The sequence below is a fragment of the Corythoichthys intestinalis genome, chromosome 22 (assembly GCF_030265065.1).
Source record: "Corythoichthys intestinalis isolate RoL2023-P3 chromosome 22, ASM3026506v1, whole genome shotgun sequence".
In the NCBI taxonomy this organism is placed as follows: Eukaryota; Metazoa; Chordata; class Actinopteri; order Syngnathiformes; family Syngnathidae; genus Corythoichthys; species Corythoichthys intestinalis.
In genome coordinates, this window is record NC_080416.1 from 29,677,646 (window position 1) to 29,815,527 (window position 137,882).

At 38.7% G+C, this 137,882-nt stretch overlaps 3 protein-coding genes across 3 annotated transcripts; 1 reads left to right on the top strand and 2 right to left on the bottom strand.

The window, feature by feature from the left end:
• Positions 1-2,359: 2,359 nt before the first annotated feature.
• Positions 2,360-45,371, top strand: arpp21 (cAMP-regulated phosphoprotein, 21). Its single transcript, XM_057828237.1, has 20 exons — positions 2,360-2,420; positions 14,100-14,247; positions 14,315-14,435; positions 21,303-21,341; positions 21,416-21,481; positions 21,548-21,632; positions 26,507-26,633; positions 26,794-26,931; positions 27,007-27,106; positions 29,298-29,393; positions 29,475-29,497; positions 29,572-29,628; positions 31,600-31,790; positions 32,225-32,347; positions 34,602-34,714; positions 34,795-34,863; positions 34,955-35,128; positions 41,520-41,598; positions 44,865-44,941; positions 45,003-45,371. Exons 3-20 carry the CDS (start codon positions 14,322-14,324, stop codon positions 45,126-45,128), a joined length of 1,797 nt encoding a protein of 598 aa, XP_057684220.1. The 5' UTR covers positions 2,360-2,420; positions 14,100-14,247; positions 14,315-14,321; the 3' UTR covers positions 45,129-45,371.
• Positions 45,372-47,285: 1,914 nt separating this feature from the next.
• zftraf1 (zinc finger TRAF-type containing 1) lies at positions 47,286-70,680 on the bottom strand. The gene is made up of 6 exons (XM_057828470.1): positions 69,719-70,680; positions 68,140-68,234; positions 67,925-68,068; positions 64,938-65,149; positions 63,506-63,684; positions 47,286-53,559 (listed from the first exon to the last, which is right to left on the bottom strand). Exons 1-6 carry the CDS (start codon positions 69,986-69,988, stop codon positions 53,347-53,349), a joined length of 1,113 nt encoding a protein of 370 aa, XP_057684453.1. The 5' UTR covers positions 69,989-70,680; the 3' UTR covers positions 47,286-53,346.
• Positions 70,681-78,530: 7,850 nt separating this feature from the next.
• On the bottom strand, positions 78,531-108,694 carry dclk3 (doublecortin-like kinase 3). The gene is made up of 8 exons (XM_057828676.1): positions 108,637-108,694; positions 94,545-94,744; positions 92,692-92,823; positions 92,107-92,614; positions 88,550-89,016; positions 85,762-85,894; positions 85,528-85,695; positions 78,531-78,779 (listed from the first exon to the last, which is right to left on the bottom strand). Exons 1-8 carry the CDS (start codon positions 108,692-108,694, stop codon positions 78,532-78,534), a joined length of 1,914 nt encoding a protein of 637 aa, XP_057684659.1. The 3' UTR covers position 78,531.
• Positions 108,695-137,882: the final 29,188 nt, after the last annotated feature.

Genomic DNA, 137,882 nt, shown 5'->3' on the forward strand with positions numbered 1-137,882 from the left:
AGTGACATGGGCTTTACACTTATTGATGACACTGCGCACAATAGACACAGGACCATTCAGTTCTTTGGAGATGGACTTGTAGCCTTGAGATTGCCCATGCTTCTTCACAATTTTGCTTCTCAAGTCCTCAGACAGTTCTTTGGTCTTCTTTCTTTTCTTCATGCTTGACGTAGCACACACAAGGACACAGGACAGAGTTTGAGTCAACTTTAATCCATTTTAACTGGCTGCATTTGTGATTTAGTTTTTGCCACCACCTGTTATGTGTCACAGGTAAGTAACAAGTGCTGTTAATTACACAAATTAAAGAAGCATCACATGATTTTTTTAAAGGGTGCCAACACTTTTGTCTGGCTTATTTGGGAGTTTTGTGTAAAATGATAATGATTTAATTTTTTTCCCATTCTCTTTTGTTTGTTTTTTTCATTGCAAGCACAATAAATGAAGATATTACTACCAAAGCATTTGTAATTGCAATTATTTTCTACGAGAAAATGAGTATTATCTGACAGAATTGGAGGGGTGCCAATACTTTTGGCTAGCACTGTATGTAGTTTTTGCAGCCATTATGGTAAACAGAATGTAGCCCAGGGGAAAAATGAGTTTAAGACCCTTAATCTAAAAGGAGTGCAATTTACTGTGTTAAAACAATTGAATCGAAAACTACATGTGCAGGACTTTGTAATATCTGTAAATATCGTATTATGTCAAGAGTAGTGCTGCAACGATTAATCAAGAAACTCGAGTAATTCGAATAGAAAAAAGCTTCAAATGAAATTTTGCTGCTTCGAGTATTCGTTTAATTACAGTGGCGTTGTCATGGTTTGTTTTGAAAGTGTTTGCATTTATTTCTATTGATTTGGGCGAATACGCTGCCTTCTAGTGGCAACAGTAAATATGAAATAAAGTTTATCGGTACATTTAGTGTATTTTGTTGGAATTAGTGTTTGAACGATTTGTTAAGAGTATTGTAAACAAAAACAAAAAAAATGTAAGCATTTTATAGCATTTAAGCTAGCGGACTTTTGCTATGCAAGTTAGCCAATTATTATTTTTGGTGTACTTAGATCCTCATTTATTTATTTGTACCGTTTTCGGCTAAGCTTGGGTATTCTAATTTTTTATGCTCCTAATCTGATTACTCGAATATTCGAACTAACTAAACCGCTACTTTTTTCCTTCATTTTTAATCCTGCGGTTTATAGTCCAGTGCAGTTTATATGTTGATTTAGTTGGGTGAATAGAATTTCCTTGGAGAAAGACTCATCCAGTCAATGTCATGGCCTGCAAATAGCCCAGATCTCAACCCTATTGAAAACGTGTGGTGGAAATTGAAAAAATTGGTCCACAGTATGGCTCCGACCGTTAAGGATGATCTGGCAACTGCAATCAAAGAGAATTGGCAACAAATTGATGAATATACCGTCCGTCACTCATCAAGTGCGTGCCTCAGAGACTTCAAGCTGTCATAAAAGCCAGAGGTCGCGCAACTAAATACTAGATGTTTTGATTGTTATTTCTTTGTTTGTTTCCTTATATTTTTCCTCAGAATGGAGTGGTTCTTTATTTATTTCCCTGCACTTGCTCTATAAAAGTAACATTTACTGACCACCACAATGTTTTTCACTCATTTCTTTTAGTGTTTCTGAATGCCAAGGAGTTGCACTTTTGAACTAATTCCTTATTTTTTTCCAAGCTTTTTATCTGAGTTTGTTCTACATAATAAAATGTTTGAGTGAGTGCCGGTGATTCCATACTTTTTACTATGGGTTGTAGATATCGCACCGCATCATCATGATTTGATTTCTACCCCTACGAAATTCAAAGCAGACAGACCGTAATTGACATTAACAGTCATGCTATTTCTATCCGGTAAAATGAAAACAATCTTAAGTATGCGCACGTTACAATATTTGTCTTCATAGTGTTTACGCAGAACGACAGGCGTCCACTCATCAATCATCTTATCTGACAGATGCTTATTGACGCCAATGTAAGATGATACTACTGCATCTCTTGTCATTGTGTAAATGCCGAGTGACAACCATTCACTGTCATGCTCTTATGTAACTCACATCTGGTGGTCATAATTGAAAATTGGAATAATTGCTTTGAAGGATTACTGCTATACATGTCAGTTTTGGGGTCTTGCCTCTCCCAGCATCTCTACAACTTCTGGTCAGCATTGCATACCAATTTATGTTGAGGTGTTCCAGTCTTTGACGTGATCTGCCGGTAAAGGGGCCAGGTTAGCGAGTCTAGGGGCTGTGAGCCCTAACCCCCTCCCACCCTCGGCACCCCCCACCCTCCCCGGCGAGAGTGGAGCAAAAGCGGAGGAGGAGCTGCGCGGCGGCTCACTCGACAGCATCAGCCCCGCAGAGAGGAGCTCCACTCCGGCTACAGCTCACCGTTACCTCCCGGTAAGACCTCCCGCAACTCCGCTGACACTCTCACGAAAACATTACGAGCAAATCCATCCGTTTTTGATTGAATTCACAGAAAATGGTTGATATTTTAGACGTTTTTGCTTCATTTGAATGGGATTATTTCGCCGGGTGTCAGACGTTTTTTTTAACTGAACATCATTTCTTCCGCGTGTAAAATCCGCTCAGTTCAACTTTTAAAACGATTTTTTAAATTTGATTTTTTTAAAAAAATTCATTTGGAGTTGGTTTGACAGCCGGTAAAAGCATGTTCACCAGGACCAGTGGGCTACCAGCAGCAGCAGCAGCCCCCTCCCCGGCCCCCGCCTCCGGGTAAAAATAGCCCCGGCGTCGTCAAGCGTGTCCCGGGTCAACAGTAATGCGACACACCGGCGTGTGTGGAGCTTCTCCGCCCATCTTCTTCCATGTGTGTCACCATTGAACGTCACACCTGTTTCGAAACTTTGACACCACGTGCATTCACTGCAGTGAAAATGTCTTTTTTAACCCACTGAATGCCATTGACAATGATAGACGTCCAATCCATTTGAAGTGATGTCGGTATCGGTACCGATATGGCTCTAAAATGATTGCATCGGTACCGATATTGCACTAAAAAGATTTCATCGGTATCGAGGGGTACAAAGAAATAACGTACAGATGTTTTACCATAATTTAATAATTTATTTAATATCTATCTATCTATCTATCTATCTATCTATCTATCTATCTATCTATCTATCTATCTATCTATCTATCTATCTATCTATCTATCTATCTATCTATCTATCTATCTATCTATCTATCTATCTATCTATCCATCCATCCATCCATCCATCCATCCATCCATCCATCCATCCATCCATCCATCCATCCATCCATCCATCCATCCATCCATCCATCCATCTAAATATATAATCAATTTTTATACATTTCGAGATCTACTTTCCAACCGCTGGCAGCCCTACGCAAGATGGCCGCCAGCTACGTACAGCGCCATTAAAAAAAGCTCACCTATCGCCCTTCCTAATACTATAATAGGCGTCAAAACATCCTTCTGCTGTTAATTTCAATGAGTATCACTAGAAGACGTCCAATCTAGGGCTGCAGCTATCGATTAGTTGATTAATCCATCAAGTAGTTAGTTCGACTAATCAAGTAATCGGATTACAAACATTTAATGTGTTGTAGAATACATTTTAGGAGATGTAAAACAAAAGCTTGCTAAGATTGCACTTTCAAGAGACCATTAAATGCGAACATAAAATGAAATTCCAGAGTGTTTCTTCAAACAATGCAGGATTGCACTTTCATTTAAAAAAATGATAATACCTTAGCTTAGCCTCGAATTGTATAAATTAAAATAAATTAATGAGGATCTAAGAACATGAAAAGAACAACTGGCTAACTTGCAATACAAAAGTCCGCAAGCTTAAATACTATAAAATGCAAAAGATTTATTTTTACAACGCTCTTAACAAATCGTTCAAACACATATTCCCCCCCAAAACTGCTAAAAATACTTATAAACTAAATTACGAGTGCGTAAAAAACATATTAGCGTAAACAAAAACCCACCTTATGTTGGTCTTAACAGGGAGCAACTGGATTCAACCATGTTAAATGAGTTATATCATATTCACTGTTGCCACTAGACGGCAGTGTATCCACCCATAAACCATTACAACACCACTTTAATTAAAGCTTCAGTGATCGAATTACTCGAGTTAATTGATTAATCGATGCAGCACAGTCCAATCCACTTTAAGTGGAAATGAATTGGACGTTTAGCGCTGTCAATGGCAGCCATTGAGTTGAAAAATTAAATTTGTTCTACCTCTGGCCAAGATGCACCCTCTCATCAATGAGTTTATCATTACTAAACGTCCAATCCAATTGGACCTCTTGCGCCATTAATGACAGGCAATGAGTTAAGCAGTGACTGACCAATTCATGATAGCGAGTCATTACAGTCAAGTGAACATGCAATAATTTAATATTAAAAGATACAGTATACCACACAGTCCGGTGTCAGAATCATTTTTAGTGCAAGACTAATTTAAAGTGGGAGAGTTGGCAGTGCGGCCACACTCACAGTTCAAATGAATTTCGCGCGCCTGCTAGTGAAAAACTAATTTAAATTCACAACAAAAGGATGTATAGAGACACACGATTTGATGTCTATCATCGTCAATGGCAGTGAAAACTGAATAAAGACGGTGAGAACAGGTGGCTAGGTTTTTCCCCACCACCTCACTTTTTGGGGGGCGTTTGACGCAGCTGTCGCAGCCACAAAAGCTACTGTGGCTGCACAGGTGCACCCTGCAGAACAATGTAACCTACATTTCTCTTGACTTTCTGTTTAACGTCAACGTCTTATAGTGAAACGATGCAAAAAAAATGTATTTTACTTGACTTTGGAGACATTTTACAATACTGGAATTCACGAGACCCTGAGTTAAGAGCAAATTTTTTAGATACGAGTACACTTAACACGCTTGTGTGTGCATGTTAGTCGGAGAGCGAATGTTTCGATTGTGGTTTTATATCGTGCAACATGGTAAAATGGTGTTAGGAAGGGAGCAGATTAATTTGAGATATGAGCTCGGCGGTCATGAAATGTATGAAACTTAATCTCAAGGCACATATAACTTGTCATAATTAACTGCTTCACTGCCATTGACCAAGATAGATGAAGTACAAAGCTCTAAAAATGAGCTGTATTTACATTGATCGTACAGTAACTTCAGACAACAACTTGTAACATTAAAACTTAAGAAATACATCAACAACCCTCTCACTGTTCTAAAAGCTTTAATGTTATTTCACGAATTGACTCATTGGCTGACATTGACGGTGACAGATGAACCAGTTGATGTAAAAATCAGCTGTTTTTACATTGACCGCACAGTAACGTTACTACTTGCAACACTGAAACCAAGGAAACATAAGCAGCCTTGCTACTGTCCTAACAGCATTAATGTTATTTCACACTAGGGCTGCAGCTATCAATTATTTTAGTAGTCGATTAATCGATCAAATAGTTAGTTCGAATGATTGAGTAATCGGATAAGGAACATAAAAAATTTAAATACCTGAGCTGAGCCTCAAACGGTATAAAAAAATTAATAAATAAGCATCTCAGTACAACAAAAGAACAATTGGCTAACATACACAGCAAAAGTCCGCTAGCTTAAATGCTATAAAATGTTAAGGCATATTTTTTTTATAATATACCTATAAATTAACTTTAAAAAACTAAATTACGAATGCATTTAAAAAACATTAGCTAGAACAAAAACTTAGCTTACGTTGGTGTTAACAGGGAGCAGCTGGATTCAGCCATGTGAAATGAGGCAGACCAGAGGGCAGTGTATCCACCCTAATCAATCAAACGAAATGCAAACACTTTCAAAATAAACCATTACAATGCCACTTCAATTAAACGAATACTCGAAGCAACAAAATTTAATTCGGATATTTTTTTCTAATCGAATACTAGAGTTAATCGATTAATCGTTGCAGCACTATTTCATACAGTAAATCAACATATTGGCTGCCATTGATAACGATAGACGTCCAATCCAATGTGACTGAGAGGGGCGTTTTAATGGCCCGGAAGCATGATCATTCAATGCCAGGTTATCCCAGTTAAAATGATTTAATTTCTATCGCTTTTATGGCCTTTAGTGAATAATTATGATGTTTTGCACAATACAAATAAACAGAACAATAAAAATGAATTTGTAAAAAAAAAACCTTTATATTCCGCACCCATGCAAATTTGAGTCAAATAGGCCAATTTGTTATCAAGTTATCACAAAATGTCTTTTCTGACCTTTGTGACCTTTGAGCTTTTGACCTCTTATCTCCAAAATTGAAACACATCTTCTGTTTCATGTTACAAACAAGTTTGATAATTAATCCCTTTTTTCGTTCTTGGGTTATCTTGAACACTTACAAACAGACATAATACATAACCAACGCGTTCCGTAGGTTTCACAAACTGGCGGAGGTTATTAATATGATGGCTTCATGTATCACCTTGCACAATCGAAATCAACACGCCATCTAGCAATGATCAAGTCAGTAAAATTCCACACCACAGTGGGTCCGATACGTTTTTCGTGATAAGCGCAAGCCACCTTACACAATAGAAATCAAGCCGAGCGCTGTTCCTAATGTCCCCGTGCGAGTACGCCCTTAAGTAGCTCCTGGACGGCAGCGAGGCGGCAGATGGATGATGATGATGATGATGTCGCCGCCGCACGCTCCCCGCCTCCCGCTCGCTATCCATCACGTGCTAATGATGGTGTCACACCTCCTCTTCTTCCTCCTCTTCTCCCCCCAGGCAGTATTCTGCGTACCCCCACCACTCTCTGTTTTATTATTTTTTTGCCTGCACTCCGAAAATCTGATTTTTAGGGATTTATATTCGAGTTTCTGGAAGGTTATGACCTTTAAAACAAGGGTGGGGTAATCAGGCCATCCCTGTGGTTATCCCAAATTCATGATCAAATAGCACTCGATTCTTTGGACCATATGATATTTACTGATATTACAAAGTTTGCCATTGTTCAATTCTAATTTAAGGCAATTCGATCGATTTAATGTGATATTATGTACACATTTAAACAGTGGTGCAACAATCGTGTAAAAGGTCCGGGTGCAATGAGAATAAACGGGACTCCCTGAGTGGACCGACAATTATTCGCTGGCCCCTCCACACTTTCGCAGGCCCCTCAAAATGATCGTCTGGTGTGCGTGTGGGAGGGGTTGAAAGTGGAATTTTTTTTGCGGGTCCCTCCATGCAATTGTCAGAGATATTTTAACTAGGGATGTCAAATTTATAACATTAACCGGTGGCAATTAATTTTTAAAATTAATCACGTTAAAATATTTGACGCATTTAGCGCATGCGCAGAATGACTCGCTCATGGATTGCTTCAAACAGATTACAATGACGCTGCTTTTTTGCACATTGAGAGATAAGGGCAGAGAAACACAAGTAGATACAGGCGTTCATTGGACCGCGCCGTTAATTGGCATAAACTTTGACAACTCTTTCACAACAAATATAACTATTCTGGCGAGCGACGTGGAGAAGAATGACAGGAAATTATCTTTTTCTTAAAACGCATTATTGAACACAACGCAGAACATATACCATTTGCAGCCACCACTGACAGTCATGGTTGCCCAACTTCCTATCATGCATTTGGGCTGAACAGTTAAGTCGGTACAGTATCATTTAGTGAAAGCACAACAAAAATAATATTTCTATCTTCCAAAAAAAATAATGTTCACAAAAAGAAAAGCACTCAATGCAACGAGAATTGGCATTTCCAATCAAAATAGCTATGCAAAATACGCATAAAACTTACTCAGACTTTGGTCAAATTCTATTCAAACATTTCGTTTAGCTCAACAAATACACTAGATGGCAATATTTACCTTGTGGTGTACTTCATTCACTACCTTACGTAGTTAAAGACACTGTGGAAGAACGGCAGGGAGCCCATGTGACGTCAGCACTGGCGAGCTATTAGTTTATTTTTTTGATGGAAAATTTTACAAATTTTATTAAAACGAAAACATTAAGAGGGGTTTTAATTCAAAATTACTATAACTTGTACTCACATTTATCTTTTAAGAACTACATGTCTTTCTATCCGTGGATCCCTTTAACAGATAGAATGTTAATAATGCTAATGCCATCTTGTGGATTTATTGTTATAATAAACAAATACAGTACTTATGTAAATAATTTACAGAAAAATAATCGATTAATCTATTGATTGATTAGAATCTATTGATTGATTAGTTTGAATAATCAAGTAATCCGATTATAAACATTTAATGCCTTGGAGAATATATTTTAGGAGATGTAAAAAAAAAAAAAAAAAAGGAAAAAGTGTATTGCAAGTAAGTAAGTAAGTAGTAAGTGTGTTGCAATAACATTTACTTTGATTTGCCAAGATTGCACTTTCAAAAGCACATTAAATGCAAATACAAAATATCATACCTGAGTATTTCTTCAAACTGCAGAATAGCACTTTCATTTCACAAACGCAATAAATGCATTTCAAAATAGATTAAAATGCCTGAGCGTTTTCTCAAACGGTATAAAAAAAATAACTAAATGCGGTTCTTAGTACAACAAAAGAACAATTGGCCAACTTGCATAGCAAAAGTCTGCTAGCTTAAATGCTATAATGTGCTAACTTTTTTTTTTTTTCAAAGCTCTTAACACATTCCCACAAAAAAACTGCTAAATATACTTCTAAACTAAATAATGAATGCATGAACAAACAAAAAAAACGAATAAATGAGAATCTTAGTCCAACTAAAGAACAACTGACTAACTTGATGGCAAAATTCCGCTAGCTTAAATGCTATATAATACTAAAGTTTTTTTTCCTTTCTCACAACTCTCTTAACTAATCGGTCAAGCACATATTCCTACAAAAGCTGCTAAATAAACGGAATTACAGCTGATAATCATTTTAGCTCAAACAAAAACTTACCTTTTGTTGGTTTTAACAGGAAACAGCAGGATTCAGTCATGTTAGATGAGTTATGTCATATTCACTGCTGCCACAGGAGGCAGTATATAAATCCAAACACTTTCAAAACAAACCATTATAACTAGAGATGATGCCGATCGATTGGGTCCGATCACGTCATTTTCAAAGTATCGGAATCGGCAAAAAAATATCGGTCATACTGTTTTTTAATATATATTTATTTTTTTTATTAAATCGTTTTCTAATTGTATTTAACGTTACAGACATAATATGTTTCACTCTTCCAGAGTGTTTAGTTTAGGCTTAAGGTAGGGTTATCAAATTTATCCTAATTACGGCGGTAATTAACTTTTTAAAAAATGTATCACGTTAAAATATTTAACGCAATTAATGCATGCGCTGCACGACCCACTCAGGCATTGTCGCGCTCAATCTGTAATGGCGCCGGTTTACCTATTTAGAGAGATAAAAGGCAGCGTAAAATGAGTAGAATGAATTTTGGCAGCCTTTGGAGCCTTTTTTTAATTGGCTAATACCTTACAATCCCTCTCCCTACTATTAGAATTATCATGGGAAGCAATGTGGGGAAGCAAGGTAGCAATTGATCTTTATCTTAACACCTTATGTTATTTGCCAACGCAGAGAAGATATACCAATTGGTAGCACTACGCACAGTCATGGTTCCACTTCCCATCATGCATTTGGGCATGACTACAGTATCATTTACTGAAAGCTCAACAAATACACTAGATGGCAATATTTAGTCACAATATACAAAGTAACAAGTCTTTCTATCCGTGGATCCCTCTCACAGAAAGAATTTTAATAATGTAAATGCCATCTTGAGGATTGATTGTCATAATAAACAAATACAGTACTGTATGTTGAATGTATATATTCGTCTGAGTTTTATTCATGTTTTTCTTAATGCATTGCCAAAATGTATATGATCGGGAAAAATTATCGGGAATGATTGAAATTGAATCGGGAGCAAAAAAAAGCAATCGGATGGGGAAATATCGGGACCGGCAGATACTCAAACTAAAACGATCGGGATCGGATCGGGAGCAAAAAACATGATCAGAACAACCCTATTATAACACAACTCTAATTAAACTAATCCTCAAAGCAGCAAAATTTGATTTGAGGTTTTTTTCTGATCGAATGAAGCGTAGAAACACTACTACATTTGATACTAAGTAATACAAAATACAGGACAGTTTTGATGATTTTGACAATTATGTTGCGGAAATGTATGAGATACTTGAATGAAAATCTTTGTTGGCATATCTGAAAGATGACGATGTTGATCAACCTTTTACATTTTGATCGGTTTGATTGGATTGTCGTTTAACCAATCGAGGTATTGTTACATCCTTAGTTTTAACTAGGGGGTGTTATAATTTAACATCAAATTTGTTGGTGAATGATATATTTTCCGATATTACAAAATCTACCACGATTCATTTTGACACAAGGGCCTTAGATTGATGCATCGATCCATATCAATGTATCGTTGCACTCAAAATATCGATAAACCTTGTCACCTTTTGTTTAAAAAATTGCTTTCATTCAAACGTTTGAAATGTTTCAGCAATTGAAATTGTTTTGTAATTTTTGGGTGGCTACACCGATATTAGTATCAGAAAAGGCCTTGATAAGGCACTAAAATGCTAGCACCGGAATCAGTGAGGACTAGTAAATGATTCGCTGATGCCATCATGTGTATTCTTCGTGTGTTTTCAACCGCCATAAAACCACAAACGAAAACTTTTGCTGGTCGAAACAGACAGAATACAAATAATTTTATATATTCTTTCAAACGGCCACTATCAGTATCAGCCGATACAGCAAAGCTGTGGATAAGAATCATATTGGGTGCCAATTTTATGTTCTGATGTCTGCGAGCTGATCCTTGTAATCTTAGCATTTTGTATTATTGCAGTTGCTAACAGTTCAATAAATAGAGCGAACAGTAAGGGTGAGAGTGGGCAGCCTTGTCGAGTTCCTGTTTGAAGACAGAAACTTTGTAAAATGACCCGTTTGTGTTGACTGTGGCTTTAGGGGCATTGTAGAACGTTCTTATCCAGCAGATAAAGGGTTCTCCAAAGCCAATTTTTCCAGATTGTCAAATGTTTTTCTGCATCCAAAGAGAGGACAATTGTTTTCTCTTTATTATTCTGTACCCTATTACTAAGGTTTAGCAGTTGTCTTACATCGTTGGTAGAGTTACGTCCTTTAATGAACACAGTCTGGTCATTATGAATTATAGTGGGAAGATTTTTTTCTAATCTAGCAGCTAAAGACTTTGCAATAAGTTTAATGTCAGTATTCATGAAGGATATTGGTCTATAGTTTGCTGGTTGAATTAGGTAACCTTAACTCATAAAGACCTTCAACATGAAGCAATTATCAGAGAATCCCAAAATTTGAAAAATAAGGTCCTAATGAAACCTTTTTTTCAAATTTGTAAAAAGAAATGTCAAAATGAAATGTATAAAAAACACTCTAATATCTACAACCCTAGCTAAATCCTGTTTTTTTTTATTTCTAATGGAACCTGCAGATGCATGTGTTGACTTGCATCCATCTTTTTTTTTTTTTTCAAAAATAAATGTCAAAATTTTGAATTACTCTCAAAATCATGACATTTTAGGTGTATCAAATGTGATAAATTTGGCAATAAGGGGCTAACTAACTCTATTTATGTCCAGCTCGGAACTTTTACATCCATTCAAAAGTGAGATAATTTGGCGGATGAGACAAAATGACATCTGTCATAAGCATTCATTAATGGTCATGGCAGTGTCATGTGTCATAATTAAGATGGTCCTATGACAGTTTTATAGCACCACTGTCAAATAAAGTGTTACCAAATACCATAACTAGCAATTGATGAAACAAGTGGAACAGTAACTGAATAAATAATTAGCATAGAACATGAATTTTGATTGTTATTTTCATCTGTAGCACTGCAATGCATGCTAGGAGGCATGTTGGGTGACAGCAGGTGGCAGCAGAGGTTGAGTGTATCCTCTAAGGGAGCAGTGATGGCCAAATGAAGCTTGCTGAAGCAATGAAGCTTTGCAGCAAATTGGTTCTAAATTTCACGGTGGTTCATTTTGTCTTCTGACAGTCTTATTATGCCGCTGACAAATAAATTGTTACCGGTTAATATTTTTCGGTATAAATATCCCTGAATACAGTGAGGACGCTGCGGCTTACAGTCCAGTGCGGCTTATCTATGAACAAATGTCGTTTTCGTCTTAAATTTGGTGGGTGGCGGCTTATAGTCAGGTGTGCCTTATAGTCCAATAATTTTGGTAATGTAAAATGTCTATGGCGGAAAACACTCAGGTTACTCGAAGGTCCGCTCTGAGACCCTCAATTTGGCCAAATTTCAAAATTGTCCTATATGCATGTGTGATACATCATTGGAAAGCTTAAAATCTCAATTTTATGGGGAAGAAAAATGTTGAACGGGAGTACTTTTTTTTTTTTAATTGTTTTTTAAACAGCAAAACCCTAACTGGAGTTGAGAGTACGCGAAAGCATAATTAAAGATGCCATGATTTTAAAAAGATATTATCGCTTACTTACGTCTTTCCGATCCAAAAACTCCATATAACATCATGTATCACCGAGTGTCAAGACACAGCTGTGAATGGCCACAGCCGGATTTTGGGGGGATTTTATGGGAGAAACATGGTAATATAACAAGGGTCGTGATGCAGAAACCGCAGACATCAAGGAATGGTCGAGATTTTCATTTTCATATATTTATCCTTTAAACGTTTTTTTTCTCCAATTTTTCTTTGTTTGGATCGATTATTTATCATCTAAAATATTGGGAGAAATGAGACAGTAACAAAAAAAATACAATTAAGAGATAGTTATGAGGTAGATATCCGTGGCTTATTTACAGATGCCAATTTTTTCATTGTGACATAATTTTTAAAAAAGTTTAAAATATGCGAGTGAATAATTTAAAAAGTTTTTTAACTAAATATTAGACATCAATTAATGACTCTAAGCTAAAAATGACAGACATTTCAAATAATAAATACAATTACTTACCTTCTTTTTATGTCTAGGTTGAAACAAAAGTGGTTGCTCATCGTCTGTAAACTGGGGTTTCCAGGGTAAAACGGACTCATTAAAAATAGCTCAGGGGCTTAATGCGCCATGAATCTGCAATGGCAGCATATAGAAATATTGTTCTATCAAACACAACAGTTCTTTTGGCTTAGAATACAGCAGTTTATTTTAAAGAGGGTTGCAAGAGCAGAAACTGATTTTTCAGTGTTGTCTGTGTTTTCCGCCCTATATTATTTAATAATATTTAATTAATTAGTTATTCTTTTTTTAAATGTATGTTATACTTTGGACTGTGTTTGTGCTGCGGCAATACCTGAAAATCCCCCATGGGGGATTAATAAAGGATTATTTTATTTGATCTCATCTCATCCTAATCAATTGAAGGCCCTTGAACTGAAATCAAATCGTTAGACGTAATATTGATAAACATCGTATTGTCATGAAATCGTTGATTTACATCCCTATAAACGAGGACAAATACAAACAGCAGGTATCTAACGTTCACTATCGGCAATTATCCCCAGCGTGGTGCCTTTCTTCTTTTTGTTCTTTGTGCCACATTCCTGCCGCTTTTTCATCTCAGCTCGTTTTGGGACCCGCCGTCCTCCCCATCTCATTATTCCATCATCTCCGGATAAAACGTTCCCCGCGGGCGTAGCGTTCCGGCGGAATGCCACGGGCGGAAGCCGTTTCCGGTGTACGTTTCGGCCCCTTTAGCCACCGGTCCCGTCGCGTCGGTGTTCCGGGAATATCTAGCCTGTATCGGATGATGGTGGGCGCAGCTGCTGCTTCTAAGAAAAGCTCCGGGACGCGTTCAAACACGCAAACACGTTATATGTAAATACACAAATGCCACATGTGAGAGGAGGGCCTACACATACACGCACACAAACACACACTTAAGCTTGGTGACTTGATGTCATCGCCAGAAGCAATTCTTTTATACCGCAGCAGCTGTTGGATATGACTGAACGCGCACGCGTGCATGAGCGTGCGTGCGTCTTTGTGTGTGAGCCACCAATAACAATTTTTTTTCCCGCCTCTCTTGCAGCCCTTTGCTTTTTTTTTGCCTTCCATTCCCGCACTAAAGCAAGCAAAGGAGAGGAAGAGGAGGATAATTGCATTTCTGGTGGCCGCCCCGTGGGATCATGGGATATATGACCTCATCATTCACCTGCGTGTCTCTTCACTCAGCATAGGTAAGCGCGCACACTTTCACACGTGAATGCACGGACAGTGCGCAAAAAGTGCAAATGTGCCTTTCAGACGCACGATGGACAAAGCGGTGGAGGCGGACCCCGCCCGTAACGTGGCGTCGTGTGATGTCATCGTCAGCAGCCCTTCGCCCGAGCTCCCCGCTCAGGACGACGACAAAGACGGCAAGCGGGTACAGTACTTTCACGCAAAGAGACCGCAAAACGTGTGTGTGATACGTTTGAAAGACACCGACAATGAATAGGCGGTTTTTAAAGTCCAGCATCCCCTTCATCCTTACATACCTCACGCCAAGCTCCGTGAAGTTGGACCCCCGTCAGACGCAAATTTTTAGAAAAATTATGTCATTCGTTTGTGCTTGGTTTGTGCTCGTTTGTGCTGAAAAAAAAATTGTTTGTGCTGCTATTGTTTTTGAGATATTAACAATTCTTTTAAAGGTCAATCTGAGGTCAACCAGCCCTCATTTCCATTAAAACAAAGCGTAGGCTCACCACTTACTGCAAAATGGACCTGAAGGGGTGCCATTCGTTTGTGCGACGTTTGCGCTAGTTGTTGGGACACCCTAACCCTGTTATCAAGAAAGTTGGTACGCTTCGTCAGACGGGACGGAGGTGCTGCAATTGACGAAATTCATATGTTATTATCAATAAAACAATAGCAGCACAAACGAAAATATTTACAGCACAAACTTGCACAAACGTAGCATAAACGAATGGCACCATTTCGGCTACATTTTGCAATAATTTGGGGGCTACGTGGCGTCAGCACTCGAAATTAATATCTCAATATCTCAAAATGATAGCAGCACAAATGAAGATTGTTACAGCACAAACCAGCACAAATGTAGCACGAACTATTGACACTATTTTATCTTGTTTCATAGACTTCATAACCTATTGACAGCACACAGGAAACGGGGTCGATTCGTAGTGGGCCTATTTTCAAAAACTTCAAATTCAAATATTTTCAAAACCCAAGCTGCTACTGACCTAAATCCAAAACAGGCAACTACCTTAGCCATATATGAGTCTCCATGAGCAGCTGCGTCAAAAAATTCAAAGTCGTTCCCTTATAAAATCCAGATTAATTATTTTTATGTAAGTATAAAACAACTTAGAATGGCTATAAAAGTATCAGATTTTACACTAGATGCACAAAAATCACCAAATGCAGAAATGATCACCTATATTTTCAGGATCAATAGCAATATTTAACATATCATATAAGTCTTTGACCGAAATAGCAACTTTTTAAAAAATTTTATTTGCTGCAAGTTTTCAACAGCTAATAAATTACTCAGTTTAACACCAGAAACTTAATACTTGAGGAAAACATGCAATTATAGATAATATGTATGTAATTAGATTATTAATAAATTCTTTATACAATCACAACTTATTATAGAATAGCCCTTTATTATCATTATACAGTTATACAACGAAATTGTGGAGCATCCCTTTACAGTGCAGGATAAGTTAAAATCTCAAAAGTGACGTGCAAGTACGAAATCTAAATAAACATAAATATAAAATGCGTATGAGATAGTTCAGGCAGTGCAAATAACTGATGTGGTGTTACCAGGATGTGAGCCTCGTCTTTCAACAATCACATAGTCTTTTCTATGCCTTGCGTTTTCTGCTCACCTCGACTTGTACAATTCCCTGTTCCTCGCCATCTCCTTTCTGCCCTTCTCGACTTTGCTCCTTTTCCTGCCGGCCGGCCACTCGAAGGCCTTGTTCTTCCTCGCTTCTGAAGTCACATCCTTGGAGAAGTTTGCACCAAAACAGTTGAAGAAGGACTGTCAGGAACTCCAGCAGGTGTTCTTGTGCTTCCTGCACATCAGGGAGTCCCACAGCGACATTCCGAAGGATGGCATGTGGCCCATGGGGAGAGATGGCTGCTTGAGGACCGCCCGGCCCGTCTCCAGGTCTCCCTTGTCCTCTGGAACATCTCAAGGATGTCGGCACTGTGTGTCCCTGTACTCCTCCTTGCCCGTGCGACCGTGTTGGAGTTGACGACCGCCATGATGAGCCCAACGCTCTGCTTCTTGATCGAAGAGCGCGCCAGCCCCTTCTGGGTCAACTTGACAGACTTGTAGTTCTCCCACCTGGCCAGCACCTTCCGGCTCAAGAATCGGGCCGTCCTAAAAAACATGTTTGTTTTAGAAAGATAAGTGTTTTAAATTAATTGGTCTTTTTTATTAAGTGAATAATGCTGGCCACTTACTTCAGCCCCAGGACACCTGGGCAGCACCATACAACCATTTTTGTGGAAGCTGCTGTAGATGTTCTTCCAAAGGTGCACGTTGTCAAAGTAGACGAAGATCTGCTTGTTGCTGTAGGGGTTGGTGTAGGACTATGGTGTTTCACTGAAAGTCATTAGATTGAAATATTACATAAAATAAAGCACGTAAAAGCTGATTGTTTTTAAATATGGACGCAGAAATGCCTGAAATAAAATCTAAAGATACAAAATCCAACATGGGCGCCGTAGCAAAACAATGAGCTTTTTCCTTTGAAAATTCTTGCGAATCAATGCTTAAATCCCTGAATTCTTTATAGATATGGACGTAAACGTCTCGATTATTGGTTAAAAGCAAAAGAAACCGTGCAAGTAGCATGTATTGTACGTAAATATGGCGAATGTGCGGCTCATCTTTAAGTTCACTGTGGCGCCGCCTTACCACAAGTCCACAACAAAGAGCTTTTTACGTTGAAATTCTTGTGAATAAATGCTTCAATCCTTGAATTCTTTATAGATATAGACATAAAACAGTCCTGAATCTTGGTTAACAGCAAAAGAAACTGCAGGTAGCATTTATTTTATGTAAATATGTCGAAGAATGATATCAGTCTGTTAGCTCTTTGTTATGATAAGGGGGCTTAAATCTCATTGAAAATCTCTGGTGGTACTTGAAGAAGGCAGTTGCAGCGCGCAAGCCCAAAAATGTTAATGAACTGGAGGCCTTTGCCCATGAGGAACGGGCAAAGATACCTGTGGATCACTGCAAGAAACTTGTGTCAAGCTATGCTTCGCGTCTAAAGGATGTTATTGTTGCAAAGGACGTTGTACTAAGTACTAAAGTTATACATAGTTCCTAAGGGGTTGAATCATTTTGTCAATGAAGTAGTCACAGAAAGGCCATAAATTGGAATATTCAAAAAAATATTTTTGTTATTTCAGTTGTATTTGCCTATTTGACATGTCATTATTTAATGTAATTATAAACAAGATGAAAAATAAATGTCAAACTTGCAAAAACACTTATCTACTATGGGGGTTGAATAATTTGAAACACAACTGTATATCGGTATCGGTATGATATCGGTATCAGATGTTTTGAGTTGGACAATATCGGGATATCGGTTAAAAAGTCATTATCGGACAACTGTACTTAAAAATTGTGTGTGTGAAACGATCTGCAGTTGGCCATGGGCATTAAATTGGTTTAAAGTGGCATTAAAAGTGGGATTAAAAGTGGCATTAAAAATCATTAAATGAGATTTGCTGATACCTGTAGAAACCCTGGTGACGCTTATTGACCATTAGGAGTCTCCAAACTAAGATGGTTATGATTTATTATGTGAGCAGACCACGTGCATTCATGGTGCAAAAATTAAAAGAACAGTAAATAATTGAAGAATGATGAATATATGAAACCCACGACAGCATATTTGGTATCGGTTTGATATCGGTATTGGATTTTTGGAGTCTAAAAATCGGCATCAATGTCAAAATTGCTCAGTATTTTGGATTGCTTCAGGTGAAATTTAACTGCGTGAGATGTTTACATGGTATCGTATTGAATTGATCAGCGGTCTTGGAATCAAAACGAATTGTGGCAGATTTTGTCATATCGCCAAATATCATATTATTGTCCTAAATCATGGAGTGTGGATCCAGGGTCACCATATCACAAGTCAACAAAAGTCAACAAAGGATTCTCGAGAAAAATGACAATGATTAGTTAAACATCAGTCTTTTGAAGGCTCTGGTGAGGCCGGCTGTGGTCAGGAAGAAGGGCGTTTTTGGGCGTTGTTTAGGATTATTGTCTGTTGGACAGGAAAATTCGTGCGTTACTGTTGTTAGGGCAACGAGAGTTAAGGATTTTTCCATCCTCAGCGCCACTCAGTGTTCACTTCTCAGTCACGGGTTCCTCTGTATCAGTTCCTTTTGGCAAGACAAAATGTCCCGCCATTTGATCTGGACTGTCCGGATGAGTTGATTGCGGGATTTGGTGGTGCAGACGTGGCCTTGTAGATGTCTTGCCTATCACCTGCTTGTCATCGTCAATCTTGTTTAGTTAGCTGCATGGCGTGCATTGAGCTTCAATGGTCAGAAGGCGTCCTGTATCTGTTCTGCCCTTATCTGCCCATTGTCTTGGCGCTGCAAATTCTAATCCTTTCAAGTCCAACCATTCATAATATCAAATATAGTGTGCTTGTTTTTCTTAAACTATGATTTAAATGCTATTTATTTTATATTTGGTGTGTAAGAGTAATACAAGCAGTCAAACCTAAATATGAGAAAAGATACTATTCCCTGATTGATTATATTAAGTGTGTTAGAGTTGAAGGGAATAGTTACTTTTCTCGCACACACCATAAAACTGTTTGCATTACTCTAACACACTTAATATAATCAATCAGGGAATAGTGTCGTTTCTCAGATTTACTGTAGGACTGTTTGTATTACTCTAAAACACCTAATATAAAATAAATAGCACTTATACAATAGTTTAGTGAAAAGAAGCAGAATAGAGGGCATAAAAGATACACAACGCCATCTTACCACAGAAGCCCAACATGTGCGTCGCAAGCAAGATTGACGCACCAACTCTTGCAATCAGTTCTCCCGGACACTCCTGGACAAAGAGCAGGGCGCTCTGTCCTAAAACAAGTAGCATCGGAGAACACCCACACCCAACCAGGATAACAAGATGATAGCGCGGGCGCCTTGGACGTCAAGACCTAAGTCGGTCGCCGTGGCAACGACGAAGGATGACGCACGAACCTGAGGGATGATCCCAAGACAACAAGCAGCCACGCCTTCGGCCCGGCCCACTCCACCGCAGCTTTCAAAAAGAACTGAACATTAAGATAACATGTTCGCTACTCAAGAACATTTCTATGTAGCCTTGTTTTGCCGACCCTGGATCCAGCATTGTCTTTCCGTCGTCTGTTTTTACCTTGTTGTTGACCATTGTCGACGAATAAATTATCAACCTGTTTTCGGTGAGCCTTCTTCAAACTTTTGGAACATGAAGTCAGTACAAAGGGTTAACACGGGAGTGAATGCGCGGAATTTTGGCCCTTGCGGGAGCGATGCCAGCGGAACACTATTGCGTTCGGCTGGTGTTGTTTCCGCGGCTTGGGGGGGGGGGGGGGGGGGGCAAATTCCTTCAGAGTAATACAAACAGTCAAACAGTAAATACGAGAAAACATACTATGCCTTTTAATTTAAAAATGTATTTTTATATTTCATCCTGTACAATTGGTCCTCATTACCCAAACACCAGAAAGAAGGGAATAAAAATGGGAGAATGAATGGTGACTTTTTTGATCTGTATGAAACTCATTTGCTGCCATGGACAGCACTAGACGTCTGGTCCTTTTTGAAGCATGAGGGTTTGAACCGTCCTAGTTCGAATGTAAGGAAGTCTACAAGTGACAAACTCATTCAAATTCACAACAAATGATTGGGAACTATCGAAATGACCCCTGAAAGTATAGATAGCTGCAGATGATTGGACGTCTCTCATTGTCAATGGCGCCGAAAGAGTTCACAATGTACAAATACAGTGGGGCAAATACTAAGTATTTAGTCAACCACTAATTGTGCAAGTTCTCCCACTTGAAAATATTAGAGGCCTGTAATTGTCGACATGGTTAAACCTCAACCATGAGACAGAATGCGGAACCCCCCCCCCCAGAAAATCACATTGTTTGATTTTTAAAGAATTTATTTGCAAATCATGGTGGAAAATAAGTATTTGGTCAATACCAAAAGTTCATCTCAATACTTTGTTATGTACCCTTTGTTGGCAATAACGGAGGCCATACGTTTTCTGTAACTCTTCACAAGCTTTTCACACGCTGTTACTGGTATTTTGCCCCATTCCTCCATGCAGATCTCCTCTAGAGCAGTGATGTTTTGGGGCTGTCGTTGGGCAACACGGACTTTCAACTCCCTCCGCAGATTTTCTTTGGGGTTGAGACCTGGAGACTGGCTAGGCCACTCCAGGACCATGAAATGCTTCTTTCGAAGCCACTCCTTTGTTGCCCTGGCTGTGTGTTTGGGATCATTGTCATGCTGAAAGACCCAGCGTCGTCTCATCTTCAATGCCCTTGCTGATGGAAGGAGATTTTCACTCAAAATCTCTCGATATATGGCCCCATTCATTCTTTCCTTTACACGATCAGTTGTCCTGGTCCCTTTGCAGAAAAACAGCCCCAAAGCATGATGTTTCCATCCCCATGCTTCACAGTTGGTATGGTGCAATTCAGTATTCTTTTTCCTCCAAACAAGAGAACCTGTGTTTTTACCAAAAAGTTCTATTTTGGTTTCATCTCACCATAACACATTCTCCCAGTCGTCTTCTGGATCATCCAAATGCTCTCCAGTGAACCACAGACGGGCCTGGACGTGTACTTTCTTCAGCAGGGGGACACGTCTGGCAGCGCAGGATTTAAGTCCCTGGCAACGCATTGTATTACTGATATTAGCCTTTGTTACTGTGGTCCCAGCTCTCTGTAGGTCATTCACTAGGTCCCCTCCGTGTGGTTCTGGGATTTTTGCTCCCCGTTCTTGTTATCATTTTGATGCCACAGGGTGAGGAGGGAGTTCAAACAATGTGATGTTCTGGTTTCTTTTTCCTCATTCTGTCTCTCATGGTTGAGGTTTACCCATGTTGACAATTACAGGCCTCTCTAATATTTTCAAGTGGGAAAACTTGCACAATTAGTGGTTAACTAAATACTTATTTTCCTCACTGTATATGCATACACACCGTTGAAATGACTAATGTTGTTTCTTGCAGAGTCTTTGTCACCAGACGGCGGCGGCAAAAAAAGTCAAAGTAAGCTAAAAACCGCCGCATTAGTCAAAAGCGCCGACGCGGCCTCACCCTCATTTGTCGACGTTCCTCTTTAGGGCAGAGGCAAGCTGGTGCGCAGCGTGGCCGTGTGCGACGACGACAACGACCAAGAGCCATCTCAGGTGACTCGTCCTCGTTTTCTTTAACATTTTTGCACTCTTGGTTAAAACTCGCCATCGCCCCGGCAGACGCTGTTGGATGTCGGCGACAATCGCGACCTTCACGCTTCCTGTCGTGACGGGGAAGGGGAGAAGACGAGCACGCGAGATAAAGGTTGGATTTTCTTTCACTATACTTCTATCTTCTATCCATTCTTACTTTGTCATGCTTCCTTATTTCTTTTTGCCTGTCTTTGCCTCACTATTTTCTTCTTTTCGCCAGTAATTATTGGCTCAGACTTGAGTTGGCCAATATTATTGATAAAAGCATTTAAAACTAGAAACAAACACTACAGACCACGCCTCATCCAAACTGCGCCCTTCCAAACAACGCCTGCTGTTGGTATGATGGCGCGAAGAATTCGTTTTAAAGCAGGGGTGGCCAACCCTGGTCCTCGAGAGCCGCAATCCAGCTTGTTTTCCATGTCTCCCTCCTCCAACACACCTGAATCAAATTATCAGGATTGTAATCAGCAACTGCAGAACTTGCTGATGATCTGATCATTTGATTCAGGTGTGTTAAAGGAGGGAGACATGGAAAACAAGCTGGATTGCGGCTCTCGAGGACCAGGGTTGGTCACCTCTGGTTTACTGTACTATGTGAAGTTCAAAGCGTTTTTGGGACAATAGGCCCTAGCCCAATTCTTTACCCTAAACTTAACCAGACACAGGGGTATTGCGGATGTTGCTATCACTAGATTGTAACCTTTGCTATGTTTGGAAGACATTTAGTGTTGTGAATCAACCGTTAAAGTTGTTCAAATTGCTCCTGTTATTTCCCTTCCGTCTACTTTCGACATGTGAAAGTTTTAAAACGGTTTCATCATTGAAAAGTTAGATTCAAGTCAATATTTTGCCAATTTAGGAGTATTTTAGATAAAAAGTTACTTAGGTTCGCTAGGAAGGTTCACTACAACAGAGCCTTCCTGAGAAGTCTACTGCTTTAAGATGGCGGCTGTTTACTAACGCTGCCAAATCTGTCATTTCGCAACTAGCTCTATATACCGTATTGGCCCGAATATAAGACGGCCCTGATTATAAGACGACCCCCTCTTTTTCAAGACTCAAGTTTGAAAAAAGACTTTTTGAACACCAAATTAATTTTTATACAGAAAATAATGACAGTACATCTGAAACAAATGATTATAACAACATATTTGAGAGAAAAAGCATGCTATTTTGCCTCATTCAAATCTTAATATCTGAACATTTAAATATGTAAACTAAAGTGCAATCACGTTCGTAAATGATTGGCTTCTGGTTTTTGAAATGTACGTAAATAAACCAATATATTGTGGTAAAACAACAAAATTGCAATCACTGCATTAACCATCAAAGTGAAATCTAACTGTAACTAGTCTTGAAACAAATCTGAATAAGGAAAAACATTGCAATAAAATAATGCAAAGTGGTTAAACTTGAGAGTAACTGAGATCTATCATGACAGAACATTAGTCCTCAAGTTCAGCATTCGCTTCAGTGATATCTGGCGCCATCTAGCGTTTTGAATGGGTATAATGTCTAGACCTCGAATATAAGATGACCCCCACTTTTTCAGTCTTATTTCAATGCAAAAAACACCATCTTATATTCAGGCCAATACGTTACATGTGATATCTACCGTAGCATCATGTGGGCATAGTTTGTGGCAACTAGTCGTTGTTTGTGGCGGTTGTCGGCCGCAGTCAGGTATTATTGGGCATTTTGGGCTGTTGATTTGGGGGCAATTCGGGTTCACCTCCTGTTCATATTGGGTCACCTTCTGTTGATTTTGGGGCATGTCGGGGTCACCTTCTATACATATTTGGTCACTTCCTGTTGATATGGGGTGATCTCGAGGTCACTTCCTGTTGATTTGGGGGCATTTCAGGGTCCCTTCCTGTTCATATTGGGTCACTTCCTGTTGATTTTGGGGCATTTCGGTTTCATTTTCTGTTCATATTGGGTCACGTCCTGTCAATATGGGGGACTTCGGGGTCCCTTCCAGTTCATATATGGTCAATTTCTGTTGATATGGGGGGATTTTGGGGTCACATCCTGTTGATTTAGGGGCATTTCAGGTTTACTTCCTGTTCAAATTGAGTCACTCCCTGTTGACATATTTGGTCACTTCTTTTGATATGGGAGGATTTCAGGGTCACCTCCTGTTCATACTGGGTCACTTCATGTTGATTTTGGGGCATTTCAGGTTCATTTCCTGCATAGGCGGAGTTTGACTTTTGGGGCAGGGGGGGCACAACATGTTGATGACTCCAAAATGAAGTGTCAGCAATAAAATTAACTTACAAGAATATTTAAAATAATAAGTTGAGCGTTTTTTGTTTCCCATCATTCTTGAGGGGAATTCTAAATTAAGATGCTTAGGCAATACTTTTCGCCAAGATCGTCATCCATTGAATTTGGTACGCCTGCCTGTGTCGTGCCAATGTAGTTACCTCAGTCAAAAATTGTATCCCCTGGGCGGAGCCATATGGAGGTAGATTTGTGTTTTTATTATTCCATCAAATAAAAGTTGCTTCCAAAAAAAAAAAAAAAAAAAAAAAGTTGCTTCAATCAAAATATATATATTTTCAACCAAAAAAAAGTCGCTTCAATAAAAAAAATGTGTTTAAATGCAAAAATAAATTTGAAACTCCAAACACAAAAAAAAAATGCATGTGAAAGCTATTATTCTTTGATTTTTTTTTTTTTTGGATTGAAGCAACTTTTTGATTGAAGTAATGTTCATTTGTGTTTGGGCCACATTTTGGCATGGACATTTTTCTATTTATTATTCAATCAAAAAATAAGTTAAAAAAAAAAAGGTTTTTCAAAAAGAAAAGCACTTCAATCAAAAAAAAAAAAAAAAGAAAAATTTCAATCATAGAAAAAAGTTTTTGAATGCGAAAAAATATTTGCGATTGAAAAATTTGCCTATGGACACTTAATTTTTCATTGAAAAAGTTTTCTTTGATTGAAGCAATCCTTTTTGCGTTTGAGCCATTTTATGATTAGGACATTTGTGTCTAAATCATTCAATCCCCAAAAAAGCTATAATATATTTTCAATTTAAGAAAAAAATCATTTTTAAATAAATTTTTTTGTCTAAAAAAATTAAATTATATGCAAAGCAAATGACTGTCGAAGGTGCTCGAAAAATAATTTCGACCCATTATAAAAATGTTTTTTTGTTCATTTCATTCATTTTTGTTGCAGTTTTATTGCTTTGCAACTTTTATATATATAGGAAAGTCAATTACACGCAATGACACTTTTCGGCCACCGGGGGGGGGGGCTGACCCTGTTTCCTGTTCGTATTTGGTCACATCCTGTTAATATGGGGGGATTCCAGGGTACTTTCCTGTCGATATTGCTTCACTTCCTGTTGATATGAGATAGATCTACATCAAATTGGTCTGCGGCGTATGGTCTGAGCACTAACAGACTGACCCCCCACCTCTTCAATCTCTGCAGCAATGCTGACAGCGCTCTTATGACATTTTGGACATTTAGGGATGTACGTAGTTTCTAAGGGGTTTACTCACTTTTGTTGCCAGGGGTTTAGATATTAATGGCCATATTTTGAGTTATTTTGAGGGGAAAATAAATGAACTCAATTACCGTATTGGCCCGAATATAAGACGATGTTTTTTGCACTGAAATAAGATTGAAAAAGAGGAGGTCGTCTTATAACTGCGGTCTAAAAAAAAAAAATAAAAAAAAAAAAAAAAAAACTGCGGCCTAGACATATACCCATTCACGACGCTTGATGGCGCCAGTCATCAATGAATCGAATGCTGAACGCGACTCGGGCGGCCAAAGGGAACCCCTGACACGAAGAAGAAAGTGGTAAGAAGGAAAAGAGAAGAAAATACCGGTAATAGAAGAGATAACCGAAAATGGAGAAACTTCGCGACAATTTGGAGAAAAGTGGGTCGAAGATTGGCCAGGTTAACCGGTGTTTGGCCATTCCTTACTACGCGGCGAAACGTCCTACACAATGCTCAGGGCGCTTGCATATGCATTCACACGCATGCGCACATCGGTTGGAAGCGGCGAGTACTCACTATTTTTGTTTTTATTTAGTTATTTAGAACCTTTTCACAGCCTCAAAGATACTTTTTGCATGTATTACCCTCTCATACTTTTAACCATTGTGTTTTTTTGTGTTAGCTTTGAAGCAGTTGACCACATTAGTCACGTAGCGTATTTAAATCGTCCTTATTTGACATAACTACATTTAAGTATTTTCTGCAGGCATTTCTTTAGTACGTTATTCCTGTATGCATCTAAACAAAACAAGTTTAGAGCGCACGGTAGTAATTTAGGTGTCAAATTCGACTAATGTAGGACGTTTCGCCGATGTAGGACATTTTGGCAGAACACCGGCAGCTGAGGAGAAGTTATGACGCAAACTTCAAGTTGATGGTGATAAATGAGGCGGTGTCTTCAAACAACTGCAAAGCGGCTGTGAAATATGGTGTCACAGAGTGTAATGTACGGAGATGGAGAGCTCAAAAAGATCGCCTAAAAAATGCTCAGTCAGAGAAAAGCTTTCCGTGGTCGTTTCTGTATAAAAATTAATTTGGTGTTCAAAAAGTCTTTTTTCAAACTTAAGTCTTGAAAAAGAGGGGGTCGTCTTATAATCGGGGTCGTCTTATATTCGGGCCAATACGGTATATAAGATGCACACAGACTAGTTTTCTTTGTGTCATTTTGTCAGTGTTGTCCCATGAAAAGATACAGTATACTTAAATATCTACAGGAATGCAAGGGGTGTACCCACTTTTGTGATACACTGTATATATACTATATTGCTATCATACCTATATACATATGATGCTTAACTCAGTCACCGTCATTGACGTGACGGATGAACAGTCGCTGTCAGCCCTTCCGGTTCAAATGTGTTAAACGTCTATCACCGTCAACGGTTGCCAACAAGTTAAACAAGTGCCTTTTCAAAGTGTGCTCAGGCGTCTTCTCGTCCTCTCTTTATTCGGCGCGCAGAGTACCGCGACTCGACAGGCGTAGACCTTCATCGTTTCATCGTGGAAACGCTGAACGGCAACCCCAGAGACCGCATGATGCTACTGAAGCTGGAGCAGGACATGGTCGCCTTCATCACGGGAGACAGGTACACGCTCGGAAACCTTTTCAAATGATATTGAAGATGATGTTTGGGGGCGATACTTCAGCAAAGTTCCAAAGCTTATTCAGTGATTTGGACTCAATGATTCTTCCTTTTCTCTTCATCTTCCTTTCTTCTCTCGCCTACATTCTTATTATTTCTCCAGCGCGTTCAAGAAATTCCCACACATGTCATCGTACCACCGCATGCTGGTGCACCGCGTGGCCGCCTTCTTTGGCATGGAGCACAACGTGGACCAGACGGGAAAGTCGGTCATCATCAACCGCACCAGCAACACTCGCATGTAAGCGCACACGCGCGCCTCGTCAATCATTCCAATTTGCACGTGAAGACGTTGGCATCTGTTGTTCTGACGCAGACCAGAGCAGCGTTTTCTGGATCAGGTGGAGGACGACAAAGCCACGGAGATCCAACACTGGAAAACTATTTTGAAACGGGACAATAGCTCAGACGAACCGGTGAGCATTTTGTTACTTGTTAGATTTTGAATGAGCAAGGATTTTGTAGTCCTCAATGAAAGCTGATTATTTACTGTATTTTTCGCACTATAAGGCGCACCTAAAAGCCTTCAATTTTCTCAAAAGCAGACAGTGAGCCTTACAATCCGATGGGCCCTGTATATGGACCGATATTGGTTAATCATGGCATGACATTCCCAGCACCATCTAGTGCAGGGGTCTGAAAGTCCGCTCCTCGAGAGCCGCCATCCAGCTTGTTTCCATGTCTCCCTCCTTTAACACACCTGAATCAAATGATCAGCTCATTAGCAAGCTCTGCCAGATATGATTATTTGAGTCAGGTCTGTTGGAGGAAGGAGACATGGAAAACAAGTGGATAGCGGCTCTCGAGGACCGGACTAGCAGACCCCTGATCTAGGGGATGTATAACATGACCCCAACAACTAATACTACTACTGCGCCTTATAATGTATGGAGGACCAGGAGTGCAAAAAATAAATGAATGAATACACAATTAAATAGATTTTTAAATATTTCATTAAAATGCTTTTATTTCCATATTTAATTTTTATTTATTTATTTTAAAAAATATATATATATTACACTTTTTATTTCAATTAATATTTATTTGTTTAAATTTATATTTATTTTTTCATTTCAATTTATATTTATTTATTTAAATTTGTATTTATTTAAGTTCTTATTTCATTATTTCAACATTTTTAAATAAATTATTAAATGTGTCATTTAAATGCTTCTATTTCAATATTTATTTAAATTTTTATTTATTTAAATTTATATTTTTTTTAATTTATTGCAATATGTAATTATTTGAATTTTTATTTATTTATTAAAAATTTTATTTCATTATTTCAACATTTTTAAATAAATATTAAATGTGTCATTAAATGCTTCTATTTCAATATTTATTTCAATTTTTTTACGTTTCACTTTTTATTTATGCATGTTAATTCATATTTGTTTATTTCAATTTGTTTATTTATTTATTTCAGTTTACATTTATTTATTAATTTTTTAATTGATCTGTATTTAAATTTATATTTATTCATTTATTCATTCCAATTCGTAATTATTTGAATTTTTATTTATTTATTTAATTTTTTATTTCATTATTTCAACATTTTTAAATAAATTATTAAATGTGTCATTAAATGCTTCTATTTCAATATTTATTTTAATTTTTTATTCATTTATTTCAATTTTTTTTATATATTTCACTTTTTACTTATTTATTTCAATTTATATTTAAATTTATACATTTAAAGTTTTATTTATAATATTATTTATTTAATTTTAAAGATTTCATTATTTCAACATTTATTTCCATTTTTAAAAATGTATTTCATTTAATTCAATGTACAGTATATTGGAATAAATTAAATTGAAATAAATATTGAAATAATGAAAGATTGCACTTTCAAAAGAGCTTTCAAACGCGAGTACAAAATAAAATTCCTGAGTGTTCCTTCAAACTGGAGAATTGCACTTAATAAAATAAATGCATTTACAAATAAATTAAAATACTTGCACTTAGCCCCAAACGACGTAAAACAAATAAATCAACGATGATCTAAGTACAATAAAAGAACAACTGGCTAACTTGCTGAACAAAAGTCCGCTAGCGTGAATGCTATAAAATGCTAACACTTTTTTACAACGCTCTTAATAAATTGTTCAAACACATAATGCCACAAAAAACTGGTGAACATACTTCTAAAATAAATAGCAAATTCATAAACAAACATATTAGCTCAAACAAAAACATTCTTATGTTGGTCTTAACACGGTGCAGCTGGATTCAACCATGTTAGACGAGTTATGGCATATTCACTGTTGCGACTAGAGGGCCGTGTATCCAGCCAAATCAATAAAACTGAATGCAACACTTTCAAAACAAACTAAATTAAAACGAATCCTCAAAGCAGCAAAATTGGATTCCAAGCTTTTTTCTAATCGAATTACTTGAGTAAATCGATTAATCATTGCAGCACTACATTTGATTATTGACTGATTAATCAATTTTATAACTGCTTGTAATAAAGGTCAATCAATGAATTTTGGCAGCCTTAGGTGAAACAACACCCCATCTTCATACTCACTAAGTGAATTTCCATCATTTACCGCAGAAATTATTTGGAATAACAAATAGTCCTGTTTTTGTGTATCTCAGACACGACGCTATAACTTGCGCGACAAGCAAAGCAAGTCGGTGGAGGAGCGAGAGGAAGAGTACCAAAGAGTGCGCGAGAGAATCTTCAACCAAGAGGTCAGATGTTTTACCAAAGCCAGACTTCATCTTTTAACATTTTAAACAAAAAAATTAAACAGACTCTCTCTCTGCACACAGGAAGGTGGCCATTTTGAGAACAGGTAACTCGCTTACATGTCCTCGTTCACCTTAATCCAGCAACAATAGATCATAAACATCAAGTTTGTGCGCATAGGACCGCAGAGGAGTGCAACCCGTTCGCCGAGACCCAAAGGAGAAGGCAGCTCTTCAGGTAGCGCATTCATCATCTTAATTTGCATCGAGCGACAATCGGCGTGCGTTGACTAATTGAAGGCGGCGCACGGTCGGCAATTAAGGATACGCTCACAATATGACGTGATTACTCTTACCAAAGCTATTTTGGTTTTACAACTTGACTCCATTATTGCACGACAAACTTGTGTTAAGTCGCCAAACTGACATGAAGGCAAATCATCGTAGTTTTGCTTTCCTTTTTAGTATGGATCCATATCAAGTGAGCAACTATTTTGATAGCTGAATCGTTTAGAGACTTTATAAACCGATAAATTTTCATTTTTATGCCGCTTTATTGCAAATGTTCACTTTCTTTAGAATTTTTTTTTTTTTAGATAAAAAACGAACTACAATGTTCCCTATTTTATTTATGTTTTATATATTTTAATTGTATATATATATATATATATATATATATATATATCTTATTTTTAATTAAAAATACAAATGTTGATTAATTGCGAGTATACTCTTATGTGGTTGTTCGTTAATTTAAAAAAAAAAAAAAAAAAAAACCCACTAATTATTCCCTATTTTATTTATTTTATTATATATATGTAATATATATATATTATATATATATATATATCATATTCTTAGTTAAAAATCAGATTTAAATTAATTGCAAATATTTTCTTATTGAGTTTTTCTTTCATTTTTTGTTAAATTAAAATTATTTTTAAATGAAAAATACTAACACTAAACACTAATCATTCCCTTTTTTATTTATTTATAATGTATATGTATATATATCATGTTTTTAATAAAAAATAAAAATATGAATTGTAAATATTTTCTTTTTTTTTTTTACTTTTGTTATTTTGTTTATTAAGTTTTAAAATAATTACGTTTTTTAATTCAATTTTTTAATTAAAAAAACCAAATGTAAAACAATATTCTATTTATTTTTCTATTTTAAAAAAAAGTATTTTTTATTCTTTTATTGTTTTAGTTTTTGTATTTGTAATTGTATTGTATTAGTATTGTATTGTAATAGTAATTGTATTTTTCATAGCTTTCGAATCACTTCGACTTTATTAACCTAGAAATTGTCCAGATGCTCATTTATACCTCTTAATTGTGTATATTCTATATATTTTTTTGGGGGGGAATTTATTTTTTACATTTTTACAATGAAAAAAAAAAAAAACACACAAAATATTCCTCTTGTTAATTTATTGATATTTTTTTGACAAATAATTTTTAAAAAACGAAAAATATTTAATTTTTAAATAATTTATTTTCAAGTTTTTATTCATAGTTGTGTATTTATTCACATATCTCAAAAAAATAAATGTTCATTAATTGAAAATATCATCTTATTATTATTATTTTATTTTATTTTTTTTAGGGTTAGGGTTAGTAGTTAGGTAAGTAAATTTCAATTCTATTTTTTATAATACGAATTTTCTGGATTAAAAACCAAAACAGATATTATTAAAAAAAAAACAACAACAACATTTAATTAAAAAAAAAAAAAAAACACATGCAAATTGTTCTTTTCATTAACTCTTTTTTGGTTAAAAAAAACGCCAAAGAAAAAAAAAAAGTTTATTTACGAATGTGTTTATTTTAACTTAATTATTAATATTTAAAAAATGGCGGACTATACATAATGATGTAACGGGCCTAATCTGGCCCACAGGCCACTTATTTGACACCTGCGCAGTTGAAGGACAGATCAAATGTTTTTAATATGATCTATTATTTTTTTTCTAACCCTGACAGGGCACTCATTGTCTGCCACTAAAACTCACTTTTAATCTCGTTATAACTTCATCTGCGCATTTTATTTTATTTCAACGGGCAATATCGAACTAACACGCAAGCTAGGAACTAATTAAAGTCATTCGTCAAGATAGCATCGATCCCTCCCCAACATGGCCGCTGGTGTTTTTTTTTGCTTCCCTCCCACTCACGCTGACGGCGTCCATCTTGCGATCCTCAGGGGCAGCCGCGACAGCTCGGGCTCCAGCTGGACGGGCAGCAGCCGACAGAGCAGCACCGAGACGGACTGTCGCTACGGCAACGAGCCCCGGCCGTGGAGCAGCACCGACTCGGATTCGTCCTCGTACCGTTGGACGAAGCCCCGCCCCCCGCCGGCCGCCAATCCCGGCTGGGAAACGCGCGGCTCGACAGGTGCGAGCGAGTGACGTTTTCGCGCCGTCGACGCCTCCCGACTCGTCGCTAACGCTGCATTCTAATCACATCTGCCGCCGTCTAATTAAAAGCGAGAAGTCTCGATGTTCGCGGCCGAGCTGTACGTTTTGACACTTTTGCTTTTCTTCGCGCCTCTGAAAAAAAAAAAAAGGAGCGAAACACATTTTTTTCCGTTGTTCATTTGTTTTAACACTATAAAAAAAAGTTAACGGAAGTTGAAACATCAAGTCAACCAATTTTAAGTGAATTTTTATGTTTTGATGGAAAACTAAACGGTTACTCGACCACTCAGCGAAACCTCCATGTCAAAATGGATTGGACATGTAGTGCTGTCAATGAATTAAATCAATGCCTTTTAATGGGTTAATTTTTAAAGGTACTGTTTTAGTAAATCCTACCTTTTTCTCCTCCAGGCACCGTCTCTCTTTTCAGGGTTACCTCTGAGCCCCCCTCCATGCCCGAGCCCACTGCCCACCCTGCATACATCTTGGAAAATGGCATCCCACCGGGTAGCATCCTAGTCAACCCGCACACAGGTCTGAACGCACACACTCTACATACGCCTGTACGTCTCAAATAGTGGGGCGGATTGATGCTGGGGGTGGTGCATGTGACTTCGGGAAACATACTTTTTTGCTGTACTACAACCCCTAGCAAAAAGTATGGAATCACTAGTCTCGGTCGAGCACTCACTCAAAGATTATATTATGTAGAACAAACTCAGATAAAAAGCTTGAAAAAAAATTGAATGAATTTTAAAGTGCAACTCTTTAGCATTCACAAACACTAAAAGAAATGAATAAAAAACGTGGTGGTCAGTAAATGTTACTTTTATAGCGCGAGTGCAGAGAAATAAGTATAGAATCACTCCATTCTGAGGAAAAATATATGGAACCATTTGAAACAAACAAAGAAATAACAATCAAAACACTCTAGTCTTTAGTTGCACCACCTCAGGCTTTTATGACAGCTTGCAGTCTCTGCGGCATGGACTTGATGAGTATTCTTCATCAATTTGGTGCCAACTCTCCTTGATTGCGGTTGCCAGATCGTCCTTGCAGGTCGGAGCGTTGAAGTGGACCATTTTTTTCAATTTCCACCACAGTTTTTTAATAGTTTTTCTCCAAGGAATGCTTTAACAGCTTTAGCTCTGTGGCATGATGCATTGTCATCTTGGAAAATTACATATTTTCAATTGAAGGGATAAGAAAGCTGTCTAAAAATGTCAATTTAAACTTGCGCATTTATTGAAGATTTAACCACAGTCATCTCCCCAGTGCCTTTGCCTGACATGCAGCCCCATGTCATCAAGGACTGAGGGAATTTTGATTTTGTTTTCTTCAGGCAGTCATTTTTGAAAATCTCACTGGAACGGCACCAAACAAAAGTTCCAGCATCATCACCTTGTCCAATTCAGATTCTTGACTCATCACTGAAAATAGTGATTCCATATTTTTTTCATCAGAACGGAGTGATTCTCTATTTTTTTTCCCCCTGCACTTGCGCTTTAAAAGTAACATTTACTGACCACCACACAACATAATACAAGTCTAATATAAAAAAAATACAGGTTACAGTGTACAAAGATTGAAAATAAACTGAATAAGTGACTAGCAGCAAGTGGTAATATAACAGTGTGTAAATGGCAATTTACAGTACACAGACTAGAAGGCAGATGGCTTACTTGACAGTTTGTGAATAGATATTGATGTAACAGTGCAAAATGCTATAAAGTAACTGTGCAAATATCGCATACACACAGTACCCAGATTTAGACAGATGTCTGAAAATGTATTACATAGTGACATGCATGTGACAATGTTGTGGCATTAGCAGTGCAATGACAGTGACATTTCAGTGCAAACTTGAGTGTGGCGACAGCTCTTGGAAAGAAACTGTCTCTCAGGGGCCGTTTAAATGGCGATGCTGCGACACCAAGATGCAACAATTGTGTTGCGGAACGGCCTCGCCTTTACACGGTGACTGCGAAAACGGAAGGCGAAGACACAAACTTTTGATTCCGGGTTCCAAAGCGGAACGATTTGATTGCGGGTATTGCTCCAAAACCCTATGAATGGAATGGAACGCTCTCGCTCGTAAGAACTTACCAATACAAAAACTAGCAATTAATGAAACAATTGGCACAGTAACTGAAGAAATAATTAGCATAGAACATGAATTTTGATTGTTATTTTCATCTGCAATGCATGCTAGGAGGCATGTTGGGCGACAGCAGGTGGCAGCAGAGGTCGACTGTCTCCCCCAAGGGAGGAGTGATGGCCAAATTAAGCTTCTTGAAGCAATAAAGCTTTGCAGCCAGTTGGTTCTAAGCTTCATGGTGGTTCATTTGGTCTTATGACATCTTAAGATGCCACTGACAAATAAAGTGTTACCAGTTAATATCTTTTGGTGTACATATCCCATAATACAGTGAGGAGAGCTGCGGCTTATCTATGAACAAAGGATGTTTTCGTGTCAAATTTGGCGGGTGGGTGGCAGCTTATAGTCAGGTGTGGCTTGTAGTCCAAAAGTTATGGAATTCTTATCGAGATAGCAACACTACTTCCATGAGGTAGCATACAAATAAATATAAAAACCATGCAAAATACTAATCGGTAAGACAGTGGACTGGGTCACATATTAGACACAACCATCTTTCAACTAAAAATTAACTATTTAACGTCTTTATGACTCTATCTCTAAAATCTTCAATGACATAGTTTAGCTTAGCAGCATGAGAATCACCCAGTAGCAGCCATTTTACAAGCAAAATAACTGCTGGCATTTCAGGACAACCTTTCCTAAACCCCGATGGAAGCCCCGTGGTGTACAACCCGCCTGCTGCCCAACAGCCAATCAGGAGCCAGATGCAGGGAGCTCCAGCACAGCAGCCGCCACAGCAGGTAACGCTAATACACACACACAAGCGCTGACAAAAGATAAGTGCTGGACACGTGAGATGACAAACGTGTGTGTGTTTCAGGTGTACTCGCCCGTCTCGTACACAGCTCCACAGATGATGCCCGTAGCCCCCTCGCAGGCGTTCCCCGCCGTACGTATCACTTCCTTTTTGCATACTAACGCTAACATCCTGTTAGCATTGTATTGCATCAAAAAAATCCGTCAATTTCCTGTCCTGACAGATGGAAGACCTGTCGCAGCAGTTTTCACACGTGGCCGTCAGCTGTCAATCTTCTGGGGAAGCCACGCCCCTTTACCCACCTGCCCAAGGGTACGTGTACGCAGCCCCGCCCCCGCCGCCACAACCCGCCCCCCAAGCGCCGAACCCCCACAGCTACTGCCAAGCCTCACCACAGGTAAGTGGCAAAACTTTTGAGACACTTGCAGTAAAATGTAAATGTATACATATACAAATTAAAATGATTTTTAATGACCTACTAGTATGTTCATGTATACTCATTAACAGAAAAAAAAAAAAAAGTAATCATCGTGTTGTAATATGTAAATTACATAAATATATATTTACAGTGGGGAGAACAAGTATTTGATACACTGCCAATTGGCAGTGTATCAAATACTTGTTCTCCCCACTGTAAATATAGAAAAATGTAAATACATGATTTTAATTATTGCTTAAATGTTTCAATAACAGCAAAATATATATTTCAAAAGATCAATATAAAAAGAATATAATTCTAAATCTGACATCTGAAGGCAATCATATACAATTTTTGAAAATAAACTAAATGTATGTGATGAAGTTAATAAATGATATGGATTATGTCAAACATACGCTACACATATAGTACATACATAAGAGTACAAATAATAAGTATCATTGTTAAAGAAAAAACTTTTAAAAAATCAATATATTGTCAGTTATAAAGAAAAATAGTTAATTCATGATTCTAATAGTTAAATATGAAAAAAAGAAATACTGTATTTTCCGCCCTATAGACAAGTTTCCTGAGCGAAAATTGGGCGGCGCCATCTTTGACATTTTCTGCTACGGACTTCCAGTTTAGACAGAACAACATGAAGTGCGGTGGAAGTAAGCAATGTGTAGACACAGTTAAAACTGCAAAATCAAACCAGAGGAACCCACAGAATCACCAAAAATGGATTCAGCACGATGTAGATGAGGTTCCGAGACTTTCTGTCCTGTGCCTTTGTTCTTTTCCCTTCGTTGATCGTTCATGGACAAAATTGTAACAATCTGTGCAGCCTGGGTGTAAGGTATAGACCAGGGGTCCCCAAACTTTTTCCTGTGAGGGCCACATAACTTTTCCATTCTCTGATGAGGGGCCGGGTCAGTTTGTAACAGAAAAAGTGTGACGATTGCAGGCCTGCCTAAATGTAAAAATGTATTGTGTTTCAGAAAGCCACAATCAAATAACCCTTTCTGGATTCTTCACGGAACAAAAGTAGATAAAATAATAATAATATAATATAATAAAATAAAATAAAATAAAATATAATATAATATAATATAATATAATATAATATAATATAATATAATATAATATAATTAGGGCTGTCAAACAATTAAAATTTTTAATCGAGTTAATTACAGCTTAAAAATTTATTAATCGTAATTAATCGCAATTCAAACCATCTATAAAATATGCCATATTTTTCTGTAAATTATTGTTGCAATGGAAAGATAAGACAAGACAGATATATACAGTGGGGCAAATAAGTATTTAGTCAACCACTAATTGTGCAAGTTGTCCCACTTGAAAATATTAGAGAGGGCTGTAATTGTCAACATTGGTAAACCTCAACCATGAGAGACAGAATGTGGAAAAAAAAACAGAAAATCACATTGTTTGATTTTTAAATAATTTATTTCCAAATCATGGTGGAAAATAAGTATTTGGTCAATACCAAAAGTTCATCTCAATATTTTGTTATGTACCCTTTGTTGGCAATAACAGAGGCCAAACGTTTTCTGTAGCTCTTCACAAGCTTTTCACACACTGTTGCTGGTATTTTGGCCCATTCCTCCATGCAGATCTCCTCTAGAGCAGTGATGTTTTGGGGCTGTCGTTGGGCAACATGGACTTTCAACTCCCTCCACAGATTTTGTATGGGGTTGAGATCTGGAGACTCCAGGACCTTGAAATGCTTCTTACGAAGCCACTCCTTTGTTGCCATGGCTGTGTGTTTGGGATCATTGTCATGCTGAAAGACCCAGCCACGTCTCATCCTCAATGCCCTTGCTGATGGAAGGAGACTTTCACTCAAAATCTCTCGATACATGGCCCTATTCATTCTTTCCTTTACACAGATCAGTCGTCCTAATCCCTTTGTAGAAAAACAGCCCAAAAGCATGACGTTTCCACCCCCATGCTTCACAGTGGGTATGGTGTTCTTCGGATGCAATTCAGTATTCTTTCTCCTCCAAACACGAGAACCTGTGTTTCTACCAAAAGTTGTATTTTGGTTTCATCTGGCCATAACACTTTCTCCCAGTCCTCTTCTGGATCATCCAAATGCTCTCTAGCAAACCGCAGATGGGCCTGGACGTGTACTGGCTTCAGCAGGGGGACACGCCTGGCAGTGCAGGATTTGAGTCCCTGGCGGCGCGTTGTGTTACTGATAGTAGCCCTTGTTACTGTGGTCCCAGATCTCTGTAGGTCATTCACTAGGTCTCCCCGTGTGGTTCTGGGATTTTTGCTCACCGTTCTTGTTATCATTTTGACGCCATGGTGTGAGATCTTGCATGGAGCTCCAGATCGAGGGAGATTATCAGTGGTCTTGTATGTGTTCCATTTTCTAATAATTGCTCCCACAGTTGATTTCTTTACACCAAGTGTTTAACCTATTGCAGATTCAGTCTTTCCAGCCTGGTGCAGGTCTACCATTTTGTCTCTGGTGTCCTTCGACAGCTCTTTGGTCTTGGCAATAGTGGAGTTTGGAGTGTGACTGATGTAGGTTGTGGACAGGTGTCTTTTATACCGATAATGAGTTAAAACAGGTGCCATTAATACAGGTAACGAGTGGAGCCTCGTTAGAAGAAGTTAAGATGTCTTTGACAGCCAGAAATCTTGCTTGTTTGTAGGTGACCAAATACTTATTTTCCACTCTAATTTGAAAATAAATTCTTTAAAAATCAGACACTGTGATTTTCTGTTTTTTTTTTTTTTTTTTATATTCTGTCTCTCATGGTTGAGGTTTACCCATGTTGACAATTACAGGCCTCTCTAATCTTCTCAAGTAGAAGAACTTGCACAATTGGTGGTTGACTAAATACTTATTTGCCCCACTGTACATTCAACATACAGTACATAAGTACTATATTTGTTTATTATAACAATAAATCAACAAGATGGCATTAACATTATTAACATTCTGTTAAAGCGATCCATGGATAGAAAGACTTGTAGTTCTTAAAAGATAAATGTTAGAACAAGTTATAGAAATTTTGTATTAAAACCCCTCTTAATGTTTTCGTTTTAATAAAATTTGTAAAATTCTCAATCAAAAAATAAATTAGTAGCTCGCCATTGTTGATGTCAATAATTACACAATGCTCATTCATGGTGCTGAAACCCATAAAATCAGTCGCACCCAAGCGCAATCTAACATAATTAGGGCTGTCAAAATTATCGCGTTAACGGGCGGTAATTCATTTTTAAAATTAATCACGTTAAAATATTTGACGCAATTAACGCACATGCCCCGCTCAGACAGATTTAAATGACAGTACAGTGAAATGCCCACTTGTTAATTGTGTTTTATGGAGTTTTGCCGCCCTCTGCTGGCGCTTGGGTGCGACTGATTTTATAGGCTTCAGCACCCATGAGCATTGTATAAGTAATTATTGACATCAACAATGGCGGGTTACTAGTTTATTTTTTTATTGAAAATTTTACAAATTTTATTAAAACGAAAACATTAAGAGGGGTTTTAATATAAAATTTCTATAACTTGTACTAACATGTATCTTTTAAGAACTACAAGTCTTTCTATCCATGGATCGCTTTAACACAATGTTAATAATGTTAATGCCATCTTGTTATAATAAACAAATACAGTCCTTTTGTACCGTATGTTGAATGTATATATCCATCTTGTGTCTTATCTTTCCATTCCAACAATAATTTACAGAAAAATATGGCATATTTTATAGATGGTTTGAATTGCGATTAATTACGATTAATTCATTTTCTGCTGTAATTAACTCGGTTAAAATTTTTAATCATTTGACAGCCCTAAATGTAATATAATATAAAAAATGTAATATAATATAATATTATAAAATAATATTATAATAATAACACTATTAATTAAATAGATAATAACCAAATAACACTCTCTGGGTTGTTCACAGAAAAAATCCAGGAAATAAATATCACTATTGAAAAAAAAATGAATAAAATTGTTATGGGGGCCGGACCATATGTGGAGGCGGGCCGTATCTGGCCCGCTGGCCATAGTTTGGGGACCCCTGATGTTGACTAATACGCCGGCCACTTCAGAGACCAAAATTACAAATATTACAGTTGCCGAATGCAGAAGGGCTGACACGGATTATGTTGTTACAGGAAATACTACAAAGTATTTTTCATCTGGTTAGATTATAGTTATAGTATTATGAGTTCATGACACATGTACATATAAACACAAATTTCATTATTTTTTATTCCAGATATTAATCACCATTAAACTTTTGGCCAACATGATTCCATTTCTTGTTTTTTTTAAATGATTGGAGCATGCGCAAAACAGGTCAATAAATCACAATTTATAAAATTATTACAAAATATTAGCGAAGGTGGAGCATAAGTCAAGCCTTCCATCATCAAAGTATATTGCGCTTAGTCTCGATGTACGGTATTGGCCTGAATATAAGACGGTGTTTTTTGCATTGAAATAAGACTGAAAAAGTGGGTCGTCTTATATTCGCGGTCTAGACATTATACTAATTCACGACGCTAGATGGCGCCAGATATCATTGAAGCGAATGCTGAACTTGAGGAGTCTGTCATGACAGATCTCAGCTACTCTCAAGTTTAACCAGTTTGCATTATTTAATTGCAATGTTTTTCCCGTATTCAGATTTGGTTCAAGACTACAGTTACAGTTAGACCTCACTTTGATGGTTAATACAGTTATTGCAATTTTGGTTTTTTATCACAATAGATTGGTTTATTTACAATTCAAAAACCAGAAGCCATTCATTTACGAATGTGATTGCACTTTAGTTTACATATTTAAATGTTCAGATAATAAGATTTGAATGAGGCAAAATAACATGCTTTGTCTCTCAAATATATTGTTATAATCATTTGTTTCGGATGTACTGTAATTATTTTCTGTATAAAAATAATTTGGTGTTCAAAAAGTCTTTTTCCAAACTTGAGTCTTGAAATAGCGGGAGTCCTCTTATAATCAGGGCAGTCTTATATTCGGGCCAAGACGGTATGTCCATCAACGTACAGTAAGTATTGTTGTGAGGCACATCAAGTTGTCTTCCCTTGCCTAACAGCGTTTTTTACCTGTAAACAAACGAACAAAAACTTGTAACACTTGCATTTATGCATTCAGGGTAAGAAGCCCATGTATGACCTGTAGTAATTGATTGTTTTTCATTTCTTTATCGTAGTATAACTATATTTAGCAAAGTTAAAGATGTCTCAGCTGTGACGCAAAACACAGAATTGTAGTCAAGTAGATCTTAATTGTGCCATCCTACACGTACTGATTAGCAACAGGCTAGCAGCAGATAGCATATGTTGCAGCCACAGCAGTACAGTAGTTGTCATAAATAATATCACACATAATCATAATTACAATCATCATCGTAATATCAATATCATTGACAATAAGTCGTTTCTTGCGCAATATATTAGCTTTAGTAATTTTGGAGCACTGGACACAGTAAAATGCAGGGATAGGAGAACCTACCTTCCATAACACAGCGGCAACATGGCTACAAAAACACCCGGTCTTTGTGGTGGCACGAGCTTGGTTCCACATCTGCCTTCATGAACATGTTGTCCTCCCCTGTTGTGATCATGGCAGACGGATGCGGTATTTCCAAATTGTCTTTTTTTTGAGGGATTTTGATAAGCGATGCCACTTCAGCTCCATTGTTGTTTTGGTTAGAAAACGTGGAAAACGGAAGTCGCGAGCAGAAACGCGGAAGTAACTCGGAAACTAGTCTATATTAAAAGCCTTCATTTTTCTCAAAAGCATATGGATCAATATTAATTATGTTATGACATTCACTTCAGCTCCATCTAGTGGAGGCATTATGCAACTCCAACCACTACTACTACTACTACTTTACTTTACTGTATAATGCAATGCGCCCTATATATGAAAATAATTTTAAGAAAGGCTGTTCACTGAAGGTGCACCTTATAGTGTTGAAAATACGGGATGTAATTAAAAAAAATATTGAAAAATAAATAAATAAAATTTTGTATTTGAAGACAACCATATAATTGTATGTTTTAATTTTCATTGTATGAAATAAATGTAATATATCGATTCTAAAATATCAATGTATTAACAATCAGCAAAAACATGACAATTATTCAATTCAATATTTTTAACCAACTCCAAGCATTCATTCTATGAATATAAATAAAATGTATTAATAGTATACTAATATTTTGAATGTTTGTTCAACACTACTAGCATTACGCATTGTAATTTTAATGAATGAAACCCAATTTTATCCTTACCTAATAACACCATTTATACAAAAATATCTTTCATACTTTTTTTTTCCAGATGCCTGCCTTCTACTACAGCCAGTATCCTACCTCAGCTCAACAACCAGTCAAGGCCGCCTCACCCAGCTGTAGCGCAGGTAAATCGCCCGCACACCAAGACAACCTTACTTAACGCCCTTCATAAGACGTCAACGCACGGCAGTAGAGAAGGGGGCCGTTACACTGTCAGAGATGAAGTCTTGAGGGTCTCACAGTGAACCGGTCTCTTTCCCTGCTGCTTACAATCGTCCAAAACAGAAAATCTTTCAGATTTTTCAGATTTATTTTTACCTGCTCTGTTCAGATGCTTAGACCCAGAGAATAGGAATCTGAGTGTCCTTATAGTCTGAACAGTTTTAAAGTATCACATAGGAGTTTGATAAACTCTGATTGTGGTTGTTCATGATGATTTATTTATGAGAAGAAAGATGTGAACATGAAAGGGTTTATGGGGGACAGAAAGGAAGGAAGCAGACAGAAGAGGAGAAGAACAAACAACAACAAAAAAATAACACTATTAAACTCTTAGTGTTACCTATGAACCAGTGTTGTTTTCGTCAATAAACGATATCAAAAATATTTAGTGGACGAATATTTTTTTTCATGACGGTGACGAGCTAAAAACGTGGCTTGAGAGACTAGAACATTTCGAGATGAATGCCAGTTTTCGTCTGACGAGTCGACGACGAGATGAAAATGCGAGTTTCTGTCAAATGTTCACAATACGTGTCATTTTTATATTGTACGTAGAGTACGTCAGCTTGCATCGTAGCAGTGTTTGAGTCAAGTCATTCATATGAGATGCTGCGCCTCTCCCTCACTCGCCTCACCGGATTTAAAGCTAGGCTGCGCTCTATCTTACTTGTTTGGAAACACGGTAACGTTTGCTTTCTTTTCTTAGCAAGAGAGAATATGTAATGCTGCTTTTAAAGGTCTGTGCTGAGTGATCAACAGATGCTAAATGTAACACCTAGCGCTAGCGTAGCATTCATATTAGCATTAGCTTGAGAATGGCAGTCGTCCTCTTAAAACACTGGGCAGCCTAAAGCAGAGCCACTTGGCTTTTCTGGTCAGTAAGTCAAGAGGAGAGTCAGTTGGTGAAATGGCATTTAGCTAATAGCCCACTTCAGCTGTTTTATTTGGTAAATGAGCAATTACTGGGAAATACGGACTGCTCACAACTTCTAGCGAGACGAAGAATAGCAAAAAAAACCCAAAAACAAAACAGACTTCCCGGTGTTAAACGCTCAGAAAACTTTTTTTTTTTTACATAGTTCATGGCTTCCAGGTGGGTTTAACTAAAAATGATGTTGTTTTTTTCTTACTGATGTGAGTTGGCGCTGTCCTTTTAGACACTACTTGTCTGCCTTTGTTCATTCGAAATTGTTGGAAACCTTTATTTTTGGACTTAAACTTAGAGATGTTTAGACATTTTGATTAATTGTCGACTAAAATTAGATAAATTTAGATGAGATTCCGTTGCCTAAAACTAGACGGAAATGAACACATTTTGAAATGACTGAAATATGACTAATAAGTATTTTCGTCCAAAAGACGAGGACTAAAACAAGAATTAAAGGGATCCACGGATAGAAAGACTTGATGTTCTTAACTCATTCACTCCCAGCCATTTTCACCAGAGTAAGGCCCTTCGCTCCCGGCCGTTTTACTGGATTTTGACTGATTGTGCAAGGCCCACAGAAAATTCTGTTCTATTGCTATATAAACATGGAACCCACCAAAAGAAAGATTACTCTATTCTTTCAGCAGAAAGAAAAGTTAGTTCATATCTTTTTCCATTCTTTAGATATCAGCATTAGAAAATAGCTTAGTTTGAGCAATTTTCCAATTTCTGATGAAAAAACGGAGAAATTGAGCTTTTTGTGAAAGCATACATTTCAAACATAACTTTGACTTATACACAGCTATTTTTTGCTTTAGTTACATCCCAAACATCTGAATAATGTTTTCCTTTTACAAAATAAGATAAACAACAAGACAAATACAGCTTTTGATAGCAAAGTAACAATTTACACATAACTGAAAGATGACACTGTTCTGGCCGTGACAGCCAGTTAAACTTTTCCCTCATCGCCATCTGTCTCATAAAGATGATTTTTTTTTCGTCTCTGTGTGCTCTGCTCGCGAGCAGCACGGACTTAAAGACACTGTCTGCTGCACTAATGGTCCCGGTCGTTCTGCTCGCTCGTCCGCCGCCTGGCATCCATTCGGTCGTCTTCCGCCGGTGCCCGGCCGTGCGGCTTTGCCGTTCGTTGCCTTTGAATTGGGTTGCGGGTCTTACAAAATGCGCTACTGCCCTCCAGTGGCCAGTTTTATTGCTTTAAAATGGATTTTCAGCTTTGTGCTTGGAGCTAAATTGAATCACGACCCAGAGATGTCTTTTTTTGAAAAAAAAAAAACAAAAACAAAAACAAAAACAAACAAAAACGTAAAAGATGTATATACGTCTTGGGACGCTGAAACAATTAAAAATAGAACGTATTTTTACGTTTTTGGGAGCAAACAAATTAAAGATAAACGTTATTATGAGTTAAAATACTTTGATATTGAAACCCCTCTTGACGTTTTCGTTTTTATACAATTTGTAAAATTAGTTTAACTAGTAGGTTGCCATTGTTGTTGACATCGCAGGGTGGTGACGTCACATGGTTACGCTTCCAGGCAAAAGTCCGCTAGCTTAAATGCTATAAAATGTTTTTTTTTTTTTTTTTTTTTTTTTTACAAAGCTTTTTAAAAAATCAAACACATATTCCCACAAAAAAATGGCTAAATATACTTCTAAAATAAATACATGAACAAACATATTAGCTCAAACAAAATATAACTTATGTTGGTCTTAACAGGGAGCAGCTGGATTCAGTTAGACGAGTTATGGCATATTCACTGCTGCCAAGGGAGGGCAGTGTATCCAAACAAATCAATAAAACTAAATGCAACACTTTCAAAACAAACCATTATAACGTCACTAATTAAACGAATCCTCGAAGCAGTAAAGTTTGATTCGTAGCGTTTTTCCAATTGAATTACTCGATTAGCTGTTGTAGCACTAGAACAGTGGTGGTATCGTTAGCTCGTGATTAGGCAGAGTGGAACGTACGCAATTCAACAATGTGAGATGGGTCACACAGTATTATGCAATTCACCTGTAAGGATGGATATGTTGACATCCTATTTTATGCTACCTGATCGCTTATCCTAGCACCGACAATCTCTCTACCTGAGTGTCTAATTGCATCCAGTCATCCGTGTGATAGTCCTGCAGAAAGGTGGAAATGCTGACAAATAAAAAAACACCTCCGACCAAGAAAAGTCTCATATTGACCTTTTTCCATGTTAACGCCAGGTTACGCCCCCATCGTGGGCGTCGCCCAGCAGCAGTCGTACACGCCGGTGACACCGCACCATTGTAGCATGCTCCAGGTAAACTAAGAAAAATGAAATAATAATCTTACAAATCAATCATAAAAATGTTTTTCCACAGGGCGGGGTCTCCGTTTATCCACCTAGTAAACTTGGCGAGGCAGGATACTGCTGCCTGGTGGGTCCGGCGGTGGCGGCGGCGGCAGCGCCACCCCCACCTAACTGCGGTGCCGCCTGGACCGCATAGCAAAGATGCTTTTTCCTGCCGCATGTTCACACAAGCACTCACACATTAATGCACTGTACCAAAGCTTCATTTATATACGAACAGAACTGCTGTATTGACTGCATAATTTATACTAAATGCAAATTGGAGTTTTATATTATATTGAGATGTTATATATATATATATATTGTGATTGATGCCAAAAAAAAAAAATGCACTGTGTGACTATATTCAATAAACGCACGTGGCGAAGTCACGTTTTTCACGCCAAATTGTTTTTTTGAGCCTTTTTTTTTTTTTTTGAAGCGCTGAAACCAAATATTTTAAACGTGTTTTTGATATGAATCAGGCGCGCCCCCTACTGCTTGAACGCGGTTACACGAGCAGTTAAATGTCATTCTCATTAAGCTGTTGTATTTAAAGACTTCCTCAGGTATAAATCTTATTCATTAATCTCCTGAACCGCTTATCCTCACGAGGGTCGTGGGGGGTGTAAATATTAATTTAGGTAAAAAATATGGACATGTTCCTGACAGTGAGAAAATCATGTTATAAATCATATGCCGGTTCATGCAAATAAAACAAAATCTAATCCATATATTTTATTTATGGCCTCATTGATAAAAAATGACCCCGAAAAATCATGGCTTTAAAAGTCATAACTACCCAAAAACAAACAAATATTGATGGCAAAAGATGATCATGTTGGTTAAAGTTACTATGACTGAAAAAAAACCAATACTTCTGAAAATCACTTTATTGATGGTGTAATAAATCCTATTTTCATTTTTTTATTGTTCGTTTTCATTTTTATATATACATAAAAACATTAATGTTCATTTTGAGTCATTTTTTATGAATCACTTTCAAGGGATAAAAGTATTCTATTTTAAAATTAAAGCAACACTTTGTGACTTTTCAGTTTTGGCAGATTTTAGCGACGTCGGTGGACAAAAATGGTAGTGTTTTGCCTTAAGTAAGACTGCGTTTCCCATGAGCACCAGCGCATAGTGTCGTAAAATCCTCCTCTACCGATCGCCTGGCGATAGATTAAATGAAATTTCTGTTTGCAGTGGCTGTGTGAAGGATGAATAATATTGAGGTAATGAATCCAGTTGTGGCTAAACAATAGCATATGACGGTTAGCAACCGTGTGGCTAACTGCCAGGTCAGCGAGTTAAAGCCGGGCCAATGTTTATTCTTGAGAGTCCTTTTATCCTCCTCAGACAAAACTTTTTGTCTGTGTTGTTGCTCTGCCATCTTTGCAGATTATCAACAAATGGGATATATTTCAATGGAGTCGTGTTCAGGCTGGGATACCTCTCATGTATACAGATATGAAAAAGACTGAACCTTGTATCAGGAAATTATTAGTCATTTAATGTGGGGTCCTCTGGTGGGACCACTGGTTATTAGTCACTTACTGAATTCGGCGTTGTCACGAAAAAAAGCCAACTTTGGCACCCCATCCTGGTGAGGCCCGTGAATGAAAACCCACAATTTTCAAAACTTAAAACCTCATATGCCTCATGAACAGTCTCACCAATTTTGAAGAGGATCCAACAAACTCCCTGGGTGCCAATGTCTCAGATATGCACCCTGTAACGCAATATAAATTTCACATTCAATCCAAAATACCAGATTTCTTGTTGGGTTTGGAATATTATATAGTAGTATTATAGTTTTGCACAAGGTATCGACTCCCCACATTTCATCGCTCCACATTGAAAAAAACCTAATATGAGGGGACATTTTGAAAAATTCAAGGGGGCGATGTTGAGCCATTTTGTTATCGTTTTTCACAAAGTTGCAAAATTATCAAAATCAATGTCAAGCCGTATTTTTGTGCAAATTTTGGTGAGTTTTAGAGAATCTTAAGGCCTCCAATTCTGTTGCCACTAGCTGGCCCTATAGGGTTGATGCAAACGACCCCTCTACAGGACCCTTCAGGGTACGACTATCATCAAGTAAGGGAAGGTTGGTGCAGATATGTTGTATATTTGTCCACTTATGACTGTTCAAAATTTGTGGCGAGACAAAATGGCGACGGTCATTTTCATTTTCCTGTTTGGACCCCTCTGCTTCAAAGAAACCTCAATATTTTTCATCTGGCACCTGAACACATGTCTTAAGACTCCCTTGATGCAGGTCAATTTCTGATGATGATGATTTTTTCCTCTTGGAAGAGGAGCCGGTCTCGTTAATAATAATAAAAAAAAAAAAAAAAGGCGGTTACTGTTCCCAGCCGGTGGCGCCAGGCCTGATATTTCAATGCAGTAATGTTCAGGCTGGGATACCTCTCATACATGCCAGATATGAAAAAGACAACCTTGGATCGGGAAGTTATTAGTCATTTACTGAATTTGGCGTATTAAACCCCCCAAAAAAGGCCGACTTTGGCACCCTGTTCAGGTCAGGCCCATGAGTGAAAACTCACCATTGTGATAACTTTAGATACCATATGTCTGATGAACAGTCTCACCAATTTGAAGAGGATCCAACAAACTGCGTAGGTGCCAATTTCTCAGATATGCACCCTGTAACTCGATATAAATTTCCCGTTCAATCCAAAATTCCTGATTTCCTGTTGTGTTTGGAATATTTGTGCGACTTTTTGGAGCAGTTTTGCACAAGGTATCGACACCCCAAATAATTTAATTGCTCTAAATTAAAAAAAAAAAACTAATAAAAGAGGCCTTTTTGAAAAATTCAAGGGGGCAACATTGAGCCATAGTGTGGCGGTTTTTCGCAAAGTCAAAAAATTATCAAAATTTACGCCAAGCCGCATGTATCGGCAAGTTTTCGAGCATGTTAAAGCCTCCAAATTGTCCATTTTCATTTGCCATGAAATAATAATAGAAAATAATCCTTTGCATTACAATGGGGCTCTCGCATCACTTGGCACTTGCGCCCTAATAAACTGATGAGAATATCGTTTTTTTCCCTGAAGCCTCAGATTAAAATTTCTATAACTGTATACAGTGATATGAAAAAATTAGGACACCCCACGAAATATTCAGTTCTTTATTAAGAAATGTTCACATATCAATTTCTGATCTTGTTTTTCCTTATCTCTAGAAAAGAAAGTGATGTAATTGCAGGTAAACAACAAAAAATAACATTGTACATTGTTTTAAATATATCAACAAAAATGGATATTCTAGCTGAGGAAAAAGTTAGGACACCCTACTACCTAATAGCTAGTGTTAGCCCCTTTGGCTGAGTTAACTTCACTGAGACGCTTTTTGGAACCATCTACCAGTCTTTGACATTGGTCTGAAGAAAGTTTGCACCCACTCCTCAATGCAGAATACTCCCAGTTGTGAGATGTTTGAGGGGTTTCTTGCATGTACAGCCCGTTTCAAGTCACCTCATAGCATCTCAATGGGAATAAGATCTGGGCTTTGACTCGGCCATTCCAGGAGTCTCCATTTCTTCCTTTTCAGCTAATCCTTGGTGGATTTACTTGTATGTGTCACGTCTTGTATTTTTTCATGGATGATCTCACATGTTCCTCAAGCACCCTCTGATACACGATATAATTCATGGTGGATTCTATGATGGTGAGTTGGCCAGGTCCTGCATCAGCATGCATTTCCACATCAACAGTAGCAAGAGCCTGCTGTAGGTCCCGTGATGACATTTTGCTCTCGGGATGAACTTGCTTAGACGGCCAGACCTGGGCATGTTGGCGGTTGTTTTGAATGTCCTCCACTTGTAGACTTTTCCAGAAAGTGGAATAGCTGATTTTATATTCTTTTGAGGTCTTTTGAAATCCCTTCCCAGATTCATAAGGGTCTTACAATCTTCTTTCTGAAGGCCTCAGACAGCTCCTTTGATCTCATCATGGTGTTTTCTCTCACTTCAACCGTCAGGGGCACACCAAACAAAATGTGAGGTTTAAATAAGTGATTGAATGTGGGGGGTGCCTTAATTTATTCCTCAACAGAAATTGCATTTATTTAAAATTATATTTAAAGTTTTTTTTTTTTTTTTTTTAAATTATTTTTTTAATTACTTTTTTTCAGTTTTGTTTAGTTCTAACACTTAAATTTCTCAAGGTTGTTCAAATTGATATTAACTATCTATATGACCAAATACTGTATGTTAGAAAACACACAGGCTTCCATTGGGTGTCCTAATTTTTTCACGACTGTTTTGTTTTATTACTTTTATTTTGCGATGATAACAGTGTTGATCGCATCTCTGTCAATTTTTTGTTGACTGTTTTGTGAAGCAGATATTTGCATACATCTAAGTTTAAATTAAAACATAAAAAAAGGTCAGATGACTCACGTGACCTTTTGCCTCCGACAGCAGTAATAACGCTCTCTCGTGATAATTCATTCATCAAGTGGCTCCGCTTCCTATTTCCAGCCAACAAAACGTATCCATCATCCCGGCCGGGCTCGCAAATTAAATTTGGATTTCATAACGTGCCTTCAATAATTCATGCGGCGGCCGCCGCTTTCATATAAAGGCCCCTTTCGTCCTGCATGACTTTGACATGAGCGAGCGGCTCTGTAGGTTGATGATCTTTAATAACAATAATAATAATAATAATCAAAGGCACATGTACAGCCATAGTGAGAGATGAGAGACCAAGCTGGCTTCTTTGTGAAAATACAGCAGAGGTCAGGAGGAGAGACATCTTCTATCAGTAGATTCCTTTCACGTAACATCCCATCCTTCAAGTAAGTTCGCTGCATGGAGGACCCCCCCGCTGTGCACCCCCTTGCACACACACACACACAACACATACACACTTCCAAGTCATCCACTAACACTAAACGTCACATTAACATAGTTAAAAAGCGTTTTTTGTTGACGCATCTTGCACAGACAGAAAAAACAATGTAGCTAATAAATTTGTTAAAAACGGTTTGCCAGATTATAGAAAAAAATATATTTGAAGTTGGATGGGAAAATGAGTGATTTCAGATTAGGAACTGTTGGTTTTTGAACTTGGATTAACTGGATTTTGCATGAGAACAAATGAGAAAATTATGTCAATGAAAATAAGGTCAAATTCAAATTTTTTGTCCAGAAAAACAGCAAATGTTCGAACTATTATGTTTTTCCTCAATCATGTTTCCTAAAAGATTATACAAAGTGGTAAAAGGGAAAAAAATCAAACAAAACATTTACACAACACACTCAATTAAAATTAGTCAACAAAAATGTAAATTCCTTTTTCTCTTTTTTTAATTATGCACCATTTTTAGATTAATTAAAATTCAACACACGTGGCAGGAAAAATAAGTTTTTGATTTTGAGGATTTTCACTTAAAGAAAAAAAAACTGTTATATAGCCAAAAATGCATTAATTTTGTTACTACTTTAAGCCATTTTCTAAAATAAACTTGCTTTACTCAGAATATAAACTTTCAAAATGATGTCAAATGATTATTACAATTCAACACAAGTGGCAGGGAAATGTTTTTGATTTTAGTTGTGAGTATTTTCACTTTAAAATATATTGTATAGATATTGCATTACTATTTTAAACTTTTCTAATAAATTTTCCTTGCTCAAGAAGTGAAACCTGCGAGATTGATGTCAAATTATTAAAAATTCAACACAAGTGGCAGGGAAATATATTTTTTTTAATTGTGAGGATTTTTCCCTTTAAGAAAATTGTAGCCAAAAACGGATTAATTTTGCAACTTTTTTCTGCATTTTTTAAATAAACTTGCTTTACTAATGAATAGAAACTTTCAAAATGTCAAATTATGAATTATTCAAATTCAACACAAGTAGCAGGAAAATAATGACATTTTTTATTTTAGTTGTGAGGATTTTAACAAAAAAAATATTGCCAAAACTTGATTAATTTTGCAACTATTTTAAGAATTTTTTAATAATAAACTTGCTTTACTCAGGAATATAAACTTTCAAAATGATGTAAAATTATTAATTATCAAAATTCAACAAAGTTGCAGGGAAATAATGATTTTTTATTTTTAGTTGTGAGAAGTTTAACAAAAAAAATATTGCCAAAAATGTTAATTTTAATGCTGTTTAAGCATTTTTTTATATAAACTTGCTTTACTCAGGAATATAAACTTTCGAAATGTCAAATTATGAATTATTCAAATTCAACACAAGTGGCAGTAAAATAGTTTTTTATTTTAGTTGTGAGAATTTTAACAACAACAAAAATATTGCCAAAACTGGATTAATTTTGCAACTATTTTAAGCATTTTTTAAAATAAACCTGCTTTACTTAGGAATAAACTTTCAAAATGATGTCAAATTATTAATTAAAATTCAACACAAGTAGCAGGGAAGTAATGACTTTTTTTATTTCAGTTGTGAGGAGTTTGACAAAAAATATTGCTAAAAAAAGTGTTTTATTGCTATTTTAAGCATTTTTTTTTTAGATAAACTTGCTTTACTTAGGAATTGAAACTTTTTAAATGAATTGATGTCAACATAACTTCCATTTTTTGATTCATTTTTGGAAAATGATGACATTTTTTATTTTAGTTGTGAAATTATAGCCAAAAAAATATATATATACATATTAAATGTAGCTAATAAATTTCTTCTAAATGGCTAGACGGATTATAGAAAAAATATTGAAGTTGGATGGAAAATGATTGATTCAAGATTAGGAACTGTTGATTTTTTAACTTGGATTTTGCACGAGATCAGGTCAAATTCAAATTTTTTCCAGGAAAAAAAGAAAATGTTCAAAATACATTTTGTTTTTCCTCGATCACATTTCTTAAAATATAAAATTAGACAAAGTGGTGAAAGGGAAAAAATGAAAAAAACATTTATGGAACACTAAATTCCTTTTATTTATTTTATTTTAAATATGCACCATTTTCAGATTTATTAAAATTCAACACACGTGGCGGGAAAAGTGGCGTTTTCGATTTTAGTTGAAAAAAACAACAACTATTATATAAACAAAAATGTGTTAATTTTGTTATTAGTTTAAGCCATTTAAAAAAAAACTTGGTTTGCTGAGGAATATAAACTTTTAAAATAAATTGGTGTCAAATTATTAATTAAAATTCAACACAAGGGGCAGGAAAATAATGTTGAGGATTTTAACTCAAAATAAAAAGTTATATTGCCAAAAATGCATTGATTTTATTACTATTACTAAACATTTTTTCTCTTTAAATAAACTTACTTTACTCAGGTATATAAACTTTCGAACTTATGTGAAATTACTAATTATTAAAATTCAACACAAGTGGCAGGAAAATACTGAAGATTTTGATATAAGTTGTGAGGATTTTCACTTTAAAAAATTGCCAAAAATGTGTAAATTTTATTACTATTTTAAGCATTTTTTCTTAAATAAACTTGCATTACTCAGAAATTGAAACTTTTGAAATAAATTGATGCCAAATTATTAAAATTCAAAACGTGGCAGGAAAATAACATTTTTGATTTTATTTGTGAAGATTTTCACTTTAAACAATATATATTGTCAAAAATGTGTTAATTTTATTAATATTTTAAACATGAAAAAAAATGCTTGAATGCTTGAAATAAATTGATGTCAAAATATTCATTAAAATTAAAATTGTAAAATAATGTTTTTTGTTTTACTTGAGGATTTTCTCTTAAAAGAATTACAACCAAAAATTAATTTTGCTACTATTTTTAAGCAATTTTTTTAAAATAAACTTGCTTTACTCAGGAATTGAAACTTTTGAAATGAATTGATCACGCCATGTTCCTTTTTTTTTGGACTAAATTTCATACTATTTTTAACTCTTACTGCCAATCCAATTAGATGTCTATTGCTGTCTATTGCTGTCAATGGCAGCCAATGAGTTGACTTCAGGAAAAAAAAAAAAAAATGCTATGAAAACCCAAAGACGCGCAAAAAACCAAGCGCATTAAACTGTTATTAAATATTTTTGAAAGGGTTAAAAGCATGGGTAACTATACATAAAATGAACACACACACACAGTCACACACAATCACAGCTCAGTTGAGTAAACACTCATTTTCACAGACTTTTGGCTCTCGCGTGTGTGGGGCGGGGCTAGGGTCGGGGGCGGGGCTACTGCTACACACGGACCACTAACCCAAAAATGGAACAAGTCTTCTCACTTGTGGTGTAAAAGGAGGTAAGTGGATTAGTAGGGTGTGTGTGTGTATGTGTGTGAGTGTTAAGAGGTATCAGTGGTTGAGTGGCGTCGACTCTCCGTCTTCTCTGGGTAGCCCCCCCCCCCCTCGTGGCGGTCACTTGCTCGCTCTACGGGTTTTTCACTTTTGGACCTGGAAGATGAAGAGGCGCAGGTTGATGTTTTTGGCGGCCAGCAGTTTGTTGCACTCCACAGAGTCGCAGATGGGCAGGAGCACGTAGTCCGTCTCGTTGTCGTCGTTGCTGAAGGCGTAGTGGTGGATGACCGGCTTGATGCGCACGTCGTCGTAAGGGCCTTTCAGCAGCAGGAACGAGCATTCCAGCGCCGAGTTCACCTGAACGAAACACGCGCGGACAAATTGACTCGGCTGCAGCCGCATGAAGAAGGTTTCACAAGTAAAGTAGTACAGCTTCCAGAAATAGCAAAAAAAAAAACATCATGTTGAACGTTTAAAAAAACAAAAAAAACGGCAGCCACAAAAATCTGAAATTTCGACACAAATACAAAAAAATACGTCAAAGTAAAATCTAAGAATTTTTTTTTTTTTTAATGAAATCCACATATTTATAGGACAAAACATTCAAATTGTACCAAAAAACAATTTTTTACCTTTGAACTTGCACATAAAGTACTATAAAAATCTACATGCTTCACAAAAAACATTGAGAAAACATCTGAACACTTAAAAAATGCAACTAAGTTGATCAAAAGAAAATTTGCACAAAAAAAAAAACAAAAACAAAACATTTTTAATCAAATTTAAATTTTGGAGAATTGATGCATCAAAAAGGTAGGTGGGTGATTCTCATGAAGCTAAGCTACACTATGTCTTTCACCATTTTAAGGATCTAGTTCATTTTTGGTTGAATGATGGTTATATTATGTGACCAGTCCACCATTCCTTACCAAAATATTTTTTTTGTCACTGATTTTAGAGTCATAAATTCATGACTGGAATGCATCCATGAAAAGCTTTGACATTTTTACCTCAATACAGCATTATATTCAATCAATTTTCTTTTTAAAAAATTGTTTAACACTAAAAAATTAGCAGATTATGATAAAACTATAATGTTTTCTTATTTTGTATTAAAAATATTAAACAAAAATTTATTGTCCAAGCATGGAGTTTTCATTACTATTGCATTGTGTTCAAGGTCCTGTCTTAATCAATTTTTTTTTTTTTTTAAATAAAGTTACTCTGACCCATAATGCACCACCATAGACTTCATAATGTTTTGACGCGACATATTCGCCATTCACTGCGTCACGCCTTCCTGAAGGGGGCCGTCCCACACTCCTTCATTTATTTGCAGTCGGTCACATGCAGCGATCTAATGTCGGATTTAGATTGAAAAAGTACGAAAGCTGTACTGCATACAAACAGGAAGGATTGTCTCAGGAGTGATTTGTTCAAGGATTCCAGGTAATTATTGTATTTTTCGTACCATGCATGCATTTTGAAACGTTGCGAAAAAAAAATCGATGGGAGGAATTAGCCGCTACAGCATTGGCATTATACTTCGTAATATTTACGTAAAATAAATGCTACCTGCCAGTTTTTTTTTTTTGCTTCTAACCAAGAATTGAGACTGTTTTACCTCCATATCGATAAAGAATTCAGGGATTTAAGCATTTTTTAACAAGAATTTTCAACGCAAATAGCTCTTTGTTGTACTAAGGGGGCCGCCACAGTGACTTAACTAGCAGCGCATTCGACATTTACATTAAATAAATGCTAACTGACCAGTTTTTTTTTTTTTTTGCTTTTTAACCAGGAATCAAGACTGTTTTACGTCCATATTGATAAGGAATTCAGAGATTTAAGCATATATTCACACGAATTTTCAACGGAAAAAGCTTTGTTGTACCAAGGGGGCCGCCAGGCCTGCCACAGTGACTTAACTAGCAGCACATTCGACATATTTACAGTGCCTTGCAAAAGTATTCGGCCCCCTTGCACCTTGCAACCTTTTGCCACATTTCAGGCTTCAAACATAAAGATATAAAATTTTAATTTTTTGTCAAGAATCAACAACAAGTGGGACACAATCGTGAAGTGGAACAAAATTTATTGGATAATTTAAACTTTTTTAACAAATAAAAAACTGAAAAGTGGGGCGTGCAATATTATTCGGCCCCCTTGCGTTAATACTTTGTAGCGCCACCTTTTGCTCCAATTACAGCTGCAAGTCGCTTGGGGTAGGTTTCTATCAGTTTTGCACATCGAGAAGACTGACATTCTTGCCCATTCTTCCTTGCAAAACAGCTCGAGCTCAGTGAGGTTGGATGGAGAGTGTTTGTGAACAGCAGTCTTCAGCTCTTTCCACAGATTCTCGATTGGATTCAGGTTTGGACTTTGACTTGGCCATTCTAACACCTGGATACGTTTATTTTTGAACCATTCCATTGTAGATTTGGCTTTATGTTTTGGATCATTGTCCTGTTGGAAGATAAATCTCCGTCCCAGTCTCAGGTCTTGTGCAGATACCAACAGGTTTTCTTCCAGAATGTTCCTGTATTTGGCTGCATCCATCTTCCCGTCAATTTTAACCATCTTCCCCGTCCCTGCTGAAGAAAAGCAGGCCCAAACCATGATGCTGCCACCACCATGTTTGACAGTGGGGATGGTGTGTTCAGGGTGATGAGCTGTGTTGCTTTTACGCCAAACATATCGTTTTGCATTGTGGCCAAAAAGTTCAATTTTGGTTTCATCTGACCAGAGCGCCTTCTTCCACATGTTTGGTGTGTCTCCCAGGTGGCTTGTGGCAAACTTTAAACGAGACTTTTTATGGATATCTTTGAGAAATGGCTTTCTTCTTGCCACTCTTCCATAAAGGCCAGATTTGTGCAGTGTACGACTGATTGTTGTCCTATGGACAGACTCTCCCACCCCAGCTGTGGATCTCTGCAGTTCATCCAGAGTGATCATGGGCCTCTTGGCTGCATCTCTGATCAGTTTTCTCCCTGTTTGAGAAGAACGTTTGGAAGGACGGCCGGGTCTTGGTAGATTTGCAGTGGTCTGATGCTCCTTCCATTTCAATATGATGACTTGCACAGTGCTCCTTGAGATGTTTAAAGCTTGGGAAATCTTTTTGTATCCAAATCCGGCTTTAAACTTCTCCACAACAGTATCTCGGACCTGCCTGGTGTGTTCCTTGGTTTTCATAATGCTCTCTGCACTTTAAACAGAACCCTGAGACTATCACAGAGCAGGTGCATTTATACGGAGACTTGATTACACACAGGTGGATTCTATTTATCATCATCGGTCATTTAGGACAACATTGGATCATTCAGAGATCCTCTCTGAACTTCTGGAGTGAGTTTGCTGCACTGAAAGTAAAGGGGCCGAATAATATTGCACGCCCCACTTTTCAGTTTTTTATTTGTTAAAAAAGTTTAAATTATCCAATAATTGTTGTTCCACTTCACGATTGTGTCCCACTTGTTGTTGATTCTTGACAAAAAAATTAAATTTCATATCTTTATGTTTGAAGCCTGAAATGTGGCAAAAGGTTGCAAAATTCAAGAGGGCCGAATACTTTTGCAAGGCACTGTACGTAAAATAAATGCTAACAGCCTGTTTTTTTTTTGTTTTTTGCTTTTAAACAAGAATTGAGGCTGTTTTACATCCATATCTATAAAGAATTCAGAGATTTAAGCATTTATTAACAAGAATTTTCAATGGAAAAAGCTCCTTGTTTACATATGGCGGCCGCTAATTTCCTTACTGACTTGCCTTATAATTCGCAATATTTACGTATAAAGGCCGATATTTATGATATGCACGTTTTTTTTTTGCTTTTAACCAAGAATCGAGACTGCTTTACATCCATTTCTATAAAGAATTCAGGGATTCAAGCAATTCTTCAAAAGAATTTTGCAACGGAAAAAGCTCTTTGTTTACATATGGTAGCTGCTAATTTGCTTACTGGCTAGCATCATAGTTTGCAATATTTACATAAAAAAAAAACCTACTTGCACGTTTTTGCTTTTAACAGAGAATCGAGACTGTTTTACGTCCATATCTATAAAAAATTTGGGGATTTAAGCATTTATTCACAAGAATTTTCAATGGAAAAAGCTTTTTGTTTCCATATGGCAGCCGCTAATTTGCTCATTGACAAGCATCCTAGTTTGCAATATTTAAGTTAAATAAATGCTAACTGCAAGGTTTTTTTGCTTTTAACCAAGAATCGTGTAATATCTATAAAGAATTCAGGGATTTAAGCATTTATTCACAAGAATTTTCAACAAAACAAAAAAAAAAGCTTTGTTTCCACTTGTCAGCTTTGACGGAGATAGGCCCCCCTATGAATCGGCCCCGTGCCCCATCAATACATTATGAAGTCTATGGCTTTGGCAAATGTCCTTTTTTTACCATAAATGCATAGCTTTCATTAGAATCACCCACGTGTCAGAACTATACAACCCCAAAAATATAACTTGTGACTAATACGGGTCGTCCCTGGTTTTCGACGTGCCCGACTTATGTGATTTCGACTTAACGCATCTCATCAGCGGTTTTTTCTCCAGTTGCTTTTTTCTCCCTGCGTAACAGTGTCGCCACCTCTCAGCATTGATGGTAACTTGGTAAGTACAGTATATTACTGTATTTGCCATTTAACTTTGATTTTTTATTAGGTCCAATGAATCTAAATGGTTGATCTCTACAGTTATTGTATGCATATTTGTTACTTCATTATACTACAGTACATGTGCGGTCTGCTTTCCTTTGTTGCACTCGGTCACACCAGCGCTATTTTCTGTTAGTTTCGAGCGTTGCTTTCACATGGGGAAGCGGGGCGAATGCAGGTTAACATTTCAAAAAGGAAGAGAAACGGGAAATAGTGCGGGTTTGGCAATAATATGAAATATTATCGCGAAAATATCCAAAAACTCATCTAAAAAATTTCTAAAAACGTCACTAAGTACAATACAAAAAAATAACCTTTTTTTTTTTTTTTTTTTAAGGAAAATGTAATTTTAAAAAATCCACAAATCTAACTTAAATAATCCCCGTAACATTCAACTTCCAAAACAAACTCATTTTTTAACTTGAGCACAAAAAGTAAAATTAAAATTGAATTAAATGAAAATCTAGAAAAAAAGGAGTGAATGCTCTAAAGTGCAATGACATAAGAGGAGAGGCAAACAAATAGTCATATCAATGGATGACTGGGAGAAGATGAATGAAAAGCAGTGGAGAACAACCTGCTCCATATCCTGGAGGAAACATGGGTACAAAAGTATTATTAGATTTATTTATCTTTTTTTTTTTTGTTGTTTTTTTTTTTTTTTTTAAAAACACCATTACAGACAAAACAGCACAGTTAACAAAGCCAACCAATAGCATGTTTTCTGGAGTTGCCCAATTGGCAGGAGCTTAAAGCGCAAGACAATGTTTTCATCAAGTGTAGAATCTTGTTTGGAAAAAAATGAATTTCATGTTTATGATGTGTAATACTGAAGAAAAACATCAATAAAAGTCAATATTTCCAGGACGTCAGCAAAATAGCCGTTCTTGAACATTTTTAAATGCTACCACTAATTTAGCTAATCAAAAGCGAGTATCTTAGATTGTCCCACCTGCTTGTCACACACGGGCTTCCCACTGTGCTATGTGCCGGCCCGTCATGGCCTTTAGACTAATCAGGGCAAAACGACCAGAAATATCCCGTCCGCCATTGCTGGGGTGTGCCGCCCGCAGCACATGGCCAGTAACAGCTAGGGTTGCCAACCATCCTTTGAAAAATGGGATTGTCCCGCATTGAGAAACAATAGTGTGCGTCTCGTATTAAGCTTACAATTAACGCCCTCTGTCCTGTATTGTCATGAGAATCAAAAATAGTGTTCCATCTGTAGCGCGAATGAATACTGGTATGGTGCTTCTCAAGAATATGTTTTCTCCTCTGTGTACTTTATTTTCACTATTTGGATTATAATTTTGTGTTATATTTTGGAGTGATTTACGAAACTGTTATTGCTGGAGAGACTTTGAACGCACCTCAGTTTATGTTTGCACTTTTATGTAGTATTAAGTAGTATTAAAAATACATTGCCAATAATTATTGTTTTTCGATGTGCTTATATTATCAAATATGCACCCAATTCAGGTTAGAGTAAATTATGTCACAATTATTGTATTATATAAAAGAAAAAAAATCCTTTTTCACATACAGGTAGTCCCCGGGTTACGAACTAAATCCGTTCCTACTAGAGGTGCACGATAATTATCGGTCCGATAATAGGAATTATGACGTCATCCCGATAAATCCGATAACAATATATGTTATCGGGGCCTATCAATAATATTTTTGGCACGGTGTCGGATTGGGATGTGTGTGTTTGTTTCCACTCCTTTTTTGCCAGTATGCAAAGTTTTGTTAATGTTCTAGAGGACATACTTTTACTTCACGGAATTATAAACCTCACTATGGCAATTAGCAAATGTTTGCATTTTACAGTGTTATGTTTTGGTTACTGATAGGCTTGCTGTTCTATAATTGCCAAGTTAAGAAAGTTGTTTCATAGACCAACACGACAAAAGTCTGCTGTCCTTTCGTCACCTCTCAAGTTTTATCTGCTGACAAAGCACAAAACCTGTTTGGTTTGTTTGTTTTAGATCAGTGCTCATTATTCAGGGGAACACCTCGTCAATGATAATGACTGATTTATTGTGATTGACTCAAATTATATTTATTTGAAAAAATTAATATGGCCACTTTATTTGAAGTCAAAACTGTTCTTGTGTTTGTTTTGTTCATTATAATAATGTTCACGTCATCATGAAAATTCTGGTTTGGTCAAAGGCAAATCTATGCTGAATCAACCACTAGTATTTTTGACCTATGGGTGTTCAAAAACTCAGGTGAATATATATTGACAGTGGCGCTCTCATTTTCAAAGTGCGTGCAGTATTTTGGAAGTAAGCAAGAGCACACGGAAGAGACTCATGCAGAGCTGGACTCACGCAGCGACCCACTGTCTTCTCCGGTTCTCACGTGTCCGGCCGAGAAGTGCCGTTTTCGGCTTGGGATCGTCACGACCACCGCCCTCATTTACGGTTCTCCCTCGGCCGCCGCGAATGCGCTTTTTTCGGGCCGTTTGCCTTTTAGCTTTGACTTTTAATATAGTGAGAAATGAGGAAAGACCACTGTTTACTGAGTCTAAAAATGATTATAGGGGAGAGTCGGAAGCCAAATCAGTTAAGACGCCACTTAAAGACATTAGACCTCAATCTCATTGATAAGCCGCTTGATTGTTTTTCAGCGAAAACGTGCCGAATATTGCCAATTGTCACAATCGTCCCGCTTTGTCAGTGTTATATCAGTAAACCAGTGAGCACTGTGGTGAATCAGCGAGAATAAAAACTTCTGTCCAAAGACACTCCCCCCCCTCTTCTATTCAGTTTTGTTTTTTTCGGTCAAATTTTTTGGCATGTTGTCCTGAAGAGTAAATGTTTCTAATCAATTTGAATTTGTTATTATTTACTAATTTTATTACATTTTATTTTTCAGTATCAAATGGTCAAAATGTACCTTGAGTGTATTTTACAGTTTGGATGTGACTTTTTTTTTTTTTTTTTTTTTTTTTTTTACTTCAGGCAAATTGATGCGCGTTGTCTTTTCTGTTACAAGCAAAACAATGTTAATAAAGTTATACTTTATTATAAGTTGATCTATGTTACTTTTTTTCTTTAATAGAAAAAAAAGACACAATGTTAGGCTGAGGCGTACTTATAATAGTAATATTATAGACAAATGATACTATTTACAGTGGCGGCAGAGAGTTGGGGGCGCGCGAAACATTTACGTCTTCCTTGGGGGGGGCGTAACAGAAAATAATTGAGAAGCACTGATATATACACACATTATCGGTTATCGTATCGGTATCGGCCTTGAGGAGCAGGAAGTTATTGATATCGTTATCGGTTTCAAAAAATGAATATCGTGCACCCCTAGTTCCTACGCCTACTGCCCTCTGGTGGCTGGACTGTCGCCTTATGACTGAGGAGCAGACTCTTGTTTGACATGGATAAAGGACAGCTGCGCTCTGGTTTGGCCCACACAAGGCTGTAAGTTGTTTCAGCTAATATATCTTTGTGTATGCATTTGTAATTAAGTTTACAGCTCCAGTTTGTGGAGTTACATGTGAGTGATTTGCTATGAGAATTGTAAATACGTCATATTTAAGTTAGCAGACTTTTGTTAGGTAATTAGACTAATTTTATCGACTAAATTTACATATTGATCAGACTAGATAGATGTTTGAACAATTATTTTGTGTTAAGTGTTTAATTGTTAATATGTGTGTCGTTTTGAACATGTCTACATATGTGTTTTACAGCTTTACAAATTGTCAAAAGTGAAGGAAGTAAAAAGCTTCAAAAAGCACAGTTGCCTTGTTTGATGGCTGTAAAGCTGAACAACTTCACGTTTAGTGAGGACAAAACACGTTACGCGAAAATAAGATACGGTGAGGTACAATAAGGTACTGTTTATGTGATTAAAAAAATCTTTAAAAACAACGAGACAAAATGACAGATGAGACTCCAGAATCGTAAAGTCAAATCGCGTAAATCAAGTACGTCGTAACCTGGGGATTACCTGTACAAAAAAAAAATAATAATCAAAAGGTGACTGTTATCAGGCCGGCCGGCTCTACCAATGATACCCTAATTTTTATATTCAGGGAGTTGGCAACACTAGCAGCAGCTAACGTTACTGTTTACATTGACGGACGCTGGGATGCAACTGAGGTGTGTTAACACCCCAGTAAGGGCGACCACCACTAGAGAGCAACGTCCACAAATTTTCGTCTGAGTCTCTGACGGGAAAGACAGCGAAAAATTGAACAAGTACAGAAACTGTAAAGAGTGCGCTCCATGTTCTTAACTACTTTTTGTCAGTTTCAAGTTTTAGACAAACATTCAAATGTAACCCCAAAAAAATCTAAAGACACTTCAGGAAATTAACAAAAAATTACTATTTTAACTGGAAACAATTGTCCAAAGATGATTAAAAAATGCATTAACTAAAAAAATGAAAAATGGAGAAATGATGACGCTTGACCCAGGAAAAAATCTACAAGTAAAAAAAAAAAAAAAAAAAAACAACAACAAAAAAACTACACATTTAAAAAACATCAGAAATTTAAAAATGAACTTAAAAAATGACAACCAACAGAAATCTACAAACATGAACAAAAATATCTACATAAATCTACACAAAAAAACACACTCAAGTAAAATGCAAGTGTACTAACCTCTAAACCAGTGGTTTTTAACCTGGTTTCGATTGAACCCCAGGGGTTCGGAGGAGGTTAAGACACGCAGGGCCCTATTTTTGGACGCTGACTAAAGTGCCATTTTAGACCAGGTTTTGGGACTGGTTAATCCCCAATTTACAGGCTTTATACCATTTTTTCAACTGCTAGTCCTAGAGAAACTGGTTTGCTCAGTGGAAGGTTGAGTTTCACTTGGTATGCGGATGTACAATAGACCTACGTGTAACGTGCTCTGCATTTACACAAAAAATGACATTGGCGTCACATTTTACGCCATTAAAAATAATACGTGAGGCAAGAATGTGATAGCATGAGAATGTCGCCATGAAAACAAAAAATAGAAACAGTGTGAAATTAATCGAGTTTAATTTTTTTCCAAAGTGAAAAGCAAATCAAAAGGTACAATTATTTGTTATAAATTCACTCTTTATTGGATTTGTGAGAAGATTCATGTTTATTTTTTTAACATAATGACTGTACTAATTTGCCGATCATTTTGTACAGGGTTTTTCATTAAATTTGATATCATTTGAGATGTAAACATGACAGAAACTACACGTTTAAGGTTAATGCAACCAAGCAGGTTTAATATTGAATATTAGATATATTCCTCCAAATTTGAATGAAAAATTCTAAGATATGTGCATTGGGCCAGTCTTGGTTTAGTGGTCTGATGAAAAAAATAATTTGGGTTTTAGCTTGCTCGTATAATCAATTTTGAATTGGAAAATTCCACAGAGTTCGGTTAATGCACGTGCGAAACTCATGGGGTTCAGTACCTTTAGCATGGTTAAAAACGACTGCTCTACACTTTCAATTGAACTCCAAAGTCAACCAAGAAGTGTGCCTATTAACAGACACATTTGTCAGTTGAATAACATGGGGGGAAAAAAAGTCAAACTGCAAAAGTTGTGAATGTGACGCTAAAGTCGACGTGCGTGAAAGCGTTTTATTGGCTGATATTTACAGCTGTCATGTATGGTTCTCACCTTGCTCTTGAGGATGAGCTGGAAAGAGAGCGTGCGCTTGCACGACAGGTTGGGGTTCCGCTCCGAGTCATTGACGCGCGCCTTCAGCACCCACGTCTGGTTGAGCACGGTGAAGCGCGGCGTCTCGTAGTACAGGCGTGTGATGAAGTCGTCCGTGCGGTACGGTCGAAACTGTACCTCTGACATTGTCAAAAAAACGTTTCAACATATCAGTTCAAAACCACTGAAATGGACTCCTAAAAATCTCATTTTTTGATCATTTGAAAAAACCTTTGAAAAAATACCACAGGTCTGTCATTTGAGTAAACAAAAATATAAAAAGTTTTTTTAAAAATTACACATACTCCAAAGAAGCAAATATACATTCAAAACTAAAGTTGTCCAATAAAGCCAGTCACCTGATAATCCAAATTAATTCATTTGAAATACTGTCAGAAAATATCGGTTTATGTACATGCCTTTATGTATTGATCGGTCACAGTTTAGCACATTAGATGTGTCCAAGCTAAGCTGCTTTGGATTTGTTAACTGATGGGAAAGACCCTAATCATTCATGGTGCACAAATAAAATTTACAATGAGTTAAAAATAATGAATTATATAGTCTTCACATATGACTGCTAGGTCACCAGAAAGAAATAGCCACTAAGAAAAGTAATAAAACATAATAAAAAAATGTGTGCAAAAACCCCAGCAAAATGCATGTTGGGAATTGTCATTGCATTGGCATGTCGCGTAATCGCCTCACTGAAGTTGTAATGCTTTGGTCGCCCCCTAGTGGCACTTTGGAGTAACTAGTTTATACGTAACATATTAGTGAACATTTTGACAGATTTCAAATTTATTTAGGCAGTATTTTTGTACTTTCTCTATAACTTCAGTTAATAAAGCATCCAGTAGGTCATCACAATACAATTAGCCATAAGATGTTAAGTCCACCACTGCAAACATCGGTATCAGTTTGATATCGGTATCGAACTTTGGAGCTGGACAAGATCAGGGTATCAGTTAAAAAGTCTTTATCTGACAACTCTAATCAAAACGAGAGCAAATGTAAATACTATAGTTTGCAGAAACTGTAAAAATATATACATTTTTTTCTATACTGAAATCTAGAAATTTACCACCAAAAATTTTAAAATCCGCAAAATGTTTTTATAAAATTTTAAAAAATATAATTAAATTAAAATAAATTTAATACATTTTTAAAATAATAAAAATTTTAAAAATGTTAAAAATAATACTAGAAAAGGAAAGCTGGTGCTAACCTAAAAATGGAATAAATCTCAAAACTCATTACTATCAAATTTTAAAAATTCTAATAATGTGTATAGTAATTGATTGAGCACCAGTAAATTAGACAATTGAAACTATATTGGTAAAACATACTAGACGTGTTTGCCGGCGTGTCAATTCGTCAGCCGCAGACTCACCTGTGAATCCGATTTTCTCGTAGCAGAGGAGGCTGAAAATGCTGTTGTAGAGCTGCATGTCTCTGCGGTGGTTCTGGTCCATCTCGCCCAGGATGCCCATTAGCTCCGTGCCTGTCTTGGTGGGATGCGAGCACTCGCCCTCGTGGGCCGGCATCTCGTGAAAGGGGCCCTGCCACGGGCACCCGATGCGCTTATACTTGCACATCGTCACCCTGACACAAAAACACGTGCGGGCGATGATAATGCGGCGAGAAAAATGAGAATAAACTTGTGCCGATTACAGGTTTAAAGGCATACCGTGATATGCAAACGTCACAGTTTCAAAACCGCAAAAATTTTTTAGGTCCCAAAAATGCAGGGAGAAATCCCTCGCTTGCAGCTGCAAGGCTCAACAATCCCCTACCGGTTGTTACTCAATTAGTCAGCTGTGCGACACGATGGCTTGAGAAGGTGAAACTCCTGAACTTTTTTCCCCCATCAAAGAAAACTAAATCAGTGGTATGGGAATACTTCGGCTACAGAAAAGGTCGCGGCTTAGAGCAGGAGGGCCAACCGACATGTAAAACACGTTTGCGGCGGGTGGATGCTGAGGAGGCAATACCTCCAATATGATTTCGCATTTATACAAATTTAAAGCGGAAATGTGAAGTAAGGTTGGCCAACCATGTTTTTGAATAATATCAATGGCTAAACAGTTATAAGCATATTTTCGTTATTTTTTTTAACGCAACCCTTCCAGATTCGTTGTTTAACCCATAGCAACGCCCTTGACAACGAAAATGCTTTTCTTCGGCAATCTTATGAAATTACGTCACACCGGGAAGTGCGAGGGAAGTCCGCCATAGAACAGTATTGTTTGTTGAATTGCTTCTTGGTAAGATGCCACGGCGGTGGTAGGCGATGTTTTGTTCTCACGCAAACGAAAAGTTGTATGAGTGGCCAAAGGATAGCAGGGCACGTAAATGGACATCTTTCGTCCGCACGAAGCAAATGAATTTCACGCCATCACCGAGTAGTGTTCTCTGTTGCAAACACTTCGAAGATGCCTGCTTGCTTAACCGGTCTGCTTATGATCAAAGATTTGCCAAAAAGTAAGTGTGATTTTTGGATAGATGACTGATGACTTTGTCAAAGCAGAGCTGCCAACTCTTGTGGAATGAACAGTATAAGCTAGCGACGTTAGCCGAAAGTTAACTCGTGGCAATCCCCGATCATAGTTGTTGTTGCGTTCGTTAGGTTAAGCGTGTTGAAATTGTGCTTCATCTCCGATCTTGTCCGAAACGGTTAATCCACTGTCAATCGGGAAAGGGGTGTGGATGTGCATATAAGCGGGTCCGCGTCGCAGTAATTCACGGTCACGTTGCCGTAAGAGACACACAGCGCCGTTGAGTTTGTGCATTTACTTGTATTTGTATTATGTATTTCCACCTTCATGCTTCAAGCATTGCATTGCATTTGTATGGTTCGGCGTTTCTTTCACGGTGATCTCTTGATAGCCTTCTAGTTTGTGTTATACGTACGAGAGCTGCTGACAGGTGACAACAACAAGCGCGTTGCTTTTAATGTCTGGCAGCGAATCAGTGAGCGCGCAATGTAGTCTCGGGATAACACTGAAGTGGTGCTTTGTAATCTGTTCGCTTGTGTGAAAAAACTACATTTCCTCACGCCATTAGACGCCACTTCCTCCCGAGAGCCCCGAGCTGTGTTGTACTGTTAGCCCCATGTGTAAAGAAACACAGTTGTCAGCACGTCGTGTGTTCGATACATTTGTAAACAAAAAGCTCATAACAAGACACTATGCACGATCCGTTTAAGAGACGCTGGAGTAGTAGGAGGCGAGGAGGAGATCAGCGAGAAGCAAAACTTCGCGGTCGAATGTGGCGGCAGTCCGCTATTATTTTGTTTTCTTATTGTTGCCACAATAAAGTGGAGAAAGCCATCAACGACTCATCTTCTTTCCCCCCAACGTTTTTATATTATTATTTTATATGCACGAGAGCTGCCGGATCTGCCAAAATGAACATGAAGTCTGATTATTATTTTTTTTAACAATGTCATCAGATAGACAAAAACATAAAATTATGTGCAAATGCCTGCATCTTCAAATCATGAAAATAACAGCCTATATCTTACCAATCTTGTAATCTCAATGGGTCTTGTATCCATTCCATGTCAGGTAGTCTAGGCACATTGTTTGCATCCTGATTAGCGTCTGGCTAATACGTACGTGTTAGGTCAAACATAAAATTCCAACCTCCTCTTCTTCCTCCAACTCTTCAAAAACTTGGATCCCCTCCCTTGCGCTCGATCTATCGCTTATATCGGTTTGAATCATTGTTTGAAGGGCTTTGTATGGCGGCCGTATGTATGGAGCTGTCATCGCTGTTCCCGGTGTGACGTATCACTTCCGGGTTCGTCCCCTTTCAGGCTCGAACATCGGAAACGCGATTATTTTGTCAAATATACAACATATAAATTATTTTTTCATGCTTTATTTGTTGGACAATGTTTAATTACTTTAATTGTGACTCTATTTGGCATGTTATGAAATTACTTCACATTTCTGCTTTAAAGGTGAGTAAACACACGTTTCCCATCAGCTACAAGGGTTAATTCCAGTGTTTAGTGTCTGGGCCGTGATAAAGCATACTATAAGGTAAGCTTGTGAACAAGGCAGATAAAATGGCTAACTAGCATGCCTAGACGACTAACTAGTTTCCTCTAACATCAGCCTACGGTACTTTTGCACTTTTGTGTGTACTTTTGTGTATTATGTTGCAATTTCCTAATATGTTTTGAAAAGTAAAAATCCTGTTCAATGGAAAAGTTTTCTTTTAAACCAGATATCTCAAAGTGACACATTTTAGAGCTGTAATTACAATACCGTGATACCGTGTAACTGTAATATTATTGCTTAAGGTTATCATACTGTAAGAATCTCATATCGGCACATGCCTAATCAAGAAATACGGATTTCTCCCTCTCACCTGTCCTGGCACTCGTCCTTCTGGTGTCTCTCTAAGCTGGACCTGGGGAACTGTTTAAGGCAGAAGGTGCACTCTGTGGGCAGCTCACTGACCGCCTTCTCCACCGCTAGGTTCCTGCAGCACAGGTTCTTGCTGATCTCGCACCTGTGCAATGAAAAAAACAACGGGATCAGCGTCACGGCTCCAAGGTGCATCAGGAAGGCGCAGTGCCGTACCTGCAGTTGGGACAGGTGGCCTGCTCCTCCTTCAGACGAGAATCGGCCAGCAGGTGGATGAAGCAGCCCGCGCACATCAGGTGACCGTTGGTACACTAGTGATCAAAAACGGGACATTATCGACTTAGCAAACTTTTATTAAAAATTTTTTCTGATGAACCATCATTTTTCCATAGCTATGAACCCTTATAGTGCGGTTTATTTATGGATTTTTACAGGCATCTTTTGGTAGTGTTATCCCATAATACTATGTGAACAACTACGGCTTGTATTGTGGAAAAAAAAAAAAGTCATCTTGTAAAGATTTGGGTGGTTGGGTGATGCTTATAGTTTTTGTTTCTTTAGACAGCAATATTTCACAATTTAGATCGGCTCCAGATTAGTGCTGCAACGAATAATCGATTAAAGATTTTAATTGAATTTTGCTGCTTGGAGTATTCGTTTAATTAAAGTGGCGTTGTAATGGTTTGTTTTGAAAGTGTTTGCATTTAGTTTTACTGATTTCGGTGGACACTCTGCCCTCTGGTGGCGACAGTGAATATAACTCATTTTACATGGCTGAATCTAGCTGCTCCCTGTTCAGAGGAACATAAGATTAGTTGTTTATAGTTTTTTAGTTTTGTTTGTGATGTTTTTTTGATACATTTGTAATTTAATTCATAGGTAGATTTAGCCATCTTTTTGTGGGAATATGTGTTTGAACCATTTGTTAAGAGCACAGAAAAAAAAAATGTTAGCATTTTTTAGCATTTAAGATCACGGATTTTGCGATGTAAATTAACCAATTGCTCTTTTGTTGTACTTGGCTCCTCATTCATTTATTTTTTTCATACCGTTTGAGGCTCAGCTCAGGTATTTTAATTTGTTCCTTATCCGATTACTCGATTATTCAAACTAACAGTGCATCGATTAATGGACTACTAAAATAATCGATAGGTGCAGCCATAATCCAGATTAGTATGTTTAGTTTTATTTATTTACGTTTTTTTAAACTGGACAAATATTTTAACATGCAGGACTTTAATGCTGATATATTTGACATATTTTTAAAAATATAATCCAGATTAAACCTAGTTTGGCATTGATGTATTCACATGTGAATATTATATAATAATAATTAGCAATAAAACTAATGAAATAACTGCAAAAATGTTTTTCATAGGTTCTGGATTTTGTGAATGATTGAGGGACTCTGAAGGGCTTTAACTGTGGATATTATTATTGCTTGTGCTTGCACTTATTAAAGTTAATAGGGTGAAGGGCGAGCACATGGGTGACAGTGAGCAAGTGACTTTGTGGCATTCAAGGGCAATTGGGAGAGGTGGACTACTTTTATTTTCAAGGGTGTTGAGCTTGGGAGTGACTTTAGTTGAAGGTTATTTGAAGATCATGTCAACTTTAGAGCTGTGGTAGTCCATGCAGATTGCAGACCACTGGATGGGGGTGGGGTGTGTCAGCTGCACACACTTGCTCGCCTGTGCTGTATTATTTATAAATCCAAGGGGCGTCAGGTTGTCACTACTTTCTGAATTTTAGGGGGACTTGTGGGGGGTACATGTTGTGTTTGTGACACATTTACCTGATACACAGACGCCTTGGGCAAGTCTAGGCACACGGTGCAGCAGAGTACAGAGTACAGTCTCTCCTCCAGCTTGCCGGCCTCCCCCTCGGGCACTTTGGTCTTCTTCTTGGGCGGCTCTTCAGAGTCGACCTCGGGCCGCGACCCGACTTCCTCCTGCCCGACGAGCCCTACCCCTGCCCCGGCTACAGCCGCCTCGGCCACACCCGCCACCGCAACCGCAGACACGCCGGCCGCGGACATCACCTCGCCGTCTTCCATGGCGGACATCCCGGCCCCTCGAGAACTTTCAACGTGCCCCACCACAAAATCTGATTAGCTTCTAGGCTAACTGACAGCTAGTCGGCTAACACCCGTGCTAAAAGCTAAAGGAGGATGCTAGCTCACTTCTTCTTTGGGGGGCTATTTTTCACGCTTTTCCGAAAGTCACAACCGAGGTGAAGACAAAATGTCACCCGCGTTGGGAGGACTTACGGTGCGGATAGCTAGTTGACACCGAGCCCTGAGCGCTCCGGTTGGAAGGAGGGGGGAGGTGGGCAGCCAGAACAAAAACAACTCAGCTGTTTTTGCTGGGGGGAGGCGGGGGCTTTCTCCCTTCCGACAGCTCGGCTCGGTTCGGCTGACCCAAGTCCGGCGTGTCCGCTCCGGCAGCCCGAGATGTCGGTCCCGGTCCGCGGACGCTTGTTGTTGTTGATGATGGCTCGTCTCTCAGGCTCACACAGCCATCTTTGTTTTTCTCCCTGTCCGTCTGCCCCCTGCTCCCTCTCTCCAAGTGTCACCTTTTGTTATTCTAAGAATCCAGCTTAAAATGGGACTTGTTCGGAAAATATGCTAACATTTTCCGACCTGTATAAATCCCCAATTTGTTGCGGAAATCCCCGCCTTTTGTCCCCGTCGACTGGTCGTGTCGAATCGGTGAACGGCGGAATGTTTTGTTGTGCCCACAGATGACTTGGGGGTATTTAAAGAGTTGGTTTTGGCGCATGCGCGCTAGGCACAGACGAGGCAAGGGCTTTGAATGTTGACCAAAGTTGTGTCACCTGACTACTTTTTAAAGCCGTTCGAAGACACGTCGGCGCCAACGAGGGTACATAAAAGGGCTTTGGTGACCACAACCCATTAATAACTAATTTTAGGCAAAATTCGACGGGAAAAAACGCATTTCGTGTCTTTATGTTATATGAGTGTTTGGCAAGTAGGTGTGGGAACCTCTGGGTTCTTCATGATACGATTTCTGATACAAGGTTCAAGACAGTGCTTAATTTGTAAATCATAAGGTGCCGGAACGCAAAGTACATACGATAGCGCAGGGATGACGAGACGGGCACAGGTCCAGGAACAAACTCAGAAAATGGTGCTGAAAACAACACGCAAATGCCCACTTGCCATGCTGTGGGACTTACAAGCCTCAATTTCAGATAATATTAATATTAATGGTATAAATGTTATGACAACAATTTACAATTATTTAGGCTATACTCCAGGGGTCGCGTTAACCGAATATTTTCCGTCGTTGACCGATTTTTTTTAAAGCTGTGACGGAAAAAAGAAGTCCATCCCTCATTTTGACAGGTTGCAATTCACACCCCAGACCACAGGGAGGCGAGTGAGCATATTAATTAGCGATTGTCTCTCTTAATGCATGACGTCGTTGGCCTAGAGGTGTGCAAAATTTCCGATTCTTAGATTATTCGCGATTCGGCCGTGGAAGATTCGAGAACGATTCACAAACATCCAAATTCCGATTATTGAAATATGCCAAGTAAAGCGGAAGTACAAGACACTCAGCGCGCCGCGCGGTCTTCGGGGCGCAACAAGGAAGAACGCAGCGAGAGTAGCTAAACATGCTTCTCATTACCCGGCCCCTCGGGTAATGCCAATGCTCACGGCTCTAGCTCAACTCATGCCACGAGATAAAAAAACACAACAACATACCTGACTGCTGCCGAAAAGCTGCTACAAAGTACGTCATCCACATAATGTAATGGTAGAGATCATTTATATAGGACTAGATGCAATTTAGATTCGGTAGCCATAGCAGCACATCTACAAAAAGCTAGATGCGGGCGTTAGTAAACGGCCGCCATCTTAAAGCAGTACACTTCCCTGCAAGGCTGTTGTAGCGAACCTTCCAAGCAAACCTAATTAACTTTTTATCTAAAATACTCCTGAATCGGTAAAATATTGACTTGAATCTATCTTTAAAATAGTTTTAAAACTTTCACATGTCGAAAGTAGACAAAAGGGAAATTATGGAATAACGGGAGCAATTTTAACAACTTTAACAGTTGATTCACAGCATTAAATTAATTGAATGTAGTTTAAAGCTGCTGTTTGCAGAATGGGGACTGGAGTTTTTTATTTACTGTTATTTTTGTATATTTGTTTACTGTTATATGTTAACTTGATACTGAAATAGTAGTTTGGTTTAGCCTGAGAGGATTTTTGAACAATTTTGGAACTAATGTACAAAACGTTTAATTTAAAAAAAAAAAAAAAGGAGGGGGGGTGCATCAATAATCGTTTTATAATCGAATCGGAGCCTCTGAATCGTAATCGTAATCGATTCGTTAGGTGCCCAAAGATTCCCAGCTCTAGTATGCAATGTTAAGAGTCTTGTTAGCTCGAATTGCTGTGTCCAGCCGCTGTACCTCTGCTGCTCTCTGTGAACTCTCTCTTCATATTCAAGCCGGAACGCGCGCGGCTCTTAAGTGTCTCTGTCACGTGACTGTGTTGTAGCCGGTAACGCGCTCGGCCAAATGGACACACAAGTACGGAAGATGAATTATGCCAAACAAAAGGTCACCACAATGTCATTATTATCATTTTAAGAATTTAAGTGACGGGTAAAAATAGATTATGAGCGGATTTTTATGACCCTGTCAGTCAAAACGACAGACAACGAAAAAGTCTAGCGCAACCTCTATTCTATTCTATTCTATTCTATTCTATTCTATTCTATTCTATTCTATTCTATTCTATTCTATTTTATTTGTATAGCCCTGGATCACAACAACGTTGTCTCAAAGGGCTTTGCAGAGGCATTATGATACACAATCAGAAACCGCAAGTGAAGCAACAAAGATGAATAAATAAATTCAAGTCCTGGGTATCCCCCATCCTTAGACCCTCCATGTCAGCAAGGAAAAAACTCCCAAAACTCCAGAGTCTTCGGGAGAAAACGAGAAACCTTGGGGAGTACCACAGTCAGGAGAGATCCACTCCCAGGACTGATAGACAGGAAGCCCCAGGACCGCTAATAGGAATTAGCAGGCGAAGTTACAGTCCGGGCGGCACGGTGGCTGAGTGGTTAGCACGGCTGCCTCACAGTTCTGAGATCAAGGGTTCAATCCCGGGCTTCGGCCTTCCTGTGTGGAGTTTGCATGTTCTCCCCGTGCCTGCGTGGGTTTCCTCCGGGAACTCCGGTTTCCTCCCACATCCCAAAAACATGCATGGTAGGCTGATTGAACACTCTAAATTGTCCGTAGGTATGAGTGTGTGCGTGAATGGTTGTATGTCTCCTTGTGCCCTGTGATTGGCTGGCAACCAGTTCAGGGTGTCCCGTAGTTAGCTGGGATAGGCTCCAGCACCTCCGCGACCCTCGTGAGGAAAAAGCGGCATGGAAAATGAATGAATGAATGAGTTACAGTCCGTAAAAAATACTCTGCACATCACTGGCAATTGCCCACATAACCACAGGTGAGACTTAGAGTACACAGTCAGCAATTAGTTTCTCAACAGGTCTAACTTGTAAAACATAAAAAAAAATCAGACATTACCATAAATAACACAAACCCATTCTTTTGAGAGTTTCATCCTCCCTGTCTTCTCCGGCTCCAAAGTTCCCACCGCCTTACAAATTGTGCAGGCCAAACACGAATTTCCCATAAGGGTACTGGCCTGTTGCTCTGGCTGTTGGTGGTCCACCTGGCTGACTGCTGGCGCTGTAGCTGGCCTCCACTCCGGGTGGCGCTAAACCTGATGAGCTGCTGCCACGGTAGCAGCCTCCTGCCCCGGCTTGGCTGGCTGTCCGTGAACCTAGCTAGCTGCTGCGGCGTTAGCGTCCTGCTGCATCCGGTCCTGCCCGTTAGCATTCGTTTTGAACCATCTTCCTTCTTTTAGAAAAAAGACAGTAAATACAACTGTCTTTTAGCATGTTGAAATACAGGTTGATCCTGGCTGCTTGCTCCCCAGATGCCGCAAATTTCCAGTTTTTTTTTTTCTCTTTAATGTCAGAGGCGTGATTTGTTGGTCCAGCTTTTCAGTGTATCAATAAATCTCAGACTCTTTCAAATGATGTTAAATTTTTATAAAACAACGTGCAATTCTTGGGATTGGTTATGTGAATGAATTAATTCATATTTTATTTTATACATCTTTTTTAAAGCGTTTTATAAAAAAAAAAAATTCTATACTCGAGAGGTGCTGGATCTGCCCAAATAATTTCCGGAATACCGGGAGGCCAAAATCAAGAGGTGCCAGATCTTGTTCCGGCAGGATCCGGTGTTCTGCCAAAATCTCTTACGTCGGCGAAACGTCCTACATTATTCGAATTTGACACCCAAAGTACTACCGTGCGCTCTAAACTCGTTTTGTTTAGATACATACAGGAATAACGTCCTAAAAAAATGCCTGCAGAAAATACTTAAATGTAGTTAAATAAGGACGGTTTACATACGCTACGCGACTAATGTGGTCAACTGCTTCAAAGCTAACACAAAAAACCACAATGGTTAAAAGTATGAGAGGGTAATACATGCAAAAAGTATCTTTGAAGCAGTGAAAAGGTTCTAAATAACTAAATAAAAACAAAAATACTGAGTACTCGCCGCTTCTAACCGATGTGCGCATGTGTGTGGATGCATGCGCAAGCGCGCTGAGCATTGTGTAGGACGTTTCGCCGCGTAGTAAAGAATGGCCGAACACCGGCACAACTTAACCCCTGGCTCAAGATAATGATTATCTCACGATTAGTGCTGCAACGATCAATTGATTAACTCGTGTAATTTGATTAGAAAAGAGTTTCACATTAAATTTTGCTGCTTCGAGGATTCATTTTAATTAGGGTTAATTAGGGTTTAATTAGTGTTGTCATGGTTTGTTTTGAAAGTTGCTTTTAGTCTGATTTACACTGCCCTCTAGTGGCAACAGTGAATATGACATAACTCATTTAACATGGGAATCCAACTGCTCCCCTGTTCAGGCCAACATAAGGTTTTGTTTAAGCTACAATCAGTTTGGGCGCACTGCTAAGCAGGAGGGAGGATGAGAGGCTGTACGAGCGTGAAGCAGAAAAACATAAATATATTTTTCAAATTAAAAACCTGATCCTTCCCACCCGATTCCAATCCTCCGAGAAATGGCGCGACACGTGATCGGATCGGGGACATCCCTAATTCATATAATGCCGTTTAATCCAGGCTTGCTGTATATACAGTAAAAGGGATCCAGCATCCGCACACTTGCTGCTTTTATGAAGCAAAACAAAAGTTTACATGTTAAAAAAAAACAAAAAACAATTGCACATCCTGTGATGTGACTGTTGCGCATGCGCACATTGCGGTGGAGATGTTCAAACGATATATTGCGCAGGCCTAGGAAAGACCCTAATCAGTCATTGCGCACAACTAAAAAAAAAAAACAATAAATGAAAAATAATTCTCGTCCGAAAAAAAAAATATATCGTGGCTTGTTGTGATTTGCATGCTTGGCAAGTCTGGGTAGGAACCTCTGGGTTCCTCATGATACAATTTCTGATACAAGGCTCAAGATAACGATTATCTCACAATTAGTGCTGCAACGATAAATTGATTAACTCGAGTAATTTGATTAAAAAAGAGCTTCAAAATACATTTTGCTGCTTCGAGGATTTGTTTAATTAGGGTGGCGTTGTCATGGTTTGTTTTGAAAGTGTTGCTTTTAGTTTGATTTGGGTAGAGACACTGCCCTCTAGTGGCAACAGTGAATATGACATAACTCATTTAACGTTGCTGAATCCTGCTCCCCTGTTAAGGCCAATATAAGGTTTTGTTTGAGCTAAAATGTTCCTCATATGGAATTTAGTTTATTTAGCAGCTTTTTGTAGGAATGTTTGTAGGACTATGTGAACGATTTGTTAAGTGAATTGTAAAAAAAAAAAAAAAAAAAAAAAAATTAGCATTTTATAGCATTTAGGCTAGTGGACTTTTGCAACGCAAGTTAGTCTAGGATCCTCATTTATTTATTTATTTATTTTAAACATTACTTAAGAAATTAATTAGTTACACCTAGAAATTACTTCTCCCAAAAATCATTTGAGTTATTAACTCAGTTACTTTATTGTCATAGGTGGGTAGTAACGCGTTACATTTATTCCATTACATTTACTTGAGTAACTTTTTTGAGAAAATGTACTTCCTAGAGTAGTTTTACCACACCATACTTTTTACTTAAAAAGATTTGTGAAGAAAACAAATATTCTTACTCCGCTACTTTGGGCTACACTAGAGTTGTTACATTTTTCCTATTTATTCACCATATTGACTTTATTTTTGCCAGAGATGCCGACAGTTGCTGTCTCAGTTTCACCAATGAGACTTTGCAACAATAAACACATGACTCCATTATACCGATCAGAGGTAATAATGTTTTTTTTTCTCCACTAGAGGGTACTAGTGCTCTTTGGACAGGTAATGGTAACGGTCATTACACAGGAAGGCGCTACTCTGGCTGTAGCAACCAGCAGCAAGTGTGCTTGTTTGTCTGGACTTTGTTTGTCAGAATTGTGTTATTTATTGTATGTTCATGCGTTATTTGTTGTGTTATCTGTATGCTTACCTGCTGTAAGACAAGTTTCCCCTTCTTAGGGGACATTAAACTTAAACTGAACTGCTAAAGTTCTGGTCTGAAACTGATTATTTTGTGTCATGTTGAGCTAAAAATTGTGTCTGAGGAGACTAAAACAACAACATGAATGCCAGTTTTGGTCTGACGAGAAGACGAAAATTCATCATAGTTTCACATCCCAGACATCACATGTTCACAATGTGTGACGTTATATGTGTAGCTAACCTGCATCGTTAGCAGTGTCTGGTTGTGTCACTCATGTGAAGTGCTGCAGCCTCCCCAACTCACCAGCTAATGCCCTCTCCAGTCTCCCCGTTGCTTGTTTTGAGACATACATGCTAGGATTTGTCTTCTTATCGTGGCGAGAGGGAATATGAAATGTTGCTTCAGCCTTTAAAGGTCTGCTGAGTGATCATCACACTAATGCCCCTTTTACAATCATATCCCAGTAAATTCCTCTGTAAGGTGACGCGGGATTTACTCGAGTCATTGCTCTCACGCATGTAGAAATATCTCTGGAATGATGCGGGTTGGAAACTTTCACAGACTTGTCCCGTGTTGCCCACTGGCCCTCTCCGTACGGGGAGGGCTTCTGGCACGATTTTATAACCTGGACATTACGTCATTTTTGGTCGGCATCGGCTGTCACAATGTTGGTCAAATCATGTTTTGTTACAGAGCCAGTTGTGGGAGCGTTCCTGACGTCGTAACTGCTCCAATTCAAGCCTATCAAAACTGTATTCAAGTCCAGGCGATCCAAGAAAGGGGAGTCGAGATATTAACTTGCTAGGCGCCATTCGACACCTGTGCCGCCTTTGTTTTGAAATCCCCGACATTGTGCTGGTACTTGTGTGCATTTGTTTTGTTGTCTTATTGGCTCTCTGCCCACCACTTAGGTTAGTGTTATTGATCCCAATCAAACTACTGTCACGGACCCATTGTGTTACTCCTCCTTTTCCGCGATCGTGTGTATTTTTGTTAGTATTCAAAAAACCCTTGAACGCATCCCTTCATTATTTTCTGCTTTGAGGTACAACCTTGTTTTTGCACTTGAGGACCCTAACATCGGCAACAAAATACTCCACATAAAGATGGACGATGGACTCTTTTCCTTGGCTCTACGATCCAGTAGCAATTTAATTTCGTCATGTTTTCAGTTTAATTCAGCTATTTCCTCCTTGCTATGTTGATAATTGCTATGTTTGCTCACCGCTTTTTGTCTAGATGCAAAGAAAGAGGAAGTGACGATCGGCCCGCAATGATATTTACGTCCACAGCCATCGTGCTGTAACACGGGAATTTAACGCTTGCTTTCACATACGCCTCGTCCTAGGAAAGTCCTGGACATTATACTAAGACTCGACGTGTGAAATTTCCGCATAATCTCCGTGTCAGTTGACCGGGGAAATCACTTTAGCATACAAGGGCTGCCCATTAAAGTCCTGGGATTTAAACGGCGTTTAGGCGTATGTGAAAGGGATTTAAATGTAACTCGCAGCATGAGCATAGGATTCACGTTAGCATTAGGCTATTCCTAATGGTTCTCTTGAACTCTTGGACAAATGTTTTTACAGTTCGAGACGTCCAGGTGGGTATGATTAATTGAAAATAATGTACTATTTTACTGCTGTCACCAAGTTAGCGTTGTCCTTGTAAATGCTACAATAATGGCTCGTCAGTCAATATTAATTTGTTCATAGTTGGAAACCTTTTTTTATTTAATTTGGAGTATTTTTTTTTTCAATTTTACAGACAAAAACATTTTTAGTAGACGTCAACTAAAACGAGACGAAATTAGTCTTGAGTTTTCATCAACAAAAACTAAACGGAGACAAACACATTTTGACTAAAATAGACTAAGACTAATAAGTATTATCGTCCAAAAGACTTAGACGAAAATTAAAAGTGCTGCTAAAAACAACACTGGACTTCAACGTTCATTCATTCGTTGCTGCTTCAAATGGATTGGAGTCAATGGCAGTCTAATTTTAAGAGTCTGAAGCCTGCCCCTGGCTTGATGCCCCTACAGTTTCTGGTTCTGCTGTCATGGATTCTCTGCGTAGGGGTGCTGGTGCAGGTGGTTGTTTTTGGGTCCTGGATTGGCGGTGGCACTCCAACGCTTTTTGCTGGCAACTGGCCGCCATGGCCCTAAGCCAGGGATGTTGCAACATCTGCTCTGCTGTCATCCTGACGACCGGGTCGGGTTGGAGGAGGTCCGACACCAGTCTTTTGGCTTCTGAACAAAGACAGCGGTGGAAGACGAAAGAATCACTCAGTACAGTTCAGTTGTATTTAACTTAAGAATCATTTAACCTGTACAACAGGGGTGTCAGACTCATTTTGATTTGCGGGCCTCTTTCAATGCAAATACAGTCATGTGAAAAAAATAGAACACCCCATTAAATATTCAGTTCTTTATTGAGAAATGTTCACATATCAATGTCTGATCTTGTTTTTCTTTTCCTCTGGAAAAGAGAGTGATGTAATTACAAGTAAACAACAAAAATTAATTATTTTACCCACTAAACCAAATGTATCAACAAAAATGGATATTCTAACTGAGGATAAAAGTTAGCACACCCTACCATCTAAAAGCTAGTTTTACCCCCTTTGGCTGACGCTTTTTGTAGCCATCTACCAATCTTTGACATCGGTCTGAAGAAAGTTTCTTCTCCTCAACGCAGAATACTTTCAGCTGTGAGATGTTTGAGGGGTTTCTTCCATGTACAGCCTGTTTCAAGTCACCCCTCAGCATCTCAGTGGGATTAAAATTTGGGCTTTGACCCGGCAATTCCACGACTCTCAATTACGTCCTTTTCAGCCAGTCCTTGGTAGATTTACTGGTATGTTTTGGGCCATTGTCATGTTGCAGGGTCCAGCGTCCAAGTCCTGGTCTTTGTCTACATTCACTCTGGCAAACTTCAGTCTGGCCTTCATGTTCTTCTTGGAGAGCAAAGGTTTCCTCCTTGCACACCTGAATGAAGGTTAAACTTGTGGAGTCTCTTTCTGATTGTAGAGGCATGCAGTTTCACATCAACAGTAGCAAGCGCCTGCCGTAGGTCCGGTGATGACATTTTAGGGTTTTTGGAGACTTCTTTTAGCATTTTGCGGTCTGCTCTCGGGGTTAACTTGCTTGGACGGCTAGACCTGGGCAATTTGGCAGTTGTTTTGAATGTCCTCTACTTGTAGACTATTTTCCGGACGGTGGAATGGCTGATTTTTCTATTCTTTTGAGATCTTTTGAAATCCCTTACCAGACTCATAAGCGTCTACAATATCTCTGAAGGACTCAAACAGCTCCTTAGACCTTATCATGGTGTTTTCTCTCACTTCAACAGTCAGGGGCGCACCAAACTAAATGTGAGGTTTAAATAATATCCTTCAAAACACTGGATAATGATGTTCTAATCATTTGCACCTGATGTGATACCCCTGTGTGTAATTTTAGCCATTTTAAGTGGGATTGAATGTGAGGGTGTCCTAATTTATTCTTCAACAGAAATTGCATTTATTAAAATTAAATTTTACAGAAAAAATAAAATAAAAAATAAATCAGTTTTAATTGTTTAGTTCTATTACTTGAATCTCTTAAGATTGGTAAGATTGATATTAAATATCCATATAACCATTTATGTTAGAAAACACAGGCTTCTATGGGGCGTCCTGATTTTTTTCACACGACTGTAGTTCTTTTTATTTGTTTATTTTTGGCCAAATACCATCTGAATCAAAATGGATTGGATGACTGGCGCCGGCAATGGCACTGAAATATGAGTATTCATAGCTAGTCCTCGCAGTTAAATGAATTGGATATCTATCATTTGTCATTGGAACCCCAAGCTCTAATTTTGGATCATTTGTAATATTAGAGTACTCACAGGTCATTTACTCTACATTTTGAGGCATTCCCGGGTAACTTCCTGGATATTTTGGACCATTTCCAGTTGATTAAAGGGCATTTCCGGGACGCTTCCGGTTCATTGGTCACTTCCTGTAGATTTTATGGGCATTTTTGATTTTGGGTCACTTCTTGTTGGTTTTGGGGCATTTTTTGGTTACTTTCTTGTAATTTTAGGATACTTACAGGTAGGGATGGGAATGATAAGATTTTTACGATTCCGATTCCATTATCGATATTGCATAACGATTCGATTCTTTATCGATTCTCTTATCGATTCTAATTTGGGGAAAAAGAACAAACGTTTTGATTGGCATCGAGTTTGTTTAATCAGAAGTCACAACCTTACAAACTCACAACGAGATCAAAAGAGGCCCAAAGCCTCAATGTTAACTGTGGCAATAAGTGGCAAATACACAAGAATGTGTAACATTTTACTGAAACATTTATCTGATAGAAATAAAAAATATTGGTATATATTGGCAGATAGGTTTTTGTTCTGCCTTTGGCAATATGTGTTAAAGCAGGGTTTTCCTGTGAGGGCCACATAACTTTTCCCTTCTCTGATGAGGGGCCGGGGTCAGTTTGTAACAGAAAAAGTGTGACAATTGCAGAAGTGCATAAATGTAAAAAATTATTGTTTCTCTGAAAGCCACAATCAAATAACCCTTTCTGGATTCTTCATAATAATAATAATAATAATTAATAATAAAAACACTATTAATTGAATAGAAAATAACCAAATAACCCTCTCTGAATTCTTCAAGGAAAAGGCCAGAAAATAAATAACACGATTGAGAAAAAAAAAAAAAAAATCAAAATGGTCGGACCAAATGTGGAGGCGGGCCGTATTTGGGGACTCCTGGGTTAGCGTGTATTATTTTACCATTACATTGAATTGCATGCCTTTTAGTTTTTGTGGCACTTACACGCTCAAGTGGGGGAGCCCTTGCGCTTCCTCACGCGAAGAACGCGCTCACGTGAAGAAGAGCGCGAATACACCCAAAGAAGAAATGCCGCATCCAATTGAGTGAGCGTTTTAGTGAGAGAGGGAAACACTTCTACGAGCCTACGTTCTTTGTTAATGTTAATATCTACAGAGGCAACGCCTGTATGCATCATCTTTTGTGTTGTTGTTGTTGTGTTTCCACTCGCGATCGGACACTTTAATCCAGTTGTGTAGTGGTTTGAACGATGTGCTAATGCTAGCGAACGAATGCTAACCATACTGTTATTAGCAGCTAATCATCGCTGATTTACGTTGATGCAAACCTGTTTGTTATTGGGGACGAAATGGATTTGTTTCATTTCTACTCTTAGTTTCACTCTTCAAGTGATGGTTGAATAAAGTCAGCAAATTATACCAACGTCTTCCGCATCGTCATTTGGGAGTTCAGCTAGCTGTATAGCCGGGACTTTTTTTTTTTTTTTATAGCCAGGACTGAGCCTTAGCCTCTCTGTGAGGACAGCGCAGTCGTATTCCCTCCCGATGCAGTTATCTCCACCTTGCAATGACTGCAAGTCGCTTTGTTGTAATTTTTCCTCGTGAAGTGAAGACACACTTTCGAGCGTTTGAACCTACGTGCTATCATTGTTATGTTTATGGCTGCAATGCTTGTGCTTACCCGTCGTAACCTTTCATTTTCACACTCTTTCCTGGTGAAGTGTAGTCAAACTTTGGAGCGAGTGGTTCTTGGCGCCATGCTAGTTTAATGCGTCTGGACAACAACACACGTCACGACGCAATACGCCTCTTTCGGAATCGTTAAAGGGATCGTTAAGGCTTTTTCATTGTGATGTCGAGGCCTCGAAACACTCGGAACCGGTTCCGAATTGGAATCGGATTTCGATTCCCATCCCTACTTACAGGTCACCTACTATACCTTAAGGCATTCTGGGGTAACTTCCGGTATATTTTAGATTTGCTGTTGATTTAAGGCAGTGCTTCTCGATTATTTTCTGTTACACCCCCCCCAAGGAAGACGTAAATGTTTCGCGCCGCCCCAAACTCTGCCGCCACTGTAAATAGTATCATTTGTCTATAATATTACTATTATAAGTACGCCTCTGCCTCACATTGTATCCTTTTTTTTCTGTTAGAGAAAATAACAGAGATCAACCTATAAAGTATACGTTTATTAACATTGTTTTGTTTGTAACAGAAAAGACTTAACGTGCATCAATTTGCCTGAATTAAAAAAAAAAAAAAAGTCACATCCAAACTGTAAAAATATACTCAAGGTACATTTTGACCATTTGATACTGAAAAATAAATAATAAATAATAACAAATTCAATTTGATCAGAAACATTAACTCATGAAGACAATATGACAAAAAGCTTGACCGGAAAAACAAAACTGAATAGAAGAAGAAAAAAAACCCACAGAAGGACAGTTTTTATTTGCGCTGCTCGCTGCTCACAGTATCACCTCCTTTGCAATGGTGTGGGGTTATTTTGCACTGAGCATGCTAACAGTGCTCACTGGTTTACTGATATAACACTGACAAAGCGGGACGATTGTTGGCAATATTCGGCTCATTTTCGCTGAAAAACAACCAAGCGGCTTATCAATGAGATTGGGCTCTAATGTCTTTAAGTCGCGTCTGAATTGATTTGGCTTCCGGCTGTCCGCTATAATCATTTTTAGATACAGTAAACAGTGGTCTTTCCTCATCTAACATTGTATTAAATGTCAAAGCCAAAAGGAAAACGGCCCGAAAAAAACGCATTCTCGGCGGCCGAGGGAGAACCTAGGTGAAAGCGGTCGTCGTGACGATCCCAAGCCGAAAATGGCACTTCTCGGGAGGACATGTGAGAACCGGAAAACGGCTTTCGAAAACGGCGCACAGCTTTCCAGCTCTTCATGAGTCTCTTCCATGTGCTCTTGCTTACTTCAAAAATACTGCGCGCTCTTTGAAAATGAGAGCGCCACTGCCACCCACTGAGTGGATGTGCAAGTACACTTTATTCTAGTACGGCGCCAAAAAAAAAAAAAAAAAGCATGGCATCGCCCCACACTATTTGAGAAGTACTGATTTAAGGGCATTTCCGGGCTGTTTCCTGTTCATTGGTCACTTCCCATTGATTTTGGGGCATTTCAAAGTTACTTTTTGTTGATTTCAGGTCACTTCCCCTTGGTTTTGGGGCATTTTTGGGTCCCTTCTTTGTTAACTCATTGGCCGCCACTGACAATGCTTGATGTCAAATCCATTTTGACTGAGGGGGGGCAAATGAACAAATGTGACTACGGACACAAACGTGAGCCAAGTGTAGTCATGCACACACTTGATCACACAAATCTCCGGTTTTATGGCGCCCATGTCAAAATTAAATCATGTGATTTTGTATGTACAGTATGACTGAGCTACAACATACCTGTCAGTAAGAACAACCCCGCGGGTGAGCTCTGATCCCCTGGAAGGCCTCATGTTTGACACCCCTGCTCTACAGTGGTATGAAACCTTTTAGAATTTCTCACATTTCTGCATAAAATCACTATCAAATATGATCCGATCTTTGTCAAAATCACACAGATGAAAAAAATTGTCTGCTTTAACTAAAACCACCCAAACATTTATAGGTTTTCATATTTTCATGAAGATAGCATGCAAACAATGAAAGAAGGGGGGGAAATAAGTGAACCCTCTGCCTAAGGAGATTGAAAGAGCAATTGAAACCAATTTTTACCAAACATTTTAAGTCAGGTGTGTGTCCAATCACTGATGAGTGGTTTAAAACAGACCTGCCCACTATAAAACACACACCTGATAAGAACTGTCTTGATGAGAAGCATTGTCTGATGTGCCTTATGGCTCGGTCAAAGAGCTGTCTGAAGTCTTGTATAAGGCTGGGCAAGGATACAAAACCATCTGTAAAGGTCTGGATGTTCATCAAGTCGACAGTCAGAGAAGTTGTCAACAAATGGAGAGTTTGGCACTGTTGCTTCTCTCCCAAGGAGTGGCCGTCCACCAAAGATAACACCAAGAGTTCAGCGCAGAATACTCAGGTAAAAAACAACCCTGGAATGTCTGCTAAAGACTTACAGAAATCACTGGCACTGTCCAATATCTCTGTGCACACATCAACTGTATGTAAAAGTACGGCCAAGAATGGTGTTCATGGGAGGACTCCACGGAGGAATGTTCGCAATTAACGTTCGCAAAAAGGCCCTTGGACACTCCACAGAAGTTTTGGTAAAATAATTTGTGGACTGATGAAACCAAAGTTGAATTGTTTGGAAGAAACACACAACGTCATGTGTGGAGGGAATAATGGAACAGCTCACCAACATCAACACCTAATCCTCACCGTGAAGCATGGTGGAGGGAGCATCATGATTTGGGGCGGTTTTGCTGCCTCATGGCCTAGACAACTTGCAAACGTTAAAGGAAGAATAAAAACAAAGGTTTATCAGGATGTTTTGCAGGAAAACCTGAATTCGTCTGTCAGACAGTTGAAACTAAAAAGAGGTTGGTACTGCAACAAGACAATGATCCAAAACACAGAAGTAAATCAACTTCACAATGGTTTCAGAAGAACAAAATACATGTTCTGGAGTGGCCAAGTCAAAGTCCAGACTTGAACCCCATTAAGATGCTGTGGCATGACCTAAAGACAGCGATTCATGCCAGACATCCCAGGAAATCTGACAGAACTACAGCAGTTTTGTAGAGAAGAATGGGCCAAGATTAGTCCTGATCGATGTGCCACACTGATCTGCAGCTACAGGAAGCGTCTTGTTGAAGTTATTGCTGCCAAAGGGGGGGCCACAAAATATTACATATTATTTTTGCTAACTTATTTCCCCCCCTTTTGTCATTGTTAGCATACAGTACTATCCTCATTAAAATATGAGAACCTATAAATGTTTGGGTGGTTTTAGTTAAAGCTGACACTTTTTTTTTTCATCTGTGTGATTTTGACAAAGATCAGGTCACATTTGATAGTGATTTTATGCAGAAATGTGAGAAATTCCTAAAGATTCAGATACTTTTTCATACCACTGTACAACCCAACTATTTTTTTGCATTTTATTCCCAAAAATAGTACTTGACATCCCAATTGTACCACTTTTGCTGTCCTACCATCTGAGATGACATCCCAATAGGGGGGCTGAAAGTGCAGTTCCCCCTGTTTGATGATCTCAAACAGCTCCTCCTGGTCTCGATCCTGACTTCGAAATGGAGCAAAACCGCACAGCAAGATGTAAAAAATGACACCCAGCGCCCACATATCCACCTCCACGCCGTATCCTGTTGGGTCACATCAATGGTGTTATGTAGACACGATTTTACAGGAGGTTTTAGGGAGGCGCTAACCTGTCTCGGAAAGTATCTCAGGCGCCACGTAAGTGGGCGTGCCGCAGATAGTGAAGACTGGCTCAGTTACGACCATGGCAAGGCCAAAGTCGGCTAGTTTCAGTCTGATCAGGCCGGGAACCGTGTGAACTATCTGAAAGGGAGCACAGAGTTGGGTTAGCTTGATCAGGTACATTTTCCTATATAAAGAAAGAATGTAAAACAAAAATACTGAATGAGACATGTGAAAATGTGGCATATTTGATTCTCTGACATAAAACCCACCAAATGAAAGTATTAATAGCAAAATATTTTAGAATGTAGTAGGTATGAAATAGTAAAGAAGCAAAACTTAATTCACAATAATGACCTAGATTTTTTTTTTTTTTTAAGATTTTTGTATAGTATAAGTGTTAACAATTAAAAAATTTCACCTCCAACAGGTATTCAATGAGCAAAACCCCCAAATATAATTTTCATACAGTATATAATAAAACATGTGATTTCCCCCCACCCCCCTTATTTAGGCAAAAAATTGGGTTTTGTTGTCTAGATGAACAAACAATTTAGAGACAAATGTTTTGTTGTTGTATAGTGTCAATACTCAATATGTAATTTTCATTTTGATATTTTCTACTGTTCAATAGCTCATATCTCCAACATTTTGTGAAAAAAAAATTAACAAAACGATATATTTTTCCACCTTCAGTTACTTTAGCAGGAGTATATTCAATTTCAAACACGGGATGGCAGCCGTGGAATTTCACCGAAACTAGATTTGACTGAATAGAACGGGGGTGCCAACCCGTGTTTTGATAGCCGTATGGGGTTCTTTAGCGCTGCCCTAGTGGCTCCCTGGAGTGTTTCAAAAATGTTTGAAAATGGAAAAAGATGAGGGAGAGAAATATATTTTTTGTTTTAACATGGTTTCTGTTGGAAGACAAACATGACACAAACATTCTTAAGGTTTTCCAATGCTGTAAAAATGTATTCAATAATTATTACTAGGGGTGTCAAACAATTAAAATTTTTAATCGAGTTAATTACAGCTTAAAAATTAATTAATCGCAATTAATCGCAATTCAAATCATCTATAAAATATGCCATATTTTTCTGTAAATTATTGTTGGAATGGAAAGATAAGACACAAGACGGACATAAACATTCAACATATGGTACATAAGTACTGTATTTGTTTATCATAACAATAAATCAACAAGATGGCATTACCATAATTAACATTCTGTTAAAGCGATCCATGGATAGAAAGACTTGTAGTTCTTAAAAGATAAATGTTAGTACAAGTTATAGAAATTTTATATTAAAACCCCTCTTCATGTTTTCGTTTTAATAAAATTTGTAAAATTTTCAATCAAAAAATAAACTAGTAGCCTGCCATTGTTGATGTCAATAATTACTTACACAATGTTCATGGGTGCTGAAGCCTATAAAATCAGTCGCACCCAAGCGCCAGCAGAGGGCGCCAAAACTCCGAAAAACACAAGTACACATTTCACTGTGCTGTCATTTTAATCTGTTTGAGCGGGGCATTTGTGCGTTAATTGCGTCAAATATTTTAACGTGATTAATTTAAAAAATTAATTACCGCCTGTTAACGCGATAATTTTGACAGCCCTAATTATTACATTTCAACATTTCTGTCAACGAAGATTTGCGTCATAGCTTGCGACGCATGTTTCTATCAGCAGGGAGGCTGTTGTAAACAAACGGCGGCTATATGATGGAACATGAATTTCAAAGAGGAAAAGAAAAAGAAAAACTTGAAAACAGAGGATTCAACGCATATACTTCATTACCTATTGACGTGACACTATATGTAAAATAAACGCTAACTGCACGGTTTCTTTGCTTTTAACCAAGAATCGAGACTGTTTTACGTTCATATCTATGAAGAATTTGGGGATTTAAGCATTTATTCACAAGAATATTCGCCAGAAAAGCTCTATTCACGTCAGGCGGCCGCTAGCCTCATTTGCTAACAGAGTAGCATTATACTTCGACATATATATGTAAAATAAACGCTGACTGCACGGTTTCTTTGCTTTTAACCAATAATCTAGACTGTTTTACGTCCATATCTATGAAGAATTCGGGAATTTGAGCATTTATTCACAAGAGTTATCTGTGGATCCCTTTCACAGAAAGAATTAATAATGTTAATGCCATCTTGTGGATTTATTGTTATAATAAACAAATACAGTACTTATGTACAGTATGTTGAATGTATATATCCGTCTTGCCTTATCTTTCCATTCCAACAATAATTTAATGAAAAATATGGCATATATTAGAGTTGGTTTGAATCGCGATTAATTATGATTAATTAATTTTTAAGCTGTGATTAACTCGATTAAAAATTTCAACTGTTTGACAGCCCTTTTTGGCTAATTTTGGCAAAAATTCAGCAAAAACTGCATAAACCTTTTGTGTCCCTTAACATCCTCAATTTTTTCTGTATAGTATGATGTTATTTAAAGAAAAATTGTAGGGCAAGTAGCGTTTTTTTTTTTTTTTTCCCAAAAGAAAACACGTTTTGGGGTGAAGAGACGGTGTCGGTAGGTCAAAAGATTTTGGCTGGGATGAAATGCAATTGAAAAAAACGGAATATTATAGATGGTACCTTTTGCATTACATTCAAAGCTACCAACAACAAACCTGACTTAAATCTTGCTCTTTACAACTACAGAAAGCAAGACTGTAACATTTTCCTAGCAACGGAGTTGCCATTACTGTTTTTGGTTTTTGTATCTGATGGGACATTTTGCGAAAAACCAATTCATTGACTGACCAGAAGGTTCTCTGGTTTGACGTCACGGTGGACAACGCTCCTGCGATGTATGTACTTGAGCGCAGCGCTCACGTCGGCCACCATGAGCGCGGCCTCGTCCTGCTCGAAGCTGCCGCGGTCGCTGATGGCCTCGAAGAGGTCACCGCCGCCAGCCAGCTCCATGACTAGGTAGGCTCTGGCGGGCGTGAGGTGGTGCGCCAGGAGCCGGATGACACGCGGGTGCTTCAGGCTGACCAGAAGGCTCAGCTCGTTCTGCAGCATGTGCTCGCGGCCCAGTAACCGTGAGCGTTCCACCATCTTGACAGCGAGTGTTTTGCCATCGGTCCGACGCCGGCACTCCCGTACCACCGCAAAGTTCCCGTCCCCAAGGAGGCGCCCGACGTCGTAGAGGCGCTCTACGTCGGCTTCGGAGACCTCGCTATCTTCTGAGGCGAACATGGAGTAGTCGCTCGAGATCCCAGGATGAGCTGTCCAAACAAACAAGCTAACAATTATTACTCGTTTTAATGCAGAATTTAAAGGAATCAATTGGTTTCAGAGGATTTAATGGAATTTCCATTCATTTCAATGGGGAAAGATGATCTGACACACTCGTGTTTTGGAGTACACACTTGGTCATTGAACACATTCAACTTGTAGATTAACTTTTAAAACAGTTCCATGGAAGGTCGGAATTAAAAATAGCTTTAAAAATCTATCCTATAGTGTGACAATACAGGTGGTCCCTGTGTTACGAACGAATTCCGTTCCTACGCTAGCGACGTAAACTGAATTTCCGCCAAAGTCGGAATTAAGCCTTTAAGTACCACTAAATACCCTCTAAATCTCAAAATAACTATCCAAAAACGTAAATTATACGTCCTTGTATGTCCTCGTCAAGTTGTTTGAGCTAAGTCTTAAAGTGGTATGAAAAAGTATCTGAACTTTTTGGAATTTCTCACATTTCTGCATGAAATCACAATCAAATGTGATCTGATTTTTGTCAAAATCACACAGATGAAAAACAGTGTCTGCTTTAACTAAAACCACCCAAACATTAATAGGTTTTCACATTTTAATTAGGATAGAATACAAGCAATGACAGAAGGGGGAAAAACTTAAAAAGTAAGTGAACCATCACATTCAATATTTTGTGGCCCACCCTTTAGCAGCAATAACTTCAACCAGACACTTCCTGTAGCTGCAGATCAGTCTGGTACATTGAAAAGGACTAATTTTTGCCCTTCTCTACAAAACTACTGTAGTTCAGTCAGATTCCTGGGACGTCTGGCATTAATCGCTGTCTTTAGGTCATGCCACAGCATCTCAAAGTGGTTCCAGTCTGGACTTTGGCTTGGCCATTCCAGAACGTGTATTTTGTTCTTCTGAAACCATTCTGAAGTTGATTTACTTCTGTATTTTGGATTATTGTCTTGTTGCAGCATCCATCCTCTTATAGTTTCAATGGTCTGACAGGCGGGCTTAGGTTTTCCTGCAAAACACCCGGATAAACTTTTGAATTCTTTCTTTCATTAATGATTGCTAGTTGTCCAGGCCCTGAGGTGGCAAAACAGCCCCAAATCATGATGGTCCCTCCACCATGCTTCACGGTGAGGATGAGGTGTTGATGCTGGTGAGCTGTTCATTTTTCCTCCACACATGACGTTGTGTTTTACTCCCAAACAATTCAACTTTGGTTTCATTAGGCCACCAAGTATTTTGCCCAAACTTCTGTAGCGTGTCCAAGTGCCTTTTTGCGAACATTAAACGAGCAAGTTAAGACAGTAGTGGCTTCCTCCGTGTAGTCGTCCCATGAACACCATTATTGGCCATAGTTTTACAAATAGTTGATCTCTGCACAAAGATATTGGACTGTGCCAGTGATTTCTGTAAGTCTCTAGCAGACACTCTAGGTTTTTTTTTTACCTCTCTGAGTATTCTGAGCTGAATTCTTGGCGTCATCTTTCGTGGACGGCAACTCCTTGGGAGAGAATCAACAATGCCAAACTCTCTCCATTTGTAGACAACTTATCTGACTGTCGATTGATGAACATCCAGACTTTTCGAGATGGTTTTGTATCCTTTCCGAGCTTTATACAAATCAAAAATCCTTGATCGCAGGTCTTCAGACAACTGACGGAGTCATGAGGCACATCAGACAAATATTCTTATCAAGACAATTCTTACCAGGTGTGTGTTTTATAGTGGGCAGGGCAGTTTTAAACCACTCATCAGTGATTGGGCACACACCTGATTTAAATTATTTGGTAAAAATTGGTTTCAATTACTCTTTAAGTCTCCTTAAGCAGGTGTTCACTTACTTATTTTCCCCCCTTCTGTCATTATTTGCATGCTATCCTCATTAAAATATGAAAACCTATAAATATTTGGGTGGTTTTAGTTAAAGCACTGCTATTACATCTGTGTGATTTTGACAAAGAATTTTGTGTGTATAGAGAAGGGTATGATTGATTTTTTGGGACAATAGGCCCTAGCCCAGTTCCTTACCCTAAACTTAACTAAACACGGGTATTGCGGGCACAAGGGCTTGCCTAAATATACCTAGATTATAACCTTTACTATGTTTGGAAGTCATTTAATGTTGTGAGTCAATTTTCAAAGTTGTTAAAAATGCTCCCGTTATTGCATTATTGCTTTAGTTCCCTTCTGTCTAATTTTGACATGTGAAAGTGTCAAAACTATTTCAGCATTTAAAGATAGATTCGAGTCAATATTTTGCCAATTTAGGAGTATTTTAGATCAAAAGTTACTAACTTTAGCTTCGCTACAACAGAGCCTGCCTGAGAAGTCTGCTGCTTTAAGATGGCAGCTTTTTACAAATGCCGCCGAGTCCCATCATTTTGCATCTTCTTCCATATACATGTGACATCTATGAGATGCATCAGACACTACCACCGTAGCATCTTGTGGGCGTAGTTTGTAGGGACATGGTTTGTATGAGCCGTGGTTTGTAGCGGATTTCACTTGGCTCTGGGCTGCAATCAGGTATTAAAAGATTACAGTTAAGCTCGCTGTCTAGCTAGGACTTAGCTCCAACGTCTTGGCGAAGACAGTACAATAATGTTTAATACATGTTTTTGGATAGTAATTTTGAGATTTAGGGGTACTTAAAGACTATTTACGCGGAAATTCGGGTTTCATCGCCAGCGTAGGAACGCAACTCGTCAACATTATATTCAAATACACATTTTACCTAAAGGGCAAAACTGTCATATTAATAAAGTGAAAAATAAGATACTGTGAGGTACAGTGAGGTACTTTTTACACGACTAAAAAAAAGACTGGAGACAAAACGACGGACGAGACTCTAGCGTTGGAAAGTCGAAATCACGTAAGTCGGGTATGTCGTAACCCGGGGACTAACTGTATGTAGAATAAAAAGGAAAAAATGTAAAGATTCTAGTGTTGGCCAAAGTAGCGGAGTAAGAGTAATGTTTCATCTTCACAACTTTATGTGAGTATGGTGTGTTTGATCTTCTCTGAGTAGATCTAAGTAAAGTAGTAAATGTAATGGAGCAAATGTAACGCATTACTACCCACCTTTGAAAGTAACTAACCTTGGAGTGATTCATCTATTTGTTTCCTACACAGGGGTGGCAGCGGTGCTCTTCCTGACAGGGGTTTGATCCACTCATGGCTTGGATGCTTGGTCCTTCGTGCCAAGCAATTTTCACACAGAGGAAAAGAGTCCATCACTCGCTCTCGCTGGAATCTACCAATAGCAGGCCGAATTTCTTCGTAGATCACGCCCCTCATCCGGAGCTTCTGTAAATGATTAGGAAGTTGAGCATCTTTCCTGGCAAAACCCTTAATCGGTTTCTCCATCTTCGGTAGCGGCCCATCTTTGCGGTCTGGTCCTTCAACGTAGCCACTGTCCGCCTTGGCGGCTTTATCTGGCGCTGGACGGAGCTTTTTCTCCCAGACCAGCAGTGCTTCAGAGCGGTAGCGCGACTGTTCTGGGAACAGCTCTTCCAGTGCCTCCTTCAGACTGCTCAGCTCTGGGCGAGCTTTGCCCAATGCGAGGAGCGCCGTGTCACTACGGAAGAAGTCGCTGACGCTCTTTACCTGTGGTCAATAACGATAAAAACTCTTCAGGACTGCTGGTTGTCAGTTTTAAGAACGGCAGTCACGAAAGATCCAACCTCTCGTGCGAAGGCAGTGTAAAGGCGGGTCACTCGAGATCGGTGCCAACGTGGGAACCCCAGTGCTTCTGAAACGTCCAATAGGAGCTGCTCAAAGGAGACCACGCCCCTGCGGTTTAGAAGGACTGTCACCTTAGAAAAAAAAATGTTTATAAAAAGCTTTACTGAATTCGAGATCCATCTATCCATCCATCATCTACTGCTTAATCAGGGGTCAGGTCGCGGAGGCAGCGGCTTTTGCAGGGAAGCCCAGACTTCCCGTTCCCCAGCAACTTCAACCAGCTCCTCTGGTGGCATCCGAAGGCGTTCCCAGGCCAGCTGCGAGACAGTCTCTCCAGCGTGTCCTGCGTCGTCCCCGGGGCTTCCCGCCGGTGGGACATGCCCGGAACACCTCTCCAGGGAGGCGTCAAGGAGGCATCCGCACCAGTGCCCTGGCTACCTCAACTGGGTCATCTCAACGTGGAGGAGTAGCGGCTCGACACCTAGTCCCTCCCAGGTGACCGAGCTTCTCACCCTCTCTAAGAGTGATCCCGGACACCCTGCGGAGGAAACTCAATTCGGCCACTTGTATTCGGGATCTTGTTCTTTCAGTTATGACCCACAACTCGTGACCATAGTTGAGGGTAAGAACGTAAATCGACTGGTCGAGAGTTTCGCCTTTCGGCTCAGCTCCTTCTTCACTGATACGGACCGGTGCAGAGTCCGCATCACTGCAGATGCAGCACCGATCCGCCTGTCGATCGCCCGCTCCCTCCCACCCTTACTCGTGAACAAGACCCCATGATACTTGAACTCCTCCACTTATGGCAGGATCTCATCCCCGACCCGGAGAGGGCACGCCACCCTTTTCCGACTGAGGACCATGGTCTCGGATTTGGAGGTGCTGATCTTCATCCCAACCGCTTCACACTCGGCTGCGAACAGCTCCAGTGAGAGTTGAAGGTTACGGCTTGACGAAGCCAACAGCACCACATCATCTGCAAAAAGCAGAGATGCAATGCTGAGGCCACCAAACCGGACACCCTCATGCGCTTCGGCTGCACCGAGAAATTCTGTCCATAAAAAATTATGAACAGAGTCCAACCCTCACTGGAAACGAATTCGATTTACTGCCAGCAATGCGGACCAAACTCTGACACCGGTCGTACAGGGACCGAACAGCCTTTACCAAGGGGTTCGTTACCCTGTACTCCCGGAGCACATGGTCGAACGCCTTCTCCAGATCCACAAAACACATGTAGACTGGTTGGGCGAACTCCCATGCTCGCTCAAGGACCCTGCCGAGGGTGTAAAGCTAGTCCACTGTTCCACGGCCGGAATGAAAACCACACTGCCCCTCTTGTATCCGAGTTTCCAAGTTCCATACCAAGTTGTTCAGTGCAAAATAACCCCACACAATAGCAAAGGAGCTGATACTGCCTGCAGCAAAAATAAAAACTCCAGTGACACTCATTTTTTGTTCTATTAATTTTTTTTTTCGGTCAAATTGTTAGGCAAATTTTCCTCATGAGTTAATGCTGCTAATCAATTTGAATTTATTATTATATATTGCTTTTATAAAATAAATACATTTTTCAGTATCAAATGGTCAAAAACTTTACTTTGAGTGTGTTTTTACAGTTTGGATGTGACTTTTTTTAAAAAATTCAGTTCTTTAAGTCTTTTCTACGGCAAACAAAACAATGTTAACAAAGGTATACTTTAGTGTAAGTTGATAGCAAGTTGAAATAATTGAGAATTACTGGATTACACCGCTTTTTGATTGCATTGAAGTACAGTACAATACAGTATTGGTTTGAATAATGAGCCAAATGCAACATCACCAAGTTCAGAGTCAAAAGAAAGTAGTTCACCTTCCGCGGTGCACTGTGACCGGGCCGTACAACGGTAACAAGGTGGGGTCGTTCGGCGCTCTCCTCCGCGTGGCGTCCGTGGAAAAGCGGCAGGTGAGGGATCTGCCCTGGACGGTGGCTGGGTCGAGCGTGCCAATGGGGAGGCGGCAATGACGGAGCAGCAGTGCTGACCCCGGTACGCTTTAAAGATGGGCCAGTGGCTGATAAAACATGACAGAATATATAGTATTAGGAAGGACCAGTTGGAATTTGACCTTTTAGCCAAATTGCCGGAATCCCGCCAGTCAAATCATCAGAACCGCGCTAGTGCAATTCTAACAACCTGGCCGGCAGAATACCAACAACCTGGCCGGCAGAATACCAACAACCTGGCCGGCAGAATACCAACAACCCGGCCAAAAGGCCAAACTCCTATCATTCTCCTTAGTTTTAACTAGGGCTGTCAAAATTATCGCGTTAACAGGCGGTAATTAATTTTTTTAATTAATCACGTTAAAATATTTGACGCAATTAACGCACATGCCCCACTCAAACAGATTAAAATAACAGCACACTGCAATGTCCACTTGTTACTTGTGTTTTTTGGAGTTTTGTCGCCCTCTGCTGGCACTTGGGTGCGACTGATTTTATGGGCTTCAGCACCCATGAGCTTTGTGTAATTATCGACATCAACAATGGCGGGCTACTAGTTTATTTTTTGATTGAAAATTTTACAAATGTTCTTAAAACGAAAACATTAAGAGGGGTTTTAATATAAAATTTCTATAACTTGTACTAACATTTATCTTTTAAGAACTACAAGTCTTTCTATCCATGGATCGCTTTAACAGAATGTTAATGTTGATGCCATCTTGTTGAATTATTGTTATAATAAACAAATACAGTACGTATGTACCGTATGTTGAATGTATATATCCATCTTGTGTCTTATCTTTCCATTCCAACAATAATTTACAGAAAAATATGGCATATATGGTTTAAATTGCGATTAATTATGATTAATTCATTTTTAAGCTGTAATTAACTCGATTAAAATTTTTAATCGTTTCACAGCACTAGTTTTAATCCCTTTTACTGGCTCCATTTTAAGAGCTGGAAAAAGGCTTCGAAACACAAGTTGACAATTTATTCCAAGTCAACAGCAATCAGACAGCAAGGCAAAAACAGCAAACAGACCCAGATGAAGAGGAAGGCTGGATCCTAGGTCACCAATCAAAAGATTCCCGAGAAAAATGACAGCCATTGGTTAAACATTCACTCTTTAAAGGCTCTGGTGAGGCGGGCTGTGGTTCCGAAGAAGGGTGTGTTTGGGCGTTGTTTAGGGTTATTGTCTGATTAGGCAAGAGAGTTCGGGTGTTACTCTTGTCAGGGCAATGAGAGCTGAGGATTTTGCCAGGTCTAGCGCCACGTGACTGCTGAGTGCCAACTTCTCAGTTGCAGGTTCCTCTGTTATCGAATGTTCCTTGTGTGAAGAGAGGATGTCCTTTCATTGTTCTGGAGTGTCCATTGTTGGATTCATATTTAAACTTGACAACCAGATAAGCTGATGGTGGGATTTGGTGCTCCAGACGTGGGCTTGTAGATGTCTTGGCCATCCCCTGCTTGTCTCGCTCCATCAGCATCAATCTCGCTCAGTTAGCTGCATGATGCGCAGGTTGGGCTTCCGTAGTCAGCAGCCATCCTGTATCTGTTCCGCCCTTATCTGCCCGTTGTCTTGGCGTTGCAAATTCCAATCACTCCAAGTCTAACTACTCATACTTCAAATATATTGTACTTGTTTTCTTAAACTATCTTTAAATGCTATGTACTTTGTATTGGGTGTGTTAGAGTAATACAAACAGTCAAACAGTAAATACGGGAAAAGATACTAATTCCTTCAGACCCCAGGATATTGGTAAATAGCCACTTTGAACCAAAATGGCAGACTTTTGGTGAATTTTCAGGCATGGTTTTCTAAGTTCTAACCATGATAGACATGCCTACCCATTTTCTTGACATTAAGTAAAACTTTTAAACAAAATGGCTGACTTCCTTTATCTTTTCAGGCATGGTTTTTGATGACATTTTTGTGAATCTACCAATGATAGACACATGTACCAATGTTCACGATGCTTTGTCAAACTTTGAAACAAAATAGCTGACTTCCTTTGTCTTGTCAAAAATGGCCCCTGGAGACTTTTTTGAGTATTGACCAATGATATACACGCCTATCAATTTTCATCACGTTACGTCAAATTGTTAAGGACATCAAACACACTCAAAGGACAACTGAAAATTCTCAGAACAGTCCCAAAATGGCCCCCTTCAAAACAAAATGGCAGGCTTCATTCATCCCCATCGCTAATGTTAACACACTTGTGTAACAACAAGACGTTTGTAACACAACACTCCCTCCTTAATCAACAACAACAAATCCTATTGATCAGATTTGAGTTTTTTTCCACCACACGGAGTGCAACATTGGAGTGACTTCCTGAATTATTTAGGATTTCTTGAGACACAAGCACAAAAGCTTCCTTGACCTGGATAACTGCATAATTTATGAATCTCTGAGGACACATAACATCTTTCACTTTCTGAAGAACACAGGTGTCTGCATGCATAGGTGTGTGTGAGTCCTTTTTGCCCATAATATACACATATATTCTGCATATCAGTGGTGTGACAATATATCAAAATTGTTATACAGTATATCGCGATACTTTGAGATATACATTGTTTTATTTTTATTTTTTATAACCCGTCCTATCCAGCTGTTTGACACAGAGAATGGGAATTTGAATGTCCTATTGGTCTCAACAGTTTTAATGTATCACATGGGATTATGACATACTCACATTGTGATTATTCAATGTGTTGTGTTTATTTGGAGAAAGCAGCGAACAGAAAGGGGTCATGGGAGGACAGAAATAAAGAGAGAAGCACAAACAACAACAAGAAATACATTGAAACCCTACACTAACTATGAATATGTTGGTGCTATCCAGGGGTGAAAGTGGGCCAGAACAGTCCGGAACGCAGTTCCGGTAAGAGATTCGGCACCGGAACAGGGCTTTGATCGAGAAATTGACAGATTTTCATTCAAAATTGTATTTTAAAGTAACATACATGAATAAAATAAGTACAGATGTCTTACATTATGCACAGTGAAATGGAATATCGTTTGAAGATAACACAAACATCGACTTTTTTTATAGGAAGGAAATAGGTATCCTAACATAGGTAAATGAACAAAAATAAGTCCTAAGTGCACATAAACTACAGTGCCTTGCATAAGTATTCGGCCCCCTTGAACCTTGCAACCTTTCGCCAAATTTCAGGCTTCAAACATAAAGATATAAAATTTTAATTTTTTGTCAAGACTCAACAACAAGTGGGACACAATCGTGAAGTGGAACAAAATTTATTGGATAATTTAAACTTTTTTTAACAAATAAAAAACTGAAAAGTGGGGCGTGCAATAATATTCGGCCCCCTTGCGTTAATACTTTGTAGCGCCACCTTTTGCTCCAATTACAGCTGCAAGTCGCTTGGGGTATGTTTCTATCAGTTTTGCACATCGAGAGACTGACATTCTTGCCCATTCTTCCTTGCAAAACAGCTCGAGCTCAGTGAGGTTGGATGGAGAGTGTTTGTGAACAGCAGTCTTCAGCTCTTTCCACAGATTCTCGATTGGATTCAGGTCTGGACTTTGACTTGGCCATCTAACACCTGGATACGTTTATTTTTGAACCATTCCATTGTAGATTTGGCTTTATGTTTTGGATCATTGTCCTGTTGGAAGATAAATCTCCGTCCCAGTCTCAGGTCTTGTGCAGATACCAACAGGTTTTCCTCCCGAATGTTCCTGTATTTGGCTGCATCCATCTTCCCGTCAATTTTAACCATCTTCCCTGTCCCTGCTGAAGAAAAGCAGGCCCAAACCATGATGCTGCCACCACCATGTTTGACAGTGGGGATGGTGTGTTCAGGGTGATGAGCTGTGTTGCTTTTACGCCAAACATATCGTTTTGCATTGTGGCCAAAAAGTTCAATTTTGGTTTCATCTGACCAGAGCACCTTCTTCCACATGTTTGGTGTGTCTCCCAGGTGGCTTGTGGCAAACTTTAAACGAGACTTTTTATGGATATCTTTGAGAAATGGCTTTCTTCTTGCCACTCTTCCATAAAGGCCAGATTTGTGCAGTGTACGACTGATTGTTGTCCTATGGACAGACTCTCACACCTCAGCTGTAGATCTCTGCAGTTCATCCAGAGTGATCATAGGCCTCTTGGCTGCATCTCTGATCAGTTTTCTCCTTGTTTGAGAAGAAAGTTTGGAAGGACGGCCGGGTCTTGGTAGATTTGCAGTGGTCTGATGCTCCTTCCATTTCAATATGATGGCTTGCACAGTGATCCTTGAGATGTTTAACGCTTGGGAAATCTTTTTGTATCCAAATCCGGCTTTAAACTTCTCCACAACAGTATCTCGGACCTGCCTGGTGTGTTCCTTGGTTTTCATAATGCTCTCTGCACTTTAAACAGAACCCTGAGACTATCACATAGCAGGTGCATTTATACGGAGACTTGATTACACACAGGGGGATTCTATTTATCATCATCGGTCATTTAGGACAACATTGGATCATTCAGAGATCCTCACTGAACTTCTGGAGTGAGTTTGCTGCACTGAAAGTAAAGGAGCCAAATAATATTGCACGCCCCACTTTTCAGTTTTTTATTTGTTAAAAAAGTTTAAATTATCCAATAAATGTTGTTCCACTTCACGATTGTGTCCCACTTGTTGTTGATTCTTGACAAAAAATTAAATTTCATATCTTTATGTTTGAAGCCTGAAATGTGGCGAAAGGTTGCAAGATTCAAGGGGGCCGAATACTTTTGCAAGGCACTGTATATTGCCAAATGCATCACATTTTAGACGAGCATTTCTGGACCTCATTGCATTAAAAAAAAATGTTTAAAACCTTATTGTGTTCAATCTTACTTTAGCTATATTTGTTTTACCACGAGAACTGCATGTAATGCTAAAAGCGGAAATGTGAAGTAAATTTGGCCAACCATGTTTTTGAATAATATCAATGGCTAAACAATTATAAGCATATTTTCGTTTTTTTTTTTTTAACGCAACCCTTCCAGATTCTTTGTTTAACCCATAGCAACGCCCTTGACAACGAAAATGCTTTTCTTCGGCAATCTTCGGAAATCTTCGGAAATGACGTCACATCTAGAAGTGCGAGGGAAGTCCGCCATAGAACAGTATTGTTTGTTGCATTGTTTCTCGGTATGATGCCACTGCGTTGTGGCAATGTTTTATTCTCACTCTAACGAAAAGTTGTTTGAGTGGCCAAAGGATATAGCAGGGCACGTAAATGGACATCTTTCGTTCTCACGAAGCGAATGAATTTCACGCCATCATCGAGTAGTGTTCTCTGCTACAAACACTTTGAAGATGCCTGCTTCCTTAACCGGTCTGCTTATGATCAAGGATTTGCCAAAAAGTAAGTGTGATTTTTGGACAGATGACTGATGACTTTGTCAAAGCAGAGCTGCCAACTCTTGTGGAATGAACAGTAGAAGCTAGCGACGTTAGCCGAAAGCCAACTCGTGGCAATATTGTTGTTGTGTTCGCTAGGTTAAGCGTGTTTAAATTGTGCGTCATCTACGATCTCGTCCGAAAGGGTTAATCCACTGTCAATCGGGAAAGGGGTGTGGATGTGCACATAAGCGGGTCGGCGTCGTGGTAATTCACGGTCACGTTGCCGTAAGAGACACACACCACCGGTGAGTTTGTGCACATTTATTTGTATTTGTATTATGTATTTCCACCTTCATGCTTCAAGCATTGCATTGCATTTGCACGGTTCGGCGTTTCTTTCACGGTGATCGTTTGATAGCCTTCTAGTTTGTGTTTTACGGACGAGAGCCGCTGACAGGTGACAACAACAAGCATGTTGGTTTTAATGTCTGGCAGTGAATCAGCGAGCGCACAGGTCACGCAGTGAATCATGGGAAATGTAGTCTCGGGACAACACTGAAGTGGTGCTTTGTAATCTGTTCGCTTGTGTGAAAAAACTACATTTCCTCACGCTATTAGACGCCACTTCCTGCCGAGAGCCCCAAGCTGTGTTCGTACTGTTAGCTCCATGTGTTAATGAAGAAACAAAGTTGTCAGCACGTCGTGTGTTCGATACATTTGTAAACAAAAAGCGCATAACAAGACACTATGCACGATCCGTTTAAGAGACGCTGGAGTAGTAGGAGGCGAGGAGGAGATCAGCGAGAAGCAAAACTTCGCGGTCGAATGTGGCGGCAGTCCGCTATTATTTTGTTTTCCTATTGTTGCCAAAATAAAGTGGAGTAAGCCATCATTGACTCATCTCCTTCTTTCCCCCCAACGTTTTTATATTATTATTTTATATGCACGAGAGCTGCCGGATCTGCCAAAATGAACATGAAGTCTGATTTTTTTTTTTTTTTTAACAATGTCATCAGATAGACAAAAACATAAAATTATGTACAAATGCCTGCATCTTCAAAGCATGAAAATAATAACAGCCTATATCTTACCAATCTTGTCATCTCGATGGGTCTTGTATCCATTCCATGTCAGGTAGTCTAGGCACATTGTTTGCATCCTGATTAGCATCTGTCTAATACATGTTAGGTCCAACATAAAATTCCAAGCTCCTCTTCTTCCTCTAACTCTTCAAAAACTTGGATCTCCTCCCTTGCGCTCGATTTATCGCTTATATCGCTGTTTGAATCATTGTTTGAAGGGCTTCGTATGGCGGCCGTATGTATGGAGCTGCCATCGCTGTTTCCGGTGTGACGTATCACTTCTTTGTTCGTCCCCTTTCAGGCTCAAACTTCGGAAACACGATTATTTTGTTAAATATACAACATATAAATTATTTTTTCATGCTTTATTTGTTGGACAATGTTTAATTACTTTAATTGTGACCCTATTTGGCATGTTATGAAATTACTTCACATTTCTGCTTTAATGTATCTTTTATGATACAAATTAGAGAGCATATATGTACAAATTAATTTTTAAAAAATGTTCAAAAGTTATTATACTTAAGGACCAAATAAAGCTTTCAAATTAGAAAAAAAAATCAGAGATTTCTGTTCATTATTTCTGGAGTCAGGCATTATTAACATGATGTTCTGAACCTCCCCATCAGAGAAAATAAAATAAGTCTCTTCAACTCTTTCCTTTCTTTTAAAGATTGATCAATTTTTCGTTGCATTGCCCATTTTTATTCATTAATTCAATAAGCTTGTTCTTTTTTTCTTTTTTGCCTTCCCAGAAAACGTGAATTTGAACCAATCAGAGCTAACTATCCATGCTGATCAGATGTCAGTATGTCAGCCAATTGAACGGATAACTGTAGTCCAGGCCAGGGAGGGTGTTAAGCTAAGCGCATGCGCACATGGACACGAGTTGTCCGACTCCGATATCTGCTGCAGCTGTGGAGCTCGGTGCTGTCCGTGGAATAAATAAATAAAAAATATTGGTGGAAACGGATGAAGCTACACAAGCAGTTTATTATGTTTGTTTTAAACACTTGTGTATGTAAATCTGACATAAATAGATTGTTTTCCTCTTGGAGATGCTTGTGTGGCAGCAGGCCAGGTTGTTTTAGAATTACTTTAAAATTCAATTTTGAATGAAAATCAGTTTCTCATGTACAGTATACCTTTTTACAGTGTGTGTAACACAGTAGCCTAATGCATGTTTAAAACCTTTTTTGTGTGTTTGTTTGTTTTTTTGCATTTCTATGGTTTTAGGAGGTTGGATTCCCCCCCCCCCCACCCACACACACACCTCCAAGAAAAAAAAAAGAAAAGAAAAAAAGAAATCTGGCTCTGTGGCAACCTTTTTGTCATGGAGTTCCGGCAAGAAATTCAATCCACTTTCACCCCTGGTGCTATCGTTAGCTAGTTGTATTTCCGGTTGACATCATGTGTGGGGCCTGATGACCAAGGAGAAAGAGGATTGCAGAAAGTTAAGTGATTGGGAGGATTGAAGTGTGGAGTGTAAAATCCAGCATTATGCGAATCCCTCGTGAGGAGTTTGGATATGTTGGCATCCTATTCTATGCTCCCTGATTACTAATCCTGACACCGATTTTCTCTACTTGAGTGGGTCTAATTGCACCTAGTCATGCATGAATCCCATCAGACATGTGATAGTCCTGCAGACGAGTGGAAATGCGGCGCAGGAGCTGCCCCAGGGCCACGGTCCTTCCTCAGTCAATCATGAGAGGGGGTATCCCTGGGGGGGACCCATCCCTTCTGCTGCAGCACAAGCAAGGGGGCCGCTGTCATCCCCCCGGGATCCAGGGTGGTCCCCTGGACCATCCGCGTCCCCATCAACCGACCTTGAGGGATGGGATGAGGGGACGCGCCACTGCCCCCTGTCAGGGAAGTTCAATTTTGAACCCCAAGACAAGTGGCAATCAATAGCTCAAATAAGAGAAAAGAATCAGACTCAGACAAGGATTGCCTGCTTCGAAGACTTAATAAACAAGATATATATCAAGGGTACAAAATGATGTGATCCAGACAAGTGCTGTGACCGCGCAGAAGTGCAGTGACACAAAGTGAGCCAAGTTCCTATATACTATTGAAAGGGAGTTACCTAAGGACGCTTACTGTGAAACAGAAGTGAAACTTATTACAGCCCAACCTGGGGATTTTTCACAAAAAAACATCCCGATCTGGGACCTTGAGCGTTAGCCGTAGCTGGTACAAAGGGAGTCATATCTTGATAAGGCAGTAAACAGGCGCCAATTGTGTAAATTCAAAGGAAAATTTGGAGCACACGAACATTGTATCATGCTATAACACAGTCTCACAAGAAAGCATAACAAACACATATAATGTCATAGCAGTTGATAATTGTGTTTTATAAGCATGAATAAAATATTCTTTTACACCCCCCACACCCAGAGAAGCACCACGGCCCTGACCAACACCCGCCCTAGACTACCCCCAGCGCTCCCACTCCCTTACCCATCCCAGGTCGCACACAGTGGCAGTATGCACGCATGCTATGGGAAAATCGTGCTTGACATACAGTGCTGGCCAAAAGTATTGGCACCCCTGCAATTTTGTCATATAATGCTCAATTTCTCCCAGAAAATGATTGCAATTACAAATCCTTCGGTCATATGATTGCAATTACAAATGCTTTGGTCGTAATATCTTCATTTATTATGATTGCAATGAAAAAACACAAAAGAAAATGGAAAAAATGAAATCATTATCATTTTACACAAAAGCATGGGCAATCTCAAGTCCATCTCCAAAGACCTGAATGTTCCTGTGTCTACCGTGCATAGTGTCATCAATAAGTGGAAAGCCCATGGCACTGTGGCTAACCTACCTAGATGTGGACAGAAAAGAAAAATTGACGAGAGATTTCAACGTGAGATTGTGCGGCTGGTGGATAAAGAACCTCGACTAAAATCCAACAAGTTCAAGCTGTCCTGCAGTCCGAGGGTACAACAGTGTCAACCCGTACTATCCGTCAGCGTCAGAATGAAAAGGGACTATATGGTAGGATACCCCAGTTCTTATGGGGCGCCGTTTGTAAAGCAGCATATGCTCAAAATTACGACAACATTTTCTCACATTTAGCGCTACACAGTGTTTAAAATGCAGGGAAATTTTTAGAGTCACTTTTTTTTTTTTTTGCACATTTACAACATTATTTAGCAACTTAAATATTTATTTTTAAATAAGAAGTTTTGGACCTGATTGTTTAACCCTTTAACACCTAAGCCTATTTTGGCTGAATTTGCATGCATTTGATGTTACCTTCATATTTCAAAGAAAAAAATTTCACAATGGCCAAGTTGGGTCCCTTTTTTCAGGACACCTTGAAGTTCATGTCCAAACTGTTGTTTTCTTCACTGACCATTTGTAATCCATTTTGGACCCAAAAAGACAAAAAAATCCCAAAATATTTTTTCAAAATTTGTAATTTTGATGTCCCATTGACAACCAAACATGCTCGACCAACCGCTTTGAAGCTCGATAATAATTATTTAACTTGTTAGGGTAAAAAAAAAAAAAAAAAGATTGAATAGTTTTATGTTTGACAATTCAACACAAACATCAGGTATGGTCATAGGCGTTTTTGGTTAGATAAAACAGGTTATATACAGTGCAAAATAGTGAGAAAAAAAAAATTATATATATTATCTAACACAAAACGGATTTGGAGGATATCTCTTTGTGAAGTTAGGTATTATACCCATCACCTTATCAAAAGTATATACGTACATGCAACCAAGCTTCTCGAACACACTTCTATATAAAAATCTAAAAGATTATAGTGAAGAAAAAATATATATAACATTGAAAAAAAGTATTTTCAAAAATGTTGACAAGTAGTTCAGTTCAATTCAATTCAAATTTTGCAGGCATGCCACCTAATAAAGTTTTATTTTCTTTTTTTTTCCTGCGCACTCAATAAAGCTTGTTCTTGAACAGGTCACGGAGCTGCATCACACACAACGTCACACAGTCTACTCTTTCGACGTTTGCATGCTGCTATCACTTCTACTCGCCGAGACGCCGACTCATCTGAGGAAAACAACGACAAATACGGCTCATCTTCTTCTTTGAGTTAATGAAATCATGCATTAGCTTGCGCTAAAATTAGTTTTAGATTCATTCTGCACGTTTCAAAGTCGCTCGCTCAATCCAACCGGCCGTTGCTTGTTTTGCATGCCTCCCTTTCCTTAGTTGCCGCCTCGCTCGGAAATTTAATAAAAATGTTCACATTCGGTTCGTCCTTTTTAAGATCACAACGGCTCTTGGGATATGTAGTCTTTTGTGCTGCTTTCAGTTTTGAAAAAGGACAAGAAATGATGGAAATATTGAAATAGATGTATTGGTCCATGCAGCGTTTTAATGCATATTTATGAGTGCAATAAAACTATAAAACTCAAATGACATCATCTCCCATTTTTCATGGTCGATTGACTTCAAATAAAAACTGGTGTGGACATCAAGTTCCACACTTTCAAATGAGGCCAACCAGCGGCACGTGGGTGACGTAATTACAGCGTGATGAAGCTTCAAAGACGATATGCATAAACGCGTCGCTGCCGACACATCCGGTGTTAAAGGGTTAAATCCCGAACTAAATATTTAATTGAAATCCTAAACTTATATCCTATATCCTAAATGCTAAATCAGGAAACGGTCGGAACTAAATATTTAGCTTAATGTGCAAATTCACATGACTGGAGACTGGAAGTAACAAAATAAAAGCTGGTGGAGCAGCTCAGACTGTCTGTTTACGTTGAAAATTAATAAAACCTACTCAATGGTGGCAGTCTGCGCTTGGACATGAGTCATTGTAATAATAACAATATATAAGTGAAATACATATTTAGGAGAAACAATTTAAAGAGTATTTTGTGTGCTTCAGCTTTTATTTTGTTACTTCCGGTCTCCATTCATGTGAATTTGCATATTAAGCTAAATATTTAGTTCCAACCGTTTCCAGATTTACCATTTAGGATATAGGATATACATTTAAGATTTAAATTAAATATTTGGTCCTGGATTTAAACAATCAGGTCCAAAATGTCTTATTTAAAAATAAATATTTAAGTTGCTAAATAATGTTGTAAATGTGCAAAAAAAAAGTGACTCTCAAAATTTCACACCACGTTTTAAACACTGTGTGGTGCTAAATGTGAGAAAATGTTGTCGTAATTTTGAGCATGTGCTGCTTTACAAATGGCGCCCCATAAACTTCTGACCCAGAGACATAAAAAAGCCAGGCTGGAGTTTGCCAAAACTTACCTGAGCAAGCCAAAAATGTTTTGGAAGAATGTTGTAGTTCTAGTTGAAAGTAGAGCTTTTTGGGAAAAGGCATCAACATAGATTTACAGGAAAAAACAAGGCCTTCAAAGAAAAGAACACGGTCCCCACAGTCAAACATGGTGGAGGTTCCCTGATGTTTTGGGGTTGCTTTGCTACCTCTGACACTGGAGTGCTAGACCGTGGGCATGGCATTATGAAGTCTGAAGACTAACCAACAAATTTTGCAGCATAATGAAGGGCCCAGTGTGAGAAAGCTGGGTCTCCCTCAGAGGTCATGGGTCTTGACCCAAAACACACTTCAAAAAGGACTAGAAAATGGTTTGACAGAAAACACTGGTGACTTCTAAAGTGACCAGCAAATAGTCCAGACCTGAATCCCATAGAACACCTGTGGAGAGACCTGAAAATGGCAGTTTGGAGAAGGCACCCTTCAAATCTCAGCGACCTGGAGCTGTTAGCCAAAAAAGAATGGTCTAAAATTCCAGTGGAGCATTGTAAGAAAATCACTGATGGATACCGTAAGCGGTTGTTCGCAGTTATTTTGTCTAAAGGTTGTGCTACCAAGTATTAGGCTGAGGGTGCCAATACTTTTGTCCGGCCAATTTTTGGAGTCTTGTGTAAAATGATAATGATTTTTTTTTTTTTTTCATTTTCTTTTATGTTTTTTCATTGCAATCAAAATACATGAAGATATTACTACCAAAGCATTTATAATTGCAATCATTTTCTGGGAGAAATTGAGCATTATCTGACAAAATTGCATAGGTGCCAGTACTTTTGGCCGGCAGTATACGACCATTTCGACTTACAAACAAGGTACCACTGTATTTTATTAATATTCTTGCTTTTTAAAATTATTAATAATTTATCTATGATTTTGTATTATTTAATTGTGATAAGATAAAAATAAATAAATAAATTATAATGAACACAGAAAATGTATTCAAATATATATTTAAAAAATACCATTATTTTTTAAATAGTAAATTGGCCTAGTACTTTTCAAAAAATATATGTATATGGCGGAAAACACAGACAAGACTGAAAAAGCAGTTTCTGCTCTTGCACTCCTCTTTTAAAGAAACTGCTGTATTTTAAGCTAAAACAACTATTGTGTTTGATAGAACAATATGTCTATATGCTGCAATAGCAGATTCAGGGCGCATTAAGCCCCCAAACTATTTTTAATTTGTCAGTTTTACCCTGAAAACCCAACCGCTTTTGTTTCAACCAGCCATAAAACGAAGGTAATTTATTATATTTATTATTCAAAATGTCTGTTAATTTTAGCTTAGAATCATTAATTGATGTCTTATATTTCGTTTAAAAAAAAACAACTTTAAAAAATTATTCACTCACAGATTTTAAACTTTTAAACAAATTATGTCACAATGAAAAAATTGGCGTCCGTAAAAAAGTCACGGATATCTTCCTCATAACTATCGCTTAATTGTATTTTTTTTTTTGTCACTGTCTCAATTTCTCCGATATGTTAGATGAAAAATAATCGATCCAGACAAAGAAAAAAAACGTGAAAGGGTAAATATATGAAAAAGAAAATCTATTGACACTCAGTGATACATGCTACAGGGAGTTTTTGGATTGAAACGAGGTAGGTACACGATAATATCTCGTTAAAGTCATGGCATCTGTAATTCTGCTCTCGCGTGCTCTCACCACCAGATAGTGTTTTGCTGTTTAAAAAAAACATTTTTTTATTTTTTTAAAAAATGCCCTCCCGTTCAAAATTTTTCTTCCCCCAGAAAATTGAGATTTCAAGCTTTCCAGTGATGTATCACACATGCATATCGGACAATTTCGAAAGTTGGCCAAATTGGGGGTCTCAGAGCGGAACTTCAAGTCACCTGAGTGTTTTCTGCAATATATATATATTTTAATCATTTTCTTAATATTTTCACTTTAACACTTTTATTTATATTTTTATTTTACACATTTTACCATATTTCTTTTTTTCTTTTGTATCATTTTAGGATTTTTTGGAGGTTGTATTTCTCAAATTAATTTTCTAATTTAAAAAAAAAATCCTTATTCATATTATTATGTACTTATGCATTCCTCCATTATTTTTTAAGTATAATTCTGAACTCTTTCACTGCCACTGACAGTGATAGACGTCCATTCATTTTGAATGGGGGGCTGCCAGCTTTCCATTACTGTCATTGGCAGTGTATGAGTTAATTTCGGCATCAAAGGGTTAATGTTAAAAAAGCAAAACTCACCTGTTCTCCATTTCCTTCCTCCGTCGCAGCCGAACCGAGCCTTCGGAGGCGGCGCCATTTCGGACCCAAGACCGAGCGCCGAATTGAAAGGTTCTAGAAGTCATCCCGTCAAAAGAGGCGGCCAGCGTGCAACGGTTGCCATAGTTATTTATCAAGTTTGACAGCGTGGAGTGAAAGTAGAATAAATTCAATTTTCAAGGTAAGACATTAAAGACGCTAAAAATGCTATACGATCATAATAAAGTTGTATTTTACGCTGCTCAAATTAGAAAAAAATACTGAAAAGAAACTATAAAGTACTTAAATATAAGCATTTATTCTTTTAATGAATATTTTAGCAAACACTAGTTTTATTGTGAAATCATTTTTCGGAAGTGTTACATTTAATCTACGTTTCTTGACAAAAGCGAAAACGAACGCTCGTTAGATTTAATTTATTTAAATGCTACTTTTTTTTGGTAATGAATAATAATTATATGCTATTTCTTTTATTATATTTATATATAATATGTACTTTCTGGTTATTAATCAATCATAGCAAAGAAAAATACATGTTTAAAAATAAACAGTGTTTTCGGATGCAATATGACAAGAATGACCATTGTGTGGTCTTTTTTTTCTTCTTTAATTAAATCTGTCTCCAAGGATACTGTTAGCGTTGGGTTAACAATTCCCTTTTGTCCCGGATCTATATCCTGTCCTTTGATCGTTCAAGTATGACTTAAACACCCCCACTTAAATATATATTTGAAAAAACTGAGTAATGCATGTTCAGTTTTATATTCATAATTTCATAACATGCTGTGGAACATACTTGAAAATAAACTTACAATATTTGCAGTATAGTTGTTTGACCAGCAGATGACGCGAGTACACAAAAACAGGTCCCTGGTGTTTTATCACGCTATCACTGCCATTGACTATGACAGACGTCCAACCCTGCGACTCTTTTCATCCTTGAGATGAGAATCTAATTAGTTTATCAGTAGTAAAGTCGAACAAATACTGATTAAAATTATTCTATTATGAATTCAAGGGCACAGGCTACTAAATTCTTTTTATTTATTTATTTTTTTTAGTTTACTTCTGGCAAAAGGTTATTATGGAGTTTTGCTATGTCCCCGGCGTGTTTCATTCAAATTCAGTCTGTAAAATAAGTAGAAAAACTCCAAAATAAATGTTATCATTTTATTGTCGTGGTTAAATTATTTTCAATTATGTGTTGTTCCAATCATCTTCAAACACTTTTAAATTAAAATACATTGGGGCAAATAAGTATTTAGTCAACCACCAATTGTGCAAGTTCTCCAACTTGAAAAGATTAGAGAGGCCTGTAATTGTCAACATGGGTAAACCTCAACCATGGGAGACAGAATGTGGGGGAAAAAAACAGAAAATCACATTGTTTGATTTTTAAAGAATTTATTTCCAAATTAGAGTGGAAAATAAGTATTCGGTCACCTAAAAACAAGCAAGATTTCTGGCTGTCAAAGAGGTCTAACGTCTTCTAATTTGTCCACTCGTTACCTGTATTAATGGCACCTGTTTTAACTCATTATCGGTATAAAAGACACCTGTCCACAAACTCAGTCAGTCACACTCCAAACTCCACTATGGCCAAGACCAAAGAGCTGTCGAAGGACACCAGAGACAAAATTGTAGACCTGATCCAGGCTGGGAAGACTGAATCTGCAATAGATAAAACGCTTGGTGTAAAGAAATCAACTGTGGGAGCAATTATTAGAAAATGGAAGACATAAAAGACCACTGATAATCTCCCTCGATCTGGGGCTCCATGCAAGATCACACCCTGTGGCGTCAAAATGATAACAAGAACGGTGAGCAAAAATCCCAGAACTACACGGGGGGATCTAGTGAATGACCTACAGAGAGCTGGGACCACAGTAACAAAGGCTACTATCAGTAACACAATGCGGGACGCAAATCCTGCACTGCCAGACGTATCCCCCTGCTGAAGAAAGTACACGTCCAGGCCTGTCTGCGGTTCGCTAGAGAGCATTTGGATGATCCAGAAGAGGACTGGGAGAATGTGTTGTGGTCAGATGAAACCAAAATACAACTTTTTGGTAGAAACACAGGTTCTCTCGTGTTTGGAGGAGAACGAATACTGAATTGCATCCGAAGAACACCATACACACTGTGAAGCATGGTGGTGGAAACATCATGCTTTGGGGCTGTTTTTCTGCATTTTTGGACCATTTGATTTTTTATCTGTGTAAAGGAAAGAATGAATGGGGCCATGTATCGCGAGATTTTGAGTGAAAATCTCCTTCCATCAGCAAGGGCATTGAAGATGAGACGTGGCTGGGTCTTTCATCATGACAATGATTACAAACACACAGCCAGGGCAACAAAGAAGTGGCTTCGTAAGAAGCATTTCAAGGTCCTGGAGTGGTCTAGCCAGTCTCCAGATCTCAACCCCATAGAAAATCTGTGGAGGGAGTTGAAAGTCCGTGTTGCCCAACGACAGGCCCAAAACATCACTGCTCTAGAGGAGATCTGCATGGAGGAATGGGCCAAAATACCAGCAACAGTGTGTGAAAAGCTTGTGAAGAGTTACAGAAAACGTTTGGCCTCCGTTATTGCCAACAAACTGTACATAACAAAGTATTGAGATGAACTTTTGGTATTGACCAAATACTTATTTTCCTCCATGATTTGCAAATAAATTCTTTAAAAATCAAACAATATGATTTTCTGGGGGTTTTTTTCTCCACATTCTGTCTCTCATGGCTGAGGTTTACCAATGCTGACAATTACAGGCCTCTCTAATATTTTCAAATGGGAGAACTTGCACAATTAGTGGTTGACTAAATACTTATTTGTCCCACTGTATATTCTTCAATTAGGAAAAAAAGGTTTTCTGTTCATCCCCATCGTGCCACTGTCCACTCTGTTAAGTTGTGTTAGGCAAGGCAAATTATTTGTATAGCACTATTCAACACAAGGCAGTTCAAAGTGCTTTACATCACACATAAAAATCACATTAAATCAAAAGAAAGATAAAACAAAAACAATTGAAACGGGAAATAAACTTGTATATAAAAATCACATTAAATCACAAATAGAATTTTAAAATAATATTAATAATTGAAATTAGAAATCGAACAATGGTGTAAAATGAATAAAAAGCAAATAGCTTGGAATTTGAAATATATAGAAAGTTATTGATATGCTGTGATATACAAAAGCGTTTTTAGCCCTTATTTAAAGGAGCTAACAGTTTGACCACACTTCAGACCTTTGGGTAACTTGTTCCAGAGGTGAGGAGCATAATAACTAAATGCTGCCTTGGTTCTTGTTCTTGGAACCCACAGGAGACCGGTTCCAGACGACCATATGGTTCCAGATGTTTCATAGGGATCCAACAAATCAAGCATGTATTTTGGTCCAAGGCCATTAAGTGTTTTGTAGACAGGCAATAGTATTTCATAGTCTATCCTTTGACTCACTAGAAGTCAGTGTAACGATTTCAAAACCAGTGTAATGTGGTCGTTTCCTTGTACTTGTAAGGACTCTGGCAGCAGATTCGGTACTAGCTCCTGACTGATTTTTTATGAAGACCAGTAAATATACCGTTGCTAGAGTCCAATCTACTGAACATGAATGCATGCATAAGTTTTACCATGTGTTGTTTAGTCAGAAGCCCCTCCTATTCTATAACATCCTTGCAATTGTCATATTTCCATATTCCATTCAGCACAATACTTATTTGTCATGGAAATATCATTTGTATGGCAGTTAGGAAATAATATGTAATGTAATGTGTAATGTGCCAACCACTGAGGCTGGCATTAATACTTATACAACAAAAATCTTGCAAACATATTGATGAAGAGATATATTTTTTTCAAATCAAATCAGGATAACTACTGTATAAGGAAACAATTACAATATTTTATCAAACTGTTGCAGTTTTAGGGAAGATTAGAAGGCTGGAATCCAACAAAGTCTGGTGATGGGAAGGTTGTCGTGATCTTATTCACCACACAGGCTGGTAGAGGAACCCTGATCCTCCACCCCAGGAACTCATACACCCAACACACAAACTGGCCATAAAGCTGTGTAACGTTTCCAGCTGAAATAACAATTCAAGTACTCGAGTACTTAAGTAAGGAGTACTCAAGTACTTAAGTAATGAATACTCGCGTACTTAAGCAATGAAGTAACAGGTACTCGAGAGTTTAATGAAGTAATAAGCACTTGAGTACTCGAATACTTAAGTAACGAGTATTTAAGTAATGAAGTAATGAGTACTCGAGTACTTATGTTGTACTCGAGTATGAGTACTCGAGTATATTCAAGTACTTAAGTAATGAAGCAATTAGCACTTGAGTACTCGAGTACTTAAGTAATGAGTACTTGAGTAATTAAGTAATGAGTACTTGAATACATAAGAAATGAAGTAATAAGCACTTGAGTACTGAAGTACATAAGTAACGATACTTAAGTAATGAAGCAATGAGTGCTCGAGTACCCAAAATACTTAAAGTACTCGAGTACTTTCAATACTCGAGTACTTAAGTTATGAGTACTCAAGTACTTAAGTAATGAAGTAATAAGCACTTGATTACTCGAGTACTTAATGAGTACTCGAGTACTTAAGTAATGAGTACTCGAGTACTTAAGTACTTCAGTACTGAAGTAGTGAGTACTCAAGTAATTATGTAGTACTCGAGTGCTTAAATACCTAAGTAATGAGTACTCGAGTATTTATGTAATACTCGAGAATGAGTACTCAAGTACTTAATAGTGAGTACTCAAGTACTTTTGTAGTACTCGAGTACTTAAGTATTTAAGTAATGAGTTCTCGAGTACTTAAGTAATAAGTACTCGAGTACTTAAGCATCAAAGTTTTCTTATTGCAAAAACAGCTCATGAAACAACTAATGACAATAGCTCCTTTTGTCCGTTCTCTTTTGCCGTCCGTAACGGCGCAGTCACGTGATCTGATAACGTCGGTGCAAAAGGTCAATTCCATTGCGTTCAGCCACTTAGGTGAAACATCAGACCATTTGTTTTGTGTGAAAACTCAAACCAACACAGAAAAGATGAATGTCTACTTCATATGACTTCATTTTTAAAGTCAATAATAACAATAATACTCTCAGAACAATCTGTAACAAAGACCAATATGTCTGATGAACAATGGAACAACATGCTCGATCTTGTTCATTCTTCATGAATATGCTCCAGGCATCAACTCTTACAATGCAAAATTCTACATCAAAGTCACTTTACAAATGTAAGGTTAGCCAAAATTTTCCCTGATAGATCAGATGCGTGTAATAGATGCAAACTTTCGCATCACATTCATATGTTTTGGTCATGTGCCAAATTAAAGTCTTTGGCAAACTGTTTTTGACACTTGAGGAAAAGTGCTTTGTACCACACTGAATCCCAACCCCCTACCTGCAATTTTTGGAACATCACCCTCACCCACTTGGTCTAAACCAGGGGTCCTCAAATACAAATCCACAATTATCCACAATTATCTCATTCATACAAGCATGGGTCCATTTATTAATGTCGGTCAAGTACAAGGAAGGTTGAAGGTGGTAAAGGTAGTTTTCTTTTGACTAAACAAAAATACAATGTATATCCTGATTAAATAAAAATAGATTAACAACACATTTTTTTACTTAAAATAAAAATACACAAATAAATAAATAAATAATGCAAGTACAATGTTTACACATGTACACTAAATAATTGACTAGATCAGTCATTAAGGTGCAAACAATAACTATTGACAGCACATTTTGTAACTGTAAAACACTGCTGGACAAAAATGAAAACGTGCAAGTAGTACAATGCGTGTTCACTTGTTCAGAACATAAATGACAAGCTCTGTCATTAAGGTGCAAACATAAAAATTATTGACAGTAACTTAAACTGTAAAACACTGCTCAATGACAGAAATGGCATTTGGGGGTCGCAAAGCTGTTTAAACATCATCAGCCAGTACTTCAGTGCGTCTTGTGGTTGATAAATCTGAGAGTGAGATTTCTTTGATTTTTGTTGTCATTTCCTCCTTTTCTTGCCCTTTGAATATTGCTGTCATCACTTCAGTCATACACTCGTTAATTATTTCTCCATCAGAGAACCGCTTCTTATGTTTGCCCAACACCAATGACACTCTGAGTGAGCCCTCCGTTGCAATTTGTTGTTGTGTCACAGATTTAACAATAACCCTGCTTGACTCTTGATATGACTGCTTCAACCTGTTAATTTCTTGCCCTCTCAATTATGATTTAGGAGGAAACTTATCTTCAAAAGAGCTGAGCTCTTTAACATAATGGTGTTTCACATTTCACTTTTTATCAGAGCAGCTGTCTTTAGGCATATTAAGCACATAGGTTTGTAATTGCAGTTGGTAAAATTGACGCATATTTGTCATTCCATTCCTCATTGAAATGGCGATTTTTGCTGTCTACTTTTCTTCTCTTGGTCAACTTCGAGCCTGCCATTTTGTTAGATTCGGTCTTCTACTGGTGGCATATGTGGTGTTAGTGAACGTTGCTTAACGTTATGATCTTGAACGTTGCCTGCATACAGCGAGAGTGCCGGGCTAACACGGGGAAATAAATAAATAAATCAAGTTTGCTCACGGTATGACTCACGTTCTTGATTGAAAATAAAGTACACAGCAGCATGTACAAACAGATTGCAAAGTGCCGGGTGCGACTCGTGTTTGAGGTTGCTGACATTGCTGCTTTCAGTTCACGCTAGCTAGTAGCATGCAGGCTCTCTCAGCCAATCAGCGCATCCATGCACGCTCTCCCAGCCAATCAGCGCACCCACGCTGGCTCTCTCAGCCAATCAGCGCATCATTGTCATAAAGATGACAACAGAAGTGAGAACATGGAAGATATTTGACTAAAAATGAAACAGAATTTAGCGATAGAATAGTAGCGCATATTGATAGATTTAGATAGATAGAAATTATTTTGCAGTTTTATGAAGTATGTTCAGCGTGGTTGATCATACCGTGCCCACTCTGTTAAAGGTATATTTCAAAGAAATATTTGAATTGAATCATTTCCAAAGGTTTATTTTAGGGCTGTCAAAATTATCGCGTTAACGCGCGGTAATTTTTTAAAAAAATTAATCACGTTAAAATATTTGACGCAATTAACGCACATGTCCCGCTCAGAAAGTATTCTGCCTTTTGGTAAGTTTTAGAGCAAGGCTTTTTGTGCTGTCCAACAGCGAACTCTTGTGGTCGCTTTGCGACATGGTTTATTGTTTTCAGTCCAGTTCAATATGGCTGCACGACGTCTCGGGCTGATAATGTTGTGCTTATATGATCCTTGGACAAGATTTGTCCTTAAGTATGGTTGTTGTAAAGAATGTACATATTATGTTAGTAAGCGAAATGTTATATTTTTTGTATGAGACGCTTTTTGTTTATGTTTAGTGAACCTGTATAGCGTGCTAAGCTAATGTTGTTGCTAATGCAACGCTTGTGTACTTTTTTTTTTTGTAGTTTTACGACGGTCTAAAGAGGACAATGGTTTGAGGCCATTTTATTAATAAATCAGATGAAAAAGGAAGAAGTCTAATTATTAAGGCGTCGTTCACTAGCTGTCTAGCTTTGGAAAAAGTAGACGCTTCGGAGTGAGGACAGCATAGACAGATTTAAATGACAGTAGACTGGAATGCCCACTACAGTCCTTATGTACCGTATGTTGAATGTATATATCCATCTTGTGTCTTATCTTTCCATTCCAACAATTTATTTTACAGAATATATATATAATTTACAGAAAAATATGGCATATTTTATCGATGGTTTGAATTGTGATTAATTGCGATTAATTACGATTAATTAATTTTTAAGCTGTAATTAACTCGATTAAAAAATTTAATCGTTTGACAGCCCTAGTTTATTTGGTAAATTGATAGATTTATTTTAAGTCATGTTACCTATTTTGCTAGCAAAACTAGGCTGAGGGCTATCTTTAGCACAAAATGTCCCCTGTGTTAGTGTCCATACATATTGTACATACATATATACATGCTGTACATACAAATGGCACCCTATAAAATAAATGTCCTGAATATTAAGTCTCAAAATTACCATAGCAATGCATGTGAGGAGCAGAAGTATTTCTCCTCTTGTGACCCATTTAGAAAATAGGTAGAGGGCTGAAATTTCAATCATAGACGCATTTCCACTCATAGAGACCTAATCAAAAATTCACATTGTATGACTTTTAAAAATAATTTATTTATAATTTACTGGGGTTCATAAGTATTTGTATCCCTGAGAATCAGCAATAATTATGACACTCAAAGAGTTGTCAGTCTACCTTAAAAAGAGCCCACCTTTACCATGAGTTTACCATCCACCCACCACCCGTTTGACCTCATCATTGTCACTTGTGTACCCCACAGTCAGTCATATTCCAACTACTACCATGGGTGAGACCAGAGAGCTTTCGAAAGACACCAGAGAAAAAATTGTTGAGCTCCACAAAGCTGGAAAAGGCTATGGGACAATTTGAAAGCAGCTTGATGAGAATAAATCAACAGCTGCAGCAATTGCTAGAAAATGGAAAAGGCTAAACATGACTGATAATCTATCTCTGAATAGGGCTCCATGTAAAATCTTTCCTCGTGGGGCATCACTCAAGATGAGAAAAGTGAGGGCTCAGCGTGAACTACATGGCAGGGGCTGGTCAATGACCTGAAGAGAGCTGGATGCACAGTTTCAAAGTGATGTGGTCAGATGAGACTAAAGTAGAACTTTTTGATGCAAACTTTACTCGTTGTGTGTGGAGGAAAAAGACGGATGAGTACAATCTCAAGAACACCATTCCCACTGTGAAGTACGGGGGTGGAAACCTCTTGCTTTGGAGCTGCTTTTTGGCAAATAGGACGACTGTACTGTATAAACCAGAGGATGAATGGTGAAATGTACAGTGTATCACAAAAGTGAGTACATGCATTTCTGCATATCATCTGTTCTGCTACTCTTGGTATCGCAGCGCCGTATTCGACACGGTTGATCACAACATACTACTCAGCAGATTGGAACAGCGGGTAGGGCTCACTGACACTGTTCTTCAGTGGTTCACATCTTATTTACATGGTAGAAATTTATTTGTGTCAATCAGAAATAATCAGTCAGAACGAACAAAATTCACGTGTGGGGTCCCTCAAGGGTCCATTCTTGAACCACTTTTATTTAAGATATAGTGTATTACAAAAGTGAGTACACTTTTGTACTCACTTATATTATAATATATATATATATATATATATATATATATATATATATATATATATATATATATATATATATATATATATATATATATATATATATATATATATATATATAATATATATATAATATATAATATATATAAATATATATATATTTAAGTATATCTTTTCATGGGACACTGACAAAATGACACTTTGACACAATGAAAAGTTGTGTGTGTTGTGAGTTAATTTATTTTCCCCTCAAAATAACTCAAAATATAGCCATTAATATCTAAATTCCTGGCAACAAAACTGAGTATACCCCTTAGAAACTACGTACATCTCTAAATGTCCAAATTGAGTACTCCTTGTCATTTCCCTCCAAAATGTCATGTGACTTGTTACAGGAGTGCTGTCAACATTGCTGCAGAGATTGAAGAGGTGGAGGGTCAGCATGTTAGTGTTCAGACCATACGCCGCACTCTACATCAAATTGGTGAGCACGGCTGTCACCCCAGGAGGAAGTCTCTTTTGAAGACGCTACACAAGAAAGGCCACAAACAATTTGCTGAAGACATGTCAACAAAGCACATGGATTACTGGAACCATGTCCTGTGGTCTGATGAGACGGGTGAGCTTTCTTGTGTACCGTCTTCAGAAGAGGCTTCCTCCTGGGGTGACAGCCATGCACACCAATTTGAAACCTCTTATATCTAGAGAAGATTTGTGTGGAGGAATGGGCCAAAATCCCTGTTTCCATATGCAAAAACCTGGTAAAGAACTACAGAAAGCATCCGATCTCCGTAATTGCAAACAAAGGCTTCTGCACTGAATATTTATACTTAATAATACATAAATACTTATGAACCCCAGTGAATGACAAATTATTGAAAAATCGTACAATGTGAATTCCGTAATTTCTTTTTTAAGCGTATGTCTCTATAAGTGCAAATGCATCTATGATTGAAATTTCTGACCTCTACCTATTTTATAAGTGGGTGAACTTGCAGAATCACAAGGGGCGCAAATACTTCTGCTCCTCACTTTAAATGTCAAATTCTTATTGCAGTGGGAACCTATGTACCTCACGATAAGAGGTGGGTAGTATCGCGTGTACTTCTTTAAGTAGTTTTACCATGCAATTCTTTTTACTTCAGTAGATTTGTGAAGAAAAGACAATTCTTACTTTACTTTTGCCAGAGATGCCGACAGTGGGTGTCTCAGTTTCATCAATGAGACATCGCAACAGTAACCACCTGACTCCAATATACCAACATGAGGTAAAAATGCTTTTCACCACTCGAGGGCACTCATGCTCTTTGGACAGGTGATGTTTAATAAAGTTGTCCTGGTCTGAATTTGATGATTTTTGTGACATTGTTTTGGCCAAATATGGTCACATAATAGCAGAGGTGGCTAGTAACGCGTTACATGTACTCCGTTACATTTACTTGAGTAACTTTTTGAGAAAAATATACCTCTAAGAGTAGTTTTACGAAGCTATGCCATAGATTTCATAACTTATTGACATGACACGGGAAACGGGGCCAATTTGTAGGGGGCCTATTTTCAAAAACTCAAAAACAAATTCAAATATTTACAAAACCAAAGCTGCTACCGACCTAAAACCAAAACAGGCTCCTACCTTAGCCATATACAGTGCCTTGCAAAAGTATTCGACCCCCTTGAACCTTGCAACCTTTCGCCACATTTCAGGCTTCAAACATAAAGATATAAAATTTTAATTTTTTGTCAAGAATCAACAACAAGTGGGACACAATCGTGAAGTGGAACAAAATTTATTGGATAATTTAAACTTTTTTAACAAATAAAAATCTGAAAAGTGGGGCGTGCAATATTATTCTGCCCCCTTGCGTTAATACTTTGTAGCGCCACCTTTTGCTCCAATTACATCTGCAAGTCGCTTGGGGTATGTTTCTATCAGTTTTGCACATCGAGAGACTGACATTCTTGCCCATTCTTCCTTGCAAAACAGCTCGAGCTCAGTGAGGTTGGATGGAGAGTGTTTGTGAACAGCAGTCTTCAGCTCTTTCCACAGATTCTCGATTGGATTCAGGTCTGGACTTTGACTTGGCCATTCTAACACCTGGATACGTTTATTTTTGAACCATTCCATTGTAGATTTGGCTTTATGTTTTGGATCATTGTCCTGTTGGAAGATAAATCTCCGTCCCAGTCTCAGGTCTTGTGCAGATACCAACAGGTTTTCTTCCAGAATGTTCCTGTATTTGGCTGCATCCATCTTCCCGTCAATTTTAACCATCTTCCCTGTCCCTGCTGAAGAAAAGCAGGCCCAAACCATGATGCTGCCACCACCATGTTTGACAGTGGGGATGGTGTGTTCAGGGTGATGAGCTGTGTTGCTTTTACGCCAAACATATCGTTTTGCATTGTGGCCAAAAAGTTCAATTTTGGTTTCATCTGACCAGAGCACCTTCCTCCACATGTTTGGTGTGTCTCCCAGGTGGCTTGTGGCAAACTTTAAACAAGACTTTTTATAGATATCTTTGAGAAATGGCTTTCTTCTTGCCACTCTTCCATAAAGGCCAGATTTGTGCAGTGTACGACTGATTGTTGTCCTATGGACAGACTCTCCCACCTCAGCTGTAGCTCTCTGCAGTTCATCCACAGTGATCATGGGCCTCTTGGCTGCATCTCTGATCAGTTTTCTCCTTGTTTGAGAAGAAAGTTTGGAAGGACGGCCGGGTCTTGGTAGATTTGCAGTGGTCTGATGCTCCTTCCATTTCAATATGATGGCTTGCACAGTGCTCCTTGAGATGTTTAAAGCTTGGGAAATCTTTTTGTATCCAAATCCGGCTTTAAACTTCTCCACAACAGTATCTCGGACCTGCCTGGTGTGTTCCTTGGTTTTCATAATGCTCTCTGCACTTTAAACAGAACCCTGAGACTATCACAGAGCAGGTGCATTTATATGGAGACTTGATTACACACAGGTGGATTCTATTTATCATCATCGGTCATTTAGGACAACATTGGATCATTCAGAGATCCTCACTGAACTTCTGGAGTGAGTTTGCTGCACTGAAAGTAAAGGGGCCGAATAATATTGCACGCCCCACTTTTCAGTTTTTTATTTGTTGAAAAAATTTAAATTATCCAATAAATGTTGTTCCACTTCACGATTGTGTCCCACTTGTTGTTGATTCTTGACAAAAAAATTTAATTTCATATCTTTATGTTTGAAGCCTGAAATGTGGCGAAAGGTTGCAAGATTCAAGGGGGCCGAATACTTTTGCAAGGCACTGTATGAGTCTCCATGAGCAGCGGCCTTAAAAAATTCTAAGTCGTTCCCTTATAAAATCCCGATTAATTATTTACTATATAAGTATAACACAACTTAAAATGGCCTTAAAAGTTTCAGATTTTACACTAGATGCACAAAAATCACCAAATGCAGAGATAATCACCTATATTATAGGGTTAGGGTTATATTTTCTCATATTTTTTAGCAGTATTTAACATATCATGTAAGTTTTTGACCAAAATAGCAACTTTTTTTTTTATTTATTTACTGCAAGTTTTCAACAAATAAAAAATGACTCAATATAACATCAGAATCATAATACTTGAGGGAAACATGCAGAATCAACCATAAATGATATGTAAATAGATAACTAATAAGTTCTATATACAATCACAACATATTATAGAATAGAATATCCCTTTATTATCATTATAAACTATAGGCTATACTGTAAGCGAATGAGGCTAGCGGCTGCCCGGCGTAAACGGAGCTTTTCTGGCAAAAATTCTTGTGAATAAATGCTTAAATCCCCGAATTCGTCATAGATATGGACGTAAAACAGTCTCGATTCTTGGTTTTTTGATTCTAGATAAAATCAATTCTAGATTTTTGGTTTTAGTTAAAGCAGGCACTGTTTTTTCATCTGTGTGATTTTGACAAAGATCGGAACACATTTGATGGTGATTTTATGCAGAAATGTGGGAAATCCCAAAAGGTTTAGATACTTTTTCATACCACTGTACCTGCTGTAAAATGTACTGAAGTAAAAGTAAAAAGTACCACTTCATATTTGTACTCAAGTACAATTACAGAAAAATGTACTTTAGTAAAGTAACAAAATACTTATACTTCATTACATTCCAACACTGCTGAAGAGAACCGTTAATTTGAAAAGAAGACTTTTCCCTACAATAGTCCCAAAAAGCAACATTCCTCCCTTTGTTTCGGAGAACACTCCAAGGCAAAGACAATTTATGAAGCTTGGATGCAACTGTGAGCGTGTACAGCCAAGCGCATGTCTTTGCGTAGGGTGTGTAATAATCCATTTAGAGGCTAAGCGTGAAGCCAAAAAGTCCCACGCCACAAATCATGTCGTAACACCCCCTGAGGTCGAATTCACTCCCACGCACACACATATATGCAATGGCTTTATGACACACCCTGACCTCTTTTGGATGAGTTGCAGTTCCATCTTTTATGAATTTTACCTTTCACCTCGTTGCCCGCTTGACTTTTTTCCGCGTGTGTGCCTCACACCTGTTTATGTCAAACACAAACACGTGTGTAGACGGGCAGTTGCTGGACAAGGGCAGTGGGACAGGGGTAAAGGTGGGTAGAGTAGCCAAAAACTTTACTCAAGTAGGAGTAGCGTTACTTCAAAATAATATTACTCAAGTAAAAGTAGTAATCCGAAAAATGTACAAGTCAGAAAGTATTTGGTGAAAAGAATACTCAAGTCATATTTAACATTGTGATTAACTGCTTACGATGTTTGATTTAAAAAAAAATAATTAAGCACTATATTGCTCAGTATTTTTTTTTTCCTAGCACAAAGTTATCTACCGTAATTTTGGGACTATAAGTGACACGAAAACGACATTTGTTAATAGATAAGCCGCAGCTCCCCACACTGTATCATGGGATATTAACACGAAAAGATATTAATTGGTAACACTTCATTTGACAGCAGCATCATAAGATCAAATGAACCACCATGAAGTTTTGCTCCAATTAGCTGCAAAGCTTCATTGCTTCAAGACGCTTTATTTGGCCATCACTGCTCCCTTGGGGGAGACAGTCAACCTCTGCTGCCACCTGCTGTCAACACTGTTGTCGTCCAACATGCCTCCTATCATGCATTGCAGTGCTAATAATGAAACAGCAACTAAAATTCATCTTCTGTGCTAATTATTTCTTCAGTTACTGTTCCAGTTGTTTCAATAATTGCTACATATGGTATTTGGTAACACTTTATTTGACAGTGGTGCTGTAAGACTGTCATAAGACAATTTTTAATCATGTGTTGTTCTATCCATCTTTAACCGCTTTTAAATTAGAATATATTATTTTCCCTTGGGGGAGACAGTCAACCTCTACTGCCACCTGCTGTCAACACTGTTGTTGTCCAACATGCCTCCTAGCATGCATTTCAGCGCTACAGATGTAAATAACAATCAAAATTCATGTTCCGTGTTAATTATTTATTATTATTATTAGGGCTGTCAAAATGATCGCGTTAACGGGCGTTAATTAATTTTTTAAATTAATCACGTTAAAATATTTGACGCATTTAACGCACATGCCCCGCTCAAACATGTTAAAATGACAGCACAGTGTCATGTCCACTTGTTACTTGTGTTCTTTTGGTGTTTTGTCTCCCTCTGCTGGTGCTTGGGTACGACTGATTTTATGGGTTTCAGCACCATAATTATTATTGACATCAACAATGGCGAGCTACTAGTTTATTTTTTGATTGAAAATTTTACAAACTTTATTAAAATGAAACCATTAAGAGAGGTTTTAATATAAAATTTCTACAACTTGGACTAACATTTATCTTTTAAGAACTACAAGTCTTTCTATCCATGGATCGCTTTAACAGAATGTTAATAATGTTAATGCCATCTTGTTGATGTATTGTTATAATAAACAAATACAGTACTTATGTACAGTATGTTGAATGTATATATCCGTCTTGTGTCTAATCTTTCCATTCCAACAATAATTTACAGAAAAATATGGTATATTTTATAGATGGTTTGAATTGCGATTAATTACGATTGATTAATTTTTAAGTTGTAATAACTCGATTAAAAATTTTAATCGTTTGACAGCCCTAGTATATTATGGTATTTGGTAAAACTTTATTTGACAGTGGAGCCATAAGACAATCATAATTATGACCTGAGCATTAATGAATGCCTATAACAGATGTCGTTTAGTTTAGACATAATTTGCCAAATGACACTTAAGGACATCTGTCATAAGCATTCAGTAATGCTAACTATAGTGTCATGTCATAGTTATGACTGTCTTATGACAGTCTTGTGATGCCACTTTAAAATAAAGCGTTACTATTAACCCAAATAAATCAACATATAAGCCGAACTGGCAACAGGATTCAAAATAAGGGAAAAAAGTAGCGTTTTATAATCTGAAAATTACAGAATATGAACTGTTTTTATTATACTGAGAAAACATATTTCCTATTATGAAACTAATAGGATCATATCTCTGGTTTTCTGTGGTCAATCAGTGCCAAATAAAACCTGGGAGAGAGATTAAAATCCGTGCTTTCGAGTCATGTTGACAGCGGTGCTCTTTGCAAATACTTAATTTTTCTTTGTTATTTATTTCTTAATTTTTTGTATTATTAATTGATTATTTATTCATTTTTAACATGTCCTGTTCAGCTGCTTGACATGGAGAATGGAGATCCGACTGTCTGATTGGTCTGAACAGTTTTAACGTATGGCATAGGAGTATGACATACTCCTATTGTGATCATTCAACGCACCTCGTTTTTATTAGCAGAAAGCAGCGAACAGGAAGAGTTTATGGGGGAACAGAAGAAAAGGAGAGCGAGACAAAAGCACAAATAACAACAAGAAATACAATGAACGCCTACACTAACTATGAAAATGTTAGTGCTATTGGTAGCTAGTTGTATTTCCGGTTGACACCACGTGGAGGGGTCTGATGACCAAGGAAAGATAGGGGGCGGAGTCTAAAAGATAATTGATACACAAATCAGCCATGTGGTCTAGAACGCAGTATTTGTGTGAATCCCTTGTGAGTGTGAGTATGTTGGCATCCTATTCAATGCCGTCTCATTGCTAATCCTGACACCGTGGTTTTCTACTTGAGTCTGTTATCTTCCAAAATGATCTTTGTTTGAAAGGTGTAAATTCTGAGACCCCGACGAAGGGTGCATTCCCAGTGGCAGTGTGTGGCAAACTCTAAACTTGTCCTACAGCAGAGGTGCCGGCGTCGTCGTAGCATTCTGTGCGGTGGGCGTCACAGCCGATGAAACCTTGACAAATGCACTGTCTTGGAAGTTTGGGACACTCGAAAGACGCCTCCAGTTGCTAAGTTAAATGACATCTCGATGTACATTTGTGTGAAACTGCACTTCACAACAACAATTAAAAAACTATTCCGTTCTCGCCGAAACTACTAAAGCTCTTTACAAGGCTCTTATAACCTCTCGTACTCCTTAAAATAAGTTTCGCCATTTTCATGAGCAGCAAGCGGAATCAGTCGATAGCCAGGTAAGTGGGCCGGGTCCTAGCGGCAACGAAGCCGACTGGAGAAGCTGAAGTGGTCGTGCCATAAAATTATTGTTCTAGACCGCAATATATGCACATGTATGCATTTAAATACTACTCTATTTGTATGCTGCTCACTTGATTAAACTCTAAACTAATCACGCATGGGCTCAAATGCACATGTACTCAGGGGTGAAAGTGGGCCAGGACTCAATTTCGGTAAGATTGCGGCGCCGGAATTGTGCTTTGATCTCGAAAATATGACGGCAACTGTCAAAAACACCATGCTAAAAACAACCTGCCTGACTGCCACACTGGCATCTCCATGAGGAAAACAATCTACTAACGTCAGATTTACATACACAAGTATTAACAACAAACATAATAAAGTGCTTGTGTAGCATCATCCATTTCCAACGATATTTATTGCCCGCAAACAGTTTGCTGAAGACATGTCAACAAAGCACATGGATAACTGGAACCATGTCCGATGGTCTGATGAGACGGGTGGGCTTTCTTGTGTACTGTCTTCGGAAGAGGCTTCCTCCTGGGGTGACAGCCATGCACACCAATTTGATGTAGAGTGCGGCATATGGTCTGAACACTAATGGGCTGACCCCCCACCTCTTCAATCTCTGCAGCAATGCTGACAGCACTCCTGTAACGAGTCACTTGATATTTTGGAGGGAAAATAACAAGCAGTACTCGATTTGGACATTTAGGGATGTACGTAGTTTCTAAGGGGTGTACTCACTTTTGTGATACACTGTAGTTACACTGCTGGCCAAAAGTATTGACACCCCTGCAATTCTGTCAGATAATGCTCGATTTCTTCCAGAAAATGATTGCAATTACAAACGCTTTGGTAGTAATATCATTTATTTTGCTTGCAATGAAAAAACGCAAAAGAGAATAAAAAACAAAATTAAATCATTATCATTTTACACAAAACTCTTAAAATGGGACAAAAGTATTGGCACCCTCAGCCTAATACTTGGAAGCACAACATTTAGACAAAATAACTGCAAACAACCGCTTTTGGTATCCATCAATGAGTTTCTTACAATGCTCTACTGGAATTTTAGACCATTCTTCTTTGGCCAATTGCTCCAGGTCTCTGAGATTTGAAGGGTGCCTTCTCCAAACTGCCATTTTCAGATCTCTCCACATGTGTTCTGTGGGATTCAGGTCTAGACTCATTGCTGGCCACTTTAGAAGTCTCCAGTGCTTTCTCTCAAACCATTTTCTAGTGCTTTTTGAAGTGTGTTTTGGGTCATTGTCCTGCTGGAAGAACCATGACCTCTGAGGGAGACCAAGCTTTCTCACACTGGGCCCTAAATTATGTTGCAAAATTTGATGGTAGTCTTCAGACTTCATCATGCCATTCACACAGTCAAGCAGTCCAGTGCCAGAGGTAGTAAAGCAACCCCAAAACATCAGAGAACCTCTGCCATGTTTGACTGTGGGGACTGTGTTCTTTTCTTTGAAGGTCTTGTTTTTTTTCCTGAAAACTCTATATTGATGCCTTTTCCCAAAAAGCTCTACTTTTGTCTCATCTGACCAGAGAACATTCTTCCAAAACGTTTTTGACTTTTTCAGGTAGGTTTTGGCAAACTCCAGCCTGGCTTTTTTTTGTCTCTGGATTAGAAGTGGGGTCATCCTGGGTATTGTACCATAGGTCCCTTTTCATTCAGACGCCGATGGATAGAACAGGTTCACACTGTCATACCCTTGGACTGCAGAACAGCTTGAATTTGTTGGATGTTATTTCATTGAAATCTCCCGTCAATTTTTCTTTTCCGTCCACATCTACGGAGGTTAGCCACAGTGCCATGGGCTTTACACTTATTGATGACACTGCGCACGGTAGACACAGAAACATTCAGGTCTTTGGAGATGGACTTGTAGCCTTGAGATTGCCCGTGCTTCCTCACAAGCTTGCTTCTGAAGGCCTCAAAAATTTCTTTAGTCTTCTTATCTTTTTTCCATGCTCAATGTGATACACACAAGGACACAGGACAGAGGTTGAGTCAACTTTAATCCATTTTAACTGGCTGCAAGTGTGATTTAGTTATGTGCCACAGGTAAGTAACAGGTCCTGTTAATTACACAAATTAGAGAAGCATCGAGTGATTTTTCAAAGGGTGCCAATACTTTTGATCAACAATGTATGTGTTATAGGTATATCTGTGCCAAAAGCAGTTTTTGTCCGGCATTTCAAGTAGTGTTAGGAGGTTTCCCTACCATAAAAAAAAAATCTATCTCCGTGGCGACCTTTATGTCAGGGAGTTCCGGCAAGAAATTCGAGCCACTTTCACCCCCGACTCTACTTGATGTAATGCAGGACATCAATTGAAAGCAACTTCAGAACAATCAGGTAAGAGCGATGAAGCAAATTTATTTTACTTCATTTAATAATTTCTATATTTCTTTGATACCTCAAAATACTTCAAAACTGTTGACATGTCGGCTGTGACCCTGTAGTTTTGCGTCTTGCCAAATTTTGATGGCGACATCACGAGAGGACGACTGTTCTTCACACTACTCGGTGATAAACTTTCTTTTTCACCAAAAATGAAATTAAAAATACCTATTTTCAGTGCCACATTTTCGGTAACTATAATATACAGTATAGATATATTTTTTTAATTCATGTATTAAAGGTTAAAGGTCTTCATTGTCAACTTTTGCATAGCTTTCCACTGTCCCTGAAAGATTTTTTTTCATAATTGTACAAAAAAATGTGTTCTTTAACAAGCAATTTGTACGATGACAAGAAAAAAATGTTATTATTGAGAATTAAATCAGAATGTACTAGGATAAAGTGGTAATATTACAAGGTAAAGTCCATTTTTTATAAGAACGGTGTGAATATTGCAATAACTGGGTCCCGATATCGCAAGAATAAAAGTAATAATTTTACAAGAATTAAGTCAAATTAAGTGGTAAATTTAGTTTCAAGAGTAAAGTCCTAAAATTGCAAGAGAAAAAGTGTAATGTTAGACAAACGATGTCAGTTTACATGTGTTGCTGCGCCACTTGTGTTTCAATATCAATTTCTATAAGCGCCGCAACAGTGCGACTTGTTGATACCATTCGTTCGGCTTTTGGATTAAGTTCACAGACTTTTCTCAAGCAAAGCAATGTGGTTTGCTTAAATACACAATGAGTAATTCTCCTTGCTTTATGTTTGATGTGGCGGTAAATCTCACTGGGAGTGGCAAGAAAGGTTGGAAGGCAGGTTTTGGACAAGTTATTCTTTGCCCCTCAAATATTGCTTAATGTGAATAGACTTAGAGTGAGGAATTATTTGAACACCCTGTGATTTTTCAAGTTTTCCCACTTAGAAATGAAGGCCGGGATTGAAATTTTCATGGTAGGTCTAAATGGGAAAAAATCCAGAAATCACAGTGTATGAGTTTTTTTAACAATTTATTTGTATTATACTGCTGCAAATAAGTATTTAAACACCTGATAATATCAATACTGGTATATGGTATAGTAGGCTTAAATTACAATTACAGAGGTTAAACCTTTCCTGTAAATTTTCACCAGGTTTGCACAGACTGCAGCAGGGATTTTGCACCACTGCTCCACACAGATCTTCTCTAGATCAGTCAGGTTTCAGGGCTGTCACTGAGCTTCCTCCAAAGATTTTCGATTGGGTTTAGGTCTGGAGACTGGCTATGCCCCTCCACAACCTTGACCTTGCTTTTTACGAAGCCACTCCTTGGTCAGTCTGAATGTCTGCTCCGGGCCATTGTCATTTTGCAAGACCCAGTCACGATCCATTTCCAATGCTCTAACTGAGGGAAGGAGGTTATTCCCCAATATCTCACAATACATGGCCGTGGTCATCCTATCCTTAATACAGTGCAGTCATCTAGTCCCATATGCAGAAAAACACCCACAAAGCATGAAGCTACCACCCGCATGCTTCGCAGTAGGGATGGTGTTCTTGGGATAGTACTCATCATTCTCCTTCCTCCAAGCACTTTCCTTTCTTTATTTATTTTCCTTTCAGGCATGACAAATCCAAACAAACATACAGCATTCATATATGTTTACATTTAATTCAACCTTAAAAGAAAAGGGCAGACGGGAGAAGCCGAAGCTTATTGAATCCCGCCCCCAGTATACCATAGGACGCAGAAATGATCGGATAACAATTTTTGACATTTCAGATTGTGCAGTGATGACAAGGTTTTTTTTTTTCTTCCCTTTCCCTTGATTGTTCATTTTCCCAATAATCCGTCTCGATCGCGGTGATGTGGTCGTTATGTTGATTAAATCCAGTAGATTAGTTCATAATTCAGAGTTTAGGTTATTCAGTTGATTCGATCCAGAAGGTAGGGAATAGCTGAGGACCGATGGCAGGCCGTGTCCGCCACCCCATTTCGTCGTATCCTCGTCACGGTTTTAATTCCTTGCTGCATTCCGACGAACATTCATCTTCAGGTATCGCAGCTCCATAGTAATTTTCATTACCATTCTGGTTGTGGCAGTGTTGGATGCCGCTAGATCATTCTTCACCTTGTTGAGGCTGGCGTGCACTCCGCGATAGCGCTGGCCACAGTAGTAGCCAATTCCACTGATCTCTTTTGGCTTTCCAACACTTTTATGATGATCCGTTTAATCAAGTGGGCTCCAAGCCCCTGCAAAAGAATCGCAGCCAGCAGCGCAACAAAAAGATACACATCCCCGATGTCTTCAACTTCGAGTGTGGTCAGACACAGCGGCCGCCATTTTCCCCAGCTACAGTGGGGCAAATAAGTATTTAGTCAACCACTAATTGTGCAAGTTCTCCCACTTAAAAATATTAGAGAGGCCTGTAATTGTCAACATGGGTAAACCTCAACCATGAAAGACAGAATGTGGAAAACAAAAAAAACAGAAAATCACATTGTTTTATTTTTAAAGAACTTATTTGCAAATCATGGTTGAAAATAAGTATTTGGTCGATACCAAATCTCATTACTTTGTTATGTACCCTTTGTTGGCAATAACGGAGGCCAAACGTTTTCTGTAACTCTTCACAAGCTTTTCACACACTGTTGCTGGTATTTTGGCCCATTCCTCCACGCAGATCTCCTCTAGAGCAGTGATGTTCTGGGGCTGTCGTTGGGCAACACGGACTTTCAACTCCCTCCAGAGATTTTCTATGGGGTTGAGATCTGGAGACTGGCTAGGGCACTCCAGGACCTTGAAATGCTTCCTACGAAGCCACTCCTTTGTTGCCCTGGCTGTGTGTTTGGGATCACTGTCATGCTGAAAGACCCAGCCACGTCTCATGTTTAATGCTTTTGCTGATGGAAGGAGATTTTCACTCAAAATCTCTCGATACATGGCCCCATTCCATCTTCCCTTTACACACATCAGTCGTCCTGGTCCCTTTGCAGAAAAACAGCCCCAAAGCATGATGTTTCCACCCCCATGCTTCACAGTGGGTATGGTGTTCTTCGGATGCAATTCAGTATTCTTTCTCCTACAAACACGAGAACCTGTGTTTCGACCAAAAAGTTCTATTTTGGTTTCATCTGACCATATCACATTCTCCCAGACCTCTTCTGGATCATCCAAATGCTCTCTAGCGAACCCCAGACGGGCCTGGACGTATACTTTCTTCAGCAGGGGGACACGTTTGGCAGTGCAGGATTTGAGTCCCTGGCGGCGCATTGTGTTACTGATAGTAGCCTTTGTTACTGTGGTCCCAGCTCTCTGTAGAACCGTGTGGTTCTGGGATTTTTGCTCATCGTTCTTGTTATCATTTTGACGCCACGGGGTGAGATCTTGCATGGAGCCCCAGATCGAGGGAGATTATCAGTGGTCTTGTATGTCTTCCATTTTCTAATAATTGCTCCCACAATTCATTTCTTTACACCAAGTGTTTTACCTATTACAGATTGAGTCTTCCCAGCCTGGTGCAAGTCTACAATTTTGTCTCTGGTGTCCTTCGACAGCTCTTTGGTCTTGGCCAATGGAGTTTGGAGTGTGACTGACTGAGTTTGTGGACAGGTGTCTTTTATACTGATAATGAGTTAAAACAGTTGCCATTAATAAAGGTAACAAGTGGAGCCTCGTTAGACCTCTTTGACAGACAGAAATCTTGCTTGTTTGTAGGTGACCAAATACTTATTTTCCACTCTAATTTGGAAATAAATTCTTTAAAAATCAAACAATGTGATTTTCTGTTTTTTCCACATTCTGTCTCTCATGGTTGAGGTTTACCCATGTTGGCAATTACAGGCCTCTCTAATCTTTTCAAGTAGGACAACCTGCACAATTGGTGGTTGACTAAATTTTTATTTGCCCCACTTTATCCTCCATATATCCAGACTTGATAGTGTTGCCGGGCAGGCACGTTGTCCAGGTTCAGATTGCATTGTAGAGAAGATCTTGTCCAGGGCACTCAGTGACCAATTGACCAGTTCCATGTCTTTACAGAATGTCCCAATACTGCTATTGAAAGTCAACTGTCTGTACACTTACAGAGCCAAATTAGTATCTGTCCTTGTTATGTCTGGTTGAGTTCTTTTCCTTGTGTGGAATTAAGACCAAAAAGTTCTTAAAACGGGCCTAGACATGTGCTGGTTTAAGCAAGGGAAACTTCCGTGCAATGCGTGATTCTAAACCATGACGTCTTAGTGTATTACCAACAGTAAGCTTGGAAATGGTGGTCCCAGCTCCTTTCAGATTATTGAATAGCTCCTCTTGTATAGTTCTTGGCTGATTCCTCACCATTCTTAGGATCACTGAGACCCTACGAGGTGGATCTTGCAGTCCAAGGGAGATTGACAGTTATTTTTAGCTTCTTCCATTTTCTCATAATTGCTCCAATTGTGGATCTTATATCACCAAGCTGCGTGGCAATTGCCCCGTAACCCTGTCCAGCCTTGTAAAGGTCTACAATTCTGTTGTTCTCTGGTGTCTTTGGACAGCTCTTTGGTCTTGACGATGTTAGGTATTGGAGCTCTCCTGATTGTGTGAGGTGGACAGGTGTTTATATGCAGCTAGCTGCCTTGAACAGGTCAAAAAGTCAGACTCAAAAAGTCCACCTCCACTCGACAAAAAATGCCACCACTTAGTCGTTGGACTTTTTAAAGGCGACAAGCAGGTCTTTGAGGTCCACAATTCTAGCTAATAGACAGGTGTTCAAATACTTATTTGCAGCAGTATAATACAAATCATACACTGTGATGTCGGGATTTTTTTGTTTTGTTTGCTTTGTGGTAACTGTTAGATAATGTTTTGTTTGCTCTCAAGGAGGAACATAAATACGCAGACAGACACACGGGTGTACGATCATAACCCTTTTGAAGGTTGCGTCATGATTTCTTCGTTTACTTGGAAAGTCGGGCAACTACGTGGTGTCTTGCCCCACCACTCGTGTTAGTACAGGCATGCACACACACAAAGAGTTTACAAGTTATTGCAAGACAAAGAAAGCAATACCTACTGTACCTGTGAATTTAAAAAAATGATTACCCACCTTATAACCAGGGGTGAAAGTGGCTAGAATTTATTGCCGCAACTCGGCACGGAGCCTGATATTTTTTTTTTCCTTTGGTCCAAACTTCCTTAAACCACCAAAATGCAAAATCTGCCTTTGGCACAGTTTTTCATATAACACACAATCAAACACAACATGTTTTACACAGGCATTAGGCTACTGCATTACACTTAAACAAGGCATTAATGAGAAACTGATTTTTATTCAAAATTGTATTTTTTTTCCCACTGATTTGCAATTCTAAAACACATTGTTTGTTTTCCCTCATTTCCTCAAATCTAAATGAAAAACCTCACTTTTCACTATTTAATTATTTACATAGGATGTACAGGTTGGACAAAATAATAGAAAACCTAACATTTTGGCATCATAATCTTTGAACATAATTGTTAAAGCTTCCCATGGGCTCACCACCTGTGGGAGGGGCCAAAGATTTCGGGTGCGTAGGGAGTTGGGCAGCAGCCAAAGGCTCAGCCCTGTGAGACTACAACTCAGTAACTCAAGAACTCAACCCACCCTACGCCTGCCCCGTCGCCAATCCCAGCACCGAGGTCCACCACTCGAGCGCGCCCAATTACATCCAGCCATGCGCGAATCCCATCAAACATGCGATGCCACCCCAGGGCCACACCCCCCCACTGCCAATCTGGGTTAGGGGGTGGGGGGGGCTGCAGTCCATTCCTCCTCCCGCAGCCCAGCAAAGAGGCCATCGTCACCCCCCAGGGATCCAGGGTGGTTCCCCGCGCCCCCATCAACCTACCTTCAGAAATGGGAAGAGTAGATGCACCCCCACCCACCCACTCGGCTCGCAAGCCACAGCCGCAGCCTCCCAACTGGCAGGGCACATGGCGGACCCCCAATGGCCCACCAAGCCCAGGGCAGGGCAGGGCCCCCCGCCGGAGCAGGCGACACGACGCCGGTACACCGGCGTCCAGCCAGCGACCCGCACAGGGTGGATACCCAGACAGAGAAGAGAGGGGAAGGTGGAAGCAGAAGAGTGCCGAGGAGCCGCCGCGGGGCGACACGAGTTTGGAGCCCTAACCTCCCCTCACTCCGGGAGCCGGCAGCCCACGCAGAGGGGGGGCATGCCCCGGGAGCCACGCCATAGAGAAAAAGTGTGGGACCCACCTGCCACCCTATGACTGTGGCTGCCAGGTCCCCGATTAACAGCAAATTACCCAGCGTGCGTTAAAAGAGGTGCAGGAATGGCGACGCCTGCCATGGGGAGGTTACCGTAATGTCAATGGACTGTATGGCCTTACCTCATTTCAAAAAGAAGGATCCTCGATGTGTCCCCCAAATCAACAGGAAGTGACCTGATGACAACAGGAAGTGTCCCCCGACATGTCCCCAAATCAACAAGAAGTGACCTGATATCAACAGGAAGTGTCCTTGAAATGTCTTCAAATCAACAGGAAGTTCAATTCAGTTCAATTTGATTTGTATAGCCATATATCACAACAGGTTTGTCCCAGAGGGCTTTACAGAGTCATTTTGATACACAGTCAGATACAGTAGATGAATGAAATGAGTTCATGAGTCCATGACCTGGGCATACCCCATCCATAGACCCTCACTGGCGGCAAGGGAAAACTAAAAAAAACCCATGGGAAAAAACAGAAACCTTGGGGAGAACCACAATAAGGAGAGATCCACTCCCAGGACGGACAGGCTATAGAGCCTACCCACCAACGTCATAAAACCACGTGCTCGCTGTATGGTTCCGCCCACTTGTCCGTCATTTTGACTCTGTATTAGCATTGTTTTCAATTGATGGCGGAATTTAAAATGCATTTCATGGAAGACCCGGTGCTTTCTGATGCCGCAAACTCACTGGATCTGTTGCATAAAAGGCGTTATGAGGAAAAGCTTCGTTCTATACAGGCGCCAGATCCATATTAGATGCCCAAATCGGTGTTTTTCGACCCACTGTCTTCGCCCTGTCTGCCTGACATCTGCTACGCTGATATTTACAATTATCTTGTCCACACAAAATCAGTCTATTCCCACGAAAATTTGAAAAACTTCAAGAGCTTGGAGGCTTATAAATACTTCGTTGCTGGTTGGGTGAAACAGGTCCTCGTTCGGCAGGAATCTATCTTGTGCTTGGAAAGGTGAGTTACGAAATTTTCAATTCAAAATCTTTTGTTATTGCTAACATCCACTGTCAAGTCTAATGTATTTCATGTCGTTTGTCAATGGAGTTAAGGCTTTTAATGTTTATATGGTTTAGCGATAGCACTCTCACGACATACATACGTGTATGTTGTCGGCGATTAGCCTAGCAATGATCTTAATTGTGGTTATTTGTCAGCCCCGTAGACGAGGCCAGTTTCTTTCACTTGGTACCAGCTAAATATTATTCAAAAAAATAACGATGGTGGAAGAAAGGGAAGTCACAAACATCTTGAATTTGAAACTATGTCGTACTACGTCGTATGTTGTCGGTGATTAGCCTCGCAATGATCTTAATTGTGGTTATTTGTCAGCTCCGTAGACGAGGCCAGTTTCTTTCACTTGGTACCAGCTAAATATTATTCAAAAAATAACGATGGTGGAAGAAATGGAAGTCACAAACATCTTGAATTTGAAACTATGTCGTACTACGTCGTATGTTGTCGGCGATTAGCCTCGCAATGATCTTAATTGTGGTTATTTGTCAGCCCAAAACCCCCTAAGTATATCTTAAATGCATCTAACCGGATATAAAATGACTACTACATAGTCTGTGGTGATTTTTTGGTGCCCAGTTTTCATGTCGAATTGCAGCCGTCCATTTCGCTCTCCTCTTTGGATCCCTCGGAATACGGTAAAACTTCAAGTCTCTCCTTCCATCTTCTCTGTTAGTGCAACCAACAGCCACACACGCCTTCACCATTTTGATTATTAATGTTAAGGAGCAGAAAAACACACCGTAAATAGGAGAAATGTACGTAGCCGTAACAGGTTAACACTATGTTTTGACGGACAAGTGGGCGGTACCATTCAGGAGAGCGGAGCTGTGACGTCACGTGGGTAGGGTCTATAGATGCACCAGGACTGATGATGGGTAGTAGCACAAGGAGATCCAGTTTGCAGAGATGCAGTGAAGTAACTGAACATTAGAGGTCCATCTAGCCAGACAAGACGGGGGGGGGGCAACGAGGACGTCCATCCAGCCAGGGGTCAGGATAGTCAGGCAACTGCTGAGGGGTGAAAAAGGGACACCAGCTGACTAGTGATGAAAAGACTATCGGTAGTCAACTAGATATTAGAATTAGAAAAGAGAAATAAAGTAAGAACAAGTGGCAAGTAGAGTGAAAAGCGGGTTAGGACTCAGTGGCTGTACTTCGCCCAGCATTATAGCTCCTAGGGCAGCTTTAGACTGAACTGTGAGTCTAGTCTGTTTTCAACTAGCCTGACCATAAGCTTTGTCAAATAGGAACGTTTTTAGTCTAATCATAATATTAACTGGAAGCTGATTCCATAAGACAGGAGCTTGGTAACTAAAGGCTCTAGCTCCTACTGTACATTTAGAGACCCTGGGAACTACCAGTAGACCTGCATTCTAAGAATGAAATGTTCTGTTAGGGCGGTATGGAACCACAGCATCAGTCAGATAAGATGGCCCCAAACCATTAATGGTCTTAAATGTAAGAAGGAGGATTTTAAATTTAATTCTACACTCAACTGGAAGCCAGTGAAAGGGCTTGGAGCACAGGGGTGATGTGCTGTCTTCTATTAGTTCCTGTTAAAAGTCTTGCTGCTGCGTTCTGGACTAGCTGAAGACCTTTTAGGGAACTTTTAGGACAAGCTGCGAGTAAGGAGTTACAGTAATCCAATCTAGATGAAACGAACATGTGATTTAATTTTTCTGCATCGCTTTTAGACAGAATATTTCTAATTTTGGCTATGTTGTGCAAATGAAAAAAGGCTGTTCTGCAGGTTTGTTTAATATGAGCTTTAAATGATTGGTCTGGGTCAAATAAAACTCCTAGGTTTTTAACTGTGGTGCTGGAGGCCACACTCACATTGTCGAGAGTGACTATCTGGGAAGTTAGAGAGTCTCTCACACTTTTACGGCCTATAATAAGGACTTCTGTCTTTTCAGGGTTAAGTAAAAGATAATTAGTGCTCATCCATGTATTTACATCTCGGACGCAGGTACTTAGTTTATCAAGTTGCAAGATCTGATGAAGTTTAATTGACAAATACAATTGTGTATCGTCAGCATAACAATGAAAATTAATGCTATGTTTTCTGATGATATCGCCTAGGGCAGCATATACAGCATAAATAAGATGGGGCCGAGGACCGACCCTTGCGGCACACCATAACTGACTCTGGAATACAGTGATGATTGCTGGTTTTCATTGACAAACTGGTACCTATTCGATAAATAGGATTTAAACCAGCAGATGGCTTCTCCTTTAATGCCTATGTCCGATTCTAGTCTTTGCAATAAGATATTATGGTCGATTGTGTCAAAAGCTGCACTCAGGTCCAACAGAACCTGGATCGAGACTAATCCATTGTCAGCAGCTAGTAACAAGTCGTTACTTACTTTGACTAATGCCGTTTCAGTGCTATGATGAGCTCGAAAGCCGGACTGGAAGTGTTCAAATAAACTATTGTCCTGTAGGTGCTGACATAGTTGTTTAGCTACCACTCTTTCAAGCACTTTGGAGAGGAAGGGTAGATTAGAGAGTGGTCTGTAATTAGCTAAGATATCAGGATCTAGAGTAGGTTTTTTCACGAGAGGTTTAATAACTGCATATTTAAAGGGCTGGCAAGTGGCCAGTAACTAATGAGGTATTTAATATATTTAGGATAATATCAATAGTTAGACGGCATGGTCTTTTTAAAAGTGTAAGTGACCTGATAGCGACAGGACGTGTCCCCACATTGTACCCAGATCAACAGGAAGTGACCCGATATCAACAGGACGTGTCCCCAAAATGTTTTC

Excerpts from the sequence above, each read along its gene's own strand:
- arpp21 (XM_057828237.1), top strand. The coding sequence starts at position 14,322 with ATGGACAAAGCGGTGGAGGCGGACCCCGCCCGTAACGTGGCGTCGTGT. Across the intron at positions 29,629-31,599 it reads AGGAGAAGGCAGCTCTTCAG|GGGCAGCCGCGACAGCTCGG; the intron begins GTAGCGCATTCA and ends TGCGATCCTCAG. Across the intron at positions 35,129-41,519 it reads ACTGCCAAGCCTCACCACAG|ATGCCTGCCTTCTACTACAG; the intron begins GTAAGTGGCAAA and ends TTTTTTTTCCAG.
- zftraf1 (XM_057828470.1), bottom strand. The coding sequence starts at position 69,988 with ATGTCCGCCATGGAAGACGGCGAGGTGATGTCCGCGGCCGGCGTGTCT. Across the intron at positions 63,685-64,937 it reads CGAGAAAATCGGATTCACAG|AGGTACAGTTTCGACCGTAC; the intron begins GTGAGTCTGCGG and ends TGACAATGTCAG. Across the intron at positions 53,560-63,505 it reads AGCTCATCCTCAAGAGCAAG|GTGAACTCGGCGCTGGAATG; the intron begins GTGAGAACCATA and ends TGTTTCGTTCAG.
- dclk3 (XM_057828676.1), bottom strand. The coding sequence starts at position 108,694 with ATGGCGCCGCCTCCGAAGGCTCGGTTCGGCTGCGACGGAGGAAGGAAA. Across the intron at positions 94,745-108,636 it reads AGGAAGGAAATGGAGAACAG|CCACTGGCCCATCTTTAAAG; the intron begins GTGAGTTTTGCT and ends ATGTTTTATCAG. Across the intron at positions 78,780-85,527 it reads TTGGGATGTCATCTCAGATG|AAGCCAAAAGACTGGTGTCG; the intron begins GTAGGACAGCAA and ends GTCTTTGTTCAG.